Source organism: Triticum aestivum, chromosome 6A, assembly GCF_018294505.1.
Source record: "Triticum aestivum cultivar Chinese Spring chromosome 6A, IWGSC CS RefSeq v2.1, whole genome shotgun sequence".
Lineage (NCBI taxonomy): Eukaryota > Viridiplantae > Streptophyta > Magnoliopsida > Poales > Poaceae > Triticum > Triticum aestivum.
In genome coordinates, this window is record NC_057809.1 from 54,219,861 (window position 1) to 54,351,328 (window position 131,468).

Here is a 131,468-nt window from a genome sequence, read left to right on the forward strand (position 1 = left end):
TGGATTGTCGGTGAACGAAGTCTGTGAAGGTTTGGGAGTCTACCTTGAAGACTTACCAGAGTGATTGGGCGAGGTCTGTGTGACCTTAGCTCAAGGGGAATGCGGTGAGGATTGGGTGTCCTGAGCTGCGTGTTCAGGACTGGGTGTCTGGGACTGTGTGTCCTAAGGTTTAAATACCTAGCCGCCCTAACCAGATGTACAGTTGTCACAGCAACTGGAACTGGTCCAACAAATCATTGTCTTCAACGAGTCACTGGTTTCATCCTTCCCTTCCCTTTACTTACTGTTACTCCTTGTGAAGTCATTGTATGTTTGCACTATCTTTTGTCTTCACTGAGTGACTACGTGTTCTGTTTGGCTTCACAATATCTTCCTACCTGATCTCTACTACATTGCTGCTATTAGTCATTGTGCTCTCACTTCATTGAATACTTGACTATGGTTTGCCTAGTGTAGTCTACCTTCCGCTGCATGGTAATAGGTTTATTTCTATTGTTCGTCTTCAAAACTTTTACGTTTTGAAGACTTTCATAAAAATCGCCTATTCACCCACCCCCCTCTAGTCGATATAACGCACTTTCACTAGGGCCATGTCCTCCCGTGGACAGGTATCCGGCTCGGAGAGCTCGAGAATCCGGACATAGTTTGTCCTCAAAATAGAGGAAGAATTGCTACATTGCTCCTCCACCACCGCTATCTGATGGGTGACCGGTGGAGAGTTAATCTCCCTTTGGCCGGGTTTAAGCCCGATGCGATCATAGTCCGTTGCGACTCCCAGGGCGGCGATGCGATCCAAGAGCTCGTTCAAGGAAGAGAGCTCTATTGGATCCATCTGCTCGATGAATCCCGAGCTGACGTGGAGGCTGTTTTTGATGACCCGAGAAGTCATTGTCGGCGCGACGGCCGAACGGGCGGTCATGACGAAGCCGCCCAGTCGGAGAGTTTGGCCTACAGCCAGGGCTTCCCTCGAGGTAATGTTGTCCTTGACAACAAGACAACCCATCAAGCCTTATTGTGGCGGCATAGTGGAACTCTCAATGAAAAAACCAATGTCGGTGTCAAAACCGGCGGATCTCGGCTAGGGGGTCCCGAACTGTGCGTCTAAGGCGGATGGTAACAAGAGGCATGGGACACGATGTTTACCCAGGTTCGGGCCCTCTCGATGGAGGTAATACCCTACTTCCTGCTTGATTGGTCTTGATGATGTGAGTATTACAAGAGTTGATCTACCACAAGATCGTAGAGGCTAAACCCTATAAGCTAGCCTATGATTATGATTGTTGATGTCCTACGGACTAAACCCTCCGGTTTATATAGACACCGGAGGGGACTAGGGTTACACAGAGTCAGTTATAAGGGAGGAGATCAACATATCCGAATTGCCAAGCTTGCCTTCCACGCAAAGCAGAGTCCCACCCGGACACGGGACGAAGTCTTCAATCTTGTATCTTCATAAACCAACAGTCCGGCCAAAGGATATAGTCTGGCTGTCCGAGGACCCCCTAATCCAGGACTCCCTCAAGTGTTGTTATAGGCAAGTAAAGAAAAAATACAAAAACAAACGATGACATATTAGCCCACTAAGGAGACATGTGTGCTTCAAAGGCAGCTTTTAGTTTAAGAATCACCAACTTAGGGTAACTGGAGGAAATATGCCCTAGACGCAATAATAAAGTTGTTATTTATATTTCCGTATATCATGATAAATGTATATTATTCATGCTTGAATTGTATTAACCGGAAACTTAGTACATGTGTGAATACATAGACAAACAGAGTGTCACTAGTATGCCTCTACTTGACTAGCTTGTTAATCAAAGATGGCTAAGTTTCCTAGCCATGGACAAATTGTTGTCATTTGATGAACGGGATCACATCATTAGATAATGATGTGATTGACTTGACCCATCCGTTAGCTTAGCACGATGATCGTTTAGTTTACTACTATTGCTTTCTCCATAACTTATACATGTTCCTATGACTATGAGATTATGCAACTCCCGAATACCGGAGGAACACTTAGTGTGCTATCAAATGTCACAATGTAAATGGGTGACTATAAAGATGCTCTACAGGTGTCTCCGATGGTGTTTGTTGAGTTGTCATAGATCAAGATTAGGATTTGTCACTCCATGTATCGAAGAGGTATCTCTAGGCCCTCTCAGTAATGCACATCACTATAAGCCTTGCAAGCAATGTGACTAATGAGTTAGTTACGGGATATTGCATTACGAAACGAGTAAAGAGACTTGTCGGTAACGAGATTGAAATAGGTATTGAGATACCGACGATCGAATCTCAGGCAAGTAACATACCAATGACAAAGGGAACAACGTATGTTGTTATGCGGTTTGACTGATAAAGATCTTCGTAGAATATGTAGGAACCAATATGAGCATCCAGGTTCCGCTAGTGGTTATTGACCAGAGATGAGTCTCGGTCATGTCTACATAGTTCTCGAACCCATAGGGTCCGCACGCTTAACGTTCGGTGACGATCAGTATTATGAGTTTATGTGTTTTGATGTACCGAAGGTAGTTTAAAGTCCTGGATATGATCCAGAACATGAGGAGGAGTCTCAGAATGGTCGAGACATAAAGATCGATATATTGGAAGGCTATGTTTGGACATTGGAATGGTTCTGGGTGAGTTCGGGCAATTACCGGAGTACCTGGGGTTACCGGAACCCCCCGGGGAGTATATAGGACATAATGGGCCTTAGTGGGAGAGAAGAGAAGGCAGCCTAGGACGGGGCGCCCCCCCCCCCCCCCAAGCCCAATCCGAATTGGGTGGTAGTTTGGCCCCCTTTCTTTTCTCCTTCCCCCTCTTCCTTCTATTCCTAGTGGGACTAGGAAAGGGGGGAGTCCTACTCCTACTAGGAGGACTCCTCCCCCTTGGCACACCTAGAGAAGCCGGCCGGCCTCCCCCTCCCTCCTTTATATAGTGGGGAGGGGAAACCTAAAACACGGAAGTTGATTGTTTAGCCGTGTGCGGTGCCCCCCTCCACAGATTTCCACCTCGGTCGTATCGTTGGAGAACTTAAGCGAAGCCCTGCATCGGTAACTTCATCATCATCGTCATCACGCCGTCGTGCTGACGAAGCTCTCCGTTGACACTCAGCTAGATCTAGAGTTCGTGGGACGTCACTGAGCTGAACGTGTGCAGATCACGGAGGTGCCGTACCTTCGGTGCTACGATCAGTCGGATCGTGAAGACGTACAACTACATAAACTGCGTTGTCATAACGCTTCCGCTTTCGGTCTACGAGGGTACATGGACAACACTCTCCCCTCTTGTTGTTATGCATCACCTAGATGGATCTTGCGTGTGCGTGGGAAACTATTTGAAATTACTGTGTTCCCCAACAGTGGCATCCGAGCCAGGTCTATGCGTAGATGTTATATGCACGAGTAGAACACAAAGGAGTTGTGGGCGTGGGTATATACATATTGCTTGCTGTCACTAGTTGATTCATGATTCAGCGGTATTGTTGTATGAAGCGTCTCATACTGACATTACGCGTATGCTTACGCGAGACTGGTTCTACCGACGTGCTTCATACACAGGTGGCTAGTGGGTGTCAGTTTCTCCAACTTTAGTTGAATCGGATTCAATGAACAGGGTTCTTTCTGAAGATCAAAAAGCAATCACTATACCGCGTTGTGGTTTTTGTTGCGTAGGTAAGAACGGTTCTTGCTCAGCCCGTAGGAGCCACATAAAACTTGGAACAACAAACTAGAGGACGTATAACTTGTTTTTGCAGGGCATGTTGTGATGTGATATGGTCAAGACATGATGCTAAATTTTATTGTATGAGATGATCATGCTTCGTAATAGAGTTATCGGCAACTGACAGGAGTCATATGGTTGTCGCTTTATTGTATGAAATGCGATCGCCATGTAATTGTTTTACTTTATCACTAAGCGGTAGCGATAGTCATAGAAGCAATAGTTGGCAAGACTACAGCGATGCTTCGATGGAGATCAAGGTGTCAAGTCGGTGACGATGGTGATCATGATGGTGCCTTGGAGATGGAGATCAAAGGCACAAGATGATGATGGCCATATCATATCACTTATATTGATTGCATGTGATGTTTATCCTTTATGCATCTTATTATGCTTAGTTCGGCGGTAGCATTATAAGATGATCTCTCACTAAATTTCAAGGTATAAGTGTTCCTCCTGAGTATGCACCGTTGCTACAGTTCGTCGTGCCAAGACACCACGTGATGATCGGGTGTGATAAGCTCTACGTTCACATACAACGGGTGCAAGCCAGTTTTTGCACACGCGGAATACTCGGGTTAAACTTGACGAGCCTAGCATATGAAGATATGGCATCGGAACACTAAGACCGAAAGGTCGAGCACCATTGAAAACTACTCCATCACACGTGATGATCGGACATGGTTTAGTTGATATGGATCACGTGATCTCTTAGATGATTGGAGGGATGTCTATCTAAGTGGGAGTTCTTAAGTAATATTTACCATGAACTTAGTACCTGATAGTATTTTGCATGTCTATGTTGTTGTAGATAGATGACCCGTGATGTTGTTCCGTTGAATTTTAATGTGTTCCCAGAGAAAGCTAAGTTGAAAGATGATGGTAGCAATTACACGGACTAGATCCATAACTTGAGGATTATCCTCATTACTGCACAGAAGAATTATGTCCTGGAAGCACCGCTAGGTGATAAACCCACTGCAGGAGCAACGCCAAATGTTATGAACGTCTGGCAGAGCAAAGCTGATGACTACTCAATAGTTCAGTGTGCCATACTTTAGGCTTAGAACCGGGACTTCAACGATGTTTTTAACGTCATGGAGTATATGAGATGTTTCAGGAGTTGAAGTTAATATTTCAAGCAAATGCCCGGATTGAGAGATATGAAGTCTCCAATAAGTTCTACAGCTGCAAAATGGAGGAGAATAGTTCTGTCAGTGAACATATACTCAGAATGTCTAGGTACCACAACCACGTGACTCAACTGGGAGTTAATCTTCCTAATGATAGTGTCATTGACAGAGTTCTTCAATCACAGCCACCAAGCTACAAGAGCATCATGATGAACTATAATATGCAAGGGATGGATAAGACAATTCCCGAGCTCTTCGCAATCCTAAAGGTTGCGGAGCTAGAAATCAAGAAGGAGCATCAAATGTTGATGGTCAACAAGACCACCAGTTTCAAGAAAAAGGGTAAAGGGAAGAAGGGGAACTTCAAGAAGAACGGCAAGCAAGTTGCTGCTCAAGTGAAGAAGCCCAAGTCTGGACCTAAGCCTGAGACTGAGTGCTTCTACTACAAAGGGACTGGTCACTGGAAGCGGAACTGCCCCAAGTATTTGGCGAAGAAGAAGGATGGCAAAGTGAAAGGTATACTTGATATACATGTTATTGATGTGTACCTTACTAATGCTCACAGTAGCGCCTGGGTATTTGATACTGATTCTATTGCTAATATTTGCAACTCGAAACAGGGGCTACGGATTAAGCGAAGATTGGCTAAGGATGAGGTGGCGATGCGTGTGGGAAATAGTTCCAAAGTCGATGTGATCGCCGTCGGCACGCTACCTCTACATCTACCTTCGGGATTGGTTTTAGACCTAAATAATTGTTATTTGGTTCCAGCGTTGAGCATGAACATTATATCTGGATCTTGTTTGATGCGAGACGATTATTCATTTAAATCAGAGAATAATGGTTGTTCTATTTATATGAGTAATATCTTTTATGGTCATGCACCCTTGATGAGTGGTGTATTTTTACTAAATCTTGATAGTAGTGATACACATGTTCATAGTATTGAAGCCAAAAGATATAAGTTTAATAATGATGGTGCAACTTATTTGTGCACTGCGGTTTAGGTCATATTGGTGTAAAGTGCATGAAGAAACTCCATGCTGATGGGATTTTGGAATCACTTGATTATGAATCACTTGAAGCTTGTGAACCATGCCTCATGGGCAAAATGACTAAGACTCCGTTCTCCGGAACAAAGGAGCGAGCAACAGACTTGTTGGAAGTAATACATACTGATGTATGCGGTCCAATGAGTGTTGATGCTCGCGGCGGGTATCAAAATTTCCTTACCTTCACAGATGATTTAAGAAGATATGGGTGTATCTACTTGATGAAACATAAGTCTAAAACATTTGAAAAGTGCAAAGAATTTCAGAGTGAAGTGGAAAATCATTGTAACAAGAAAATTAACTTTCTACGATCTGACCATGGAGGTGAATATTTGAGTTATGAGTTTGGTCTTCATTTGAAACAATGTGTAATAGTTTCGCAACTCACGCCACCTGGAGGACCACGGTGTACTGGTGTGTCCGAACATCGTAACCGCACTTTATTAGATATGTTGCAATCTATGTGAAGGAAATATGCCCTAGAGGCAATAATAAAGTTGTTATTTATATTTCCTTATATCATAATAAATGTTTATTATTCATGCTAGAATTGTACTAACCGGAAACTTAGTACATGTGTGAATACATATACAAACAGAGTGTCACTAGTATGCCTCTACTTGACTAGTTCATTAATCAAAGATGGTTAAGTCTCCTAGCCATGGACAAAGAGTTGTCATTTGATGAACGGGATCACATCATTAAATAATGATGTGATTGACTTGACCCATCCGTTAGCTTAGAACGATGATCGAGCACTCTTGTAATCGTGATCATCATCATCAATATCAATGAAGCAGGATGTAGGCTTTTACCTCCACCGTGAGGGGCCGAACCTGGGTAAAACATCGTGTCTCTCGTCCCGCTCAACCCCTCTCAAGCTACCACATAGATATGTTGGCCTCGCGACTAAGTCCTGACACTAAGGACATCTACCGTGACAATTCCACGACAGTTGGCGCCACCGTGGGGCCCATGCATGATGGTGTTGAGTTATTGGAGGGATCTTCCTAGGGATCGAGGAGTTTGCAATTTTCCGGCTGAACAAGAGCCGGCGTGGAAGAATTCACACCAATTATGAGATCATTGGTCAGGATTGAAAAAGTGGTCAACGGCGACGCCGATGAGATTGAGTTCAAGGGAGTTTAGGATTTTGGGTCTCCTGTATATCGCCGTTTGACGCAATCCGTCGAAACCGAATAGAAAATCAATTTTTGCGGCTACAGTTGTGTGTCGTCGAGGCCGGAAGGAAATTATGTTGCGACCGCCGTATCAGATCAATCCGTATCAGCCTGCGTGTGTGTGGGCAAGGGTCAAATCCCGAGTACTGTTTCGCTGCTACTGTTCGTGACTCACCAAGTACTTGAATACTGTCCATGAGAATAATCTATCCAGCAAGATCCAGAGTTCGTTTTTTAATCATTGTTTTGATCAAGTCCCAGCCAGCCCTTGTTTTGATCAAGTCAGCAACTAGTATTAGTACTGGTATGTGAAACTACTAGTAGCATTGGTTCAGTTTTTCAATTACCAAAGCGAAGACCACGACCCGATCTGTTCAACTGAACAACAGCCATGACCCGGGAAGCAAATTATCAATGGATTCGGACTCCTCTATTTAACTCGCCGTCTTCCTCTGCACGGCGAGTCGCCGCCTTGACGGTCAGTCCCGTCCGCAAGCTTCCCTGGAGCAGGCTCCTACATAAGGATGGAAATGGGTTGGGTTTGGATCAGGTTGAACAATCTCAAATCCATATCCATGTCCATGACAACAGTGTTTGCCCACTCATGAAAAAATTCATGGGTGAAAAATTATGTCCATGTCCAAATCCGATGGATAATCATACCCATTGGATATTCATTGGGTCCTCTCGAGACATATAAATAAGACATAACACAATATTAACATAAACTCTTCCATTCTTCACCTCGTGGTAGGCTATGCTTCACTTATGGTAAATCAACATCCACTAACAACCTAAGATCATTTAGTATTTTTCTAACAGATGAGAATGACGAATCATTTAAGAAGGAGGTAAAAACAAGGAAAGGGATGTTGGAGTATGTTATAGAGGGGATTGAATGTCAACTAAAAAAAGTTACGATGGGGATTGTGTAATTTCTTATGCATGTTTTAGATAAAAAATATAAAATTGTTGTGGGACATATGACCGTGGGGTAGGGATAGCAGATTTTCCCCCATTAAGTCATACTATCGGGTCGGGTTTGGGTATATCCACGGATACAAGATTATATTCATGCCCTATCCACGAACAATCGAGTCGGGTTTGGGCGCCGCCCATGGACACAAAAGTATATCCAAACCCTATCCATTTGGGTTGGATATCCATGAATATCCATGTCCGTAGATAAAATTGTCATCCTTACTCCTACGGCTTCACCTGCGCCGCCTCCTTTATGCCCGCCGTAGCTCAGTCGTTTTCTGAACTAGTATCACACAAGAAGCATCAATGCAAGTTTTCTAGTACGGACAAGCCGGCCAGAAGAAAAAGTCAACATCCATGAAACAAATTGAGCACTATTAGTGTTGTTCCAGACTAATAAGACTGAAGGGAACGCACATCATTAAAACGTGCACCAAGCATCAGTGTCCGTGTTTGTTTGACACAAATAACAGATGTTTATCAGTGTTGAGCCGCTTCTGCTATGTTGAGCCATTAGGGCTGCGTTGAACCGCCTCTGCTATGTTAAACTGCCGGGGTTATATCGAGTCACCGGCCCTGAGCCATTTCTGTGGCGTTGAACGGATCATCTGTCATCCGGACAAATCAGATGAAATCTATCTAAATTTATTTTATTAACACTTATTGTTTTTTGTCAAAGAACAATTACTTTGCCCTGTAATATTTTTACACAGGATAATTTTTTTATGCCATTATATTGCGGATACGGAGTGCATGCACTAGAATTCGTCCATGCCAAGCTGCTCGACAGGCATGCGCGCACAGGCCGCCGACCACCGCAGTCCGGTTTACATCAATTAGCCGGTACTGTGCCCACGATTGACTCGTCGTGCGCACGGCTTACTGTGCTTGTGATTGATCCTCCCGTCCGCACCGTTTTACAACGCTGCGGCCAACTCGTCCGTCCAACAAAAAAAACCAGGTGCTATCCTTCATATATATTTTATTAGCACATATTTTTTATCAAAGAACAATTACGTTGGTCTGTGATATTTTTTCGCAGGACCATTATTCATTACAAAAGTGCCGCATAACGCGCGTGCCAGCATCACTTTTGGACTAGCGTTTATTGAGCCGCTGAGGCCGCTTTGAGCCGCCGGGAGTCACCGGTCTGCTTGAACCACCGAGATTATATTGAGCCGCCTCTGACGCGGCATACAGATCATTGTCATTCACAAACATTAGGACAATTGTTTATGCCATTATACCGCGGATGCACGTTCGGCTGTGCCGCACAGCTTCACGGACATGTGTGTTGCGGTCCATTTTGCATCAACACGTCGGCCGACTTGCCGTCCGCGCCGCCTTACAACGCCACGGACGACACGCCCGTCCGTTGTCGCGGCCGTTTCACTCGTCCGCACCGGCTTACAGTGAGGAGGACAACTTGTTCGTCCATACCGGCTTACAACACCGCGACTGGCTCATCTGTCTTCTCACACGGCCGACTCGGCCGTGATTGATTTCAGCTTCACGATGGTGATCATCAACTCTGCGGCGCATAATTTCCGGCCTAACATATCAAGTGAAATCCATCCATTATATTTTTATATTATATATTGCTTTCTTTAAAAGAGCAATTACTTTGGCTTGCAAGTTTTCCAATGCAGGACAAATTGTCTACTGTAAAAAGGGATTATTATATCACTATGCTATTGAATAACTCATGCCGGTTTATATCACGGTTAAATATGAAGAATCTCAAGCCAACTCCTCGAGTCATCTTGAGACTTGGGGGCTACAATGACATGACACGGGAACTTCGGGTCATTGGAGGGAATGATAACCCGGTTCCGGAGGACACCGCCATATTGATGAAAATTTAAAGGCCGTCAGAAAATTGTCGGCTCAAAATATAGATTCCGGTTTAAAATCCGGTTTAAGAGACATCTCTCTCCCGCAAAGCTTTGAAGCTCTCAAATCCGGTTCCAACATCCGGCTCAAGGTAAATTTATCTCTTACAAAGCTTTTAAACTTTCAAATCCGGTTCAAACATCCGGCTCAAGGATAATCTGTCTCTCACAAAGTTTTGAAGCTTTCAAATCCGGTTTAAAGTTTCGGTTGAAAAAGAATTAATCTCTCGCAAGATTCTAGTTCTCAGAAAATTAAAGGTTGCTAAAGAGAACTTGCTGCCATGATGCACGGTTCAAACATGGGTGTCCTGCTTTATGGGCTCATCTTCATATGATTCCTTGGGGGCTTCCTGTTCAAACATAGGTGTATTCACCAAAGAGAACATGGCGTTACTACCCTCTTGATGTGGCTATCAAGACAATATTATCATCAGGGGCCAAAGAGAGTTTGTTGCACACCACAACTCAAACATAGGCACCCGGCGAGCACAGCTCAGAAATATATCACATGGGGGCTTCTGCTTGCAAAGCGGAGTCCTGTCCATTAATCCGGCTATCACGCCACAACAAAGCTTGGGAGCTTCACACCCAAGGGGCCAAAGAGAGTTTGTTGCACACCACAACTCAAACATAGGCACCCATTGAGCACAACTCACAAAGTTACTTGGGGGCTCTTTGTGTAAAGTAATAAAGAGTTTGAAAGGACCCTTGTAATTGGGTATCAACCCACGGCTTGGAAGCCTGGTGTATTCACCTAAAACCCCGGGTTAACCTGCCTTCATCAAGTAAGCCACTCCTATCCAGGTAATCCTGGCATGACCCGCCGAACGTTTGACAAGTTACTCTTATACAGACCCTGAACTTGTCAAAGTTAAAACGATGATTGGTTAGTTGGAGGCCCATCTTAAAAGGCTTTGTCAAATGGTTTAACTCAGCGGCCTGGCAGCCCATGAAAAGCCTCGAGTTTGGGCCTGGCAGCCCTTGAAAAGCCTCGACTACAAGTTTTTTCATTTGCTTTTTGTCAAAGTTTCTTCTCCTTTGATAAGGTTTTAAGGTAAACCGGCGTCCATTGACCCGGCCAGACTATAAGTCATTTCATCAGTCCGGTGTTTCTTAACCCGGCACAAGCTTTCAACTATCAGTTGTTAGTACAAACTCAATTATAAACCGGAGTTTTCTTAGCCCGGTCTGGCGTTGACTATAAGTTGCCAGGATGATTATCCGGTGTTTATTACAACCCGACACGGTTTTATTACAAACCGGCAAAATATGACGGGAGTTATCATACTCAAGATTTGGGTTATCACCCTTACTAAAAAAAAGTTGGTAAACCAATGATGTGATTCAATGTCATAGGTATGATCTATTTCATATTTGATTATTCTTAAGTGCAGCCTTGGTTATAAACCTGGGTTATATGTTGGGCATTATGACCCGTCCGGCGGTAAACCGCCAGGACACTTTAAACTTGTTGTATGCAGAAACACGTTGAATAAAGCATAATTACAAATCACCGGTGTTTATTGACCTTGCCTGGCTTTGGACTATAAGTCGCCAGTATAAATTTGGATTGCGCCATTGGAATTATGCGCTTATAAATCATTGGGTATATTATTCAAATAGCCAACATGGCTGGATTTTTATTATGGTTATCAATAACCAGTATTATGATTAAGGTTTTCAAAGTTGCTTTAGCGCAATGGCTATCATATTATCAATAGATATGATTTATTCTACAATTGAAGGAATAGTCCTGAGTTGCTGCAGGCTTACGACCCGGCACTTGGGGGCTATATTATTTCAGTAGAAATTACATCAAATACACAAGTCTCATGTCGCTGCAAGCATGCACCATGACACTTGGGGGCTAATGCAAAGTCATTTTTTGCTCACCTTATTGAAGACCCGACTCATCACATTGTAATGAGCTGGCCCTTGGGGGCTACCAATTGCCTCTGTCAACAATTTAAGGTACAAAGCTTTTTATCCATTACATTGAAGGGTCCATTGCTCAGTTGGTAAAGCACAAGGCTCTTAACCTTGTGGACGTGAATTCAAGCCCCATGATGGGGGTTACATCATATTATGTTATTTTCATTGAAGAATATATCAAAGTCCCAGCTCAATATTATCTTACTGAGCCGACCCTTGGGGGCTACACGCTGATGATCAAAGTTTACAAGATTATATTTACAAAGTCCCTGCTCATTATTGCATAATGACCCGGCCCTTGGGGGCTACACTGGTTGAAGTTTTTATGAGAATAAGGCAATTTCAAGTCCTAGGTTGCTGCAAGCATGACAACCCGGCACTCGGGGGCTACATATATAGAATACTCAATTCTGACTAGTGATTGATGAACAACCTAGATTTCTTCAAGATTGTGATATTCATATTGAAGCAAGTCTTAAGCTGTTGCTATGCTACCTTCTTAAGATTTGGGGGCTACAAGTGTTAGGCATATAAGAGGTATATTTTCAAGCTTCATGTTAACTACAATTATGACCTGGTGCCATCAATATTTGTAAACCGGCAATGATAAACTAGCGAGTTCAAGTCTTAAACCGGCACAGTTCTACATTCTCAAACCTGCAAGTTCTACATTCTTAAACAGGCTGAAGATCAAATGATTATTTCAAAGGCCAATATTTTTGTTAAGCATTGGGAGCTGAAGTCAAAGGAGTTATTCTTCACAATATTTCACTATGACAAACTGATGTCAGCAAATTGATTATGAAGCTGGTCTATTGACTCAGATTTTCTAGAAGAAGGAAATGACAAGGAATTAAGGATGATCAGGTGCCGGTTTACAAGAATTCTTAACCCGGAGCATAATCTGTCAAGTTTGTTCTTGTGTTTGTTTTACAGGATCAGTTTAACATGGATAAATCCAAATTAAACTGGGGGCTAATGTCGGGGATATACCCCGCGGCGTAAACCGGCCGGAAGTATAACCCGACTGGACTTGGCGGTTTACTTGAGACCCGGTTTACACTTGGCGATTCACTGGCGGCCCGCCCTGACCTGGCAGTTTACATGCAACCCGCCGGAACATTATGACACACTGGTGACCCGGCGGACGGGTCAGATGAATGACAAGGCCCAAGGCCCAGAAGGCCGGTTTATGTTAATGGTGGGCCTGTTTAAGAGGAAAGGCGTGAGGAATATTTACCTTACAAGGAGTTAAGACCCGGACTTGTATCCGGTTTGTATTAGAAGGTAGACTAGTCCTAATCCTAATGGGACTCCACATGTAACCCGCCCCTTCAACATATATAAGGAGGGGCAGGGCACCCCAAGAGGGACAAGATTGACAAGTTCCACAAGTTGGACAAGTTAGGTCTAGACAATAGCTCTCGAGATAGAGCACTCTTGTAATCGTGATCATTATCATCAATATCAATGAAGCAGGATGTAGGCTTTTACCTCCACCGTGAGTGGCCGAACCTGGGTAAAACATCGCATCTCTCGTCCCGCTCAACCCCTCTCAAGCTACCACATAGATGCGTTGGCCTCGCGACTAAGTCCTGACACTAAGGACATCTGCCGTGACAATTCCACGACATTACTGCTATTGCTTTCTCCATAACTTATACATGTTCCTATGACTATGAGATTATGCAACTCCCGAATACCGGAGGAACACTTAGTGTGCTATCAAATGGCACAACGTAACTGGGTGACTATAAAGATGCTCTACAGGTGTCTCTGATGGTGTTTGTTGAGTTGGCATAGATCGAGATTAGGATTTGTCACTCCGTGTATCGGAGAGGTATCTCTGGGGCCTCTCGGTAATGCACATCACTATAGGCTTTGAAAGCAATGTGATTAATGAGTTAGTTACAGGATATTGCATTAAGGAACGAGTAAAGAGACTTGCTGGTAACGAGATTGAAATAGGTATTGAGATATCGATGATCGAATCTCGGGCAAGTAACATATTGATGACAAAGGGAACAACGTATGTTGTTATGCGGTTTGACCGATAAAGATCTTCGTAGAATATGTAGGAACCAATATGAGCATCCAGGTTCTACTAGTGGTTATTGACCGGACATGAGTCTCGGTCATGTATACATAGTTCTCGAACCCATAGGGTCCACACGCTTAACATTCGGTGATGATCGGTATTATGAGTTTATGTGTTTTGATGTACCGAAGGTAGTTCGAAGTCCTGGATATGATCACGGACATGAAGAGGAGTCTCGGAATGGTCGAGACATAAATATCGATATATTGGAAGGCTATGTTTGGACATCGGAATGGTTCCGGGTGAGTTCGGGCATTTACCAGAGTATCGGGGGGTTACCGAAACCCCCCGGGAAGTATATGGACCTTAATGGGCCTTAGTGGGAGAGAAGAGAAGATAGCCTAGGAGGGGGCGCCCCCCCCCCCAAGCCCAATTCGAATTGGTTGGGGGGGTCGGCCCCCCTTTCCTTTATCCTTCCCCCTCTTCCTTCTATTCCTAGTGGGACTAGGAAAGGGGGGAGTCCTACTCCTAGTAGGAGGACTCCTCCCCCTTGGCGCGCCTAGAGAGGCCGGCCGGCCTCCCCTTCCCTCCTTTATATACGTGGGGAGGGGGCACCCTAGAACATAGAAGTTGATTGTTTAGCCATGTGTGGTGCCCCCCTCCACATATTTCCACCTCGGTCATATCGTTGTTGAGCTTAGGCGAAGCCCTGCGTCAGTAACTTCATCATCACCGTCATCATGCCGTCGTGCTGACGAAGCTCTCCCTTGACACTCAGCTAGATCTATAGTTTGTGGGACGTCACCGAGTTGAACATGTGCAGATCGCGGAGGTGTCGTACCTTCTGTGCTAGGATCGGTCGGATCGTGAAGACGTACGACTACATCAACCACGTTGTCATAACGCTTCCGCTTTCGGTCTACGAGGCTACATGGACAACACTCTCCTCTCTCGTTGCTATGCATCACCTACATGGATCTTGCGTGTGTGTAGGAAATTTTTTGGAAATTACTGTGTTCCCCAATAGTAACTCTTGAACACTTTTTTTCACATGCATATTTCTTAAATACATGAAGAGTTGTTAAAAACATACATGATTTTTTAATCATAAAAGGAGATTTTTCGTCTGAAAAGGAACATTTTGTATGGTCTCCTATGGACGCAGGTACTTGCGCCCCTATTTCATCATTATTTCTTGCCAAACATGTCACACGTATTGTTCCCTATTTCATCACTATTTATATCTTATCAAACTTATCTTTTATTTTATTTTTTGTCATGCATGCCTCTTTTTTACTCTTTTTCATGCATGTCCTCTTTTTCTTCTTCTTCTTATATATATATATATATAGGAGAATATCTCAACATCTATCTCATCTTTATCGGATCTCCTCTGCTTTTTCTCTTTTGTTTCTTTTATAGCGGACATCTCATCTTGATTGGGTTCTGCTTTTATTTTTTGTCATGTATGTCCTTATTTATTGGGTGTCTCAAGCAAATTTATCTTTAATTTCATGTCCAATCCTGATTTTGTTGGGGTGTTCATCCTCAATGTGAATCAGTACTTGTATGAAAAAAAGACACATAATGCATTATTGACTAATATTGTAGCCTAGATAGTATTTTTTTTAAATGTTAATGATGACCCACAAGTGTAGGGGATCTATCGTAGCCTTTTTGATAAGCAAGAGTGTCGAACCCAACGAGGAGTAGAAGGAAATGATAAGCGATTTTCATCAAGGTATTTTCTGCAAGCACTAAAATTATTGGTAACAGGTAGTTTTGTGATAAGGTAATTGGTAACGGGTAACAAATAGTAAAGTAAATAAGGTGCAGCAAGATGGCCCAATCCTTTTTGTAGCAAAGGACAAGCCTGGACAAACTCTTATATAAAGTAAAGCGCTCCCGAGGACACATGGGAATTATCGTCAAGCTAGTTTTAATCATGTTCATATGATTCGCGTTCGGTACTTCGATAATTTGATATGTGGGTGGACTAGTGCTTGGGTACTGCCCCTACTTGGACAAGAATCCCACTTATGATTAACCCAATTGCAAGCATCCACAACTACAACAGAAGTATTAAGGTAAACCTAACCATAGCATGAAACATATGGATCCAAATCAGTCCCTTACGAAGCAACTCATAAACTAGGGTTTAAGCTTCTATCACTCTAGCAACCCATCATCTACTTATTACTTCCCAATGCCTTCCCCTAGGCCCAAACAATGGTGAAGTGTCATGTAGTCGACGTTCACATGACACCACTAGAGGAAAGACAACATACATCTCATCAAAATATCGAACGAATACCAAATTCACATGACTACTTATAGCAAGACTTCTCCCATGTCCTCAGGAACAAACGTAACTACTCACAAATCATATTCATGTTCATAATCAGAGGGGTATTAATATGCATAATGGATCTGAGCATATGATCTTCCACCAAGTAAACCAACTAGCATCAACTACAAGGAGTAATCAACACTACTAGCAACCCACAGGTACCAATCTGAGGTTTCGATACAAAGATTGGATACAAGAGATGAACTAGGGTTTGAGATGAGATGGTGCTGGTGAAGATGTTGATGGAGATTGACCCCCTCTCGATGAGAGGATCGCGGGTGATGACGATGGTGATGATTTCCCCCTCTCAGAGGGAAGTTTCCCTGGCAGAACAGCTCCGCCGGAGCCCTAGATTGGTTCCGCCAAGGTTCCGCATCGTGGCGGCGGAGTTTCATCCCGTGAACTAGCTTATGATTTTTTCCTGGATGAAAGACTCCATATAGCCAAAGATAGGCATCAAAGAGCCACCAGGGGGCCCATTAGGTAGAGGGCGCGCCCCCCACCCTCGTGGACGGTGGGTGGCCCCCCTCTGGTACTTCTTTCACCCAATATTTTTTATATTTTTTGAAAATGATTCCTGTGGAGTTTCAGGACTTTTGGAGATGTGCAGAATAGGACTCTAATATTTGCTCCTTTTCCAACCCAGAATTCCAGCTGCTGGCATCCCCCCTCTTCATGTAAACCTTGTAAAATAAGAGAGAATAGGCATAAGTATTGTGACATAATGTGTAATAACAGCCATAATGCAATAAATATCGATATAAAAGCATGATGCAAAATGTATGTATCAACTCCCCCAAGCTTAGACCTCCCTTGTCCTCAAGCGAAAGCCAAAATCGAAAAATATGTCCACGTATTTAGAGATAGAGGTGTCGATAAAAATAAAATACGGACATGAGGGCATCATGATCATTCTTAGAACAGCAACATATATATATATATATATATATATATATATATATATATATATATATATATTGTCATATGATCTCTTATGCTAAAGTAACAATTCATTCACACACTCAAGTATGAATCAGAAACTTCATTGAAAACTAACAAACTATAATCTCAGTCATTGAAGCAATTGCAATTTATCATAACATAGGAAAGATTCAATATAAGAGCTTCTCAGCAAGTCCACATACTCAACCATCATTAGTCTTTCACAATTGCTAACACTCACGCGATATTTATGGTTATGAAGTTTTAATCGGACACAGAGAAAGATAGGGGCTTATAGTTTTGCCTCCCAACTTTTTACCTCAAGGGTAATGTCAACAATAATAGTTCATGAAAACTCACATCCAATTAGCTATATATATCAGGATCTTTCGAACACATTGCTCTTGCCAAAGGATAAAATGTAAAAAGGAAAGGTGAAGATCACCATGACTCTTATATGAAGTATAAGACAAGAATAAAAGATAGGCCCTTCGCAGAGGGAAGCAGAGGTTGTCATGTGCTTTTATGGTTGGATGCACAAAATCTTAATGCGAAAGAACGTCACTTTATATTGCCACTTGTGATATGGACATTTATTATGCAGTCCGTCGCTTTTATTTCTTCCACATCACAAGATCGTATAAAGCTCATTTTCTCCACATTAATAAATCATACATATTTAGAGAGCAATTTTTATTGCTTGCAACGATGACAACTTACTTGAAGGATCTTACTCAATCCATAGGTAGATAAGGTGGACTCTCATGGCAAAACTAGGTTTAAGGATATTTGGAAGTACAAGTAGTATCTCACGGGTGCTCCTGGATGTTTTCGGGGTATATGGGTATATCTAGGAGGAAGAAGTACGTCGGTGGAGCTGCGAGGGGCCCACGAGGGTGGGGGTGCGCCTACCCCCCTGGGCGCGCCCTCCTGCCTCGTGGCCTCCTTGCTTCTTTCTTGACGTCCACTCCAAGTCTCCTGGATCACGTTTGTTCCAAACATAACTCTCCCAAAGGTTTCATTCCATTTGGATTTCGTTTGATATTCCTTTTCTGCGAAAAACTAAAATAGGAAAAAAAAACAATTTGCACTGGGCCTTAGGTTAGTAGGTTAGTCCCAAAAATAATATAAAAAGGTATATTAAAAATTAGCATGGAACAATATACTAGCATGGAACAATCAAAAATTATAGATAATATACTAGCATGGAACAATCAAAAATTATAGATACATTGGAGACGTATCAGTCATGCCGGTTTTTATAGGAGGTTCAATAAAGACTTCTAAAAAAATTCTAGGCCTCTGACTAATCTCTTACAAAAAGATGTTCCTTTTTCTCTTTGATGATGATTATGTAGAAGCATTTGAAATACTTAATAAAGCCTTGATTTCTGCACCTATTGTTCAGCCACCTGATTGGAATTTACCCTTTGAAATTATGTGTGATGCTAGTGATTATGTTGTAGGTGTTGTTCTAGGACAAAGAGTTGATAAGAAATTAAATGTTATCCAATATGCTAGTAAAACTCTAGACAGTACCCAGAGAAATTATGCTACTACTGAAAAAGAATTTTTAGCAGTTGTATTTGCTTGTGATAAGTTCAGACCTTATATTGTTGATTCTAAAGTAACTGTTCACACTAATGATGCTACTATTAAATACCTAGACTTATTAGATGGGTTCTCTTGCTACAAGAATTTGATTTGCATATTATTGATAGAAAGGGAGCTGAGAACCCCGTTGCAGACAACTTGTCTAGGTTAGAAAATGTTCTTGATGACCCACTACGTATTGATGATAGCTTCTCTGATGAACAATTAGATGTCATAAATGCTTCTCGTACTACTCCATGGTATGCTGATTATTCCAATTACATTGTTGCTAAATTTATACCACCTAGTTTCACATACCAGAAAAAGAAAAAGTTTTTCTATTATTTAAGACATTACTTCTGGGATGACCCGCACCTTTATAAAGAAGGAGTATATGGTGTTATTAGACGTTGTGTACCTGAGCATGAACATGAACAGATCGTACGCAAGTGTCACTCCGAGGCTTATGGAGGACACCACGCTGGAGATAGAACTGCACATAAGGTACTGCAATTCGGTTTTTATTGGCCTACTTTTTTCAAGGATGCATGTAAGTTTGTCTTGTCTTGTGATGAATGTCGAAGAATTGGTAATATTAGTAGACGTCAAGAAATGCCTATGAACTATTCACTTGTTATTGAACCATTTGATGTTTGGGGCTTTGCTTATATGGGACCGTTTCCTTCCTCTAATGGGTATACACATATTTTAGTTGATGTTGATTACGTTACTAAGTGGGTAGAAACTATTCCAACTAGTAGTGCTGATCATAACACCTCTATTAAGATGCTTAAAGAAGTTATTTTTCCGAGGTTTGGAGTCCCTAGATATTTAATGACTGATTGTGGTTCACATTTTATTCATGGTGCTTTTCGTAAAATGCTTGTTGAGTATGATGTTAATCATAGAATTGCATCTCCATACCACCCACGGTCTAGTGGTTAAGTAAAACTGAGTAATAGAAAGCTTAAATTAATTTTGCAAAAGATTCTTAATAAATCTAGAAAGAATTGGTCCAAGAAACTTGATGATGCATTATAGGCCTATAGAACTGCATATAAAAATCCTATGGGTATGTCTCCGTATAAAAATGGTTTATGGAAAAGCATGCCACTTACCTCTCGAACTAGAACATAAGGCATATTGGGCCATTAAAGAGCTCAATTATGATTTCAAACTTGTCAGTGAGAAGAGACTATTTGACATCAGCTCTCTTGATGAGTGGAGAACCCAGGCCTATGAGAATGCCAAACTATTTGAAGAAAAAGTTAAAAGATGGCATGACAAAAGGATACAAAAGCGTGAGTTTAATGTAGGTGATTATGTTCTGCTATACAACTCTCGTTTAAGATTTTTTGCAGGAAAACTCCTCTCTAAATGGGAAGGTCCTTACGTTATCGAGGAGGTCTATCGTTCCCGTGCCATAAAAATCAACAACTTTGAAGGCACAAATCCAAAGGTGGTGAACGGTCACAGAATCAAACATTACATCTCAGGTAATCCCATAAATGTTGAAACTAATGTTATTGAAACCGTAACCCTGGAGGAATACATAAGGGACACTTTCTAGAACGTTTTAGACTCCGAAAAGGAATAGGTATGTGGTACGGTAAGTAAACAGACTCCAAAACAGTTCTGATAGCATTTTTTCTCCATTTTGGAATATTTAAAAAATAGGAAAATAAGAAGCAGTCCAGAAAGGACATGAGGCATCCACGAGGGTGGAGGGCGCGCCACCCTGCCTCGTGGGCACCTCGTATGCCTTCTGTACTCTGATTTCTTGCATGATACTTCTTTTGGTCGGTAAAAATTCATTATGTAATCTCCCGGAGGTTTTGACCACCGTACCATACAAATATCTCCTGTTTTTGTTTCGAGCTGTTTTATGCCAGAGTTTTCAAGGCCCATGTTATCCCATTAGTTCCCCGGGGGTTCCGATAACCCCCCGGCACTCCGATATTTATCCGGTGACCCTCGGAACTCATCTGGTGTCCAAATAACATCGTCCAATATATCAATCTTTACGTCTTGACCATTTCGAGACTCCTCGTCATGTCCGTGATCACATCCAGGAATCTGAACTACCTTCGGTACATCAAAACACATAAACTCATAATACTGACCGTCATCAAACGTTAAGTGTGTGGGCCCTACGAGTTCGAGGACTATGTAGACATGACCGAGACTTACTTCCGGTCAATAACCAATAGCAGAACCAGGATGCTCATATTAGTTCCTACATATTCTACGAATATCTTTATCGGTCAAACCGCATGACAACATACTTTGTTCCCTTTGTCATAGGTATATTACTTGCTCGAGATTCGGTCGTCGGTATCTCAATACCTAGTTCAATCTCGTTACCGGATAGTCTCTTTACTCGTTCCGTAATGCATCATCTTGCAACTAACTCATTACTCACATTGCTTGCAAGGCTTATAGTGATGTGCATTACAGAGAGGGCCCAGAGATACCTCTCCGACAATCTGAGTGACAAATCCTAATCTCGATCTATGCCAACTCAACAAACATCATCGGAGACACCTGTAGAGCATCTTTATAATCACCCAGTTATGTTGTGACGTTTGATAGCCACACTAAGTCTTCCTCCGGTATTCGGGAGTTGCATAATCTCATAGTCATAGGAACATGTATAAGTCATGAAGAAAGCAATAGCAATAAACTAAACGACCATAGTGCTAAGCAAACGGATGGGGTCTAGTCCATCACATCATTCTCTAATAATGTGATCCGGTTCATCAAATGACAACACATGTCCATGGCTAGGAAACTTAACCATCTTTGATTAACGAGCTAGTCAAGTAGAGGCATACTAGGGACACTCTGTTTGTCTGTGTATTCACACATGTACTAAGTTTCCGGTTAATACAATTCTATCATGAATAATAAACATTTATCATGATATAAGGAAATAAATAATAACTTTATTATTGAATCTAGGGCATATTTCGTTCAGGAACCTACGTCGCCCATCAGGCGTGGCACCAGCGAATGTACGCGCGACACGCAACATCTCTCCATCAGCCCCGACGCGGTCTCTAGCCCGCTCCAATCTGGTGGCGACACGAGGCCCACTGGGACATGCTGGGCCGCAAGCAGGCCCCGCCACTACGTGCGGCCACAACGGCCAAGTCCTCCTCCAAGTGGGCGGGGGTCAGACGCAGATCCCGGCACTGATCCTGTCATGTCACCTGGCGCGCGGTCCGGTGTGAATTCTCCTAGGCCCAGGCCATCATCACGTGATGATGGTTCGTTAATGGACCAGCAACATGGCGCAGGATCCTATGCTCCGCATGCAATGGCGGCGGCGTCTTCTGGAGCTCTTTCGGGAGCCGCATAAGATCCCACCAGTGCGCCCACTGGTGATACAGGTGCGCCGGTAGGATCTGCCTTGGGATCACCTTCTGCACATGCGCCAGAAACTTCTTCTACAACTACTGTTCCTCCGCATACACGTCTCAAAAAAGGGGTAACTAAGCCTATCAATTACAAACAAGTTGTGAAGTTTGGTCTGGCATGTTCTACAGGCTACTTCTGAGGAGGCACTCAGTGATACACGGTGGAAGAAGGCCATGGAAGAGGAGTACATGGTACTCCACAAAAATAAAACATGGCATTTGGTTCCCCCACGGAGAGGTAAAAACTTAATTGATTGCAACTGGGTTTTGAGAATAAAAAGGAAATCTGATGGAACCATAGACCGCTACAAGGCCAGACTTGTTGCGAAGGGTTTTAAACAGCGATATGCCCTTGATTATGAGGACACGTTTAGTCCCGTTGTTAAAGCTGCCACTATTCGCCTTGTATTATCTATTATTGTTTCTAGGGGATGGAGCCTTAGACAGCTAGATCTATAGAACGCGTTTCTTCGTCGTGTTCTGGAAGAGGAAGTATACATGAACAAACCTCCTAGGTTCGAAAGTAAAACCAAACCATCCTATGTGTGCAAGCTTGACAAAGCTCTATATGGACTGAAACAGGCTCCCAGGGCATGGTACTCACGACTCAGTCAAAAACTGCAAGCACTTTGTTTTGCTCCTTCAAAGTCTAACACATCCTTGTTCATTTACAATAAGTCAAATAGTGATACGTATCCAACGTATCTATAATTTTGATTGTTCCATGCTATATTATACCCTGTTTTGGACATTATTGGGCTTTATTATACACTTTTACATTATTTTTTGGAACTAACCTATTAACCGGAGGCCCAGCCCAGAATTGTTGTTTTTTGCCTATTTTAGGGTTTCGTAGAAAAAGAATATCAAAGGGAGTCCAAACGGAATGAAACCTTCGGGAACGTGATTTTCAGAACGAACATGGTCTAGAGGACTTGGACCCTATGTCAAGCAATCAACCAGGAAGGCACGAGGTAGGGGGGCGTGCCTAGCCCCCCCAGCCCCCCCCCCCCCGGCGCGCCCTCCACCCTCGTGGGGCCCACGTTGCTCCACCGACGTACTCCTTCCTCCTATATATACCTATGTACCCCCAAACTACCAGATACGGAGCCAAAACCCTAATTACACCGCCGTAACTTTTTGTATCCACGAGATCCCATCTTGGGGCCTTTTCCGGATCTCCGCCTGTGACGCCCCCGATTTGACCATACACTAATCATACACGCGAACGTGTACGATCAAGATCAGGGACTCACGGGAAGATATCACAACACAACTCTACAAATAAAATAAGTCATACGAGCATCATATTACAAGCCAGAGGCATCGAGGGCTCGAATACAAGAGCTCGATCATAGACGAGTCAGCGAAAGCAACAATATCTGAGTACACACATAAGTTAAACAAGTTTTCCTTAAGAAGGCTAGCACAAACTGGGATACAGATCGAAAGAGGCGCAGGCCTCCTGCCTGGGATCCTCCTAAACTACTCCTGGTCGTCGGCAGCAGGCTGCACGTAGTAGTAGGCACCTCCAGTGTAGTAGGAGTCGTCGTCGACGTTGGCGTCTGGCTCCTGGGCTCCATCGTCTGGTCGCAGCAATCGGGTATAGAAGGGGGAAAAGAGGGAGCAAAGCAACCGTGAGTACTCATCCAAAGTACTCGCAAGCATGGAGTTACAGTACATATGTATGCATTGGTATCAAATGGCAAAAGGGGTAACATATGTGGGCTGAACTGCAGAATGCTGGAATAAGAGGGGGATAGCTATTCCTATCGAAGACTACGCTTCTGGCCACCTCCATCTTGCAGCAGAAGAAGAGAGTAGATGGTAAGTTCACCAAGTATCATCACATAGCATAAACCTAACCGGCGATCCTCTCCTCGTCGCCCTGTTAGAGAGCGACCACCGGGTTGTATCTGGCACTTGGAAGGGTGTGTTTTATCAAGTATCCTGTTCTAGTTGTCATAAGGTCAAGGTACAACTCCAAGTTGTCCTGTTACCGAAGATCACGGCTATTCGAATAGATTAACTTCCCTGTAGGGGTGCACCACATTTCCCAACACGCTCGATCCCATTTGGCCGGACACACTTTTCTGGGTCATGCCCGGCCTCGGAAGATCAACAGGTCGCAGCCCTACCTAGGGACAACAGGGACGTCAGCACGCCGGTCTAAATCCAATAGCGCACGGGTCTGGACCCATCGCCCTTTGACACATGCACGTTGCGAACGCGGCCGGAAGCAGACCTAGCCTAGCAGGCGTTCCAGTCCAATCCGGCACGCGCCGCTAAGTCGCTGACGTCACGAAGGCTTTGGCTGATACCACGACATCGAGTGCCCATAACTCTCCCCGCGTAGATGGTTAGTGCATATAGGCCAGTAGCCAGACTCGGATCAAATACCAAGATCTCGTTAAGCGTGTTATTTTGAAATAACCACGGACGCCGACCAGGGCCAGGCCCACCTCTCTCCTAGGTGGTCTCAACCTGCCATGTCGCTCCGCCACAAAGTAACAGTCGGGGGCCGTCGGGAACTTAGGCCCACCACTACCTGGATGGAGCCACCTGCCCCTTCAGCCCCCATCTCCAAATAGTATCACCGGTAATGTAACAGTGTAAAGTATATAGTATATGCATGTGATCACCTCCCGAAGTGATCACGGCCCAGTAGTATAGCATGGCAGACGGACAAGAGTGTAGGGCCACTGATGGAACACTAGCATTCTATACTAAGCATTTAGGATTGCAGGTAAGGTATCAACAGTTGTAGCAACAATGTCAGGCTATGCATCAGAATAGGATTAACGGAAAGCAGTAACATACTACACTACTCTAATGCAAGCAGTAGAGAGAAGATTAGGCGATATCTGGTGATCAAGGGGGGGGGCTTGCCTGGTTGCTCTGGAAAGAGAGAGGGGTCGTCAAAACCATAGTCAATCAGGGCACCAACAACAGCATCAGTCTCGTAGTCTATCGGAGAGCAGAGGGGGAAGAAACTGTGAATATAATGCAAACAGATGCATAACGATGCATGACATGACAAGTAGCGGTGCTAGGGGTGCCCTAACGCGGTATGAGGTGGTACTGTTGAAGGGGGGAACATCCAGGAAAATCTCCCCGGTGTTTTGTATTTTCGGACAGATGAATCGGAGGGGTAAAGTTGCGTGTTCGCTATGCTAGGGATGCATGGCGGACGAACGGGTTGCGTATCCGGACTCGTCTCGTCGTTCTGAGCAACTTTCATGTAGAAAACATTTTCATCCGAGCTACGGATTATTTTCTATGAATTTCTAAAGTTTTAATTCAAAATTAAAAGAGAAAAGGATATGTGCACACACTTAGTGTACCTAGCAGTGGCTTACATGTGGGACCAGGGGGGTCCCAGTCAACTGTTGACCACACAATAGTTGACTGGTCAACTGGGTACTGGGACCGGCTTGTCATGGAGATATTAGGTTAACTAGATTAGTTATTTTAGACCAAATTAATCAAGTTAATTAACTATATGATTAGTTAATTAATTAAATAAATTTATTAATATTAATATTTTTATTATATTTTTAATCTATTCATTAGCTCTTTGGGGGTGGGCTAGGCCCCACTTGCAAGTGGCCCAGGAGGCCAAAACGGGCGGCGGAGTAGCGCCCGACAGGCGCGTGCGGGGCGACGCTCACCCGGGAGTAGGGCATGGCCGCCCGTCGACAGGGAGCCCGCCGGGCGGCGCAGTGGGGAGGCGGCGATGGGCGGCGCGTGTAGGAAGGCCACGCGCAGCGGGTAATGGCCTGGGTGCGCTGGTTGTGGCCGGCCACGGGCAATGGCGGGCGGTAGGGCGCCGCTGGCTGCGGATGCAGTCGCAGGTGGCGCGGCGAGGCAAAGAAGGAAGGGGCGGTAGCCACGGCACTCCGCCGGCAGTCAGCGGCAGCAGGAGCGGGCACGCCGGGGATCGGCAGGGCGGCAACGGGCGAGCGGAGAAGGAGGGGCGTGGGCGCGGGACCGGCAGGACGCGCGGGAGGCAAGGCTCATGGGCGCGGGTGCGCGCGCTGCCTAGGACGCGGCCGAGCGCGACGAGTGCGGGTGTAGTCGTGCAGCGGAGCAGGATAGTGGGCGAGGGCAGCGCGTAGCGGTGAGCGGCAGCATATCGGCGAGTGGCAGCGGGGAAGCACCAGGGGCGTGCGGTAGCGGGCGCGCAAGCAGCAGCAGCAGTCTAGGCCAGGTCCTGCAGGCGGGCACAAGCGAAGGCGCGGTCGTACGCGACCTAAGGCCAAAGGGCGCGGCGAGCAAGGCAGGGGCCGCGGTGCGCGAGGCCTACAGGGAGCGGGCATGGCGACGGTGTCTTAAACGAGGGGGGAGGGGAAATGGAGGAGAGGCTCACGGTGAGGTCGCGGAGGGTCGACGGGGCCGGGGACAACCAAGGATGAGGAGATCGACGGGGCGGACGTCGCCGACGGGATGGACGCGAGCGGCGTCACCAGCGACCCCCAGCTTCGATCCGTTGGTGTAGTCGATGAAGAAGACCCTGTCGGGGCTCCTGGACATCCACCGGTGGCGTGGGAAGCACGATGGCCGCACAGTTCAAGCCGGCGAACTCCGGCTCTCTCGGTCGACCTCGGAGTAGGGAGCAGAGGAGGGGAGGAGAGAGTTGTGAGGGGGGTTGAGGCTAGGCTTTGCCAAGGGAGAGAGAGGCGCTGAGGGGAGGCCCTTATCCGTCGAGGGAGTCGTGGGATGCCTGGCGCGTGGTCATCGGTGGCCTGGACGATCGTTCTGTGTCCACGGGGGTGAGATGAACAGGAAGGGGATGAGGGGAGGTTAGGTGGGCCGGCCTAGTGGACAGTTGGTCCAAGGCCCAGTGGGGAAAAGGGGGGGGCTCTCTTTTCTGTTGTTTTGTTTTGCTTTTTTACCTTTTATTTATTCTTTGTTTGCACTTTGGACAACAATTTACTTTAGTAAAATGTGTGGCTAGTCTCTATATTTAATATTGAAAAATACCTCACAGTAACAAAAAGTTTGGGAGTGATTTAGAAGTTGTTAGTATTTTTATTAAAATGGAAATGACGTAAAGGCTGCTGCTTGCATACTGTTCTGATAACCGGTGGCATTTTAAACCTTTAGAAAATTGTTGGTTAATGCATGACAATTATTTAATGAATATTTGTAACCTAATGAACATTTTCACTTCACCATTTTATGAAACTACAATTTGACTTGTCATTTTAATTTGTATTAGAACTAATTTTGAAATGAGTGACGTTTAGCAAAATTTTAATTACGATGACCTCGCATCATTAACAGGGGTTTACTATAGCTTAACTATCTGGGCGTCACAATTCTCCTCTACTATAAGAAATCTCGTCCTGAGATTTAATAGGGGAGTAAGGGGAAGAGTAGGTTACGAAATTCCAACGATTCTTCGCGGTCTTGGTTGCTCTTCTCAAAGTGGTCGATCCATTACATTGTTGTCTTCATTTCTCTGCTTCAAGTCATCATGATGAAGTCGTCATCCTTACTTCAGGAACTCCATCGTACTTATGAAAGGATAGGAGGGAAAACTACAAGGACAGATGCCTGCAAGGACTGATATTCGGTAATTAGCTCAGTGATTTTGGCCCAAGCTATCTCTTGAGTTGAAACTTAGGAGAACATTGAGAGCAAAGTAAGAAGGTACAATAAGGAGTTTCGAGCAGATAGGCAATCGTTCGATGCCTAAACGTAGTGTGAAGGGGTTTAGAGCAACGGGAAATAAGTATGGTGTCAGATACCCGAATTGATGATTTCTCAGAAGGTGGCTCATGAATTACATACGAAGCCAAACCTGAGGAAAACAGTGGCGTACAGGAGAGTCTGGTTTCGATCCTGTGGAACTGTTGGTTATGGGCCCACCATGCGGGTTAAAAGTAGGAGCGGTGACATCTTGCGCAGTCGTGAAAGCAAGGCATGTATGAGGGTAGCCTGTCAGTTATGTTGGCAACTACGTTGGTACCAAGGGCGAGGGACAAAGAGAACAATTTTCCTGCTCGATGAAACGAGGCGGACCAATAGGCAAAGTTCTCATCCATCGGTGGCTACCGAAATGTCATCAACAATAGTAACAGGGTCTTGCTGACAGAATTGTACACCGAGGTGTTTACATAAGCAGGAGAATATTACTGCTTAGATCATATAGACCTCAGGAAAGGTTAAACCAAACAATGGAAAGGATAATGTGTTTAAACACATATTTCAGGGATATGTCCTTCCCAAGGACAAGCAGAGCATGATATCCATGACAGGATATAAAGTAGAAAATCCTTTAGGTGAGGGGAGAGAAATTTCATGACATTACCCATACAATGGTGTTTGGGATAATTGATAAAGAAATTTTAGCATTTTGCTCCAAATGTTCTTATTGAAAATCGGAGTACCACAGACATGCTTCGAGATAGCATGGACATAGCCTTCAAGCAAAGGTCGGACTTTGGATACACAACGGATCCCTCAGGAACAACTTATAGAATAAGTCTTACCATTTTATCATGGAAGAATAGTTAAACTTGCTAAAAAGGAAAACTATAGCAATAGGTCCTCCGGCCAGGTGTGCTAGGCATGATATCACCTTACCAGGCTATACAAAGTCCAATGTTACGGCTTTTGGAAAATTTCCCAACCATCATATCTGACCGAGATTCAGTTCTGATTGGTGTCAGGATACCTCAGACTCATGATGCCTGAGAAGGAAGGGGTGCAACACAATCTGACGAGATGGAGTTGCAAGATTCTCGGGAAATGAACTATGTAAGCAAGTTTCGTATCATGAGTTCATCATTTAACCAAGGAGAGGACGAGGAGGTGGCTGGTTAACTCAGCGACAATTTGTTGAGATTTTCAAAATATGGATTTCCACACTTATGTGAACAAGGAGATAACATTTGTCAGATCAAATGATGTAATGAGGTATGCTCGAGGAAAACATACAGAGTTAAACATTGGTTGAAAGGTGCGTCTGAAATATGGGTTTAGATAGCATGACCATAGTCAGAATGGTGATTCAATAACCAATAGTCTAAGAATGAAATGCCGACCATTAACTTCAAAGCAATAAGGCTGGTAGAAGTTTTGAAGTCGCACATCATAGATCAATAGTCGGTTTTCCGGTTAGAAACAACACAGGGAACAAGGAGTGAGCCGATATGGCAAGGAGTATCACCTGTATCAAGGATTCTTAAGATGTGGTGAAATTCTCACGACCTTCTTGACATAAAAGATGGTAATACTCCAAGGTAAATAAGAACAGATGTTGGATATCAAGGAACTCAGGATTCAATCCAAAACATGAACCCGTTCGTGTTGAGGGAAGACAAGGATGTGGTCGGTGATAACACAAATCATCGAGGGGCAAGGATGGTATTACCCATTAAGAATTCGATATATAAATCTTGGAAGAGCTTAGGAGGTTGATGATTAACATGGCACATTTGTCGAGAGGTTTCATGAAGATATAATCGATCGGCGATGACATCAAGTCAAAGGAATGATGAAGCGAAAGGTTACTGGAACCATGCGTACAACACAAACTCGAAATCAAGCTTGTTGTTCAAGGAGAAATGATATGACAAGGAAAATCAACGTAATATTAGCTCATCGTCAAAAGTGGTGCTCTAGGAATAAGGACCAGGTAGCACAGTTAAAATTTAGCATGATAATGATATAGCCGATCGGGCTAGGAATGACTTGAAGGATTATTAAACTCATAAGCAACAAAATTACTTAGAGTTAATGAATCGGATTACGGACTCGATTCACTATAGGTGTCCCTGAGTGTCTAACAACTCAGAACCCGTGGAAAAATTGGAATCGATGAGAAATAATACTTGAAGAAGAACTCATAAGAAGTAATATGGTTCTGTGATATTATCGAGATACCAGAATGTAATACTCAATGGTAGATCAAAGTAAAGGTTGGGTAGGTGCATTGATCTGCAGAAGACAAGTACTTCAACTTGTCTGAGAAATGGAATCAAAGGAGAACAGTCATGGTTGGAACCGTGGTTGCAAAAGACCAAACATAGATACCAAATGAACCTTTAACAAGGGGTAATTAATTGAAGAGAAACTTTAATGATAAGATCTACATCGTGTCCATGGGCATGAACACAAAGTTCAAGGTCGACTCCCACTTCTCCCATGCATAACACTTCATTCACTTCTCGCATTCGATGAAGTTGTAGTGTTGAAATTTTATCTGGCAAAATACCCGAAGAGTATGACTCGCAAAAACTTTCGGGTTCATACAGTTTGGGGAAGGCATAGGTTCAACCCATCGGGGCATCTTAGGAGCATATACCACAAATTTCAAGAATAAATAACACAAGCTCAATAGTAGAGCATGCTTGAGAAAGCAGAGGATACAATTTACCAAAGGCATTATGTATCCGAGGAAGGGCTCACAAGCTTATTGAATATGAAGGACGCTGTCGTATAAAATCCGACAAAGGGCCTGGTGGTCCACAAGGGATCTGATGTGAGCATCGGTACTCAACCAGAGGAAGAAAGAATGCAAGGAGATCAGATTATAGAAACAACTGACTAACTCAAAGCTCAAATGCAAAGGAATTATGAATTCCAAGACAAGGAATCAGAAGCAACCGATCTGATTAATGATGGAAATGTTGAGTAAGCTTAGAGGTACAATTGACGACAATTTGATTGGTCGAGATCCAGTTCATGTTTAAAATGACGTCTGAGCCGGAAGGATGAATTCTAGGATCTGATTGAGGATTGCGAGCATTCACAACATATTGAATCAACAGACTCAAAAATGATAGTGACCAAGGATGCCACTAAGATTAGTATACTTATGGGATTAACCATAATGCAAGCAAGCAAGAATTTCAAGAACAACTGGCGGTTGAGGATTTTTGAAAGATCAAATTGTGTTTCGAAAACCTTTGTGAAACACATGAACAATTGGGGAGAAACAAATCCTTGGTGTGTGTGAGGATTAATTCGCAGGTGTATTTAGGTGACAAGGAACTGCAAGGCAGTAGGCACAAGGATTCTCATAACAACAACGAGTATTTCGGGGTATCTTATAATAACAAGAGCAACTAGGGACTAAGGTAAGAATGGCAAGTGCATGTAGTTATCTATAGGGGTTGACGGTGGAAGGGAGTTGCAAACGCAATGAGCACAAGTTCTCGGGATAACATCGGAGAGTATCTTCTGAATCTTCTGGTTCAGCAGGCGATCATCTGTAATAAGAGGATCTCCGGAAGGAAGTAATTACAAGAACCTAGAGTTAGATTTAGTAAAATCATTTAACCCGAATAGAAGAGAGATCAGAGTCCCGGAGTATAGATCGAAGAGTAAAAGATCCTAATACCACCCAAATGGCGACATGGGCCCGTAAGGCACACAGCCATGTTAGTAAAAGTTTTGCAATGTCTAGACCCGACATCAGCCAAGGAGTGTGGAAGGGGGGTTCCTACAGGCAGTCGGCTCTAATACCAACTTGTGACGCCCACGATTTGACCGTACACTAATCATACACGCAAACGTGTACGATCAAGATCAGGGACACACGGGAAGATATCACAACACAACTCTACAAATAAAATAAGTCATACAAGCATCATATTACAAGCCAGGGGCCTCGAGGGCTCGAATACAAGAGCTTGATTATAGACGAGTCAGCGGAAGCAACAATATCTGAGTACAGACATAAGTTAAACAAATTTGCCTTAAGAAGGCTAGCACAAACTGGGCTACGGATCGAAAGAGGCGCAGGCCTCCTGCCTGGGATCCTCCTAAACTACTCATGGTCGTCGTCAGCGGGCTGCACGTAGTAGTAGGCACCTCCCGAGTAGTAGTAGTCATCATCAACGGTGCGTCTGGCTCCTGGACTCCAACGTCTGGTCGCAGCAATCGGATATAGGAAAGGGGAAAAGGGGGAGAAAAGCAACCGTGAGTACTCATCCAAAGTACTCGCAAGCAAGGAGCTACACTACATATGTATGCATTGGTATCAAATGGAAAAGGGGTATCATATGTGGACTGAACTACAGAATGCCGGAATAAGAGGGGGATAGCTAGTCATGTCGAAGACTACGCTTCTGGCCACCTCCATCTGAAGGAAATATGCCCTAGAGGCAATAATAAAGTTATATTTATTTCCTTATATCATGATAAATGTTTATTATTCATGCTAGAATTGTATTAACCGAAAAACATAATACATGTGTGAATACATAGACAAACAGAGTGTGACTAGTATGCCTCTACTTGACTAGCTCATTGATCAAAGATGGTTATGTTTCCTAACCATAGACATGAGTTGTCATTTGATTAATGGGATCACATCATTAGGAGAATCATGTGATTGACTTGACCCATTCCGTTAGCTTAGCACTTGATCGTTTAGTTTGTTGCTATTGCTTTCTTCATGACTTATACCACTAGTAGAAAAAGGGCCTTTAGTCCCGGTTCATAAGGGGCCTTTAGTCCCGGTTCTGGAACCGGGACTAAATGGTCGGTACTAAAGCCTCCCCCTTTAGTCCCGGTTCTAACTGGAACCGGGACTAAAGGCCCTCCACGTGGCCGCTGCCTGGAGGTCCACCTTTAGTCCCGGTTGGTAACACCAACTGGTACTAAAGAAAATTTTATGAATTTTTCTTTTGAATTTCAAATTTCTGAATTATTTTAACCTCTAATCTCTAATCACCCCTCATCACTGCTCAATTTAACCTTTAATCTCTAATCACCCCTCATCATTCCAAATCATCTACCTTCCTGAACGGTCACCCATCCTCTCACTACTCCAGCCTGAGCACGCTTAACTTCCGGGTTCTATTCTCCCTCGTTTCCAAGTCTGCACTTGTTGTTTTCCTGACAATAGTAAGATGTCAATCCTATTAACCCTCCGGAATTTAGCTTGAGCATGAAGTCACACATTTCACTGTTTGAGTTTGAAACTATTGTTCTAAAAATCAATAATTATTTAGTAACACTAATATTTCTTGAATAAGTAGTTTGACCATAGTTGACCAAAATTCAAAAAAACTGAAATAATTATTTAGTAACACTAATATTCTTGAATAATTATTTAGTAACACTAATACTTCTTGAATAAGTAGTTTGACCATAGTTTGACCAGATTTAACAAAAATTCAAAAAAAACTGAAATTTGAGCATAACTTTTTTTCCTTTTAGAATTTGAGGATTCTAAAAATTGGCAAACAGGCCATAGGCGGTCTCCATCGGATGCGGGTTTTCGTTCCGAACATTTTGATATATTATACGTTTTTTCCGACATCGTATGCAAAAGTTATAGTCGTTTTACATTTTCCCTACATTTTTTGCAAAACAGGTCCAAATTTAAGTTTTTAAATTTTCCTAACTAGTAGATGTAGTAATATAACTACCTCTCGAAGGATTTTATTTTTTGAAGTTTTTATCATTTTCTTTTGATTTTTTCAAAACAAAAAAGGCGATCCACCAGGGGGGTAGAGTTTGAAAATGGGACCTTTAGTCTCGGTTTGAGACACAAACCGGGACTAAAGGGCATCGCACCATTTAGTCTCGGTTCGTGTCTCAAACCGGGACTAAAGGGCTCAGGTGAACCGGGACTAAAGCCTTAGCCGCACGAACCGGGACCAATGCTCACATTAGTCCCGGTTCGTGACTGAACCGGGACTAATGTGAATATTGCCCCGTGACCAAAGCCATGTTTTCTACTAGTGTACATGTTCCTATGACTATGAGATTATGCAACTCCCGTTTACCGGAGGAACACTTTGTGTGCCACCAAACGTCACAACGTAACTGGGTGATTATAAAGGTTCTCTACAGGTGTCTCCGAAGGTACTTGTTGGGTTGGCGTATTTCGAGATTAGGATTTGTCACTCCGATTGTCGAAGAGGTATCTCTGGGCCCACTCGATAACGCACATCACTATAAGCCTTGCAAGCACTGCATCTAATGAGTTAGTTGCGGGATGATGTATTACGGAACGAGTAAAGAGACTTGCAGGTAACGAGATTGAACTAGGTATAGAGATACCGACGATCGAATCTCGGGCAAGTAACATACCGATGATAAAGGGAACAACGTATGTTGTTATGCGGTTTGACCGATAAAGATCTTCGTAGAATATGTAGGAGCCAATATGAGCATCTAGGTTCCGCTATTGGTTATTGACCGGAGACGTGTCTCGGTCATGTCTACATAGTTCTTGAACCCATAGGGTCTGCACGCTTAAAGTTAGATGACGGTTATATTATGAGTTTATGTGTTTTGATGTACCGAAGGTAGTTCGTAGTCCCGGATGAGATCGGGGACATGACGAGGAGTCTCGAAATGGTCGAGACATAAAGATCGATATATTGGACGACTATATTCGGACATCGGAAAAGTTCCGAGTGATTCGGGTATTTATCAGAGTACCCGGGAGTTACAGGAATTCGCCGGGGAGTGTATGGGCCTTATTGGGCTTTAGGGGAAAGAAAAATAGGCAGGCCACATGCCCTCCCAAGGCCTAGTCCGAATTGGACTAGGGGGGAAGGGCTGCGCCCCCTCCTTCCTTCTCTTCTCTTTTCCCTTTCCTTCTCTCCTACTCCTACTACTTGGAAGGGCTCCTAGTTCTACTAGGAAAGGGGGAATCCTACTCCCGGGGGGAGTAGGACTCCCCTAGGGCGCGGCATAGAGAGGGTCGGCCCCTCCCCTCCTCCACTCCTTTATATACATGGCCAGGGGCACCCCATAGACACAACAATTGATCTGTTGATCTTTTAGCCGTGTGTGGTGCCCCCCTCCACCATAGTCCACCTCGATTATACTGTAGCGGTGCTTAGGCGAAGCCCTGCGTCGGTAGAACATCATCATCGTCACCACACCGTCGTGCTGACGAAACTTTCCCTCAACACTCGGCTGGATCGGAGTTCGAGGAACGTCATCGGGCTGAACGTGTGCTGAACCCGGAGGTGTCGTGCGTTCGGTACTTGATCGGTCAATTCGTGAAGACGTACGACTACATCAATTGCGTTGTGCTAACGCTTCCTCTTTCGGTCTATGAGGGTATGTAGAAAACACTCTCCCCTCTCTTTGCTATGCATCACCATGATCTTGCGTGTGCGTGGGAATTTTTTTGAAATTACTACGTTCCCCAACACTGGCATCCGAGCCAGGTTTTATGCGTTGATGTAATATGCACAAGTAGAACACAAGTGAGTTGTGGGCGATATAAGTCATACTGCTTACCAGCATGTCACACTTTGGTTCGGCGGTATTGTTGGATGAAGCGACCCGGACCGACATTACGCGTACGCTTACGCGAGACTGGTTCTACCGACATGCTTTGCACACAGGTGGTTGGCGGGTGTCAGTTTCTCCAACTTTAGTTGAACCGAGAATGGCTACGCCCGGTCCTTGAGAAGGTTAAAACAACACTAACTTTAGTTGAACCGAGTATGGCTACGCCCGGTCCTCGAGGGCTCGAATACAAGAGCTCGATCATAGACGAGTCAGCGAAAGCAACAATATCTGAGTACACACATAAGTTAAACAAGTTTGCCTTAAGAAGGCTAGCACAAACTGGGATACAGATCGAAAGAGGCGCAGGCCTCCTACCTGGGATCCTCCTAAACTACTCCTGGTCGTCGGCAGCGGGCTGCACGTAGTAGTAGGCACCTCCAGTGTAGTAGGAGTCGTCGTCGACATTGGCGTCTGGCTCCTGGGCTCCATCATCTGGTCACAGGAATCGGGTATAGAAGGGGGAAAAGAGGGAGCAAAGCAACCATGAGTACTCATCCAAAGTACTCGCAAGCAAGGAGCTACACTACATATGTATGCATTGGTATCAAATGGCAAAAGGGGTAACATATGTGGGTTGAACTGCAGAATGCTGGAATAAGAGGGGGATAGCTATTCCTATCGAAGACTACGCTTCTGGCCACCTCCATCTTGCAGCAGAAAAAGAGAGTAGATGGTAAGTTCACCAAGTATCATCGCATAGCATAAACCTAACCGGCGATCCTCTCCTCGTCGCCCTGTTAGAGAGCGACCACCGGGTTGTATCTGGCACTTGGAAGGGTGTGTTTTATCAAGTATCATGTTCTAGTTGTCATAAGGTCAAGGTACAACTCCAAGTCGTCCTGTTACCGAAGATCACGGCTATTCGAATAGATTAACTTCCCTGCAGGGGTGCACCACATTTCCCAACACGCTCGATCCCATTTGGCCGGACACACTTTTCTGGGTCATGCCCGGCCTCGGAAGATCAACACGTTGCAGCCCTACCTAGGGACAACAGGGACGTCAGCACGCCGATCTAAATCCAATAGCGCAGGGGTCTGGACCCATCGCCCTTTGACACATGCACGTTGCGAACGCGGCCGGAAGCAGACCTAGCCTAGCAGGCGTTCCAGTCCAATCCGGCGCGCGCTGCTCAGTTGCTGACGTCACGAAGGCTTTGGCTGATACCATGACATAGAGTGCCCATAACTCTCCCCGTGTAGATGGTTAGTGCGTATAGGCCAGTAGCCAGACTCAGATCAAATACCAAGATCTCGTTAAGCGTGTTATTTTGAAATAACCATGGACGCCGACCAGGGCCAGGCCCACCTCTCTCCTAGATGGTCTCAACCTGCCCTGTCGCTCCGCCACAAAGTAACAGTCAGGGGCCGTCGAGAACTCAGGCCCACCACTACCTGGATCGAGCCACCTGCCCCTTCAGCCCCCATTTCCAAACAGTATCACCGGTAATGTAACAGTGTAAAGTATATAGTATATGCCTGTGATCACCTCCCGAAGTGATCACGGCTCAGTAGTATAGCATGGCAGACGGACAAGAGTGTAGGGCCACTGATGGAACACTAGCATTCTATACTAAGCATTTAGGATTGCAGGTAAGGTATCAACAGTTGTAGCAACAATGTCAGGCTATGCATCAGAATAGGATTAACGGAAAGCAGTAACATACTACACTACTCTAATGCAAGCAGTAGAGAGAAGAATAGGCGATATCTGGTGATCAAGGGGGGGCTTGCCTGGTTGCTCTGGAAAGAGAGAGGGGTCGTCAACACCGTAGTCGATCAGGGCACCAACAACAGCATCAGTCTCGTAGTCTATCGGAGAGCAGAGGGGGAAGAAACAATGAATATAATGCAAACAGATGCATAATGATGCATGACATGACAAGTAGCGGTGCTAGGGGTGCCCTAACGCTGTATGAGGTGGTACTGTTGAAGGGGGGAAACATCCGGGAAAATCTCCCCGGTGTTTTGTGTTTTCGAACAGATGAATTGGAGGAGGAAAGTTGCGTGTTCGCTATGCTAGGGATGCGTGGCGGACGAATGGGTTGCGTATCCGGACTCATCTCGTCGTTCTGAGCAACTTTCATGTAGAAAACATTTTCATCCGAGCTACGGATTATTTTCTATGAATTTCTAAAGTTTTAAATAGTATTCTGAAATTATTAATAATTCAAAATTAAAAGAGAAAAGGCTATGTGCACACACTTAGTGTACCCAGCAGTGGCTTACATGTGGGACCAGCGGGGTCCCAGTCAACTGTTGACCACACAACAGTTGACTGGTCAACTGGGTACTAGGACCCGCTTGTCATGGAGATATTAGGTTAACTTGATTAGTTATTTTAGGCTAAATTAATCAAGTTAAATTAACTATATGATTAGTTAATTAATTCAATAACTTTATTATTATTAATATTTTTATTATATTTTTATTCTATTCATTAGCTCTTTTGGGGGGGGCTAGGCCCCACTTACAAGTGGCCCAGGAGGCCAAAACGGGCGGCGGAGTAGCGCCCGACAAGCGCGTGTGGGGCGACGCTCGCCCGGGAGCAGGGCATGGCCGCCCGTCGACGGGGAGCCCGCCGGGCGGCGCAATGGGGATGCAGCGATGGGCGGCGCATGTAGGGAGGCCACGCGCAGCGGGTAGTGGCCTGGGAGCGCTGGTTGTGGCCGGCCGCGGGCAATGGCGGGCCGGTGGGGCACCGCCGGCCGCGGATGCAGCCGCAGGTGGCACGGCGAGGCAGAGAGGGAAGGGGCGGCAGCCACGTCGCTCCACCGGCAGTCAGCGGCGGCAGGAGCGGGCACGCCGGAGAGTGACGGGGCGGCAACGGGCGAGCGGAGAAGGAGGGGAGTGGGCGCGGGACCGGCAGGATGCGCGGGAGGCAAGGCTCATGGGCGCGGGTGCGCGCACTGCCTAGGACGCGGCCGAGCGCGACGAGTGCGGGCGTAGTCGTGCAGCGGAGCGGGACAGTGGGCGAGGGCAGTGCGCAGCGATGAGCGGCAGCATATCGGTGAGCGGCAGCGGGGAAGCACCAGGGGCGCGCGGTAGCGGGCGTGCAAGCAGCAGCAGCAGTTGAGGCCAGGTCCTGCAGGCGGGCACAAGCGAAGGCACGGTCGTACGCGACCTGAGGCCAGAGGGCGCGGCGAGCAAGGCAGGGGCCGCGGTGAGCGAGGCCTACAGGGAGCGGGCATGGCGACGGCGTCTTAAACGAGGGGGTGGGAAAGGGGAAATGGAGGAGAGGCTCACGGTGAGGTCACGGAGGGTCTACGGGGCCGGGGACAACCGAGGATGAGGAGATCTACGGGGCGGACGTCGCTGATGGGATGGACACGAGCGGCGTCACCAGCGACCCCCAGCTTCGATCCGTTGGTGTAGTCAATGAAGAAGACCCTGTCGGGGCTCCTGGACATCCACTGGTGGCGCGGGAAGCACGATGGCCGCACAGTTCAAGCCGGCGAACTCCGGCTCTCTCGGTCGACCTCGGAGTAGGGAGCAGAGGAGGGGAGGAGGAGAGAGTTGTGAGGGGGGGTTGAGGCTAGGCTTTGCCAAGGGAGAGAGAGGCGCTGAGGGGAGGCCCTTATCCGTCGAGGGAGTCGCGGGATGCCTGGCGCGTGGCCATCGGTGGCCTGGACGATCGTTCTGTGTCCACGGGGTGAGATGAACAGGAAGGGGATGAGGGGAGGTTAGGTGGGCCGGCCTAGTGGCCAGTTGGTCCAAGGCCCAGTGGGTAAAAGGGGGGCTCTCTTTTCTGTTGTTTTGTTTTGCTTTTTTACCTTTTATTTATTCTTTGTTTGCACTTTGGCCAACAATTTACTTTAGTAAAATGTGTGGCTAGTCTCTATATTTAATATTGAAAAATACCTCACTGTAACAAAAAGTTTGGGAGTGATTTAGAAGTTGTTAGTATTTTTATTAAAATGGAAATGACCTAAAGGCTGCTGCTTGCATACTGTTCTCATAACCAGTGGCCTTTTAAACCTTTAGAAAATTGTTGGTTAATGCATGACAATTATTTAATGAATAATTGTAACCTAATGAACATTTTCACTTCACCATTTTATGAAACTATAATTTGACTTGTCATTTTAATTTGTATTAGAACTAATTTTGAAATGAGTGACGTTTAGCAAAATTTTAATTACGATGACCTGGCATCATTAACAGGGGTTTACTACTATCCGGGTGTCACACCATCGGAGGGGGTATCGATCACGGAGGGCTTCTACATCAACACCATAGCCTCTCCAATGAAGTGTGAGTAGTTTACTTCAGACCTACGGGTCCATAGTTATTAGCTAGATGGCTTCTTCTCTCTTTTTGGATCTCAATACAAAGTTCTCCCCCTCTCTTGTGGAGATCTATTCGATGTAATCTTCTTTTGCGGTGTGTTTGTTGAGACCGATGAATTGTGGGTTTATGATCAAGTTTATCTATGAACAATATTTGAATCCTCTCTGAATTCTTTTATGTATGATTGGTTATCTTTGCAAGTCTCTTCGAATTATCAGTTTGGTTTGGCCTACTAGATTGATCTTTCTTGCAATGGGAGAAGTGCTTAGCTTTCGGTTCAATCTTGCGGTGTCCTTTCCCAGTGACAGTAGGGGCAGCAAGGCACGTATTGTATTGTTGCCATCGAGGATAACAAGATGGGGTTTATATCATATTCCATGAGTTTATCCCTCTACATCATGTCATCTTGCTTAAAGCGTTACTCTGTTCTCTTGAACTTAATACTCTAGATGCATGCTGGATAGCGGTCGATGTGTGTAGTAATAGTAGTAGATGCAGGCAGGAGTCGGTCTACTTGTCTCGGACATGATGCCTATATACATGATCATACCTAGATATTCTCATAACTATGCTCAATTCTGTCAATTGCTCAACAGTAATTTGTTCACCCATCGTAATATTTATGCTCTCGAGAGAAGCCTCTAGTGAAACCTATGGCCCCGGGGTCTATTTTCCATCATATTAATCTTCCAATACTTAATTATTTCCTTTGCCATTTATTTTACTTGCATCTTTATTTCTCTTTATCATAAATATACCAAAATATTATCTTATCATATCTATCAGATCTCACTCTCGTAGGTGACCGTGAAGGGATTGACAACCCCTTTATCGCGTTGGTTGCAAGGAGTTTATTTGTTTGTGTAGGTGCGAGGGACTCGTGCGTGGCCTCCTACTGGATTGATACCTTGGTTCTCAAAAACTGAGAGAAATACTTACGCTGCTCTGTTGCATCACCCTTTCCTCTTCAAGGGAAAACCAACGCAGTGCTCAAGAGGTAGCAAGAAGGATTTCTGGCGCCGTTGCCGGGGAGTCTACACAAAAGTCAACATACCAAGTACCCATCACAAACCCTTATCTCCAGCATTACATTATTTTCCATTTGCCTCTCGTTTTCCTCTCCCCCCACTTCACCCTTGCAGTTTTATTTGCCCTCTCTCTCTCCATCCTCCCTCTCTTTCTCTATTCGCCTCTTTTTGCCCGTCTCTTGTTTGCTTGTGTGTTGGATTGCTTGCTTGTCACGATGGCTCAAGATAATACCAAATTGTGTGACTTTACTAGTACCAACAACAATGATTTTATTAGCACTCCGATTGCTCCTCTTACCGATGCTGAATCTTGTGAAATTAATGTTGCTTTGCTGAATCTCGTCATGAAAGATCCATTTTCCGGCCTTCCTAGTGAAGATGCCGCTACCCATCTAAACAACTTTGTTGATTTGTGTGATATGAAAAAGAAGAAAGATGTGGATAATGATACTGTTGAATTGAAGCTATTTCCTTTTTCACTTAGAGATCGTGCTAAAGCTTGGTTTTCGTCTTTGCTTAAAAATAGTATTGATTCGTGGAATAAGTGCAAAGATGCTTTTATATCTAAGTATTTTCCTCCCGCTAAGATCATCTCTCTTAGAAATGATATTATGAATTTTAAGCAACTTTATCATGAACATGTTGCACAAGCTTGGGAGAGGATGAAATTAATGATACGTAATTGCCCTACACATGGTTTGAATTTATGGATGATTATACAAAAAATTTATGCCGGATTGAATTTTGCTTCTAGAAACCTTTTAGATTCGGCCGCGGGAGGCACTTTTATGGAAATCACTTTATGAGAAGCTACTAAACTCCTAGATAATATTATGGTTAATTATTCTCAATGGCACACCAAAAGATCTACTAATAAGAAAGTGCATGCGATAGAAGAAATTAATGTTTTGAGTGGTACGATGGATGAACTTATGAAATTATTTGCTAATAAAAGTGTTTCTTCTGATCCTAATGATATGCCTTTGTCTACTTTGATTGAGAATAATAATGAATCTTTGGATGTGAATTTTGTTGGTAGGAATAATTTTGGTAACAACGCGTATAGAGGAAACTTTAATCCTAGGCCGTATCCTAGTAATTCCTCTAATAATTATGGTAACTCCTACAACAATTCTGATAGAAATTTTAAAAATATGCCCTATGATTTTGAATCTAATATTAAATAATGTATTACCTCGCAAAAGAATTTCAATGCTTTGATTGAAGAAAAATTGCTTAAGATTGATTAGTTGGCTAGGAACGTTGATAGAATTTCTCTTGATGTTGATTCTTTGAAGCTTAGATCTATTCCTCCTAATCATGATATCAATGAGTCTCTCAAAGCCATGAAAATTTCCATTGATTAGTGCAAAGAAAGAACCGCTAGGATGTGTGCTAAGAAAGATTGCTTTATAAAAGCGTGTTCTTCTAGTTTCCATGATAATAAGGATGAAGATTTAAAAGTTATTGATGTGTCCCCTATTAAATCTTTGTTTTGAAATATGAATCTTGATAATGATGGGACTGAATATGATCCACCTTTACCTAGAAGACGTTCCAAAAATTCGGAGTCTTTCGATCTTGATGCTAAAAATTTTAAAAGTGGGATTGAAGAAGTCAAAACTTTAAATATCAATGAACCCACTATTTTGGATCTCAAGAAATTTAATTATGATAATTGCTCTTTGATAGATTGTATTTACTTGTTGCAATCCGTGCTAAATTCTCCCCATGCTTATAATCAAAATAAAGCCTTTGCCAAACATATCGTTGATGCTTTGATGCAATCTTATGAAGAAAAACTTGAGTTGAAAGTTTCTATCCCTAGAAAACTTTATGATGAGTGGGAACCTACTATTAAAATTAAAATTAAAGATCATGAGTGCTATGCTTTGTGTGATTTGGGTGCTAGTGTTTCCACGATTCCAAAGACTTTGTGTGATTTGCTAGGTTTCCATGATTTTGATGATTGCTCTTTAAACTTGAACCTTGCAGATTCCACTATTAAGAAACCAATGGGAAGAATTAATGATGTTCTTATTGTTGCAAATAGGAATTATGTGCCCGTAGATTTTATTGTTCTTGACATAGATTGCAATCCTTCATGTCCTATTATTCTTGGTGGACCTTTCCTTAAAATGATTGGTGCAATTATTGATATGAAGGAAGGGAATATTAGATTCCAATTTCCGTTAAGGAAAGGCATGGAACACTTACCTAGAAAGAAAATTAAATTACCATATGAATCTATTATGAGAGACACTTATGGATTGCCTACCAAAGATGGCAATACCTAGATCTATCTTCGCTTTTATGCCTAGCTAAGGGCGTTAAACGATAGCGCTTGTTGGGAGGCAACCCAATTTTATTTTTATTCATTGCTTTTTGCTCCTGTTTAGTAATAAATAATTTATCTATCCTCTGCTTTGGTTGTGTTTTTTGTGTTTAATTAGTGTTTGTGCCAAGTAGAATCGTTGGGAAGACTTGGGGAAAGTCTTTTTAATCTTACTGTAAAAAACAGAAACTTTAGCGCTCACGATAACTGCTGCCATTTTTATTTGGAAAGTGATATTTAGTTAAATCTTTTTGCATATGATTAACCTATAAATTACTCACGTCCAGAAATTTATTTTAGAATTTTTGGGGTTCTAGATCTTGCGTTAGCTACAGATTACTACAGGCTGTTATGTTTTTGACAGATTCTGTTTTTCGTGTGTTGTTTGCTTATTTTGATGAATCTATGGCTAGTAAAATAGTTTATCAACCATAGAGAAGTTGGAATACAGTAGGTTTAACACCAATATAAATAAAGAATGAGTTCATTACAGTACCTTGAAGTGGTGTTTTGTTTTCTTTCGCTAACGGAGCTCACGAGATTTTCTACTTTAAGTTTTGTGTTGTGAAGTTTTCAAGTTTTGGGTAAAAGATTTGATGGATTATGGAACAAGGAGTGGAAAGAGACTAAGATTTGGGATGCCCATGGAACCCCCAAGATAATCGAAGGACACCTAAAAGCCAAAGCTTGGGGATGCCCCGTAAGGCATCCCCTCTTTTGTCTACTTCTATCGGTAACTTTACTTGGAGCTATATTTTTATTTACCACATGATACGTGTTTTGCTTGGAGCGTCTTGTATTATTTGAGTCTTTATTTGTTAGTTTTCCACAATCATCCTTTATGTACACACCTTTTTGATAGAGACACACATGATTCGGAAATTGTTAGAATACTCTATGTGCTTCACTTATATCTTTTGAGTTATATAGTTTTTGCTCTAGTGCTTCACTTATATCTTTTGGAGCATGTTGGTGGATTTGTTTTATAGAAACCATTGTTCTCTCATGCTTCACTTAGATTATTTTGAGAGTCCTACAAAACAGTGTGGTAAATTGCTTTAATTATGTTAGGCATTCAAGATTAATAATAAACTTTCCTTATGAGTGTGTTGAATACTATGAGAAGTTTGATACTTGATAATTGTTTTGAGATATGGAGATGGTGATATTAGAGTCATGCTAGTTGAGTAGTTGTGAATTTGAGAAATACTTGTGTTAAACTTTGTGATTCCCGTAGCATGCACGTATGGTGAACCGTTATGTTAAGAAGTCGGAGCATGATGTAGTTATTGATTGTCCTCCTTATGAGTGGCGGTCGGGGACGAGTGATGGTCTTTTCCTACCAATCTATCCCCCTAGGAGCATGCGCGTAGTACTTTGCTTCGATAACTTGCAGATTTTTGCAATAAGTATATGAGTTCTTTATGACTAATGTTGAGTCCATGGATCATACGCACTCTCACCCTTCCACCATTGCTAGCCTCTCTAATACCGCACACCTTTCACCGGTATCATACACCCACCATATAACTTCCTCAAAACAGCCACCATACATACCTATCATGGCATTTCCATAGCCATTCTGAGATATATTGCCATGAAACTTACCACCGTTCCGTTTACTATGACACGCTCCATCATTGTCATATTGCTTTGCGTGATCATGTAGTTGACATTGTATTCGTGGCAAAGCCACCGTTCATAATTCTTTCATACATGTCACTCTTGATTCATTGCATATCCCGGTACACCGCCGGAAGCATTCACATAGAGTCATATTTTGTTCTAAGTATTGAGTTGTAATTGTTGAGTTGTAAGTAAATAAAAAAGTGTGATGATCATCATTTTTAGAGCATTGTCCCAAGTGAGGAAAGGATGATGGAGACTATGATTCCCCCACAAGTCGGGATGAGACTCCGGACTAAATATTAAAAAAGGCCATAAAAAGAGAAAAGGCCCAAAAAATGAGAGAAAAAGAGAGAAGGGACAATGCTACTATCCTTTTACCACACTTGTGCTTCAAAGTAGCACCAAGATCTTCATAGAGAGTCTCCTATGTTATGACTTTCATATACTAGTGGGAATTTTTCATTATAGAACTTGGCTTGTATATTCCAATGATGGGCTTCCTCAAAATGCCCTAGGTCTTGGTGAGCAAGCAAGTTGGATGCACACCCACTTAGTTCTTTTTGTTGAGCTTTCATATACTTATAGCTCTAGTGCATCCGTTGCATGGCAATCCCTACTCACTCACATTGATATCTATTAATGGGCATCTCCATAGCCCGTTGATCGCCTAGTTGATGTGAGACTATCTTCCCATTTTTGTCTTCTCCACAACCACCATTCTATTCCACCTATAGTGCTATGTCCATGGCACACGCTCATATATTGCGCGAAGATTGAAAAAGTTTGAGAACACTAAAAGTATGAAACAATTGCTTGGCTTGTCATCGGGGTTGTGCATGATTTAAATACTTTATGTGGTGAAGATGGAGCATAGCCAGACTATATGATTTTGTAGGGATAACTTTCTTTGGCCATGTTATTTTGAAGAGACATAATTGCTTAGTTAGTATGCTCGAAGTATTATTATTTCTATGTCAATATTGAACTTTTGTCTTGAAACTTTTGGATCTGAATATTCATACCACAATTAAGAAGAAATACATTGAAATTATGCCAAGTAGCATTCCACATCAAAAATTCCATTTTTATCATTTACCTACTCGAGGACGAGCAAGAATTAAGCTTGGGGATGCTTGATACATCTCCAACGTATCTATAATTTTTGATTGTTACATGCTATATTATACCCTGTTTTGGACATTATTGGGCTTTATTATAAACTTTTATATTATTTTTGGGACTAACCTATTAACCGAAGGCCCAGCCCAGAATTGTTGTTTTTTGCCTATTTTAGGGTTTCACAGAAAAAGAATATCAAACGGAGTCCAAACGGAATGAAACCTTCGGGAACGTGATTTTCGGAACGAACATGATCCAGAGGACTTGGATCCTACGTCAAGCAATCAACCAAGAAGGCACGAGGTAGGGGGCGCGCCTACCCCCCACCCCCCAAGCGCGCCATCCACCCTCGTGGGGCCCACGTTGCTCCACCGACGTGCTCCTTCCTCCTATATATACCTACGTACCCCGAAACTATCAGAAACGGAGCCAAAACCCTAATTCCACCGCCGTAACTTTCTGTATCCATGAGATCCCATTTTGGGGCCTTTTCCGGAGCTCCGCCGGAGGGGGTATCGATCATGGAAGGCTTCTACATCAACACCATAGCCTCTCCGATGAAGTGTGAGTAGTTTACTTCAGACCTACGGGTCCATAGTTATTAGCTAGATGGCTTCTTCTCTCTTTTTGGATCTCAATACAAAGCTCTCCCCCTCTCTTGTGGAGATATATTCGATGTAATCATCTTTTTTGGTGTGTTTGTTGAGACCGATGAATTATGGGTTTATGATCAAATTTATCTATGAACAATATTTGAATCTTCTCTGAATTCTTTTATGTATGATTGGTTATCTTTGCAAGTCTCTTCGAATTATCAGTTTGGTTTGGCCTACTAGATTGATCTTTATTGCAATGGGAGAAGTGCTTAGCTTTGGGTTCAATCTTGCGGTGTCCTTTCCCAGTGATAGTAGGGGTAGCAAGGCACGTATTGTATTGTTGCCATCGAGGATAACAAGATGGGGTTTATATCATATTGCATGAGTTTATCCCTCTACATCATGTCATCTTGCTTAAAGCGTTACTCTGTTCTCTTGAACTTAATACTCTAGATGCATGTTGGATAGCGATCGATGTGTGGAGTAATAGTAGTAGATGCAGGCAGGAGTCGGTCTACTTGTCTCGGACGTGATGCCTATATACATGATCATACCTAGATATTCTCATAACTATGCTCAATTCTGTCAATTGCTCAACAGTAATTTGTTCACCCACCGTAATACTTATGCTCTCGAGAGAAGCCTCTAGTGAAACCTATGGCCCCCGGGTCTATTTTCCATCATATTAATCTTCCAATACTTAGTTATTTCCTTTGCCATTTATTTTACTTGCATCTTTATTTCTCTTTATCATAAAAATATAAAAAATATTATCTTATCATATCTATCAGATCTCAATCTCATAGGTGACCGTGAAGGGATTGGCAACCCCTTTATCGCGTTGGTTGCGAGGAGTTTATTTGTTTGTGTAGATGCGAGGGACTCGTGCGTGGCCTCCTACTGGATTGATACCTTGGTTCTCAAAAACTGAGGGAAATACTTACGCTGCTCTGCTGCATCACCCTTTTCTCTTCAAGGGAAAACCAACGCAGTGCTCAAGAGGTAGCAAATACCTCTATATTATGTTGATGATATAATTGTCACGAGTTCATTTGATGAAGCTTTGTCAGGATTATTAAAGGACTTGAGTGCTGAGTTTGCCCTCAAGAATCTGGGAGACCTACATTTCTTCTTAGGGATCGAAGTCAAGAAACATGGAGACAGTCTTCATCTCTCTCAGGAAAATATGCTACTGATCTGGAAAGAAGAGTTGGGTTGCAAGGATGTAAGCCTTCACCAACACTGCTATGTAGTAGAGAAAATTGTCACTTGCTGAAGGAGAACCTTTGAGTCAGGAAGACAGTACCAGATACAGAAGCTTAGTGGGAGCGCTTAGTGGGAGCACTTCGGTACTTAACCTTAACAAGGCCTGACATTTCTTTTGATGTTAACAAAGTGTGTCAGTTTCTTCATGCTCCTACTAAAACTCATTGGACTGCTGCAAAATGCATAGTGAGATATGTGAAAAATACTATGAATCTTGGTCTTACTTTCAACAAGTCCTCTTCCACTCTTGTTAGTGCTTTTTTTGACTCTGACTAGGCAGGATGTCTAGATGACAGACGCTCTACTGGTGGTTTTGCGATATTCTTTGGGCCAAACCTGATATCCTGGTGTGCAAAGAAACAAGCCATTGTGTCAAGGTCAAGTACAGAAGCTGAGTATAAAGCACTAGCAAATGCCACAACATAGATTATTTGGGTTCAGTCCATGTTGAGAGAGCTTGGTGTAAAACACACGCAAGTCCCATGTCTATGGTGTGATAACCTTGGTGCTACCTATTTATCTGCTAACCCAGTGTTTCATGTCAGGACAAAACACATTGAAATATATTTTCACTTTGTCAGAGAAAGGGTGGCTAACAAGCAATTGGAGATCCGTTTCGTGCATTCACGAGATCGGGTTGCAGCTGGTTTCACAAAGGCATTGCCTACAAGGAATCTTGAGGAATTCAAGCGTAATCACAACTTGACTAACTTGTGATTAAGGGAGGGTGTCAAACAAGATATTGTATCATGACAGCCCAGCCGGCCTTCCTTGTAATCGAAGATAGATAGACAGGGATAGAGATAGGTAGTTTATATTCTCTGTTATCTCTTGTAATTAGATATCCATCTCTTCCTTCCCAAATCTGTGAGCGAGGGTACGACGTTTCCCACAGGGCTTGCTTACTTTCATCTACACTGAAGAAATGCCCAAATTTGAGATTGCAGACAAGACAGATGATACAAAAGAGGATGAAACGGAAGAAGACTGGCTGCTGCAGCTCCTTGAAGCCGCGGAAAGATATGATCTCCAATGGTTGAAGTCGATCTGTGAAAAGAAGTTGGGCGATATGATCCGCACAGACACGGTGGCAGACATTATTGTCGTGGCTGAGCGGAGACACTGCCTCTGGTTGAAGGTGGCCTGCTTGGACTTCATCAAAACTCAAACAGGTTTGCACACAGTTTTCACGGCTGGTGAACTGGTGAAAATAATCAGGACCTGCAGCCCCTCGGTTCTCAAGGAGCTTCTCTCCGAGTTTTCTTCCTGAATCACTCAAGTAATCACGTTTCAAACCTATATAAGAGTAATGTGATAATACTCTGTCCATTGTCTAGTAGGAGGATTTTTCGATAAGGTTCTCTCCCTCGGCAAAACATTTCCGCTGACTCTCCCCTGCCCCCGCGTCGCCTAACCTAGGCGAGACGGGGGCGATCTTCCGCCGCCGGCCCAAAGGCCTCCTCCCTCGTCCTCTCTCCCCTGCCGCCGCCGGAGGCTACGCCCGTAGCCTAGCCAGTGATGGCGGCGGCGGGGCTCTCCCCCTCGTGTGGTGGTTGCGTCTTCCCCTGGCGGCGGCGGCACACGGAGCTGCGGGGCACCGACGGTGTGGAGCGGAGGGTTCCCGGGAGCGAGTGTGATAGCAGCTTCAGCGCAGGTGCAATACCGTGGCAGAGGAGCCCCTGTGGCGGCGGCCCAAATCGCGAATCTCACCGTACCTAGATGGGCTTCAGTGGGCCCGCGGATCTGGTGAGCGTCTACAGGCGGGCATGGTGGGCCTGGCAACGCCGGCCTAGGAACCATGGTGGTGCCATGGCCGGTCAGGCGGCGGCAGCCTGGATTCTCCGTCCAGTCCCTTGCAACGATGGCGGCGGTTCGTGCACAAGTTGCTTGATGGAGGTTCTCTGTTCAGATCTGGGTGAAAACCTGGCCAAGGCCGGCGGTGACGGCGCTGTGAGGCGGCGTTTCCTTCTTGAAGGCATCGCCAAGGAGAAGTTAAAGACAGCTATCTGCTACCTCCGGAGGAAACCCTAGATCAGTAGATCGGATGATGATGGCGCTCTTGTGTCGTTTCCCCCTTGGGGGCATCGTTCTTGGAGGTGTGCACGGGCTCGAGGGACCAATGGACCGCGTCTTTGGTGGAGCGGTGCTTCATCCTACACATTGATGGCGACGGATCTCGATAGCGTGGTGCAGTGCAGATTCCGCGTCCGATGTGTGAGGATAGACTCGCGCGGGAGGACGACGCTGTCTGGCGTCATGGTGGCATCGATGGCAGAAAGACCTGGCACGGTAGATGCAACAGTACAGCTCTGAAGATGGTTTGGTGGCAAGTGACTGTGGCGGCCTCGTACCTGGCAGGCGTCCTGGTTGAGGAGTGCGCCGGACTGGTAGGTGCCCCATACCCGGCAGGTGTTCCTGGTTGGACCTCAGGTCTTAGATGTTTAGGTTTGACTGCGAGGTCTATTTGGTATTAGGCCCAAACTATCAGCATCCCTTTATCAACTAGATAGGAGTAGCGACAGGTGTTGCCTAGACGATGACTTTAGTCTTACTGTTGTATGACTTTGTAAGGTCTTGTGTGAATAATTAATAAAGTAGCTGCATGCATCGTGCAGATGCAGAGGCCGGGGTCCTCCTCCATTTCCAAAAATGGTCTAGTAGGAGCTACTATGAAAGCCATCAGTGAAAGCCAACTACAATGCGAGACACTCAGCTCATTTTAAGTCTGTAATAAGTATCATGCGTTCACGTGTGGCCCCAGGCCCATCTGCCAGTCCAGTACCCCACTATGTTCCTCATGTTGTGTTAGGACTTAGGAGTGCCGTTTATTTACACTTCTTCATATTGGTATGCCTATGTTAACCCAGCTGTTGTTTTATTTTATTTCTCAAGTTTAGCCTTAGTTTGTTTCTCTTTCTTGGAAGTCAAGTCAGCACATGCCCTGATCGTATCATGACGTCATGGCCTGATTAGGTGGACGTGTAGGAGTCTGTATAGGTCTAGACGTGATCGATGTGGCCGGATGATCAGATTAGAAACGTTATAGAAACGTTATGCTAGATTAGGAAGAAGAAGTAGTCCGTGTTGGCTACGATTGCTATCCAAGGCTCCGAGCGTCCATATATACATGCGCTATATGGCGTGAGATTGCACCGTGAATTTGCTTGACAGAAATAAATAGAGAGTCAAGTGCCGTCAAAGTTTGCCGTGCGCGTGTGCTAGTGATCAACAAACCCTCCGTTCCTCGATCAGTAAGTACATATAAATTTCGTTCATCATTCTTCAATCTTTCCCCACGATATCACCCAATATATATAGCACCACATCTCATATATAATACTAATGTTTCTCGTAGCTCTACTATTTGAGGTATGTCAGGCATGGCTTTTGCGGGCGCATCTCTCGTCGCCGACGGCAAGTTATGCGCCGCCACCGAGTCGGTCGTTGACTCTGGCGCGGACTGCGGGTACCACTTGCTCTTTGTCCAAGGCTACTCACGCACCAAGTAGACAAATCCCAATGACTACTGGATCGAGTCTCGTCCTTTCATTGTTGGAGGCCGTCGCTGGACCATCCACTACCACCCTAATGGTTTTGAAGATGAAGAATTTATATCGCTTGTCCTTACCCTTGACGACGATATCGAGCCAAGTGTTAACGTTCAGTATGTTTTCAGTTTCATTGACCAGCCCGAGTTGCGGGTGCCAAAGCACATCCGCCAAAGCCAACCAGTTTACTTGGATGAACGTCTCGATGGCCAGTATGAATTCATGAAAATAAAGGATTTTGAAAGATCAAGGCATCTCAAGGACGACAGCTTCATCCTCCGGTGTGACCTTGTTGTGTGCAAGCCGGGCACGAATACCAAGGGGCAGAGCGCCTGCTCCGCCGCCCGTCCGTTCACAAAATTGCCACCGCCTGACTTGCAAAGCCGTCTTGCCAATCTCCTCCTGAGCAAGGAGTGTGCTGACATTACATTTGAGGTTGGCGGCGAGGAGTTTGCTGCGCATCGTTGCCTGCTTGTGGCCCGATCGACCGTATTCAGGGCACAACTCTCTGGTGCCATGAATGAATCGTGTGTTGTCAAGATAAGTGGCATCAAAGCAGACGTCTTTAGGGGCTTGCTTACCTTCATCTACACTGATGCAGTACCTGACTTCATGGAAGCAGATGATGATGACGTTGAAACATTTGCAACCCGGCTGCTGGAGTTCCTTGAAGCTGCGGAAAGATATGATCTCGAAAAGCTCAAAACGGTCTGTGAAGAGAAGTTGGCCGATTTCTTATGTGCAGACATGGAGTCAGACATCATTGTCAATGAGCTTCTCTCCAAGTTTGCGTTGCTGAACCTCTGAAGTTCTATAATAAACCTACAGTTGGTAATTCGTCCGTAGTATCCAAGCCTAGATAAAAAGAGGGTCATAGTATTGTGTTAATCATCCAATAGCTACCACCACCACTATTGTTCTGAATTTGTACTGAATATTTGAAATATAGCAACCTAATATATTTTCTACTCCCTCTATATATTAGCTTTGACCTAAGCAAACTTTATAAAATTTGACCAAGTTAATCGAAAACAACCTAAACTTTCAAAATAAGAAATATATGGTCTTAGGCCTCCTCTCCCCTCCCCTCCTCGACGCTAGCGGCTAGCATCAGTGTCGGCGGGGCCTTTTCTCCCCTTGCTCGATGGCGGTCTTCGCGGGTAGGCGGTATCGAGCGGCTGCGGCGCGTTTGTGCGTGACATGGTGGCAGGCGGCGGCGACGGCACAGGTGTGGTGCGACAGCGTGAAGGGATGCGTGCGTCTGACCACGTGGCTGCGTGCGACAGTCAGTCGCGGAGACAGGGGGACCAGCAGGGCCCTGGCCCCCCCTAACACCATGATTTTGCATATAATTTCCTATGAACAATGGCAAAATTAGTATTGATTTGCTGCTAAAAATCTATTTTTCAACACTTTGGCCCTCTGCAGCCTGTTTTAGTAGCACTTGGCCCCCCTAATACATATTTTCTGGCTCCGCCACCGGCGACGGTGGCCTTCTGGACGAGCACGCACGACGACTGAGGCAGTGGGGAGGAGGCCGACGACCACTAGGGTGAGCCCGATATGTATCTCGGCGGGGAGCAGCTCCAACCGGGCTGGGCAATGAGAACCACGTCTACCCGCGCACCACGACCTGCCTGCGGCCAACCGCCATGGCTGCAGCGAACAAGTCAAGGTGGAACAGATGAACTAAGTTACTAAATCTCTACATGAGCATTGAAATCTTTTTTGTCATCCATTTCTCTGATTAGGTTCAAATAACCACCAAAAACACAACAAACAACCAAGCATGCGCAGGCCGCAAGGGCCGCGACCAGGAAGCGGAGCCGCTTGGGGGCGCCAGAGGAGCTAGCCAAAGCCATGTGAGGCTGCACCGCCATGCCTGGAACTCCTGCAGCTAGGTCTAGCTGCAAGGCTAAATGCAAGGGCGGAATGGTGAGGCCACACCAAGGAACCAGTGAATGGAGAGTCAGAGCTGCGCTGGGGTAGAGCCGTAGAGCAGCGTGGGAGGCATATTTAGCAGGATCTCCTTATACCTCTAAGGCGTTGCTATACACACGACGTCATGTGCGTGACGTGCGAGGAAGAAAACTGTAGGACGCCGCCAAATTTTGCATTGTTTCTATATCGGCCACGCATGTCGTGCACAAAGCAGTTTCGTACCTCTAAAATTCCAATACCAAAAGACAAAGCTAATCGACAAATACAACGACATTAAAATGTAACAAGCACCGAAGCATAGACATGTGAAAAGGAAATGGCAACGCTAGTTATATTTGCAGAATAATTACTACATAATAGTAGTGAGAAGAAACCAGCGGACCAGCAATGTCCGGTACATCCATGTCACTTCGCTAGATCAGATCGATTCTGGTGTAGTCCAGGATTCAATGTTTGCACCCTCTGATGACCACGAGTCATCGGAGTAATTGGAATCATTAGAATCATAATAAGTGTCATGGATGTCATAATAACTGTACTCATAATCATAACCATGATCGGCTGCATTGTCCCATTCGTTACCCATGTGGAAAGTCTTGATACTATCACATTTTGCTCGGAGGGCTTCATCTTCATCATCGTCGATCTCGATCCCGCAGCAATTGTAGATATCAAGAATCTCCAGGCGAGGACAGTTGTCGAGGATTGCCGTCAGCCCTTGATTGGTGAGTTCAATATCGTCAAGCTCAAGACACTGCAGCTCTACCAGAGGTGACTTTTGCATCACCTCGATGAATACTTCGTCAGTGATGTGGTGGCATTGTTTGAGGCAAAGGCTCTTCAGCGAGGGCGACCTATAATAAGATTAGCAACTGGCTCTAATTAGTACTCAACCACCAAAATGGGAATCAGATATGTTCACAAAGTTAATGGATATTTTTAAGATTTGAACTCTTCTAATAAAAAAATATACTCTCCCTCCACTCGAAAATAACTCAAGTGGCTACCTTTCAGCAATATACATGAGCAGCTCATTGGTAACAAACCGCTCTCCGGCAAACATTTGAACTTGCCCATCAGAGCGGTCCACGGCCACCTTCGCCATGGCCAACAATCTAGCAGAATACTTGTGCCTCCGCACGAACTTGTGGCCCTCCATCTTCACGCATCGCCACACGTCGGGCAGCTTGGCCGCCTGGAGCCACGAGTGGCACACAAGGCCCGCACCCATGAGGACGTCGATGGCGCCGAGCTTGACGTAGAGGAAAGAAAGCACGTCGAGGGGAAGCTCCGACCAGTCCCGGGCCGCCGGCGCCGGCGCCGGAGCGTACACCACCGGACTCGCGGGCTATGCCTACGGCCCAGGGCCGTCGGCATAGGTCCATTGCCGTCGGCATAGATCTATGCCTACGGCTGCCGTCGTCCTTTTCCCGTCGGCGTAGATCACGTCAGCGTAGATGTGTCAGACCGTCGGCGTAGTATAGCCGTCGGCATAGGAGCATATGCCGACGGCCGAGGGAGAGCCGTCGGCATAGTTTAGCCGTCGGCGTTGTTTTTCGTCTGATGGCAACGGACGGCGCCGTCAACAGCGCTGGCGATTCAGGGGAGGACACGTGGCGCATGTATGCCGACGGCTTGGCCGTCGGCATAGATGGAAATCTATGCCGACGGCTTTGCCGTGGGCATATCTCTGCCACGTGGCAGCTCCTGGTTTCTCCTGGCAGCAGGGCTATGCCTACGGCAAAGCCGTCTGCATAGTTTTTCATATATGCCTACGGCTTTGCTGTAGGCATAGATGTGCCACGTGGCAAGCCCTGGTAACTCCTGGGCGTATATATGCCGACGGCTTTGCCGTAGGCATAGTTTTTTGTTTTTTTTTATTTTCCCTGTTTTCTCTTTTCCAATTCATTTGACAGCATTTCAAAACAGAACAATATGAAATTATGCAGAAATATGACAATTCATCATGTGAACATACTCAAGTTCATCTAAACATACTCAAGTTCACCATCATCATCTAAACATACTCAAGTTCATCACATCATCTAAAGATCATCACCGATGGAAGTTCATGAACATAAAAGTAGTGCAAGACATGAAACATGATAAAAGTAGGAATATGAAAGGCATGGCACGATGGCCACATGCACGGAATCATCAAGCAAGAGCACCCCCGCCAAAACCACCACCTCCGCCAAAACCACCACCCCAACCACCACCTCCGCCAAAACCACCACCACCACCTCCGCCAAAACCGCCATCGCGACCACCACCACTCTGCCAGATCGGAGTGACTGGGGTCGACGGAGCAGGAGTCGAGCCACCGGTCCCCTACATGTTTCAGAAAAGATTCTAACGGTAAATATGATATGATAGTGTTTCATGAACGAGAACTAGTTTGCTAGTAGTTAGGCAAATGTACTAACCGGACCATCACTGCCTAGTGCCACCCATTCATCGAACGTGGGCACGTGTGGGGGTTCTCCCGCAGGTGGTGGTGGGGGTCCCATTTGTGGTGGATCCGTGCGGTTAGTCCAAGACGCCAACATAGCCTGAATGTTAGTTAAACAAGCAAACTAGAAGATCAGAAGGAATGAAAGTGCAAAAATTTAGGTTGGTTTTAAGAGGGCAAAACTAACCGTCATCATCTGACGGTTGTAATCATCGTTTGCCTTCACTCGTTTCAAGTACTCCCGCACCTCGAGATTCCTATGCTCGACAAACTCCTTATATGCCTACATAATTTAGGTTGTTTCTAAGTGAGCAATGCTGAAAATAAACTGAGAATGCAAGATAGAAAAAGATAAAGAGGAAGTACTTACAGCATGCTGGCGGGCTAAGGGAGTCTGTGAACGCCCCGTACTCTCTAACTGGCTCGGGTTGCTAGCCCGAAGCCGTGTGTACGAGATCGAAGGAGTGATCAAGCCATCGAAACACGGATACCGGCCATTCTTCTTCCCCTGGATGGCCACCACCGCCGTGTCGTCGATCTGAGACTGGGCGACCTCAGCAACAGGAACATCCGGATGCAACTCCTGATAGTGATGAATGTAAGACCCCAGGTGCTCCTCGGTCTTGCCGTAGTACTGGCTCTCGCCCTCCTTGCGATGACTCCGCTCGCGGGCCAGCTTCCACGACTCCATGTCTGAGAGCGGCCTCTTCAACTTGTCCTCCTACAACGTCAAATAGAAGTCAGCCATACATAAGAACATGACGTAAAGAAGAACAAAAATGCATCATGCACATAGATATACCTTCATGGCCTTGAAGCCCCAGTGGTTCCTGTTTCCTTGGCCGTGTGTCCCGTCGTCTCCACGGTTAGCCCGGGCCTTGATGCTCTTGGCAGCAAACTCTGCATCGGCGCCGAGCCACCTATCCACCAAACTCGCCCATCCGTCATGCCTTCCATAGCACCAACGAGGAACAACCTATGCAAATTTTGGAAGCATGACATGTGAGCACGAAACATATAGTTGACTGCTTGAAACAATGAAAAGTTAGTAATAGTTACCATCATGAACTGCTCCTTGCTCAAGGTAAGTCGTAGCTTCTGCGCTTGAGTTTTGGGCATCTTTTGTTGCAGGTAGTAGTGGTAGTACTGCGAGACGGCAACCCAGCGCACCTCGTACTGCAACTGACGAGCTTTCTTCTTCGCAGCCGCAAGCAAGACCACGTCGGCTCTGGCCTTGTGCTCGTCAAGAACTCTATAGAGTTGCTGCAATCATGCAAAAACCAGAAGTAAACAAGGCATGAGTTGAGTGATTCAATGATAAACTATGAACGAAACTGAAGACAAGTGATTCAGAAGAGAACTTACCCAAAATTTGGTGATCACGGCCTTAGCGGTCGTCCCGTACTCCGCGTTGCTGCAAGCCTCGTAGTGGGCCCAGCTCGTGGCCAAAACCCGCTGCTGCGGGTCCCTGTCTGGCCGCGGGCAGAATAGGCCAGGCCAAAACTCCTTCAACAGGACAGTGATAAGGCCGTTCGGTTTACGGCCCTTTCCGTGAAGGATCCAGTTTCTGCAAAAGAATCAAATGATTGCCATGTGTACAATAAGAAAATGTTGTCATGTGTTGAAAATATGATTGAGAGGCACTTACTCTGTCCCCACAGGTTCAATGAGCCACTTGTGCTCCTCGATAGAAGGTGGTGTAGGTAGTCCGGCATTACCACGCAGCCACCCCTGCGAAGAACCCGGTGGCAAGTCACCCCACAACGCGGGATCAACCTCCCCTCCACCCTCCTCGGCCTCCTCCTCACCCTCCTCCTCGGCCTCCTCCTCCTCACCCTCCTCCTCGGCCTCCTCCTCCTCGCCATCAGGAACATACTCCTCCTCCTCAGACTCAGAAGGTGCCTCTGTATAGGAGGGCATCAAAGAAGACCCTCCTATTTCAGACACGGCCCGGAGTTTTTTGCCCCGGTTGCCTCTCCCCCCACCTCCTCCTCCTCTAGGGGCTCTCCCCCCACCGCCTCCTCCTCTAGGGTCTCCTCCCCCGACCCCTCCACCTCCCTGTGAGGTGTCATCCTCGCGTAGTCGGGAGGGAACCTTGTGGGCTCGTCCACTCCGAGTAAGTCCTTTAAATTTACTGAGGAAACTAGCGCCGCTGGACTTGCCCATGATTATTAAACCTGCATTGAGAAGAGAATAAACAATTAGTAAGGATATCAATTAAACAAGCATACAGGAAAAACATTAATACCAGAAGAGCACATTAAGCATACTATTGTAATGATCATTAAAAGAACTTACATTTTCTAGAACCCATATGAATCATCACTATTGTAATCTATTTGTGGACCGGTCTCATCATCACTATCACGCATATCTTCTTCGTTGTCTGACGGAGGTGGAGGCTCTTCCTCATCGTCAGCGTCTTCATTTAACTTTTCAAGCATAATTATGTCTCTTTGATTCACAACTGCCTCACCATCAATCCGTGCGTCGTCGTCGTTTGGGTCCAGGTCAACATAACCCAAGTCATCATCCTCGTTGCTTCGGACCACGTCATCATGTTCCTCTTGATAGAACACTCCCTCGTATGTCATGGGGTTTATGTTGTAGTAATCATCATCGTTCGGGTCCGGTAGCTTACCATGCGGCGACACCTTGAACACAACTTCCCAACCCTTTAGGTACTCTTTCTGGCATGGGTAAGGCAGATAATATACTTGTGTGGCCTGGGTAGCAGCGATAAAGAGATCAGCTCCGGCATAGACGGTTGATGGTTTAACTTCAACTAAACCAACAGAAGGCGTATGTCTCAGACCCTTTTTGGGGTCGAACCATCGGCATTTGAACACAGTGAGACTTAGGTGTTCGCGGCCACGTTTGAATGTAAGCTCGTATATTTTTCCTACCCTTCCGTAGTAATCTACTTTATTATCTCCTTCAGTGAAGACTCCGGTATTTATGGTTTTGGGATCAGGCCGACTGTTCTGGTGCTCCTCTGTATGGAAGCGATACCCATTCACATCATACTTTTCGCATGTCATGACGACGGGATCAAAACCCATAGAAACCCATCTCAATTCTTCATCCATTGATCCGGTCGGATCATTTCCCTACAAGTTTAATTGAAATTATAGGGTGCATGAGTTTAATTGAAATTATAGGGTGCATGAGTTTAATTGAAAGTGTGAAAAATTACTTTCTCCATGAACCACGCAACGAAATTTTTCCTTCCATCAGCACCCTTTCGGAGAAGAGCAAGTGCCTCCGCTTCAGTAGGAGGCAGCATTCCCGTCCATTCTTCTTCAACGAATCGACTACAATAAGAAAAGCGGTATAAGAACTAGGCAAAGTGAACATAACGAATTGACTCAAAGAATGGTGCTAAGGTATTACCTCATCCACTCATCCTCAACTTCCTTGATGTTGTGCAAGATATAGAACATGACATCCTCCCACTCATCTCGTGGCATGAGATAAGGTTTCGAGCATCCAGCCCTACCACCTTGCCCGATGAATAGAGGCAACTTGGGTTTATACTTGGGTTCTTCTGTATTGTATCGAGACACCTTATTGTGCAACGTGGGAACATGGTCCGGATAGTAGGCTGTCCTGAGGTCTGCCACCTCCTCTAGGATAACTGCCTCAGCTATGGAAGCTTCAATCTTAGCTTTGTTTCCACATTTCTGTCTCAGATGCTTGTTCTGTCTCTCAGGGCCGTACTGCCAACGATTCTGCACAGGGCCCCCCAACAATACCTCGTTCGGGAGGTGCAAAATGAGATGTGTCATCGGAGTAAAGAAGCCTGGCGGGAAGATCTTCTCTAGCTTGCATATCAACTCCGGCGCCTTCTTATGCATTTCTTTTATCTTCTCAGGACATACTTCTTTAGCACAAAGCGTGCGGAAGAAATGGCTTAACTCCGCAAGCACACGCCAGACACGCTCGGGAACATAGCCCCGAACCATCACCGGCATAATCCGCTCAATCCATACATGATAGTCATGACTCTTGAGCCCGGTCACTCTGCCCGTTGAAAGATTGACCCCCTTACTTATATTCGACGCATAACCATCAGTGAACTTCACGACGTGTTTCAGCCACTTGAATGCCTCCATCTTATGATCCTTTTTAAGTACGAAGTCAGCATCTGGCTTGAACCAAGATTTTCGACTGCCTGTGGGAGGCTGCATGTGTAGACGTGGTCTATCACAAATATTCTGTTGATCAACTCTAGCATTAACATTATCCTTTGTCTTATCAGGAATGTTGAGGATCGTGCGAAAAAGGGACTCTGCGACATTCTTTTCGGTGTGCATCACGTCTATGTTGTATGGAAGTTTGAGGTCCTTAAAATAGGGAAGCTGCGTGAAGGGGGTAATGTGAGTCCAGTTGTGCGTCTCACCATATCCTTCAAAAAATTTCCCTTTACCTTTTCCTTTTCCTTTGCCCTCGCCCTCGTCTTCGCCTGTGGCTTTGCCTTTGCCTTTGCCTTTGCCTTTCCCTTCACCGGCAGGCTTAAGAGCTTTCAGCTGAGCAAGCACATCCGCACCAGAAAACGTTGGAATCTCGTTTACTTCATGGACAACTTTGCCTTTTGTGAAGTTCTTCTTGTCTTCCCTATCAGGATGGTCTGGAGGGAGGAACTGTCGATGCAGGTCAAATGCAACATACTTGCCACCCTTCTTCAGCCAAATGAAAATCAAGGCCTGCATGCACACTGGGCAAGGCATCTTTCCACTTGTACACCATCCGCAGAACAAGGCATAACCGGGAAAGTCATGCATGCAATATTGTAGCCAAACTTTCATCAAGAAATTTTTCTGCAGATGTCGGTCGTATGTCAACCTCGGGAAGTACCAAGAATGGTGCAAATCATCCACCAACGGCTGCATAAACACACTCAAATTCTTCCCCGGATATTCAGGCCCCGGAATTATAAGCGACAGGAACATGGTCTTGCGTTGCATTATGGCGCCGGGAGGGAGATTCAGCGGAATAACAAATACGGGCCAACAGCTGTATGGATTAGACGACATACCATATGGATTGAACCCATCACCTGTTATAGCAATTCTGACATTCCCAGCCTCGGCTGCTTCCTCCGGGTACTCTATATCGAATGACTTCCATGCTTCACCTCCTGATGGATGTACAATTTTTTTTGGATTGTACCTTTTCCCTTCCTTGTGCCACTTCATCATTTTGGCAGACTCCTCGGTGATGAAAAGGCGCTGCAGTCTTTTTATAAAATCAAGATACCGAAGAACCTTCACAGGGATTTTTAGCTGCTGCTTCTGACCATGCTTATCGACCACCTCAATATACCGAGAGGAACCGCACTTCCTACAGTACTTGTCATCCGCATACTCATGCCTAAACAAAAGGCAATTCTTTGGACAAACATGTATTTTCTCATAGTCCATCGAGAGCGCCTTCATGATTTTCTTCGTACCGTACATGGTTTTCGGCAGTTCATGGCCCTCAGGCAGGCTGTTAGCCCATACTCCCAGAAATGCTTCGAAGCAACCTCGGCTACAGCCGTACTCAGCCTTGACTGCCATCAGTTGCGAGATGGCATCCAGCACAGACAGCTTGGCACCCTCATAGAGAGGTTTCTTTGACGAGGCCAAGATTTCCAGGAAGGCCTTTGCGGTTTCCTCCGGCTCCTCCGGTTCATTCGCTGAATGTGACGGAGGTGTCGGCTGTGCAGCAAAGACATCATCTAGCATGTCTCTAACCCCATCGTCCTCATAACCAGCGACGCGTTGTCGTATCACATCCTCTCTACCACGGTCCCGCTGGGCAAAGTTTATCGGCATATTAAAGTTGGGCATAAATCCATGCGTGCGAAGGTGCTTAGTCATCTCACTCTTATCTCTGCGAATACGCCTCTTACATCTGGCACACGGGCATTCTGGCACCATCCTCATTGGACTACGGAATATCTCTTTCAAAAACACATCAGTTTTCTCGACCCACTCTGTTGTTACTTGATTCCGACGGAAAAACCCACTATACATCCACTGATTATCTGCCATCTCTGCTTTATTGGAAGCCACACAACAAAATTAAGGATTCATTTAAATTACTCACATCAATATTTTATTTTTTACAAGGTTGACGAGAAACGACATTTAATCCACCTACATCTCTAATAGGTAAAGATGGGTCCTAATCCCACCCGAGAATGTGTAGATTGAGTACGTTGTCCATGCTCTACCCCATTCCGAGACAAAATTTCGGCAGCACCTCCCCGCTGTTCTCCAAATACACGTCTCGGCAAAATGCCGAGAGAATGTGCATCCGGAGAACAACAGGGAGGCGCCGCCGAAATCCTGTCTCGGAACGGGGTAGAGCATGAACAACGTACCCAATCTACACATCCTCGGGCTGTCCGTGGAAAGCGCTGGACAATCCGAAAGAGCTGCGGTGATAAATATGCAATTGAATGCATATTTATCGATGCAACCCTTTCGGACGGGAGACCTAGGTTACGCGACTTGATGTGAAAATTTAATCTAGTGACATGGAAAAAAAGTGGACGAGGTCATGGAATTGTTGCTCACCCTCCGATGTAGTCGATCAAAGGAGACGGACGATCGTGGACCAACACCTCCAACGTCGACAATCACTCCACGAAGATGGAACACCACAAATCCTGTTAATTACACCGAGTGAAAAAAATTTAGGTCATCACCTCACATTAAGCATTGATACTTTTAACTATGAAAAAAAATCATGTTTCGTCAAGTGTCAAATTTTGTCCTTCAATTTTTTTGCAACATCATCATGATTAAATAACCACTGATCATATCATAATTTTGCAGCACATCTCACATAGCTACTTAACATTAAGCACTGACACTTAAAACTATGAAAAAAATCTTATTTTGTCAAGTGTCAAATTTTGTCCGGTTCAATTTTTTTGACAAGATCATCATGATAAAAATAATCACTCATCTTATACCAATTTTAGAGCACATCTCAAATGACAAGATCATCATGATAAAAATAATGCAAACTAACAATCTAACATCCTAACATCCAACATTCAACTATATATCAACCTAACAACCTAACATCTAACATCTAACCTAACAATCTAACATCCAACATCCATCCATGCATTCATTCATCCATCCAACAGTAGAAAAAAATGGAAAAAAATGAAAAAAAAACGTAGCTCACCGAGAGGGGCGTGGCAGGGGGCGAGGCGGTGGAGGGGATGGTGAGGCAGGGGCGGTCGGGGACGGGAGGGACGGGGCCGGACGGAGCCGCGGCCGGCTCTAGGAGCCGCGGCCGGCGGGGTCGGGAGAGGCCGGGGCGCCGGGGTCGGGGGAGGCCGGCGCAGTGGCGGGGTCGGGGAGGCCGGTGCAGCGCGTGGTCGGGGGAGGCCGGGGCGACGGCGGGTGGAGACGGCGGCGCCGGCCGGTGTGGAGGCGGGGGCGGCGACGCGGCTGTGGAGGCGGGGAGGGCAGCGGGCGTGGTGGAGGCGGGGAGGGCGGCGGCGGCAGGGGGAGGTGGGGGGTGCGGCGGCGGCGGCAGGTCGGGGTGGGGGGTGCGGCGGCGGCGGCAGGTCGGGGTGGGGGTGCGGCGGCGGCGCAGGTCGGGGTCGGGGGTGCGGCGGCGGCAGCTCGGGGTGTGGGGAGACAGTGAGTGGATGGGGGGTAACGCGAGTGGATAAGGTCAACTATGCCGACGGCTAAGCCGTCGGCATAGCTCAGGGCGCCACGTGGCACCTATGCCGACGGCTTAGCCGTAGGCATACTTTTTTTTCTTTTTTATTAACCACGTCACCGATCCGCGTACAAGCTTCCCTATGGCCGCAGCTATGCCGACGGCTTTGCCGTCGGCATATTTTTATTTTTACTTTTCTTATTTTGTATAAATTTTATAATGTTTTCTTATTTTTTATAAATATTTTAATGTTTTCTTATACATATTTTTTACATGCAGAACATTATTTAAAATGTACCATACATTTTCTTTAATGATTTGAAACATTATTTTTAATGACATGATCTTTTTTTATATTGTACAACAATTTTCTAAAATATCACGTATATTTTTTTCTATGGTCTCGTGAAAGGTGATACATAGGAGAGCAACTGACTGAGGGGTACCGTTACCGAGTGCCTGATCCGGTAACTATGCGAGTGCCTGATCCGTCTACTACCGTGTCATCGTCGTCCGTTAAGGGGGGCCACGCCCCGGAGACGCGTGCCGCCTCTTCGGACATGCCACCACACCACCCCGCATGTATGAGGGCCCGGTGCGACGCTCCGGTGGCATTGCTACCCCCCCAGGGCCCCCGACCCGCCTAACCCTGTAGCGTTTGACCACGGGATCTAGCCCTTTGACTTTGCACGGACGGGATTTGACCAGTGGACCTCTCCACCCGGTTGTGTTAGGTCAGCCCATAGGAACACTTTGGAGCAACATCCGGGCCAGACCCACAGCAAGATCCCCTCCGTGTAGACCTGACGCGTCCGTTTCCCCCCTCCAGGTGCCGGCGGTGGCGCCGTCCGTGAGGGGGGCCAAACCCCGGAGACGCGTGCCGCCTCTTCGGACATGCCACCACACCACCCCGCATGTATGAGGGCCCGGTGCGACGCTCCGGTGGCATTGCTACCCCCAGGGCCCCCGTCCCGCCTAGCCCTGTAGCGTTTGACCACGGGATCTAGCCCTTTGACTTTGCACGGACGGGCTTTGACCAGCGGACCTCCCCACCCGGTTGTGTTAGGTCAGCCCATAGGAACACTTTGGAGCAACATCCGGGCCAGACCCACAGCAAGATCCCCTCCGTGTAGACCCGACGCGTCCGTTTCCCCCCTCCAAGTGCCGGCGGCGGCGCCGTCCGTGAGGGGAGGCACACCCCAGACACGCGTGCCGGGCGTTTGCAACCACCACAACACTTCCAAACTCGTGAGAGGCCGCCTACGCAAGATTTGGCGGCATGCTAGCCCCCGGAGGCCGCCGGCCACAGCCGTAGACGCGCGAAGGGCAATCCGCGTAGAGGGAATTTTTCGGATACTTCTCCATCACCAAAAATTATGAAAAAAATTCCATCGTTCCTATAGCACATGTGCCCACGTCGTGCAAAAAAACTCATGATTTTATCGCGCTCCGAGTATTTAATAATATTCACGCCGCATCGTTACCGCAGAATGGCTACTACCGTGTCATCGCCGTCCGTGAGGGGGGCCACGCCCCGGAGACACGTGCCGCCTCTTCGGACATGCCACCACACCACCCCGCATGTATGAGGGCCCGGTGCGATGCTCCGGTGGCATTGCTACCCTCCCAGGGCCCCCGTCACGCCTAACCCTGTAGCGTTTGACCAAGGGATCTAGCCCTTTGACTTTGCACGGACGGGATTTGACCAGTGGACCTCTCCACCCGGTTGTGTTAGGTCAGCCCATAGGAACACTTTGGAGCAACATCCGGGCCAGACCCACAGCAAGATACCCTCTGTGTAGACCCGACGCGTCCGTTTCCCCCCTCCAAGTGCCGGCGGTGGCGCCGTCCGTGAGGGGGGCCAAACCCCGGAGACGCGTGCCGCCTCTTCGGACATGCCACCACACCACCCCGCATGTATGAGGGCCCGGTGCGACGCTCCGGTGGCATTGCTACCCCCCCCCAGGGCCCCTGTCCTCCCTAACCCTAGAGCGGTTGACCACGAGATCTTGCCCTTTGACTTTCCACGAACAGGCTTTGAACAGTGGACCTCTCCACCCGGTTGTGTTAGGTCAGCTCAGAGGGACACCTGGGAGCAACATCCGGGCCAAACCGACAGCTACATCCCCTCCGTGTAGACCCGATGCGTCCGTTTCCCCCCTCCAGGTGCCGGCGGCGGCGCCGTCCGTGAGGGGGGGCACACCCGGACACGCGTGCCGGGCGTTTGCAACCACCACAACACTTCCAAACACATGAGAGGCTGCCTACGCAAGATTTGGCGGCATGCTAGCCCCCGGAGGCCGCCGGCCACAGCCGTAGACGCGCGAAGGGCAATCCGCGTAGAGGGGATTTTTCGGATACTTCTCCATCACCAAAAATTATGAAAAAAATATTATCGTTCCTATAGCACATGTGCACACGTCGTGCAAAAAAAACTCATGATTTTATCGCGCTCCGAGTATTTAATAATATTCACGCCGCATCGTTACCGCAGAATGGCTACTACCGTGTCATCGCCGTCCGTTAGGGGGGGCCACGCCCCGGAGACGCGTGCCGCCTCTTCGGACATGCCACCACACCACCCCGCATGTATGAGGGCCCGGTGCGACGCTCCGGTGGCATTGCTACCCCCCCAGGGCCCCCGACCCGCCTAACCCTGTAGCGTTTGACCACGGGATCTAGCCCTTTGACTTTGCACGGACGGGATTTGACCAGTGGACCTCTCCACCCGGTTGTGTTAGGTCAGCCCATAGGAACACTTTGGAGCAACATCCGGGCCAGACCCACAGCAAGATCCCCTCCGTGTAGACCCGACGCGTCCGTTTCCCCCCTCCAGGTGCCGGCGGTGGCGCCGTCCGTGAGGGGGGCCAAACCCCGGAGACGCGTGCCGCCTCTTCGGACATGCCACCACACCACCCCGCATGTATGAGGGCCCGGTGCGATGCTCCGGTGGCATTGCTACCCCCCAGGGCCCCTGTCCTGCCTAACCCTAGAGCGGTTGACCACGAGATCTTGCCCTTTGACTTTCCACGGACAGGCTTTGAACAGTGGACCTCTCCACCCGGTTGTGTTAGGTCAGCTCAGAGGGACACCTGGGAGCAACATCCGGGCCAAACCGACAGCTACATCCCCTCCGTGTAGACCCGATGCGTCCGTTTTCCCCCTCCAGGTGCCGGCGGCGGCGCCGTCCGTTAGGGGGGCCACGCCCCTGAGATGTGTGCCGCCTCTTTGAACATGCCACAACACCACCTCGCACATGTATGAGGGTCCGGTACGATGCTCCGGTGGCATTGCTACCCCCCCCCCAGGGCCCCCGTCCCGCCTAACCGTGGAGCGGTTGACCACGAGATCTAGCCTTTTGACTTCCCACGGACGGGCTTTGACCAGTGGACCTCTGCACCCGGTTGTGTCAGGTCACCCGTAGGGACACACGGGAGAAACATCCGGGCCAAACCCACAGCTACATCCACCGTGTAGACCCGACGCGTCCGTTTCCCCCCTCCAGGTGCCGGCGCCGTCCATGAGGGGGGCACACCGCGGACGTGAGGGGGGTCACACTCTGGAGACGGGTGTCGGGCGTTTGCAACCGCCACAAAACTTTTGTCGGCATAGTTGTTTTTGATTTTAATAAAATATAATGATCTATATTCAAAAGAACATGACCGCACATTATTAACGTGCTCGAAAAAATACAAACCATATATATATTCATAATATATGAAAAAAATACAAACTACATATATATTCATATGTATGTTTATATTTAACATGCTACATGTTAATTTATATAATAATACATAAAAAAGCTTAAAAAATACATATGAAAAAAAAGTCTACCTATGCCGGCTATGCCGTCGGCATAGAGACGGCCAGGTTTTAGGCGGCGGGCGGCGTGCCGCGGATCGCTGATGTGGCATGTATGCCGACGGCAGCCGTCGGCTTAGCTCATGGACGGTGCGCCGCGGATCTGTGACGTGGCATGACGATATATGCCGACGGCCGGCCGTCCAGGCCGTCGGCATAGATTTGACGACGTTAGCCGCTGGTCACAGGCGGGGTCGCCGGGCCCACGGGTATGCCGACGGCCTGGTTATGCCGACGGCTGCTGTCGACATGTTCGCAGCTGGGCCGACGACATATGTATGCCGACGGGTGCCATCGGCTTAGCTCGTGGTAGCCCGACGGCCAAGGTACGCCGACGGCCAAGACGTGGCTGTCGGCATAGCGCAAAGTAGGCCGACGGCAGCCGTCGGCATTGATTTGGCCGTCGGGGTAGGGCCAGTTTCTGGTCCATTTGGCAGATACCTGGAACGGATTCAGATAAGTAAGAATTGAGTGAGGACCGAAAAGCTTCATGGTACTCCGCCGGGAAGAACCGAAGAAAAGGGGTATCACTGTAAGTTGATCCGTACCTAGGCTGACATGCAGCGTGTTGATCAACACCGCCGGGAAGATGCGGAGCTATATCTGATTCAGCGTGTGTGCTCTTTGATGCGGCTTATAGAAGTGTCTGAAGCCTGGGGGTTTGGGGATAGCTGAAGGGTGAGCGTTGGGCAATTATTTCGCAGGAACGCGATCCGTCGGTGACTGGAGAGAAGAGGGAAGGTTTTGCGCGGGAATGGAGGGTCGTGCGCTGCGGCCCGTCGTGTTCTTCTGCGCCAAATAATACTTAAGTACATCTAATTTGTAGAAGGACAAGATATGGGCTATGCAATCTCGATGTATTGATCGGTGCACCAGACACGTATATATAAGTACAAAGGTGGGCCACAACCTCAACTATACAGAGGAAACAGGAGGTGGGCCTTACACACAAATATACACGTGCACAATATACTCAACACCCCCCCCCCCCGCGCAGTCGAAGCGGCGCCAGTGACGCAAAGACTGGAACGAAACTCCTCGAAGGTAGAAGTCGGCAGTCCCTTCGTCATCACATCGGCGAACTGTTGCGCAGTCGGCACATGGAGAACCCGAATGCGTCCAAGAACCACCTGCTCGCGCACAAAATGAATGTCCAGCTCAATGTGTTTAGTCCGACGATGATGAACGGGGTTGGCGGAGAGGTACACCGCAGAAACGTTGTCGCAGTAGACAACCGTAGCCTGGGAGACGTCGTGATGCAGCTCCTGAAGTAACTGTCGTAGCCAGGTGCACTCAGCAACAGCATTGGCCACGGCTCGGTACTCAGCCTCCGCGCTGGAGCGCGAAACCGTGGGTTGTCGTTTGGACGACCACGAGACGAGTGAAGGACCGAGGTAGACGCAGTAGCCAGAGGTGGACCGACGAGTATCTGGGCAGCCAGCCCAGTCTGCATCGGAGTAGGCCATCATCTCCAGAGAAGTGGACGCCATGAGTGTCAGCCCAAGGGTCATCGTGCCGCGGATGTAGCGAAGGATCCGCTTCACGAGAGTCCAATGAGAGTCATGAGGGGCGTGCATGTGGAGACACACCTGCTGAACAACATACTGAAGATCCGGTCTGGTGAGAGTCAAGTACTAAAGAGCACCAACGATAGACCGGTAGAAAGGATCATCCGACGCTGGCGAGCCCTCAAGAGCAGAAACCTTGGCCTTCGTGTCAATAGGAGTAGCAACAGGGGGACAGTTGAGCATGCCAGCACGCTCAAGAAGCTCATGTGCATACTTCTGCTGATGAAGAAAGAAACCGTCCAGGCGTCGAACGACCTCAATGCCAAGGAAATAATGTAGAGCACCCAAGTCCTTGATGGCAAACTCGTCACGTAGCCAGAGAGTAATTTGCTGAAGAAGAGCTGTGGAGGAGGCCGTCAGGATGATGTCATCGACGTAAAGGAGCAAATATGCAGTCGTGTCACCGTGGCGATAGACAAACAGTGAGGCATCCGAGCGAGTGACGCTGAAGCCCAGTGTCTAAAGAAACCCGGCAATCCACTGGTACCAGGCACGGGGTGCCTGCTTGAGCCCGTAGAGAGAGCGAGACAGCAGACACACATGGCCAGGAAGGGAGGCGTCGACGAAACCAGTGGGTTGCTCACAATGCACCTGCTCCTCAAGATGGCCGTGGAGAAAGGCATTGGAGACATCCATCTGGTGAACAGGCCAGCCTCGGGACACTGAGAGCTGAAGGACGGTGCGGATCGTGCCCGGTTTGACAACCGGGGCAAACGTCTCAGTGAAGTCCACTCCAGCGCGCTGGCGAAAACCACGAACCACCCAGCGAGCCTTGTAGCGCTCAAGAGTACCATCCGAGCGGGTCTTATGGCAAAAGACCCACTTGCCGGTGATGACGTTGGCGCGAGGAGGCCGGGGAACCAGTGTCCAGGTACGGTTCCGCTGAAGAGCATCGAACTCTTCTTGCATCGCCGCAAGCCAGTGAGGATCACGGAGGGCTGCGCGAGCGGACGCGGGAAGAGGAGACGGCTCCGCGGTGGAGGTGGCGAGGGCATACTCATCGCTCAAGTACCGGAGGCTCGGACGATGAACACCAGTACGAGCCTGCGTAACAGGGCCAGGGGGCGCCGTCGGAGCCACCGGCGAGGAGGCCGGCGTCAGGGTCGACGTCGAGGCGGCCGAAGGGGCGGCCGGCGTCGGGGACGGCGAGGCGGCCGAGCCAGCAGCGCCCGATCCCGCGGCGCCCGAGTCGGGGGCGGTGGGTGAAGGGGGCGCCGGTCGCGCCGTCAGGTTCGACCGAGGAGGCCGAGTGTGCGGGCGCCGGCGGGAGGGCGCGAGGACCGCCAAAGCCCGGAGGCGGTCCACGGGCCGAACGGGGCCGTCCACCTGACGAAGTCGTCGAAGAGCCGCCGGTGGCCGGCGGAGACGAGGCGACAAGGGGTACCTGCTGCTGAAACGGAAACACTATCTCCTCAAAGTAAACGTGTCGGGAGGTGAAAACACGATGGGAGACGGGATCATAGCAGCGGTAGCCCTTAGTGTTAGGTGGGTAGCGGAGAAAGATGCAGGCGACGGAGCGGGGTACAAGCTTATGAGGTGCAGTAGCAGCGATGCTAGGGTAGCACAGGCAGCCGAAGATGCGAAGCCCATCATAAGAGGGTGGTGCACCGAAGAGAAGGTGATGAGGTGTAAAGTTCCCGCGAGTACGACATGGACGGATGTTGATGAGGAGGGAAGCGGTGGCGAGAGCGTCAGGCCAAAAGCGCGGAGGCACATTGGCATGAAAGAGTAGAGTCCGAACGCAGTCATTGAGAGTGCGAAGGATACGCTCAGCGCGACCGTTCTGTTGCGAGGTGTACGGGCAAGTGAGACGAAAAGTCATGCCATGTGTGGTAAGGAGAGTACGAACAGCGAGGTTGTCGAACACCTTCCCGTTGTCTGTCTGCAATGCGAGAATGGGACGACCAAACTGCGTGAGAACATAGGAGTAGAATGCGACGAGAGTGGATATGACATCCGACTTGTGGCGCAACATGAAGATCCACACATAATGCGAGAAATCATCAAGTATGACAAGATAATAAAGAAAGTCCGTATTACTGGCAATAGGAGAGGGCCAAACATCACTATGAATTAACTCAAACGGGTACGATGCAACATAAAAAGAAGCCCTAAACGGGAGACGAGCATGTTTGCCGAGGCGACATGCATGACATGAGTGATCCTCGTTCTTATTACACGTGAAAGAAAAACTCCGAAGTATGTGGTGAAGGATGGCAGGATTAGGATGACCCAGGCGAGCATGCCAAAGATCCACTCCGGTGGCGAGAGCGACAGGGGCGGCGAAAGTGGTGGAGGTGGCGGAGTGAACCGAGTAGAGCTCGTCAGGGCTGTCACATCGGTGGAGCACCTTCCGCGTGCGAGCGTCCTTAACAGAAAAACCACATTCGTCAAATTCAACGGTGACATGATTTTCACGTGTAAGAGAACGGACAGAAATAAGATTTTTAATAAGTTCAGGAGAAACTAGGACATTAGACATGGATATTGGAGTGGAGTTAGACGGAAAATATGCATGACCTATATGGGTGATAGGAAGAGAGGAGCCGTCACCGACGGTGATTCGGTTGGAAGTATGGACAGGATAGGAGGTGTGCAGGTTACCGGGATAAGCCACCATGTGAGCGGTAGCTCCGGTGTCCATGTACCAGTAGCCGTCGCCGGTGTAGCTAGACGGGGAAGGAGCAGTGTGAAGAGCCGCCAGAAGGGTCGGGTCCCACGATGCCGGCGGGAGAGGTGGTGGCGCGGCCGTCAGGGGCAGCAGCGGCGGCCCATCTGGCTGCGGCTGTTGGCCGTAGGGCGCCGCGTAGGACGCCGCATAGGGCTGCGGCGCGGCGTAGAACGCCTGGTGGGACTGTGGCCGAGCGCCGAGAAGGCCCGGGGCAGGGGCCCGAGGAACCAGCATGGAGTAGGTGAGCACGACGCCGGTCCATGGGTTCTGGCCGGCGTACCACGGGGCCGGCTAATAAGCCTGCTGCAGTGGGCGGGGTGCTCCTCCCTGAGCGCCTGCGCCCCTTGCTTGCGGCCACCACGACGGCCGCCGTGACGACCCCCTCCCCCATTGGCCGCTGGCTGGGGCGGCGGGAAGGGAGCGGCCAGGGTGGGCGGGAAACCTGGTTGAGGCCGGCGCTCCTCCAACTTGAGGTACGCGACCACCTTAGCGAAGGTAGGCTCCGGGATGAGGGTAAGGTTGGAGGCGGCGTTCCCAAAATCCTCATTGAGGCCGGCGGTGAGGGTGCTGATGAGGAGCTCGTCGCCTATCGTCTCCCCGAGATCACGGAGCTCGTCGGCAAGCTTCTTGAGGCGCATGCAAAAATCATCGATGGATGAGTCAAGTTGCTGGCACCCGTAAAACTCACCATGGAGCAGGACCTTGCGCTGCAGCGGGTTGTCAGTGAAGAGGCCGTTGAGCTTGGTCCAGACCGCGTAGGCGTCGTCATCGTCCACCATGGTGTGAAAGAGATCACTGGAGATGGTGAGGTAGAACCAGCGGATGATGGTGGCGTCGAGGATCATCCACTCCGCGTCCTTGATCATGAGCGCCGAGTCCACGGTGTCGTCCACGTGGCCGTGCAGGAGGTACTCACGGAACACAAGTGAAAAATACCGCTTCTAAGCGGAGTAGGACGCGGTGTTTTGATCAAGCTTGACCGGAACACGCTCATGGATGTTGAGGTCGTGGACGAGAGTGATATCGGGACCGGCGAACGGGTTTGAGACGGTGGACGAGGAGGAGCTCATGGCTAGGGTTAGGGTTTGGGACGCGGCGCGACGCGGTGGGTGGTGGGTGGGTGGTTCGGGTTGCGGCACAGGTTGGGAAGTGTGGCGACGCGGGTGGCAGGGGGCTGGGGTGGTGCGGGTGCGACGCGGGTGGGAGGTGAGGGTTCGGGAGAGAGGGCGTGAGCGGAAGCGGAAGCGAGCAGCGGCGGCGGCCTCGGGAAGAGGCGGCGACGGCAGAGGGCTGGGTGGTGGGGAGAGGCGGCGGCGACCAGCGGCGGCGGCGGCGACCCAAGGGATGGTGGCGGCAGCGGCGACTGGTGGCGGCGGCGACGGTGGCTTTAGGGTTTTAGGATCGTGCTGCAATAGATACCATATAGAAAGACAAGATATGGGCTGTGCAATCTCGATGTATTGATCGGTGCATCAGGCACGTATATATAAGTATAGAGGTGAGTCACAACCTCAACTATACAGAGGAAACAGGAGGTGGGTCCTACACGCAAATATACACGTAGAGAAAAGAGGCCTGGCCAAGTAGTAACTCTTCGGTGAGACCTGGAGGAGGCGAAACGCAAGTGTGGATGCATCGATCTGAAACCACGCAAGCTCAATCGACGGTCTCCTCGGAAATGTAAAGCCTCTGCATTAACCTAGCAGTAATTAACTCGTTCTCGAAACAAAGAAAAACTTAATCAACTCGGCCTGCATGTGCTCAGTTCTAGAGGGGACGGAGGAGCGCTGGACTTCGTTTGAATTGAACACGAGCACGACGAGGTTCTCCAGAGAGAGGTTGCCGGGCATCTCGCATTCATTCTCGCTGCTATATATATGCGCTACCTCAGGCGATCTCCTCGACCGGCTCTTACCATTCTGTCCCACTCCTACCCCGGCCCGGCCGCCCGGAGATACGGCGGTGATCGGCGATCCTCCATTCTTGGATCAGTACGTTTATGTAATTTAGATATGCTTCCCCTGATCGGCCCCTAGATTTCGTTCATCATTTTCTTCCCAGGGTATCACCCAATGCTGCACTTCATCTCATAACATATATGTGTTTCTCGCAGCTCTACTATTGGAGGCTTGCCCAACATGGCGTTTGCTGGCGTATCTCTCATTGCTGACGGCAAGCTGTGCGCCTCCACCAAGTCGACCATCAACTCCGGTGCAGATAGTGGGTACCACTTGATCGTTGTCGAAGGTTACTTGCGCACCAAAGAGACAACTCCCAACGGCGAATGGATCAAGTCTCGTCCTTTCATTGTTGGAGGCCGTCGCTGGACCATCGACTACCACCCTAATGGTTTTGACGAGGATTATGAAGAATTTATATCGGTTTTCCTTGTCCTTGAAGACGATACCGGGCCGAGCGTTAGGGTTCAGTGTGCCTTCAGTTTCATTGACCAGCCCGAGTTACGGGTGCCAAAGCACATCCGCCAAAGCGAACCTTTTTACTTGGATGGTTCTTTTGATGGCCAGTTTGATTTCATGAAAAAGGAGGTTTTTGAAAGATCAAGGCATCTCAAGGACGACAGCTTCGTCATCCGGTGTGACCTTGTTGTCCGCAAGTCGGCCGTGAACAAGGAGGAGGAGGGGACCGCCGTTCTTCCATTCACCGAATTGCCACAGGCCGACTTACCAAGCCATCTTGGCGATCTCCTCCTGAGCAAGGAGGGTGCTGACGTCACGTTTGAGGTTGACGGCAAGGAGTTCGCTGCGCACCGGTGGATGCTTGCAGCCCGATCTACCGTCTTCAAGGCACAGCTCTTTGGCACCATGAATGTGGACAATGCTACGTCCAGTGTTGTCAAGATAGACGACATCAAAGCAAACGTATTCCTGGACTTGCTTACTTTCATCTACACCGATGGAATGCCTGAATTCAAGCGTGACAATGGCGATGAGACTGATGACACCGAAGAGGATGACATGAAAAAAGACTGGCTGCTACAGCTCCTTGAAGCTGCAGAAAGATATGGTCTCCAAAGCCTCAAGTCAGTCTGTGAAGAGAAGTTGACCGAATTGATTTGCAAGGACACGGTGGCAGACATCATTGTCGTGGCTGAGCGGAACCGGTGCCTCTGGTTGAAGCATTCCTGCTTGGAGTTCGTCAAAACTAGCACAAATTTGCACACGGTTTTCACGGCTGATGGGCTGGAGCAAATAATCAGGACCTGCAGCCCCTCCGTTCTCAAGGAGCTTCTCTCCAAGTTTGCTTCCTGAATCGCTTGAATTCTAGACCTATGGTTCATGATCCCTATATATAAGGTTATTATTGTGTCGCTGATGCCACAATCCTATGACATGCACAATACTGTTCGACCCCGGGGCATAGGATTGTGTTGATGTCTTATGTCTACCACTACTGTTCGAGATGTTTGCTGAATATTGAAATTTGAAATGCAGCAAAATAATCTATTATATGTGATTTGCTTGAATTCATTTGATCATGCATGCATGGCTGTACGTTGAAATGTTGAGATGAAATTTCGTGTTGGGTGCATCCATGGATAACCTGCATCAGCTGCAGGTGTAAAAACTGACCAGCAGTGTTCAAGTTCGTCAGTATGTTACCTTCTCCGATCCGATTGAGGGTGCATGATGATACGAATACCCTAGATAAATCTCGTGGGTAACCAAATCAGTGATACCAAACAATCACTATAAGATAAATAATTTGGCTAAAACGACCACACATTTTACTCCAGATGATTGTCGACATCCTCTGATACATAACTGATTTGTTTAGGATTTTTCTTCATGAAAATAACCATAACTAAACTCAGTTAGCCTCATTCTAGCAGGACAGATCGTGCAATCCATGTACACTGAACAGGGCACAAATGCTCGATACAAGTAACATGTACAGACGGCCATGTGACTAGTGCGTAGGAACCATTATACAGCTCAGTTCATACATGAATATACAATGGCTATTACCTTTACATAGAAGATCGTCAGTAATTCAGGATTGGCGACAAAAAGAGAAATTCTTTTACAGCAACAGCCTAGCTCTCTGGGACTCATCTCCTGCCTTAAGCTACTTCTGAGACAGTACTATGTTCCTTTACCACACTAACAAGGAACTCCACCCCTCAAAGTCAGCAAACTCTGCTCCGAGATGCTGTATCAGATGGAATGAACAGGGTCATGAAAAAGAAGAATGGATGACAGGGTCATAGGGTGGCCAATGGAAAAGACACCAAATGGAAAATCAAGTTTCAATTCATGTAGCTAGACGATAAGGCTGATCTCGACTGTAACAACTGAAGAATGTGGAGCAGCATAAAACATGACAGGAAAGGCGAACACCATGTATGTACTAGGTAGTCATTGTTTAAGCAACCTCTGTCTTTGGGGGATTATGATCTATGACTAAGTACCTTCTAAATAAGAGGAGCACAGGTGATGCTTTCCGCAAATGTAGATGATCTGTTACACTGTGAAACTTGTAGATGCAAGCACATATATACTGTAATGCAGTAGTCAATGATGATGAGTCTATTGTGTTGTAGCTTTCTAAAGCTGGAACAAGAGATCTTATCCAACAATAGCTACATAATGTATATGAAGTAGACATGTATTTCAGACTATCTGGAGACTACCTCAGGTGGGGTGAACAAAACGAACGTAGCAAAGAACACCACATATTCACGGGATGATGATATTTAGCCTCACCTTTGCTTTGAAACGAATCTAGTCTTTGCTTTTTTCGCCTTCAAAGTACTTGAAGACGCCATATCCAGTCGTACCCCCGAGGAACAAGAGTACTGTCGGGGTGAACGACGGATACAGGTACTTAACTAAAAAACTGTCCCATTCTGTGGGCAGAAAACCTGCATTTTTCATAAGAAGGTTCAGATATGATTAGTTGAGTCAACAATTCTACAGTAGCAAAACCTTTCCCACCCTTAGCAAATAAAAATTGAAACAGAGGCCAAAGATTTGCCTCATCCATTAATTAAGGGAAAAATATAGTGTTATGGTTACAAAGACAACCCCCAAACGTCCACCAACATAGAACAAGGACACTACTCTCCCGGCATGATTAGACCTAAGTGTTTCGCCCCCGCGATGACCCAAAGTTTTGCCTCTTTCTTTATACCCTTAAGGAGGATTGTCGGCGAAGCGGACTTGTGGTGGAAGACCCCTAGCATTTCTCTCATTCCAAATGGTCCAACTTAGAGAATTTGGTTGATAAATGATTAACTCGGATAATTTAGAACAAGCCAAGGCGATGATGAGTTATATGCATCGATTAGCATCACGCAAGCACAATTTCAGTTCAGTTAAAATCACCAAGTCAACGGTGTCATGGCAAACATGAAAAATGCATCCAACATTTACAGAGCAAATGATGTTTCTTAACACCAGACGCCACTCAAGTTAGTAATACGTAGTACTCCACTGCGCCACAATGCTTCTTAACTCTTACTATCATATCATGGCATCCCCCTAAGTTTCAAATACCTAGGTTTTGTACCCAACAATGTCCAGATTCCCCATAGGACAAAGCTTAAATCAGCTACTAGATAGCATAGGTAGGTGAATTACCGGAGGCGGCGAGCGCGAGGCCCTGGAAGAGGATGATCCCGCCGAGGCCCAGCCAGGCGAAGAGGAAGGCGCTCTCGGTGGCCTGCCGCTGCCGGACCTCGTCCTCCGTGAACCGATTCCCGCGGCCGCCGGGGTTGAACCCCGCCTTCGTCCGCTGCTGCTCGAACACCGACGCGCTCCCGGCCGGCGCGCGGCGGACCGTCACGTCAGGCGGCGGCTCCAGCGCCTTCTCCTTGCCCTTGCCCTTGCTGCTGCTGCTGCTCTTGGACTTGCCGGCCTTCTTCTTGCCGCCGCCCGAGCCCGAGGCCGCGAGGGCGCGGAAGAGGGGGCGGGGGCGAGACGGGGCTGGGGAGAGGAAGGACGCGGCGGAGAGGGAGGAGGAGCCGGAGGCCGTGGCCATGGCGACGGCGAGGGCGTGCGGTGCGGTTGCTGCGCTGCCGGCGCGTCCGAGTTGGTTTTATCTCTGGCTTGGCTTGCTCTGTGGAGTGGGCGGTGGAGGTGGAGGCGACGAGGCGGGTTTGGTGGGCTGGGCCGTGGACAAGAGACAGTGGGTTTTGTGCTGGCGAAATGGAGTCCGTTTTGTTTCGAGAGCTCAGGCCCGATACTTTCTGCCGGGCCTTCTCCTCTGGTAGTATATGCACCCACGATCATTTTTCAAAAAAAAAACGATCATCATTTTGTCTCCAAAAAAACCCACAATCATCATTAATTCTAAAAAAACACGATCATCATTGTTTTTGCCAAAAGAAAAAGGTACTGCTTGGTTTGAAAACTCATAGAGGGAAATAAAACCTTGGTTATTGGGGAAAAAAAAGAAACCAAACCTTTCAGGTTAACTTGTCGACACATGTAATTCCACATTATCATGTAGGTATTTTCATGACATAGAGAAAAGGTCAACAATGCATTGTCAAGTCTCACTTCAAGAGCAATGTAACAGTAAGAGACATATATTTAACCATGCCAGATAAATTTGTAATTGCACCTTCTAGTGTGTAGGAAGCGGAATTTTGTGCATGCCTTGCGGGTTCCCATATTGCTTTTGCTTTACATAGCTTCATCATTTTGGAGACAGACTCCCTTTTCTGTGAAGAACGATTTAGTTGATGAAATGCTCAACACATCAGCTCTCATGTGCCTTTAATTTGGTTAATACATGGGTGTTTACAAAAATAGGTAATTGTAGCTGACAGACTGTGTGTTATCAGGTAACAACAATTTCAAGTAAATAAATGAAACATTTCAGGTGTGCGCGCGATCATGCCCATTTTTTCTACTCCCTTTGTTCATTTTTAAAAGACCTTGAAGACGTTTCAGACAATGTACAAAACAGCCCATTTTGAGCTGTTTGAAATGACTTAAAAAAGTGAACAGAGGGAGTAAATGATTTGAGATTGCTCGCCACATGTGTTGCATGGTAGTTGTGTCCTATGTGTGTGCTTTTGTAAAAAATTGGAAGAAAAAAACTACACGCACGCACCCACGAAAGAAAAACACAACTAACATGCACATGGTAGCAAAATCAATAATTACCTGAAATACTCCTACTAAACAAAGTTTTCACTAAGGTAGCCCCAGGACTCCCTAGCATGTGCTCCGGGGAGCCATTTCGCCGTGCCGGTCAATATAATTAAGCCGACGGAGGCGCCCATACAGCCGCTAATTTCATACTATCACAAACAACGTGTAACACACCGGAGCATATGCATGCACACACACGCGCAAAGCTTTAGCTAGCAGCTCTGCAGCCTTGTACAATAAGAGATGCTTAAAGAGGTACTAAGAAAAATAAATCGAGATTTTCTGAAGCACCGATGTCTATTTTTATAGAAGAGACGTTTAGTTAAGCGTCTACCTTGTACAAATAAACACCGGTGCTTAAAAAAATCTGATTTATTTCTTTAAGCATCTCCCATTATACAAGACCTTAGCTGTCCCTTGACCTGAGACACGGATGCGCGTCGATGGCACACCAACTAATCAACTAAACAATTAATCAGTGGGAGCTTTCGCACCCGGCCAGGACCCCCGAGTACCACGAAACCTTGTTAATTTTTAGTGCTGGTACTACTTTTAGTGCCCTTCACTCACCGCCGGTCACGATCACTAGCTCATTTGATTACTACTAGTTAGCTTAGATTTGTTAACCAATATGCACGGCCTTGCGCATTAGGCTAGTTATAGTGAGGGTAACTTAGGTAGTAACCTAACATATCCCAAGACAATTTTGCTTATGTGGCAAGTATTTAATAAAAAGAGAGGTGCTTGGAGTAACATAATATATTACTGTAACATAATGTTTCCTGAGGCAAAATGAGTGTATAAGGCAATAAATGAAACAAACTATGACACTACTACTAAGATACTTTGCACTATGGGGGTAGTAACTTAGACTAGTGTCATGCATATATGACACTAGTCTAAGTTACTCCCCACTATGACCAGCCTTATAGTACCAGAACTTCAGCAATGCAAATGGTGCGCCATATCGATCGTCCGTTTTTGTCTGCCCTTTGGCATGGCAAGTGCAGGGGTTGCAACCATCAGAAAAGTGACTTTAAGCCCAAGCGTTTACGGATGCTTAAGGTTAAACATATCGTCTAGCTCGACTATGGACTTAGGTTGGCGTCAAGTAGTATTTTTTACTCCTCTGTAAACAATTGCTATATGAACAAACTGGTCGGCCACAATCCTACAAACCACCCCAATGTGTTGCCGAAGGCTGCGGCTGAGATCGGACTGCTCACCACAATTAGTTTGTTTTTGTGTAAATACCCAGGACTGTACTGCTCGGTACTCCCTCCGACCTGTATTAATTGTCACTAATCATATGATTCGGAGGGAGTAGTGTTTACTCCCTCCGGTCCTTTTTAGCCTGCTTATAAATTTTGTCTGAAATCAAAGTATCTCTAGTTTGATCAAATTTATAGAAAAAGATACTATCAACATTCACAATGCCAAGTCAACATTGTTAGAGTCGTTATGAAATGTAGTTTCATATATATAGTATTGTAAATGTTGATATTTCTAAATATAAATTTGGTCAAACTTTGCAAAGTTGACTTGGCACAAGTCTAATATGCTGAGTAAAAAATGACGCAACACCTCATTAATTGAATGAAGTAACTAGTAGTAATACATACTACTTACACTAGCATAATTAATCTTCCAGAACATCAGTTGTCTGTTCGGCGAAGATGCCACGGGAGAAACACTGACAATAATATCTAATTTGACGTCAATGAACCGTATTTTTAGGTTTCGTAAATTTTATCCTATTTCCTACGTAAAAAGAGAACGTAACAAAATATATTCTCGCCGTAAAAAATATTTTATGTTACGTAAAGTTACGAACGTAAAAACACACATAAAATGCGATATTTCTGGTCTTATAACCTTTTTTGTTTTCTTATATCAAATTTTATGTAATGAATCAATATGTATGTAACTATTTGTATTTGAAAACGTAATTTATTTACGAAGCGATCGTAAAATTACCTCGGATGAAGAATAACTTATTCTGTAACCTGGGTGATGAATAATACTCCCTCCTTATCGGTTTATAGGGCTCAACTAAAAAATCTCACCAACCAAGATAGATAATGAGTGGTGGAATAATTTTGATAATTTGCAAAATGACTCAATTAATGCACTCGTTTTCCTCAAATAATTGTGTTTTTCAATGAATTAATTGCAATGCATGCATGTGTGACCAATAAATAACTAAGAACTTTTACATGCATTGGTGGGTTTTCATTTAATCCTTGCATGTAGTGATTTAATGCACCTCGATATCTGAGCGTGTGATGAGAAGCCAAAGAAATAATTCTTATAAAATGGAAAATCGAAAATTTTGAGATAAACCATATAAACCGAAAAGAAGGTAGTATTTGATATTGTAGATGTTGATATTTTTTAATATAAATCTGGTCAAACTACCAGGGCCGTTACCTCGAACGGAGCACCTCATTAAATTGAATGAAGTAATTAGTCTTACTAGTTACTACATACTACTTACACTAGCATAATGGCGAAGATGCGACGGCAGAAACACTGACAATAATATCTAAAGGAAAGCATCATCACAAGAAAATCTTTTCTAGACACACAAGCGCCATTTGTCAATGGAGCAGGATAAGGATTAGTGTCTTTTTTTTTTGACGGGTGATAAGGATTAGTGTCTTAATGAAGCATGCTTAGCCTAATTTTATCTTGGCGATGATGATGGTGTTCAGTTGGTGAGGCACCAACCCCACAACCAATCAGAAGCTGGCCTCCGCCGTTCTAATTTTGTTGGCTGCCTGGCTGGCCAATGGTCACACGACCCGACTACTACCCTATTCGCATCCGGCGCGCGTACGCGGAGGCTCGCGATTGGACGGCGCGGGGGCTGGGACCCCACAGGGATCAGACACGCGCCACCCCAGCCTCTATCCCCCAATCGCCTTATCTCTTGGGGGCGCTGCCCTCCACGTCTCTGCGCCAAGTCCATACACCCCCCAATGTTCACATGTACGGTAGTACAGCATCTCTCTACTGTATTTTGGCCCTGAGGGAAATTCGTGTGACATGTACTCCCTCCGTTCGGAATTACTTGTCGCAGAAATGGATGTATCTAGACGTATTTTAGTTGTAGATACATCCATATCCGAGACAAGTAATTCTGAACGGAGGGAGTACGTATTTGTGAGTGGATAGAGTGACACGTCCCTACAAAAAAGAAAGGATAGGGTGAGAGGTTTCCTTTTGGTTCAGTACATGCCATACTCGAAATAACCATCCTCTACCAATTAGAGTGTAGAGTACTTTAAATCATGGACAAAGTGGGAAAAGTCGATGAATGAGCTTTCTGATTTTGACTGAGTCAAAAGCAACTTGTTGCTAGAATCAACATGGTAAAATCTGCATTTCCACATTTCTTTGCAGTATATGTGCCATAGATCTCGATCATTGCCATCGGACCATTCGTTATATCAAGAGAAAAGATTCGAATTTAGCTCCAACGTGTTACACATTTTTATGGAAAGTTATATCTAAAATTTTGTTTGTTAAAAGACTGAATGCCATTTCTTAGTCTCTAGAAAGGCTTTGATACCCCTGGACCATCTTTTGCGCCTTCAAGGAACAACATGGAAAACATATTAAACGCCCATCTGAAAATGACTCGTGAACCAACACTGAATTGACCCCAAGATCATACTATAGCAGTCAATGGTCGCCTATCTATTTTTATGTCATTCGCCTCGCCTCAAAGTCTTCTTTCCGTTTCTTTTATATATGCATATTATACATTTTTTGAAAGAATATTGTGGAGGCCAAAAAGATCTAGATTGGAAGTAAGCATCCTATGGCTACAAATATGCACCTCTTCTGCAACTGAAAAAGAGTTCCATAAAAGGCAGAATAGCTAGAAAAGGAGGAGTTCCAACAGACAGAGTCCATGCGCCGTGTCCACACAGCAGTGGTCACATCGCTACTCGTGCACCACACCTCACCGTTCCTTTTCTCCACCAACGAACGAAACCCAATAAAAGAGAAGATAGGGAGCGAAAAAATCGAGTCTTTAATCCTCTCCGGTAGGCCGCAAAGCCTCCCCCCCATTCCGTTCCCCCCTCGCCGCAATCCACAGCCCCGCCCCCGCCCCCGGCTGCGGCGCCGATGGGGTACGTGCTGTCGGCGGTGGCGAGGGTGCTGGAGCAGCCGACGGCGTGGGGCGCGGCCTGCGAGATGGCGCTGCTCGCGGGGCCGCTCTGGGCGGCGGCCCTCGTCGGCCTCCTGCTCGGCTGGGCCTGGCGCCCGCGCTGGGCCGCCGGCATCGTCGCCCCCGCCGCCGACCCGCCGCAGGTCGCCACGCTCGACTTCTGGAGGGCGCAGCTCCCCGCCCGCATCCGCGGCCCGCTCGACTACCTCGCCGGCGCGCGGCAGCGGCAGCAGCAGGAGCAGGAGCAGGAGGACGACGAGGCTTCCCTGCAAGGGTACGTTGCCTACTAGGCCCCCGAGATGTTCGTTGAAATGCGTGCCTGGTTCTTCTTGGTGTGGGGAGTTGTTGCTGTGGTCAAAGCCGCGTGTTCTTTAGTGGGGATTTGGCGAAATCGGAGTGGTCCTCACCCCTCACCTGCTCCTGCTTTGCCTTTGCAGGTCGTCGGAGATGGCGAACGAGGAGCTGGCGGTGGGGAAGGCTGACCTGGTGAACCTCTGGAGGCTGGTGGAGGGCAACGACGGCGGCCCGGCGTGGATCAAGATGATGGAGAAGGCGCTGCCCAACATGACCTACCAGGCCTGGAGGAGGGATCCCCAGGTGAATACCACTTCTCAGTAGACTGATTGGGTTCTCTTATACTTGTTGATGTGAAGTACTGAATGCCTATTTGGGGGCTAATTATGGGTCTGTACTGTACTTGGATGAAATCAGAATGGGCCTCCGCAATACCAGAGCAGCACAATCTTTGAGAACGCAACCCCGGATGAAGTAAGAGACTTTTTTGGAGATGACGAGTTCCGGATGTCCAACAAGTGGGATGATATGCTCATCTCTCACCAGACGCTGGAGGAGTGTCAGACAACCGGGACGATGAAAGTGCATTGGGTTCGCAAGGTAGATGGCCTTGAGATGGTTAATTAGCTCTGAACCCTGCTAGGCTATCACTTCATGCTTATGGTTTGCTCTCTCTTGCTCGCAGTTCCCCTTCTTCTGTAGTGACAGGGAGTACATCATTGGTCGCCGGATATGGAAACTGGGAAGCGCGTACTATTGTGTTACAAAGGTAAGGAAATTCAGAAATTTACTAGTGTTCATCAATGATGCTTCCTTCTATTCTGAGGGGTTGAGATTTATAGGAGAACCGTGCTTGATCCTTAGCATATGATGTTGCTGATAGAAATTGTCTAAAATTGCAGTTACATCACTGCAATGTCCATAATTCAAATTTATATGTTTCCTTGTTTCCAATGGAAGTTTTATTTACATCATTTGTGTTAAAAGAATGCACAGCAACCAAATTACAAGGGACTAGTGTGAAAAATCCTGCAGGCAAAATCTAGAGGTTTGCTGCTTTAACATCTGTGTAAACAAATCGATGATGTTGACAAAAAAGTTGCATCGTAGTACATCATCCAACTCAGTTCAGAATAGGCACAGCTAGGTAAATTTAATGATATTGTTGACTGGACGACGACAATTCTGTGGATACCTTATACTAAATGGTAATGAGGTGTCACGTATGGTAACTTGGTAGATCAGCTTTTCTTTGTCAAGTGTGCTGATATCTTTTTCTAATGATAATGATATGAGGCCATTTCTCCATCCTTCGAGTACATGTACCAGGACAGACTTCTACCATCATTGAAGTCTTGATATTAATGTTGAGTTGTTGATAGAGGAAAGTCTCTAGTTTTTCTTTTTTCTCTATTATTTGTTTGAAATCAAACAATGTGGACAGATAGATAACTCTTGCATTAAGTTATATTTAATAGTGGTAACCACACAATACAAAGGAATGAAGCAACTAGGAAGAGTTGGCACATCAGTGTCAAACTTAAAAACATGTCAATACCAGTTCTGGTTGTAGTTTTATTCCATGCTGTCTTCCTCATCTTAACATCATCTCAATAAAGCACGTGCAAGTACCTGTGGGTTTACCCGGACTGCGTGTCATGACTAAATCCATGTTTCCTAGTCTTGGTTCCATTCCTGCTATAACAAAATGGTATCTGATGTCGATACTTGTCACATGCCTTATAGAAAGTTCTATGCATACTATTGTTACCCTTGACATGCTTGTTCATGTCATCTGACATTTTTCTCTTCCGTTATTGTATCCTTCTCCTTTTACCTGTCTTTAACTATCCCTCTACACTCAACTATTCATTATTCGATAAATTGATGTGATTATGTTTTATATGGCTTCATTGAACTGCCTATTCTACTCGACGAAAGTTCTCTATTGGTTGCTTTTGCAGCTTGTAGGCACATGCATACTATTTTAAAGTAAGAAGGAATTGTGTAGATTTGGTGGATCAAGTGTCTCAACAATTGTTATTTCAGTTAATTGCACAGCATAAAGTGATATTTTTAGATTATTTCTCAAAACTCAAGAGATTTTTGACATCAGCCAGAAAGTAACAGTCTAGGCTCTTGGGGTAACATCACCTTGCATGGAGTGAATTGCCAGAATGCGTCGATGTGCATGTGTATATTATGCTTACAAGTTACATCATATACTCTTGCTCAGCTATTTATCTGTCTCTGATTTATGTACATGATGCAGGGTGTGCCATGTTCATCCATCCCGCGGCGCAGCAAACCTCGCAGAGTAGATTTGTATTACTCAAGCTGGTGCATCCGTGCAGGTAACCACTTTCCTTCACTACCTTGCTTGCACATGAGTGGTAAGAGGTGAAACAGAGCTGTTTGAATAGTGAGGTTGAAGGAACTAACTTTTTAATGCTGGACATGACAAATGAATGGAAAGGAGACAACATATTTTCTAGAAACTATTGGAAAGAATACCACTTTCTTTCCTTCATTCATTCTTCGATGACTCAAAATTTCTGTTGTTTTGATTTTGGAACAGTGGAGTCAAGACGAGGGAACGGTGGATCGACTGCCTGCGAGATCCTCTTGTTCCACCATGAGGATATGGGCATCCCCTATGAGCTTGCAAAGATTGGCATTCGGCAGGGCATGTGGGGATGTGTGAAGAGAATCGAACCTGGACTCCGTGCCTATCAGAAAGCCAGGGCTGCTGGGGAGCCACCTTCGCCGAGTGCCTTGATGGCACGGATCAACACCAAGGTCGGCGACAATTTTGTCCGAGGAATGGAGTCAAACAGTGACCAATCAGACATCATGGAAGCCGAAGAGAAACCTGTGAAAAACCGGATGGCGAGGTTCCTTGTGCTCGGCGGGGCTGTGGCTTTAGCCTGTACTCTCGACCAAGGGCTCCTGACAAAGGCTCTCATCTTTGGCGTTGCACGGAAGTTTGTGGGGCAGAGGAATACATTGTAGGATCTGACATCTTCCTCAGGATCCTCTGAGCCAATTTGCGTGGAGAGAATGGAGATGATCTGGCTAACTGTAGCACATGCCGTTGATGGCAGATGAAGGACATTGGTGTATATATGCTGCCGGCGGTCGATGGGAGAGGGAGAGGCAACGGAGTAAAAAGATGTAATTTACATTTGGAAAAGGGATTCCAGCTATATATGAATTTTTTTTATCTTTGTTTCATGTGAACTGGATATATGAGAAACCGTAAATCAGAATGTAATTACTGTTTTGGTTCTTTATTATGTACAATATGTATGCAGTGGCTCTTCCATTCTAATGGTGAAAACTAGTGAAATGGTTTTCCAGTCATAGTTACTCCGTACATACTAGTACAAAAATGCATTTTGCCAACGTTGATGTGGTACAAAACATTCACTTATCATTATTTGATTCGGTCAGAGGCGATACACTGATAATTTTGTTTGCTTACTCATGGATGAAGTAGTAGATTTGCTATGGTTCAATGCTTCTGTAGTTCGTGCTCCAAAATGAATGTAATTACGTTTTTGTTCTTTACGGAGTATGTAGTGGCTCTTTCGTTCTAAGGCCCTGTTGAGAAGCCTATTTTTTGGTTCAAAAATCAAGGTCAAATACAGGCCAGTAAAATGATCCATTTCAATTAGAATATAAACTTGCATGGAACATCAGTGTTTGGCTGGTCTAAAACTGATTGTTCACAGTTTACACGCGGGAGCAAATAACCTGGGAAGTAGGAGTACACATGTGCGTGTTCACCAAAGCCTTTCGAAATCTAGTTTTAAAGACATGGATGCAAGAAACAAAATGGTTCTTCAGTTGGACTAATTGCTTCAAAAGATAAGTCAATTGGCTAAACAATCATTTGGTTATGCCATTTTAGGTTTCAGCTTGAAATTTTGTTTTCTTAGAAGGAAAGTAAGATAGAGACGATTGTCTTCTTTCCCCACTCACAAGGGGACTAGGGAAAAGCCTTCCTCCTCTCGATCTCCGTCGGCGAGCTTCTGGATTCGCCTTCCCTCTGTCTGCTGCTCCGTCGGCTGATGACGGGGAGAGAATCTTGGTGCGTCGGCTCCGGCTAGTAGTTAGGTTAGGATTTTAGTCCTTGCTCGAACCAACCTGTAGTTGGATGGTTAGAGGGACGGTGGTATCCCTAGCCCATCAGGGTTCAAGTCCCGGTGCTCGCATTTATTTATTTTAGGATTTCCGACGATGCACATTCAGTGGGATGAGACGTTCCCGTCGACGACGAGGTGCTTATGATGACTTCATAAATTTCAAGATGATATGCCGGCTCAGTCTTTCTGAGGTGCTCATAGGGGTAGGATGTGCGTCTGTGCATTCATAGAGGTGAATATATGCGCGTATGTATGAGCGTTTGTGTTTGTACTGTGTTAAAAAAAGATTTTAGTCCTTGCAAGGGCAACACTTCTTCTTCGAGTTAGCTTTTCGGGCCTGATAAGACGAAGCTCCATCGTAGATTTGCTATCGATACGGGTGGTCACATATTTTCTGGATTTATTCCAGTCTTTTCGGCCCTACTTTTTCGGCTCAGTCTCTCGAGGTGCTCATACGTGTCAGATGCGTGTGTGCGTACATGTATGTGAGTGTTGTGAGCATGGTTAATTTGCTATCGATACATATTGGCAATACTAAGACTTACGAACTATTGATAATTTATGTGAGATTGAAAAGACAATTTGGTAACCAACTAATTAGTAGCCAATATTTGACACAAAGTCAGAAATTGGCATTACCAATTTTTGACACCAAATCAATCATGATATGTGTTTATAAAAACCCGGTACCTTCTTCGTTATTTCTTAAGAACGAAGAGTACACTATAAACACGTGTACACACACACTACCACCTCACGCACAACATCTACTAGTTGCACGTGCGTTGCAACGGACGCATGGATATTCTAGTTTTTTTTTTTTTGCGGAAAAACTTTCAATCTATTCATCTTCAATCATTATAGTACAACGGACACTAAAAATAATAAAAATTACATCCAGAACCATAGTCCACCTAGCGACGACTACAAGCACTGAAGCGAGCCGAAGGCGCCCCGCTGTCATCGCCCCTCCCTCGACAGAGCTGGGCAGTTGTAGTAGACAGTCGGGAAGTCGTCGTGCTAAGGCCCCATGAAACCAACGCACCAGAACAACAACCGCCGCAGATGAAGAGTGTAGATCAAAAGGATCCAACCTGAAGACACACGAACGTAGACGAACGACGAACAGATCCGAGCAAATCCACCAAAGACAGATCCGTCGGAGACACACCTCCACACGCCCACCGATGATGCTACACACATCACCGGAACGGAGACTAGACGGGGAGACCTTTATTCCATCTTCAGGGAGCCGCCGCCGTCTCGCCTTCCTGAACAGGACATAAACCCTAACAAAGCTCGAAAAAAAATATGAAAGCGGAACCCTCCCACCGGCATGGGCCGAGATCCACTCCGCCTCCATGGCCCTAAGGCCACCGGAGACGGGACGGACCGGCACCGGCGCCGGTGGGAGGCAAAGAACCCTAGTTTTGGGGAGGCGGCGGCTGGCTACGAGGCGATCCGAGCGAGCTTTTTTTTGAGGGAGAGCGAGCGACGCGTTGGATAGATGGTTTGCTCAGGAGAACCTAATTCTGTAAACACTGTTTCGCCTGGAGAATCCCCGGAAAGAAAAACTAATGGATATTCTAGTTGTTCAACATTTAACATCAAAGTATTGTGTTTCAAATCGTGTGTCACTTGACCCTTCAAAATATTAGCTAGCTGCCCGTGCGTTGCAACGGACGGATGGATATTCTAGTTGTTCAACATCAATCTTATCTCATATATACCTTCACCCACTATCTCCAACTCCCCAATCAAATCTCACTGTCTATGTCGATGTCCCGTCCTTGGTAGCGCTCACAAGAAGATTTAGTACTATCAAATGGTATAAACTAATGGATTAGGCAGGACAGCGGACTGAATATTTGACTTCCTTGTAATGTGGTAAACATAAAGGCAAGAGTACTAAGTCTCAATTTGCATAACAAAAAATATATATTCATGTTATTGCAAGATTTTACGAATTCGGGATAGGCACGGGTGAAAAAATAACATGCGAAATACATAAAGGCAAGAGTAATAAGTTTCAACTTGCACAAAACTAGGATTATTTTCATGTTATTGCAAGATCTTATGAATTCGGGATAGGCACGGGTGAAAAAACAACAGGCAAAATAAGGGAAGGAATGCGTAGGACATTGAAAGAAAAGTACCGATTTGGTTTAGTTTATTTCAGGTTATTCTATGTATGTACATTATTTTTCTTTTATGAAATGAGTAGGACAAAAAAAAAGGAAAACACCGATTTGATTTAGATTATTTCAAGCTTTTTTGAACATGTACATATGCAGGCGCTCATAGACTCATCCCTATGAAGGCACGGACGCCCACCCTATCCCTATGAGCACATTTTGAGAGACCGAGTCAGCACATCATCTTGAGGTTGATAAAGTCGTCATAGACGTTTCGTAGTCGATGAGATCACGGGAACGCCTCCTTCCATTGAACGCACATTGCCGGAATGGCTGAAATAAATTCAGGAAAATGCGAGCATCAACATCAAGCTAGGACTTGAACTCTAATGGGCCGGGCATACCACTGCCCTTCTAATCATCCAACCATGGGTTGGATCGCATATTATTCCAAGTTACTCTATATATGTCTTTTTTTTTGTTCTTTGTGGAAAAAATGGTTGGTTTTTGTTTTGTGTGGTATCGGTTGAGATTAACAAAAAACTACAGTAAACGAAAGGACGCGGAGAGAAAAAAAATCAATGTAGAGATCCGGGAAGAAGATGAGGCGAAAACATGAACTCCACTTTCGTAAGATAATTCAATTTTCACTGTTTTCCCTATCGAGCAGGTCGATAATTCTAGGCCTCGAAGCTTGCTGTTGGGTTCGCGCTATCTCAAATAGACAGATTCGTGTGAGGACTTGTAGTGGGCAAATCCTATATGACGCATTAAGCGTCAAATTATCAATCAAACGCACAAACCAGCCAGATGAAAATGGGTTGGCCCATTTAGACTACATCGCATCCTGTTTTGCAAACTTCTAGAAGGTTCCTGACCAGTTCAGGCCCGATGTTTCATTGTATTTTTTTGTTTGTTTCGATGGTTCTCTTTTTTCTTGTTATCAAAAGGTTTCCTATTTAAAAGTATTTGGAAATTTCTAAAAATTATTCAACTTTTGAGAAAGGCTCAAATTTTCTAAAAATGATTGGGATTTTAGAAAGTGTTCATCAATTCAATAAATTTTTTGTTTCCAAATTTGTTCCAGAATATAAAAAACTTTCCAATTTTTCAAATTCAAAAGTTCATAAAAGTACCCATTTCCGAAAAAATTAGAGTTTGAGAAAATGTGCTGATTTTCGAAAGAAAATTCACAAAATCAAAAAAATGTTTACATTTTCAAATTTTGTTCACAAATTCAAAAAACATTCAGGTGTTTTTATTTTTTTGGAATCCCAAATCATGTTTAGGAGTTTCAAAAATGGTCCATGCTTTAAGAAATGTTTGAAATTTTAGGAAAAAACTACTGAAAAACTTTTGAAATTCTGAAAAACTATTAATGTTTTAAGAAATGTTTGAAATTTTAGAAAAAAACTACTACCTCTGTTCACTTTAATAAGACCTTAAAGGCATTTCAGACAATATACAAAACAGTCAATTTTAAGTTGTCTGAAATGACTTACAAAAGTAAACGAAGGGAGTACTGAAAAACTAGTCCCTATAACACCAAGTAGAAAACTAGTCACTATAACACCAAGTAGCGGAATTTCCTATTAGCCGCATTACACGACAAATAGTCAACCAATCACACAGTCGATCAAACAAAAGAATGGGATGATCCATCTGAGTGTGCGAGCCACTGATTTTGTGAAACTTCTAGAAGGTTCCCTTTTTTGGGGGATTGTTTTGTTTTTATTTTTCGTTATTTACTCTGTTTTATTTTTTCGTTTTCCATTATTTTTTCTTTCTTTTCTTCTAAAAACCAAAATATTAGAAAATGTTCAACATATTATAAAATTGATCATTTTTTATAAAAAAATCGAGAGTTCACAAATTGGTCACATTTTCAAAAAATGTATATCGTTTTCCAGAAATATTCAGAATTTTTATATTTTCCCACGTTTTAAATAATATTCAGAATCCGAGTTTCAAGTTTTGTTCATGTTCGCAATTTTTTTTGCTATTTCAACAATTCTTAGGAATTTCAAAATTGGTTCTCATTTTCAAAAAGATCAAAGTTCTGGAATTTGTTCGTGTTTAGAAAAAAATCAGACCGTTATTTTATTTATAATTATATGAATAATATGTTCCAATTTTTCAAAGATTTATTTGTGTTTTCGGAAAAAAATCTCATTCTAGAAAATTGTTCACTGGGTCATAAGAAATAGTTCATGTTTTTTAATTTGGTTTTGAAGTTTCAAAAAAAATCTCTGTTCAATTTTTTTCACAGATTAGGAAATTTTGTTCATAATTTTTTAAAAATGGAATAAAAATGTTTGGATTTCCAAAATTTATTTTTATTTTCAAACCAATATTCGACATTTAATTATTATTTTCAAGATTTTCAAGGAATGTTCGAATTTTTTTTGTAAATATTGCTTTAAATGTGTCGCTTCGTTGATATCCTAATACTACCGTGCTTTTCTTATACACGTTCAGGACTCAAAAATTGCGAGTTCGATTCCAGGCAGCTCCGTTAGGAGCTCCTGTTGTAGTGGATGCGTCCTTGGTGTAGTGCTAACATTTGTTTCGCCGACATGGACATGCGCAAGATCACTAATTAAGGGGTACCCTTTGTAAAAATCGTTCCCATCTTTTTTTCTACGTTGACAAGTGACGCACTGCATGCGCACCATTTTGTCGCTACTTGAGAGTTGTTTCTTTTTTTCATAGATACGTTTTTTCAAAACGTTTGATCTCTTGAACCACGCATATAAAATCCTGAACCATTTCATTGCTAGATTTCTCGTGTCGAGATTTTCAAAACTAAATCCTATGTTAATATGTTTTGACAAATTCTTTTTTCAAGGAAAAACCAAAGCTGAAAGCATGATTCTTTTTCTACCTTTTCCCCTTCCGAGAGACACCGTTGTGCTCCTCACGGACACAAATCTACGCCTCCATGAGAAGCCAAGCCGTGCCTCTCATGGAACTTCCTTTTACAAGAGGCACACTCACATTTTTTGATTTTTTTAACTTTTCTTAAATTTGAACAATTTTATAAGGTTTTTTATTAAAACATGATTTTTTAAAATTCCAAACAATTTTTAAAATACCAAAAATCATACGGCTTTCAAAAGCGCACCCGTCTATGCAGCACCGTCTTCCTCGGCAAGTAGTGTTCGCAACACTTGCTGACTTTTACTAGGTGGTGCTCTTCGAGTACCGGGGCTTGAGCTGCAGGGTGAAAATCGAACGGCACCTCAATGGCATCCCCTTCCCCGTCCCTCTACAACCATGATGAGGACGGATGGAACGCGGAGACGAGAAGGTTTGGGGAGAAGAGGATCCGAGGAAGGCGCCTTCTCCGATGACCGGCGTAGGATGAACTGGGATGGGCCGATGAGGCGGCAGCAGCAACCCTAGCCAGCCGCCCACCCAGGGAGATGAGGAAAGGGGAGGTTGCGTGGGAGGGAGGAGAAGGGATGGGGCTCGAGGCGACTCCCTCTTCTCTGCAAACGTGATGGGCCACCCTTTGTTTTTCCTAGCCAATACACATCCGACTGCACAGTGAATCAATTTGTTTCTTGTGTTGCCGACGTGGACATGCCCAGCCAGCGCCATTGTGGCAACTGTTAATGGGTTTCATTAGCGATCACAATATGCTAGAGCAACTCTGTACTTGTAGTTATTTATTTACAAAATACTAGCAGCGGTGTGTTCCATTTGTGAATAGCTGAGAATTGGTATGAAACAAAAATTTCTTTTTTGAAAAAAAGAGAGAGAAGGTTTATGAACTCAACATTTTGACGTTGTGCTGCATGAACATAGACATGCCTAACATTCAGTTCATGTGTATAGGCTGCGTTCAGTTAACCAGGCTGTTGATTTCCCACATGAACAAGATCAGGCAGGAGGTTGAGGGCATAGTAGCTGAAGGCACCAACAGTTCTTCCATCCATGTGTCATCTAGGACTAACATTATTGATATCTTTTTACAGCCCACACGCGAGGAGGATATCCCAACGGGACTATCTAACATTCAGTGCGTGCATTAGCTTCTTTATTTTATTCCACAAAGATGGCCAAACAGTACAAGTGTTCTATGATGGTTCCTTCATCTGCATTGATCGATCATCCAACCACAAGATAAAGACGGAACATGTTTTATAGAAACAAGAAGTTGTAAAATATTTATTATGATATGCTACCATAATATGATACTTAATCCTCTCTTTCTTCATTAAATGTTATATCACCTTATTAAAATTGCTAGTTGGCATGCATGATACATGTATGATACTCCTATTACAAGCAGCTCGGCATTCCAGGAGCTCGGAATTTACGGGATCCAATAAGAAACTTTCACCCTGATCGAAATTGGCGCTTGCATCTTCCTAGGGGCTGCCCAGGCAGCCACCCTCCATTTCTCCTTGACTCGGACTCCACCAATTTGGTGCTTGATGTGTCCTTGAAGTGCGCTGTCAGTGTGGACGGACTGCATCCCATGGAACATAGGAGTACATAAGTATGACAACGAAGTGGTAGGGTGTGGAGCTCGGGTCAACCCGATACGCCTTGGGGGAGGAGTACGCGCAGTCTACGCCGCAATCATGTCTGTTAGTGTTAGTGTATAGATAAACAGAAACTTCAAACCAACTGTGTATCCAAACAACCTGGTACTTACAATTGGTGTGTGATTGGAACAGCCGGAGATGCCCGCAGTTCCGACTCCCTGCCTGGCAGGGCCATAGCCGAAAAGGTGTGGCTTCTTAGCTAGACTACCTTGCTCTCGAGGCACAACCCCCCTTGACAGATGTCCATGAGCGTGACGGTCCTGCCGTCCTTCTTGCAGGCTGGGTGTCTGCAAGTGATGCGCAAGCAGCTGCCACAACCATAGTTGGTTTTCGACTTCAGCCTGACAGCGAACACCATGGAGGAGAACGGTGATTCGGCGACTGCGGGTATGACTCTAGCTGAAAGAGAGAGTAGAGGCGGTGAAGGAGCTTCATTACGGCCAAGGGGGGCTATGCCCCCCCCCCCCCGTTGCCACAATGGCGCTGGCTGGGCATGTCCACGTCGGCATGTCCCCTCTTGCTCTCTTGTCACCGCGCGCCTCTGCTCACCGCACCGCCGCGCCCCGTTGCCCCCTCGCGCGCACCGTCGTCGTTCCCCGCTGCGCCCAGCCGCTCGTCGCTGGCGCCCGCTTCTGCGAGCCCCACCGTGGACGCACCTTGGCCGCCCCCTGCCGCTGCTCTCCCTCCATCGCAGCCTCCCTGCTTCCCCTCTCCGCGCGCCCGCCCTTGCCCCGCCGCCTCCTCTGCACGCCGCGGCCGGGGCAGCTCCGGCCGGCCCGCGCGCCCGCAGGTTGCTCCGCGCCGGCGTCTCCCGCACCCGGGTGGGTTTGGCCTCCGCCCGGGCAACGCTGAAACTCGTTATGGCTCAATGGCCCTATGACAAAGGGGTCCCACCCCCCAAAACATTTTAAAAAAAGTTATAAAAAAGAGAATTTAAAAATATATTAATTAATTAACTAACTAAATTAATTAACTTAATTAATTTTGATTAATTAAACTAATCAATTAACTAAACTAATTAAACTGTTAGTTAATTAACTATCAGTCAAGGACAATGGGGCCCACCCCTAATTAATCCTGTTTAGTTTAGCTAAAACTGGATAATTAAAAAGTGTCACTGACAGGTGGGACCCACACATCAGGTTGACCAGTCAACCTCTGTTGACTGCTGACGTCATGATGACATCAGCAAACACTATCCTGGATAATGTTGAATTAAATAAATTTAAAAAATTCTAAAAATAATTTAAATCTTTTAAAATCATTATAAAAATAAACCGTAGCTAAGATAAAAAACTTTGTACATGAAAGTTGCTCAGAGCAACGAGCCGAATTCGGATACGCAGTCCGTTCGTCCACCACGCATCCCTAGCATAGCGAACACGCAACTTTCCCCCTCCGGTTCATCTGTCCGAAAACGCGAAACACCGGGGTTACTTTCCCGGATGTTTCCCCCCTTCGTCGGTATCACCTCCTAACGCCTTAGGTCACACCCGGCACATCTTATTGCCATGTTATGCTTTGTGGTGCTCTGTTTGCTTTATATTTACTGTTTCTTCCCCCTCTTCTCTCCAGTAGACCCCGAGACTGATGCTGCCCTTGTGATCGACTACGTCAACGACGACCCCTCCTTACCAGAGCAACCAGGCAAGCAAACCCCCTTGAGCATTCCGATATCGTCCATTTCTTTCCCTCTCATGCTTGCATTAGAACTGCTACTGCTTTCTGTATGATCCTACTCTGATGCATAGCCTGTTGTTGTTACCTGCTTTCATACCTTACCTACTTATCCTAAACTGCTTAGTATAGGATGGTTAGTGATCCATCAGTGACCACACCTTGTCCCAGTTGCCTCGCTTTATGTTCGATGACTCGATCAACATGATCGACGTCCAGGCCCCGACACCGCACATCACCCCCCTAGTTGTACGACTCTGCAGAGTTACCATCGAGTGCCGAGGGTGGAAACTCTTACATCACTCCTGATGAGATCTCCGTAGTGTAGCTATACGGTCGAGGTCATCGAGGGTGATTTCCTCCTTAACCACTTCCGTTACCGCTTTGTCGTGCAACCCCTCAAGTGTGAACCTCGAGGGTGGATCCTCTTACGTTCACATTGATGATAACAACGAGTGGGATTCACCGGGGGTGATTCCTCGGGTTTTCCCCTTGGTGTTAGACACACAGATACTATGGTTACTATGACTTTACACTGAGCCATGTTACTAAAGACGGGTCGACCCTGAGGGGTACCCGCCCGAGCTTAATTACCGAGTGATGTGGAGTCAGGTTGACCTGGAAGGTGCCCGTGAGATACTTATGAGGCGTGGCCGGGCATTCTTAGCCCTTGCCGCAAGTACTCGAGACGGGGCGACGGGGTCACATCGATCGTGAGCCTCTGCTCGTTACCACGCGTTCCTAATCCACTACGATTTGGATATTTGATCCGAGGGCCTCTGGCCTGATAGAACTAACCATCACGTGGGCATAGTATGGGCGTTCTGCGTCGTATACATCAGCCGAAGCTTAATAGACGCCAGCGACTGAGCGGCGCGCGCCGGGTTGGACTGGAAAGCACCTACCTTGTTGAAGGAGGTAGCTAGGTCTGCTCATCGGCCACGTACGCAACGTGCAGGAGTTCCCGGGGAGATGGCCCATGACCCCTGGGGGCATAGGTTTAGTCCGGCGTGCTGGCCTCTCTATTAAGCCTAGGTCGGGTTGCGGTGTATTGTTTGGCCGAGGCCGGGCATGACCCAGGAATGTGTCCGGCCGGAGTTAATCGAGCGTGGTGGGTAAGTTGGTGCACCCCTGCAGGGAAGAAAACATCTATCGATAGCCTGTCCTACGGTAACGGACACTTGGAGTTGTATCCCGATCGATACAACTAGAACTGGATACTTGAGATGAGACATGGAGATGAGACTTGGATATGAGATGATAACTAGATAGTATGGCTCTGAGATTGCTTTCTCGCAGGGAGTCGAGAAAGGATCTCTGGCCGAGGTTGATAACAGTACTGCTACTTTACTTTATGCTACTCTACTCCCTCCTGTTGCTGCAAGATGCTGGTTTCCAGAAGATGCTAGTCTTTGGTAGGCTAGGCTTTCCCCTTCCCTTCTGGCATTCTGCAGTTTAGTCCACAGATACAACCCATTCCTTTGATACAGATGCATACTTAGTTTAGATCTGATGTAAGTCTTGCGAGTACTTTGGATGAGTACTCACGGTTGCTTTGCTACTTCCTTTTCCCCCATACCCGTTTGTTGCGACCAGATGACGGATCCCAGGAGCCAGACGACGCCACTGATGACTACTAATACCCGGAGGATGCCTACTACTACGTGAAGACCGCTGATGACTTGGAGTAGTTAGGAGGCTCCCAGGCAGGAGGCCTTGCCTTTTCGATCGTTGTTGCTTTTGTGCTAGCCTTCTTAAGGCAAACTTCTCTAACTTATGTCTGTACTCTGATATTGTTGCTTCCGCTGACTCTTGTGTTTTTGAGCTTATGTATTCGAGCCCTCGAGGCCCCTGGCTTGTAATATAAAGCTTGTATTATTTTAATTTGTGTCTAGAGTTGTGTTGTGATATCCTCCCGTGAGTCCTTGATCTTGATCGTACACATTTGCGTCTATGATTAATGTACGATTGAATCGAGAGCGTCACAAGTTGGTATCAGAGCCGACTGCCTATAGGATCCCCCTTTCCAACTCCTTGGCCGAAGTTGAGTCTAGTCACTGAAAAACTTTTACTAACATTGGCTGTGTGTTTTACGGGCCCTCGTCGCCATATGGGTGGTATTAGGATCTTTTACTCCTCGTCTATACTCTGGGACCCTAATCTCTCTTCTATTCGGGTTAAATGGTTTTACTAACTCAAACATTAGGATCTTGTGATCACATCCGTCCGGAGAGCCCCTTATTTTAGATGATCGCCTGCTGCATCAGAAGATTTCGAAGATACTTGACGATTTTCTCTCGAGACTTTGTGCCTGTTGCCTTTGCAATTCCCTACCACCGAAATATCCTTATGGATAACTACACACACTTACCAATCTTACATTCTATCCCATTGATCTTGTTATTACAAGATGCCTTGAACTGCTCTCCTTTTCCAAGAATCCTTTGAGCTTACTGCCTTGCAGTTCCTTCTCATCTGAATACCCCTACGGATAACTTTGTGCACCTATCGAGTATCTGCTCACCCTCAGTTGATTCTTGTACTTCACAAAAGTCTTCATAATACCATTTGTTCTTGTGAAAATCCTCAATAGCCTATTGTTCTTGAATTTCTTGCTTGCTTGCATTGTGGTTAATACCATAGGTCTAGTAATCTTATTGTCAGCCATTGTCATTATCATTTTGAGTCCGTTGATACAATATGTTGTGGATGCTCGCAATCCTCAATCAGATCCTAGACTTCATCCTTTCGACTCAGACGCCATTTTAACATGTGCTGAGTCTTGATCAATTAAATCGCCATCGATTGTACCCCTAAGGCTATTCTACCTATCCATCCCTAATCAGAGCATTGCTTCTGATCCCTTCTCTTGGAAGTTATAATTCCTTTGCAATTGGGCTTTGAGTTTGTCAGTTGTTTCTATAATCTGATCTCCTTGCATTCTTTCTTCCTCTGGTTGAGTACTGATGCTCACATCAGATCCCTTGTGGACCACCAGACCTTTTTTTCTTCGAATTTTATCCGACAACGTCCTTCATATTCAGTAACCTTGTAGCATTTTCCTCGGATACATAATGCTTTTGGTAAATTGTATCCTCTGCTTTCTCAAGCATGATCTACTATCGAGCTTATGTAATTATTCTTGAAATTTATGTTATATGTTCCGAACATGCCCCGATGGGTTGAACCTATGCCTTCCCTAATCTGTGTGAACTCGAAAGTTATGCGGATTATACTCTACTAGCTTTTTGTCAGATAAAATTTCAATATTACAGATGCACCAAGAGCGATAAGTAAAATGAAAGGTTATGCATTGTAGAAGTGGGAGTCGACCCTAAACCTTGTGTTCATGCCCACGGACACGGTGTGGGACTTATCATGAAAGCTTCTTGCAAGGATATTTAATCATTTGAATAATTCTCCCGGTATTGTGAATTGGATCCCTTGTAGTTATGGTCCCGACCATATTTCCTCCCGGATTCCATTTATTTGGTAAGTTATAATTACTTAGCATGTGCAAATCATTCCCCCGAGCAACCTCTACTCCGAATTACCTTCTGGCATTACACCTAGTACTTGATACTGGGAAGCTTTATACACCATCACATCATTCCTAGCCTGGTCAGCTATATATTTTATCTTGTCAACTTTTTAACTGCGCTACCTGGTCCTTATGCTCAGAGCAACTTCCGACGATGAGCTAAGCTTACGTCGATCTTTCTCATCTTATCATTTCTCCTTGAACAACAAGCTTAATTTCAAGTTTGTGTCGTATCCATGGTTCCAATAACCTTTCGATTCATCATTCCTTTGATTGGATGTCATCGCCGATCGATTACGTCTTCATGAAATCTCTCGACAAATGTGTCGTGATCAGCATTAACATTCTGAGCTTTTCCCAGATATCAATCGAATTCATGATGAGAAATACAATTCACCCTCGATGATTTGTGTTATCATCGACAACATTCTTGTCTGAAAGATCGTGGATGTCGCCTAGAGGGGGGTGAATAGGCGTTTTAAAATAATTACAATTTAGGCTTGAACAAATGCGGAATAAACATAGCGGTTAATTTGTCAAGCACAAAACCTAAAACAATTAGGCTCACCTATGTGCACCAACAACTTATGCTAAGCAAGATAAGCAACTATGCGATAGCAAGATATATGACAAGAAACAATATGGCTATCACAAAGTAAAGTGCATGAGTAAAGGGGCTCGGGTAAGAGATAACCAAGGCACGCAGAGACGACGATGTATCCCGAAGTTCACACCCTTGCAGATGCCAATCTCCGTTTGGAGCGGTGTGGAGGCATAATGCTCCCCAAGAAGCCACTAGGGCCACCGTAATCTCCTCACGCCCTCGCACAATGCAAGATGCCGTGATTCCACTAAGGGACCCTTGAGGGCGGTCACCGAACCCGTACAAATGGCAACCCTTGGGGGCGGTCACCGAACCCGTACAAATGGCAACCCTTGGGGGCGGTCACCGAACCCGTACACTTTGGCAACCCTTGGGGGCGGTCACCGGTACCCGTCAAATTGCTCGGGGCGATCTCCACAACCTAATTGGAGACCCCGACGCTTGCCCGGAGCTTTACACCACAATGATTGAGCTCCGAACAATACCAACCGTCTAGGGCGCCAAGGCACCCAAGAGGAACAAGCTCTAGGTTGCCCAAACACCCAAGAGTAATAAGCTTTTCAAACTTCACTTCCACGTATCACCGTGGAGAACTCAAACCGATGCACCAAATGCAATGGCAAGGGCACACAGAGTGTCCAAGTCCTTCTCTCTCAAATCCCACCGGAGCAACTAATGCTAGGGAGGAAAATGAGAGGAAGAACAAGAAGGAGAACACCAAGAACTCCAAGATCTAGATCCAAGGGGTTCCCCTCACATAGAGGAGAAAGTGATTGGTGGAAATGTGGATCTAGATCTCCTCTCTCTTTCCCCTCAAAAACTAGCAAGAATCCATGGAGGGATTGAGAGTTAGCAAGCTCAAAGAAGGTCAACAATGGGGGCAAAAACGAGCTCAAGAGATAGGGAACCATTGGGGAAGAAGACACCCTTAAATAGGTCCCCACGAATCTGCCCGTTATGTACAGAATAACATAGGAGCGGTACAACCTCTATGAGCACCGGTACAACCGGTAACAGGCAATAAGCGGTACAACCGGCCCACAACCGCCCAACAACCGCACCACAACAGAGACCAGTCTAGTGGTAGAGCGGTACATGACCGGCACAACCTCCGGACCAATTCTGGAGCGGTACAACCGCTCCAAACACCGGTTGTACCGGTCAAGTGGTACAACCTCTCCATGGGGCGGTACAACCTCTCTGTGTAAAACATGCAATATCAAAACAGCCACAACTTTCGCATACGAGCTCCGAATTCAACGAAACCAATTTTGTTGGAAAGCTAATGACAAGGGCTAACACAATCTTGAGAGAAATATCAATAAGAAGCAAATTAGAAAAGGACCATAATAAAATGGTGAGAACCCTTCCTCAGATAAGACCGGTAAAACCTCCAACACCGAAAACATCATAGAAGATGCATGCGAACTCCGTTTTCGATGAACTCAAGCTTATCATCAAGATGACCATAAGCTCTAAGACTCACAAATGGAACCAAACAAGAACCAAGAAAGATGATGCAAGGATGCAATGGTTTGAGCTCTCGACTAATGATACGATCAAGCTACTCCCTAGAGAGCCCCCCTTGATAGTACGGCAATCGATCCTACAACCCGGTCTCCCAACTACCACTATGAGACCGGTAAAATAGAAAACCTATCAAGGGCAAACCTTTGCCTTGCACATAGTCCACTTGAGCTAGATGATGACGATCTTGACTTCCTCAAGTTGGACCACCTTTCTTGATTGTGTTGGCTCGATGAAGACTAGTTGATTGCTCCCCCATACTCCACTATGGATGAGCTACTCTTTGGCACATCTTCACAATTCCATTGACACCACAATGGACGGCAAGCTTCAAGCTTGATTGCTCCCCCATACTCCATTATGGGTGAGCCACTCTTCGAGTTGCTCCACTTGAACTTGCACACTGCAAACTTGATGACGATCACCACTTGATGTCATCCTCCATGGGTTGTATGAGATCTTCCTCTTGACGCAAGACCATGGAAACATACCTAACCCCACAAAGAACTCTCACGTAGACCATGGGACAAAGCGTAATGGACAATGCTTACCATACCATGGGATCACTTGATCCCTCTCGGTACTTCTTCTACGCTTTGTGAGTTGATCAACTTGATTCACTCTTGACTTAGTCTTGATCAACATTGAATCTTTCCAACTCTCTTCATTTGGATGATGTCTTGAAGGTAAACATGAATGATCACACAATCTTCTTCTTCAAGACATGCTTGCAACAAGCTCAACTCACACATGACCAATCTTTGGATAATTCCTTGAAAAGCACTTTGGCCGTCTCAACTCACACATGACCAATCTTTGGATAATTCCTTGAAAAGCACTTTGGCCATCTCAACTCACACATGACCAATCTTTGGATAATTCCTTGAAAAGCACTTTGGCCATCTCATAAACTCCTTGAAACCAACACATGGACTTCAAGACAATCCTATGGACAAATGCTTCAAATATAACTCAAGGCAACTGTTAGTCCATAGAGATTGTCATCAATTACCAAAACTACACATGGGGGCACCGCATGTCCTTTCATTGTCCTTTCCCCAACACAAACTTGTTCACATAATTTTGAAATTACATCCTTTTTGACATGTCGATGGATTGCGGCTGAGCCCGTCGGCCACACCCTCATCTTTTCCCTGCTAAAATTGTATGACTTATTTTTTTAATTGTTTCCGATGGATCCTTGGTGTATCAAGAGTCCGACCTTTGCTTGAAACCATGTCTTTGATATCTCGAAGCATGTCTGTGGTAATCCGATCTCTAATAAGAACATTTGAAGCATGATACAAAATTTTCTTTATCAATTATCCAAACACCGTTGTATGGGTAATGTCATGAAATTTCTTTCCCTTTACCTAATTGGTTATCTACTTACTATCCTGTCATGGATATCATCCTCTGCTTGTCCTTGGGAAGGATATACTCCTGATAATTGTGCTTAAACACATTTTCCTTTCCATTGCTCTGATTAATATACTAATCATATTTTCCTTTCCATTCTTTTGTTTAACCTTTCCGGTAAACTAAATTATCACAGTAGAGATAATTTCTTGCTTAGGTAAGCACCTCAATGTACAACTCTGTCAGTAAAGACCTTGTTATTATTGCCGTTGACATTCCGGTAACCATCAATGGACGAGAACTTTGCCTAATGGCCCGCCTCGTTCAACGAGCAGGATAATGGTTCTCTTCGTCCCTCGCCCCTGGTACTGACATTGTTGCTGACATAGCTGGCAGGCTGCCCACTGACATGCCTTGCTATCATGACCGTGCAAGATGTCATCGCTCCTTCTATTTTAACCCACATGGTGGGCCCATAACCCACAGTTCCACAAGATCAGAACCTGACTCTCCTGTATATCCTATATTCCGAAGTATCAATTGCTCTTGGCTTTGTGTGTTGTCATGAGCCACCGTTCGAGAGTTAATCTATTCCCGATGCTCTGAACCCCCCTTCTCACACTCTGTTCAGGTATCGATCATTTGTCCATTCACTTGAAACTGCCCATTGTACCTTCATATTTTGCTCTCGATGTTTTCTTAAGTTTCAACTCGAGAGACACTTCTGCCACATTCCCTGAATTGTTCACCAGATAATTAACCCTATAAGGGTCAGTTCTTTCGAAGTTACTCTTTACTTTTGCACTTAAATCTCGGGACGAGATTTCTTGTAGTGGAGGAGATTTGTAACACCCCCGGAGTCATGCTACAGTAACCCTCTATGATTAAACTAATCATTTTTCAAAGAGTTCTTAATCACCTTTGTTCAATACCCATTTGGAAATTCCAGTCAAATTAAATTCAAGCAAAGTTTGAAGTTGCCCAAAAGTTCCTGGAAAAATGTTCATCAATTGTCAAAAATTCCATAACGATTATTTGTTAAGGAACACAACATCATTCTTGTGCAAAGATGAGCTTTAGTAATTAAAACAGAACCAATTCAGCATTTTTAAATGCTATCCTATTTGTGGATAATACCAAATAAATTCTTTTGGTCTCCAAAAACATTTTTGGCACTGTCTATAATCACCAGGAATTTAATGGGACACCTCCCAAAATTTTGCTAAGTGAAATAGTTGGCCAAATAATTCTCTTTCTCCATGTGTTAAAAAAACAGAGAAAAACAAAACAAAAGCAAAAAAAAGAAGGAAAACCCCCCTGCTGGGCCATGGCCCAGCTGGCCACAGGCCAACCAGGCCGGCCCAGCCGCACCCCACCCCACTCTCCATAACCCCCCACTCCGGTCAAACCCTACCCTGACCGCACACCCCCACTCACCCACGTCTATCCCCCTCTCCTCTCGATCCCATCTGGATCGGGGAGGGGCTCGATCTCGTTGCGCCGACCGCGTCACGCATTGACCCCGCCGCCGCCCGAGGACCTCGCCGGACTGCCTCCCCGTCCCCGCCTTTCCCTCACCGTCCTCCTCCCCACGGGTCGCCCCCGAGCCCGCTGCCATGCCTCTCCCGCTCCCCTGTGAGCCGCCACCTTCCTCCCCCTCTGTACGCGCTCGTCACCACGGTCACGGCCGCCCCGCTCCGGCGCGGTGCACGCTCACCGCGCTCGCTGGCGACGACCCGCACCCACGCTCGTGTGCGCCTCGCCCACGCGCATGCGCCCTCGCTCGCCAGCCCCGCAACTGCATCGCCTCTGCCGCTCGCACGCGTTACATCCTCCCTGAGCCCCGCGCCGACCGCACCCGGCTCCGCCCGGCCCCGCTGCTCATCGCACCGCCAGGGCCATGCCTCCTCCCCCCCGCATGCTCTCTGCCGCCCATGGCAGCCGCCGCCTGCGCCTTGCTCCCGCTGGCCGCGTCGTTGCCCGCAGAGGCCATCGGCCCGCGCGGCCATGACCTCGTCCACCGCCTGCCTCTGCTCGTCGGCCGGCGTCCACTGCTACTGGCCCGCGCCCGCGGATCCCCTTGCTCCCTCGTCACCGCACGCCTCTGCTCACCGCACCGCCGCGCCCCGTTGCCCCCTCGCGCGCACCCTCGCCGTTCCCCGCTGCGCCCAGCCGCTCGTCGCCGGCGCCCGCCTCTGCGAGCCCCGCCATCGACGCGCCTTGGCCGCCCCTGCCGCTGCTCTCCCTCCGCCGCAGCCTCCCTGCTTCCCCTCTCCACGCGCCCGCCCTTGCCCCGCCGCACCCTCTGCTCGCCGTGGCCGGGGCAGCTCCGGCCGGCCCGCGCGCCCGCTGGTTGCTCCGCGCCGGCGTCTCCCGCACCTGGGTGGGTTTGGCCTCCGCCCGGGCAACGCCCAAACCCATTATGGCCCAATGGCCCTATGACAAAGGGGTCCCACCCCCCAAAACGTTTTAAAGAAGTTATAAAAAAGAGAATTTAAAAATATATTAATTAATTAACTAACTAAATTCAGTTAACTTAATTAATTTTGATTAATTAAACTAATCAATTAACTAAACTAATTAAACTGTTAGTTAATTAACTAATTAATCAGTCAATGACAGTGGGGCCCACCCCTAATTAATCCTGTTTAGTTTAGCTAAAACTGGACAATTAAAAAGTGTCACTGACAGGTGGGACCCACACGTCAGGTTGACCAGTCAACCTCTGTTGACTGCTGACGTCATGATGACGTCAGCAAACACTATTCTGGATAATGTTGAATTAAATAAATTAAATAATTTCTAAAAATGATTTAAATCTTTTAAAATCATTATAAAATAAACCGTACCTCGGATGGAAAAACTTTGTACATGAAAGTTGCTCAGAACGACGAGACGAATTCGGATACGCAGCCCGTTCGTCCGCCACGCATCCCTAGCATAGCGAACACGCAACCTTTCCCCTCCGGTTCATCTGTCCGAAAACGCGAAACACCGGGGATACTTTCCCGGATGTTTCCCCACTTCTCCGGTATCACCTCCTACTGCGTTAGGTCACACCCGGCACATCCTATTGCCATGTTATGCTTTGTGGTGCTATGTTTGCTTTATATTTACTGTTTCCTCCCCCTCTTCTCTCCGGTAGACCCCGAGACCGATGCTGCCCTTGTGATCGACTATGTTGACGACGACCCCTCCTTGCCAGAGCAACCAGGCAAGCAAACCCCCTTGAGCATTCCGATATCGCCCATTTCTTTCCCTCTCATGCTTGCATTAGAACTGCTACTGCTTTCTGTAAGATCCTACTCTGATGCATAGCCTGTTGTTGTTACCTGCTTTCATACCTTACCTGCTTATCCTAAACTGCTTAGTATAGGATGGTTAGTGATCCATCAGTGACCCCACCTTCTCCTAGTTGCCCCGCTTTATGTTCGATGACTCGATCAACGTGATCGACGTCCAGGCCCCGACACCGCACATCACCCCCCTAGTTGTACGATTCTGCAGAGTTACCATCGAGTGCCGAGGGTGGAACCTCTTACATCACTCCTGATGAGATCTCCGTAGTGTAGCTATACGGTCGAGGTCATCGAGGGTGATTTCCTCCTTAACCACTTCCGTTACCGCTCTGTCGTGCAACCCCTCAAGTGTGAACCTCGAGGGTGGATCCTCTTACGTTCACATTGATGATAACATCGAGTGGGATTCACCGGGGGTGATTCCTCGGGTTTTCCCCTTGGTGTTAGACACACAGATACTATGGTTACTATGACTTTACACTGAGCCATGTTACTAAAGACGGGTCGACCCTGAGGGGTACCCGCGCGAGCTTAATTAGCGAGTGATGTGGAGTCGGGTTGACCTGGAAGGTGCCCGCGAGATACTTATGAGGCGTGACCGGGCATTCTTAGCCCTTGCCGCAAGTACTCGAGACAGGGCGACGGGGTCACATCGATCGTGAGTCTCTGCTCGTTATCGCACATTCCTAATCCACTACGATTTGGATATTTGATCCGAGGGGTCTTTGGCCTGATAGCACTAACCATCACGTGGGCATAATATGGGCATTCTGCGTCGTATACATCAGCCGAAGCTTAATAGACGTCAGCGACTGAGCGGTGCGTGCCGGGTTGGACTGGAAAGCACCTACCTTGTTGAAGGAGGTAGCTAGGTCTACTCACCGGCCGCGTACGCAACGTGCAGGAGTTATCGGGGGGATGGCCCATGACCCCTGGGGGCATAGGTTTAGTCCGGTGTGCTGGCCTCTCTATTAAGCCTAGGTTGGGTTGCGGCGTATTGTTTGGCCAAGGTCAGGCATGACCCAGGAAAGTGTGTCCGACCGGAGTTAATTGAGCGTGGTGGGTAAGTTAGTGCACCCCTGCAGAGAAGAAAACATCTATCGATAGCTTGTCCTACGGTAACGGACACTTGGAGTTGTATCCCGATCGATACAACTAGAACTGGATACTTGAGATGAGACATGGAGATGAGACATGGATATGAGATGATAACTGGATAGTATGGCTCTGGGATTGCTTTCTCGCAGGGAGTCGAGAAAGGATCTCTGGCCGAGGTTGATAACAGTACTGCTACTTTACTTTATGCTACTCTACTCCCTCCTGTTGCTGCAAGATGCTGGTTTCCAGAAGATGCTAGTCTTCGGTAGGCTAGGCTTTCCCCTTCCCTTCTGGCATTCTGCAGTTTAGTCCATAGATACAACCCATTCCTTTGATACAGATGCATACTTAGTTTAGATCTGATGTAAGTCTTGCAAGTACTTTGGATGAGTACTCACGGTTGCTTTGCTACTTCCTTTTCCCCCATACCCGTTTGTTGCGACCAGATGACGGATCCCAGGAGCCAGATGACGCCACTGATGACTACTACCCGAAGGATGCCTACTACTACGTGAAGACCGCTGACGACTTGGAGTAGTTAGGAGGCTCCCAGGCAGGAGGCCTTGCCTTTTCGATCGTTGTTGCTTTTGTGCTAGCCTTCTTAAGGCAAACTTGTCTAACTTATGTCTGTATTCAGATATTGTTGCTTCCGCTGACTCTGTGTTTTCGAGCTTATGTATTCGAGCCCTCGAGGCCCCTGGCTTGTAATATAAAGCTTGTATTATTCTAATTTATGTCTAGAGTTGTGTTGTGATATCCTCCCGTGAGTCCTTGATCTTGATCGTACAGATTTGCGTGTATGATTAGTGTATGATTGAATCGAGGGCATCACAGTTAGCCGAAGGGGCGCGCGTAGGTCGGAGGGGGCACGACGAGGAGGTGTTGGGGATCAATGGAGGAGACAAAGGTGCAGCCGCGCTGCTGGCGGCTAACGCGAGAGCCAGATGGCGTCGACCAGAATCAGAGGCGGGGGCGGCGGCTCCTCTCGGATCCCGGAGGCGGCGAAGGGCTCCGTGGTTGCGGCGTCCTTGATGATCGAACGAGGAAACAGATCGAAGAGAGCCTCAACTGTTTTTTTCGGTTATGATGGTGGGAAGAAAGACAAAAAAAATCATAAGAAGGTCGGAGAAGAGGCAAAAAAATCAGACAAAGATGGGAGTTGAGACGAGAAAAAAACATGAAACAGAGACTAGTCCCAAGATATGAAGCACATCGGAAACAGTCCAGCAACATTTTCAAAAACACGTGCCCATGATAGTAATCTTCCAGGTCCATCATAGCCGAGTACATCCCGCCACAAGACGACTGGAACGGGAAGCCTGGGATGTCCTCCTGTTGGGAACCGTCAACTGTCAAATTGGTTTGCATATGTATCCCTTGAGGCTGTGTTCGGTTGAAAGGGATTTGAAGGGGGTTTGGCAGGGATTGAAGAGGATTTAATCCCCTACAAGTCAAAACACTCCCAAATCCCCTCCAATCCTCTTGTGGAGGGGTGTAACCGAACAAGACCTGAAGTGGTTGCAAGTATCCCTTGAAGAGGCTGGCATCGATACATCGTCTTGGCCTCTATTTAGTTCCACGAAGGATTGGTGGATTAGTCTTGCCGACTTCAACATTCCCCAATAGAAGTGCCATGGCTTCACTTGTAATGCTAACCTCTTGGGTTGTTTGGGGTGAGAGAAACACTCGCGTATTTCGCAAGAAAAGTGCACCACTCTTAGTTATTCTAAGCAACATCAAAGGGAGATGGCGCACTGGATAAGTTACGTGGAGAGTAATTCATTTTGTATTAGTGGGGAGTGTTGTAACTCATGTAAGCTCTATTCTTCTTCTTAATTAATGGATGAGGCAAATTTTTTGCCTCTATTTCAAATAAATAAATAAATTGTGATTGTGGTGTCTGAAGTTGTGTATTTTCTGAACTCGATCATCTTGGATTATGGAATCAGGTTGTATTTGTGAATATTTGCATTTGTCTAGCTTGCAGTATATGGTAGGAAGGTAATGAAACCATCTGAGCAACCTGAAAATAGAGTCCTGGAGTAGCCGCAACTTGAAAAGTATGGAAGGCGGGCGAATTCGAGTTTGACCCGGTAGATACTATCGAGTATCAAGCCTATTGTTTAGGCAAGGGAGATTATCCATTACTAAATAGTAAAACTAAGCTAGTTAGGACCCCTCACAATGATTTGAACGTATCAACCGTTCGATTGATCTCACGAACGGAGCAGATGGCACTATCGTCCCGCTGTGCCCTCTTGGGCCTCTTTACTGTGGCACTTTGGCAGAGCAGGCCGAGACAACGAAAAATGGGCTGCTGCTCCGAAGAAAGACCCCGGCGATTTCTGGTGAACCAGGCTAGCGTTGCACATGAAGCAACCCTAATAAAAAAAACTATGTACGCGATGCCTGCACATCGATCGGCAACACCTCCTCTCCCTCATTGCGGCGCCTCGCGGCGGTTTGCTCCTCCTCCATTAGGCATCCTATCCCCAACCCTTTTGAGTTGCCGTCGTCGCCTCGCTACCTGGGTCCGCTCACTGATGAAGGCGCTGATCGAGGGCGACGTCGTTTTTTGTCCGTGCAAATACGTGCCACTACGAGTGCCGCCTCCTCCGGCAAGTGGCCCATCCCCTCCGTCCATGCCACAACCTGCTTGGCCTAGCCAAATTTTCTGATTTCCATGGACTGCTCATGAGTTGTTGCCCTCTCCGGTGTCTGGATAGCTGCGTGTTGCCGTTCGTTGCCATAGATCTCTCTTGCGAGCGCCTCTACAGGTATGTAACCTCATTCATATCTCCTTGGACACCCTTCTAAGTTCTAACCATCCCAGCTTTGATTGTGCCAGGCTTGGTGTTGACCCGAAATATTTGTCTTCATAGGTCGATGTGGGGACTGGCAGGCCTATTGATCATTGCATCATGTTTTTGTTATTAAATTAAGACAATTTTGTTTGTTATACATTTCATTTCGAGCAGTAACGAACTTCATGATTTTTCTTTGACTGACATAGTTAGCCACGTTTTTTATTGAATCTTTCTTCCCTAAACTTATGTGTCTCCCATTTCCATCAGTTGAGATGACACATAGAGGGTAGATTCTCTGTTTCATGTATATTATTGAAGATTTTATATCCATATTAGTTATTTACATTGCACTATAATAAATCTGTAGGTTAGGATCACATTTAATAAAGCTATACTTTCTGAAAGTGTTGGCTTCTTGGGGTGCTGGTAAATGTCAATAGAGTTGGAGGTGTTCCATCAAACACGAACCAGTGAACTTCTTTAGCATAGCCATATATACTAATGGGGTTCTGCGCTACTCTTTGCAGTTTAGTCACAAGGTAATGGCTGTTGCTTTTGGCATATTGACCCTGGCCATGTTAGACAGGTAAGTAAAGTACTTATATCTGAAGATTGGTTGGTGAAACTACAATGCAATCATATATAGTAGGTTTCATTTATCAGGTTAGCATCCCACCCATTTTTCCCTTTAACCTTGTATATCATTTTTTGTGCAGTATTATAGTGCCTTCATTTCATTCTGAATTGTTTCATTGATGTAAATTGTTTTCGCAAGTCAAAAAAAATTGGAGAGAAGATATGCTTTTTGCTAATTCCATTTTCCAAAATTTTGTCTGATCAATGACAACCACTCTTTGTTGTTTTCCCCACCAATTTGTGAAACGTAGCCCATGCTGATGTACAGCCAGAGTTGCATTTGGCTATTGGAACCGCCCTCCCACACATCTTTTTAACTGGTAACCACTTAATTTTTCCTTAATCTTAATGAAAATGCAGAACCCCAGCCGTTTATCCTACAAAAATGTTTTCAATCAATCTCAACATATTTATTCATATATTTGCATGAATACTTGCAATCCTATTGAAAATATTAAAAATAAAATGTACGGGCGCAGCAACGCACGCCATCATGATCTAGTGTGACAGGACAATACAGAGCAAAACGAGTTGATGTGATGGCCGGAGACTGAACCAAATATATAGATGCAAGAGGTAATATTATTGGGAGTCATACAACTTGCGCTTGATGTTCGGCTTAGTGCTAAAACTTTAAAGATATGAATTTGTGGTCATCTAATTTGACATCACATGCAAATACGGTCACAAAAAACATATGCGGATGTATCAGGGTGTATGGCCTCACTAGTCAATGAGCCATGGCGCTCCGTCGACTCATTTTTTAAAAAGCACCCTCACATTTATTTATTTGCCAGGAAAGTGGCCACTGCAACGCATTTTTACACCAGACCACCTCGCTTGTTTTTCTTTGCAAAAAAGGCTGACCACTGTACTGCAAATAGGTACAAAAATTCACACAAAATTGGGGACACCGGGTCTCAAACCTGCCACCCACGTTTACTACACAAGCCAATCTAGCCAACACACCCTTCACGTACGAATGTTTGGTAAGATAGCAAACCAACATGCACTCACGATGAAGCTTAGATATGAATTATTTTTTTGAACTGAAGACAGGTTTCGAGCACCAGACGATGTATACTTTTTTTTTTGAGATTTCGACCGACGTATACATGTATTGAGCACGGATGCATGTGGAATTTAAATGAGCTGCAGATATTGCGGCCCATTTTGCACTTCTTATTTCTTTCAAGATATTTGTAAAACATAATTAATAAAGTTATGTCAAACAAATATTATACATGCAAGCAATCATTAGTAAATAAAACATTTAAAATATAAGCCTGTTTATTATATAAAAATATTTAGTTAATACCGACTTTGAATTTTTTATTTCATAAATATGTTTAAGGAATAAAAAAATACACTTGTGGCTTATGTTTAAATTATGAAAATAATGAATTCAAACATTTACTAGATATTACCGAATATTCACTTGTGTATAAATTTTACACATGACTTATATTAAAAAATATATAATTGAAATATTAGACACGATTGAATATTCATATAAACAGTTTAATTTTCAATTTTGAATATTTTTGGTTATATAAACGTTGAATTATACAAATGTGTACATAGTTAGTGAAATGTTTGTATGACTAGAAAATATTTTAATTGTAATTTTGTAAAATATTATTTTAAATGATACAAACATTTTTATAATTAATACATAATATTTAAATATATGAATATTTTTAAATAATACATGAATTTTTTAAGTAGGTTATTATCTTTGTATGTACAATATTCAGAACACATGTATATTTATATGTTATTTTATTTCTGAAATTATAATTTACATACTATCTACAAGTTTCTAGAGTGAAGTGCATCCTAGGTCCTCGAACTATTTCGAAGGTGTCATGTAGATCCTCAAACTAGGAAAAGTGTCATCTAGGTCCTCAAAATCCTTGAAGTGTAATAAGTGTGTATATATGTGACACATCCGAAATAGTTCAAGGATCTACATGATACCTTTGAAAATTGAGGACCAGGATGACACATATATTGCACTTTGAGGATCTGGATGACGATTTTCATAGTTTGAGGACCTACGTGACACCTTTGAAATAGTTTGATAACCTATGATGCACTTCACTCAAGTTTCTACTACATTAAGACTAGTTGTTCACTGTAGATGTGTACACGTGCAGGTTGTAGTGGCAAGAACGTCTTGTGTGCTAATCTTTGTTTGTGTGTTAGAGAGCTGGCGGCCACACCTTTTTCTGTAGAAAGAATAAATGTGATTTAAGCTCCACGTTTAATACATGTAGGTTTGTTATCCATACATGAGATGGGAACGTGAAGGTTAGATTGGTTAGAGTGGCTTGTGTCGTGAACTCGTGATTGTTAGTTGGGATTCGAGAACAGGCGCCCTTATTTTTTGTTTTGATGTCCGTACAATTATCCAGTACAATGGTTAGCTTTTCTACAAATAAAAAAAGCGAGAGAGTTTTGTTTAAAATATGTTGCTGTGGTCGGCTTTTTCCCTAAATAAAAAATGCGAGGGTGTTTTGTGTAAAAGTGAGTAGGCCGAGCGCCATGCCTCACTGACAGGTGGGGCCATACACCATGATACGTCCGCATATATGTTTTGTGACTGTATTTGCATGTGATGTCAAGTTAGGTAATCACAAATCCGTATTTTTAAAATTCTAGCACCAAACTAAATATCAAACGCAAATGCAACGCCTGTGTGGCGTACTATCTCCGCCTCAAAATATAAGATGTTTTTTAGCCTAGTACATTTGTACGAAGGATTAAATCAGATTGTATGGTACGACAACGAAGCATCCGGGCTACGTAGTATGTGTTACTGCTAACTGGGATTGTGTGAATTCTACGTAGCAGTTGGTGAGGTTCCAAATTCGACCCGATGTGTGGTTTGTGTCTAGCCCATTCTACCATTAATTCTTTCTGTAGTTCAGATGGACGACTAGACTTTGGTGCAGACCCTGGCATCCTTGTACACCTTGCCGGGCCGGCACACGTAGCCCTGCTCCGGCGCGCAGTGCGCGTCCCGCGAGCACACGCACATCCCTTCCAGCGCGCACCCGGGCGCGTCCGTCGTCGGCGCGGCGCCGCCGCCGCTGACACCGAGCATCATGTCGCTCCAGCCGCTGGAAAAGAGGCCGTCGGGGTCGTAGGCGCTCTTGACGCGCAGGAACCGGCGCATCCCAGGGTACTTGCTCGCGGCGCCGGCGAAGGCGAGGTTGCGGTTCTTGCCCCAGTGCGGCAGGCCGCCGTACTTGAACAGCCCCATCTGCTCGATCTCCTCCAGGAAGTCCTCGTGGAGCCGCGCCCTCCGTGGGTCGCGGCTGCGGTAGTAGGTCATGTCGAAGTCCACCATGTCCGCCGACTCCCCGGCCGCCGCCGGCTTCCCGAGGTGCGCCGTGGAGGACTTGACGTAGCGGATGAGCATGCCGTCGTAGAGCTCCAGGCCACAGAGGGCCTTCGGGTTCAGGTCCCGCAGCCGCTGCACGTCCTGGACGAACGCGCCCGCGCGGCTCAGCGGCAGGCTGAAGGTGGTCTGGTGGAAGAAGCTGGAGTCGCTCACGCGCGGGTCCCAGGCGCAGGCGGTCTGGAGCTTGTCCTCTGGCCCCGTCAGGCAGCCGCCGGACGCCTGCATCCGGTCCTGCCGCCCCACCACCGGGTACCCCGTGAACAGCCCGCCGCTCCTCCGCGCCAGCCCGTAGCCGGCCACCGACAGCGCGGCGTGGGTCACCCTCGCGGTCAGGCACTTGCCGCCGCTGCCGCCGTTGCCCACCCGCTCGGACGCCTCCTCGGCCAGCCGGTTGACCTTGATCACCGCGGCCGAGGTGGGGCGGAAGCCGATGAAGTCGAGCACGCCGTCGCCGGAGGCGTTCATCGGCAGCCTGTCATCCATGCGGTACACCGCGCGCCCGTGGCCCGGGTACCAGGCGATGTCGGCGAACTCGTGCTGGTACCCGAACTTGGTCACCTGCTCCGCGAGGTCGTCGTCGTCCCGCTCCGTGAACGTCGTCGACCGCTTGAACAGAGGTTGTAGCGCCAGAGTCACCTGCATGCAAACCATCGTACAAATTTGTTAGACCTTGCACAAAAAAAAGGGAAATTACTCCTACGTACATACAGATTCAAAATATACTGTAGTTCTTAGTCCAACTGTGGGTATACATTGGTCGTAATAACATCATTTTATATTAGAACGGAGGGAGTACTTGAGATAGGAAATTTGTTAGACCTTGCACAAAAATGGAAAATACTCCAACGTATAGATTCAGGTCTGAAGCTGTACAACTGCCCTTACTGCTACGTACAGATTTAGGTCTTCACGTGCACATTTTAAAACTAATAGTTGTATACTCCCTCCATTTCTTTATATAAGATGTATTATTTTCAGCGTGATGATCAAAGAACATATTATAGACAAATTATAATAAAATTGCCCTTGTCTAATTCCTTAATTAGCAGCAAGTAAATCACTTCAGCTTGGAAAGAAAGAGATACGCAATCAGGGGAGAGATATTTTTTTCTCTACAATGAAAGATACATGAAAATACTTTTATTTTTTTGGAGGACGAAGAAGGGAATGACAAAGAATTCAAACAAATGCACATCATATTGTGAAATTTTATCAAAAAACAAATACACCCAACATAAAGAAATGGAGGGAGTATGTTGTACACCATCCGTTCCATAATATAAGACGTTTTTTCTTATATTGTGGGACTGGCGAAGTATTTATTTGGGAATCACATTGTTGTTACAACTTTGCCTTTCAATCTAGGGAAATAAGTGTTTCTGATTTAGTACTAAATTGGTAGAAAATTCCATATGTGTGTGCATCACGTTTTGTGTTTATTTGGTTGATCTCACGGCTTGCCGCTAAGAACATACTATAGCTCTAACTGATGCTCAAATCTTGTACTTTGTGATAAATATAACTAATGTTGCTTTTGTAGGTTTTGCTACAGAGGAGGGGACCAAGCGGTGGCTAGCTTTTCCCCTGGACCAGTCCCAATATGTACTTCATAGGGCCTTCGAATTCTTCATCACCGGTAAACTTGGTACATTGGTGACAATGGGAATAATGGTTCCTCGGCTATCCCCATGTCGAACTCCTTCATTCTAGTGGCGTCGATGAGTCAGAGGATGGTGTGATCTTAAGCACTCGGTCTAGCATGATTAGCGTTTGTTCATAATGGTGTTGTCCTACGAAGGATGACATTGTGACATGTTATTGTTCTCCAATTCCATCTTCGCCCGACTAAGCTCAGCCAGATATGCTTTGTCGGGGAAGTTGTGAGGTTTATGTCTCCCTCCTCTGTCTGGTCTGAGAGTTGAGATGATCTTCTGATCCGTCTTAGTGTCAGCTTCTCCTAAGCCGTGATCTATCCAGTTCGCGATCGGCGTCTTCTGGTCTACATCGACGACTTCCCGGTTGTTCTTTCTACAAGATGCTGGATTTCAACAAGGTTGCTCAGCTGAGACAGAGGCTTGGAGGCAGCGACGAGATTTGCTCACTGCACGCCGCCGATGAATGTAGAAGGAAGATGGTGTTGATTTCTTCAAGGACTTGACTGTAGCTTTTATTCTTGTTTGGAAATTCTTGTACAGGCTAGATTTATTTAATATATGCCTTTTGCCCTTTCTATGAGAAAACATAACCGGCAGAGATAGAAATGGGAGGAATAATAAGAAGCACAAAAGGAGATGTGGAAGATGCAGGTGGATCATGTGGCCACCTCTGCACCTCCGCATCATATTAGCGCTCACGTGGGCTCTACCTGTCAGTGTGGCCATGAGTTGATCAAGTTTTTATTGTATTCAGAATTAGCACAAGTGTTGTGGTCCGCTAGTCGACATCCAAAAATGTGAGATAAAATCTCGTGAGTTACCCTAGACTTTTCTGTATCAAAAAAGTTATCCTAAAATTTGCAACAACATATCGAGAAATAGCATATATAGGGGAATGTAGTGGACAACCCTATGTTTGCCTGAACTACTACTTATCTTCCATTTCATTCTGTTAAGTGTTTTTGTGAATCATTCGACATTTAGGTGCAAGTGTCGGTCCGAAAAAAAAATCGAGTAAAAGCATAAAGTTTACATCATGTCGGCACGTGAAGGCAAGCAAAACACACGGCCTGTTTGTCTACCTTGTTCCAAAAGGTGTCCTTTTAAGTGTAAACTATAATGCCAAAACAGTTAAAGTGACATGCATGATTGCGACACACACACCCGCTGTGCGCTGCATGTTTGTACTTTTTGACGAACCATGTTTTGTACTCCAAGTATCATCCACCGGTGGTGCCTCCTTCTTGAGCCACAGCCCTCCGGTGGATCGGGCACGTACGCCTACTCCATACGTACTCATCGACATTTCGCTTTAATATACTTCCTCCATCCCAAAATTCTTGTCTTAGATTTGTCTAGATATAGATATATCAAGTCACATTTTAGTATTAGATGCATCCGTATCTAGACAAATCTAAGACAAGAAATTTGGGACAGAGGGAGTACATACTCATGGTCAGCATAAATGTTGCATCAAGTACATACGTGCATGGTTCAGTTGCTAAGCACTAGCACGCAATACTTATCTACCACTAATCTTGACGTAAGTATACTAATATTGATACTATTGTTAATCAACATATCTATCTAGGAGTAGTATATGTCATTGAGGTTAATGCAAGTCAAGCATTAGATCAGAGTCATTATTACTACCATATACTGTATGAGGAAGACAGTGTGATCTTCTTCTAACAAACATGCGCTGAAATACTTAGGTCAGCTGATAAATGTACTCCCTCGTGTCATCAACTCATCATAGTGTGTACAGCAAAGGGTGTAGATCAGCTTGCCTGAGAGATGACGCCCAGGACGCCGAGGGAGACCTTGGCGGCGTCCAGCTCCGGGTCGGCGGCCGCGAGCACGCGCACCCTGGCGTAGCCCTCGGCGGCCGGCGCGGGCGTGACGATGCGCATCCCGACGACGTACTCGTGGACGGCGCTGCCCTTGCCCCACAGCGAGCTGCCGTGGGCGCCCGTGCCGAGCATGCCGCCCACCGTGAGCCCCCACCAGTAGGGCGCGTAGGGCAGCGCGAGCCCGGCGGCCGCCGCCGCCGCGATGAGCTCCCGCAGCGTGACGCCGCTCTCCACCGTGATCTCTGCCCGGGCCGCGTCCACGGCCACGACGCGGTTCAGCCACCGGGTGCTGATGGCGAGGCCCCGGCCGTCGCCGGCGCCGGGGCACGCCAGCGGCGGCATGCTGTGGGCGTACCTGGTGGTGACCTTCATCTTGGTCTTGGCGGCCGTGGAGTTCGCCACCGCGCGCACCAGCTCCGCCTCGGTGGTAGGGTAGGCCACGGCGGCGGCCCGGCACGTGGAGCGGTCCGGGAACACGCCGTACGCGGTCGAGAAGGTGCAGTCGGCCGTGCCGCCGCCCGACGAGCACTGCACCGGGTCCGCCGGGGGGCTAGCGGCCGCCCGGTGAGCCGACGGCGCGGTCAGTGTCATGAGGAGGAGGAGGAGGGCCGGCAGCTGCACTGGACTCATCATCTTGCACATCTGGGTTTACGTGTGGCTAACGACGTCCGTGGCTGCTATATGACCACTTGGAGCCCTGTACCCTACAGGTATTATAGGACGCAATGGGCTATATATATACAGCGAGTTTGCTACTTTCATTCGTCTAGGTAACATGGGCCTATAGGATGAAAGTTCCAGTGAAGAAATGAGATGGAGAACCATATGGACAGTTGGGTTTTTATTCTGTTTCAGCAGTTGAGCACACATGCATGGTTCTGTAAAAGTTGCTAGTGTCCCATTAACTAGCTAGCTAGGTAACATGCGCCAAAGAAAAGCATCTAGAGTACTTTTTTTGGCTGGAAAATATTCCTGGATGCAGATTTGAACAGGTTGGAACTGAACGAATTTTCTTTTCTTTACCGAATGTATATATCAGTGCACTAGTCTCGTAACAATAAAATTAGCGTGCAATACGATGAAAACTAGCTAGTGCAAGGCATGTCGTTTCCATTTCCTTAAAAGGAATGCCTTCCAGGTGGATCGTTGCACTATGCCTATGCTTGCTCGGTGGGCAATTAGAGCTAGATAAGGCTTGAAGCATTATCTTCTTCATTCATGTGGAGCAGTCGCACGCGCGCATACATGCATGCGTAAATATCGATCGACCGGCCGCTTGCTGGGTGCAGTGCAATATCATCGTACGTGTGGGTTTTTAGATGGCCATTGCAAAATAAGTGCAGGGCGCACGCGATTTGCCGCAGTAATCAAGCGGCTGGAGTCCAAGTGCTCGATCGGGTGCGCGCCGGCCGGTCACCTGGTGGTGACTGGGTGGGTAAGATTGTGGTTGTGGTCTCGGTGGATTGGTCATTTCGATCGATCTACTCCATGCTGCCGGATCTGCGGGTGTTGGTGTGGTCGTGCGCGGCGCACTTTTATCAGTGCTTCCTGCAGATCTTTTGATGATGGTGTGTTGAACTTTGGGGTCCGAGCTGTACGCGGCAAAGGGGGAGCTGGCCCGACGCCGACGGTGGAGCCGGTTGTGGTGCAGCGAGACTTTGCAAGGCCACCAAAAGGTGATGAACAAGATATATCGATGCACATGTTATTCATCCCCTCGGCCGCGCGCATGACGGTGGAGCGAGGGGAAAGGGCCCATCCATCATCGCTGGCGTGACGGAGGTGGGGGTCCATGTGGAAGACAGACGGCCGCGATGCCAACGAGGAAATGGGATACAACTCTTCAAGATCTGCTTAGTTCCATCCAAACTTCATCATGGTTATCATGAATAGATCACCCAAGTTCAGGCCCACAAGCAGTGGAATAATCGTCCTATTAAGACTCGCTTTCGCATGTTCTGTAATGTGTGGTGCGAGTGACTAGAGGAGGTCTTTGAGTTCGAATTTGGGATTTAGGGATAGGGAAGTTTTTTTTTGAATGTGCTATTTGTAACACCTATTCCAGACCCGGGTCGGTGGTTGATGGGTTCAGGGTGTGAGGCGTTGTCGGTGTCAAAGATGGTGGCATGGTTTAGAGGGAGGTCAGGGCGGCGGTTAGACATCTAGATCAAGCTAGCGTATGTGCTCTAAGAGCATTTACACTCGGGCCTCTCATATCCGTGTCAAACGTCCGGGCAGGCTGTTCGTTCACTGATGGTAAAAAAAAAAACAATCCAAACGGCACTACCGGACTCGCGGTCTATGCCTACGGCCACGGGCCGTCGGCATAGGCCCCTAGGCCGTCGGCATAGATCTATGCCTACGGTTGCCGTCGGCATAGGCCCGTCGGCGTAGATGTCGTCAGCGTAGTCTTGTCAGACCGTCGGCATAGTATAGCCGTCGGCATAGGGGCCTATGCCGACGGCCTGACGTCAGTCGTCGGCATAGTATAGCCATCGGCAGTGTTTCCCGTCTGACGGCAACGGACGGCGCCGTCAAAAGCGCTGACGAATCACGCAATGCCACGTCGCAGAGCTATGCCGACGGCTTGCCGTCGGCATACCTCTGCCACGTGGAAACCCGTGGTACTCCTGGTGGCAGGGCTATGCCTACAGCAAAACCGTAGGCATAGATGAATCTATGCCGACGGCTTTGCCGTAGGCATATCTCTGCCACGTGTCATCTCATGGTTCCTCCTGGCAGCAGGGCTATGCCTACGGCAAAGCCGTCGGCATAGATTATCAGCTATGCCTACGGCTTTGCTGTAGGCATAGATGTGCCACGTGGCAAGCCCTGGTAACTCCTGGGCGTATATATGCCGACGGCTTTGCCGTAGGCATAGTTTTTTTCCCTTGTTTTTTCTTTTCCAATTCATTTGACAGCATTTCAAAACAGAACAATATGAAATTATGCAGAAATATGACAATTCATCATGTAAACATACTCAATTTCATCTAAACATACTCAAGTTCACCATCATCATCTAAACATACTCAAGTTCATCACATCATCTAAAGATCATCACCGACGGAAGTTCATGAACATAAAAGTAGTGCAAGACATGAAACATCATAGAAGTAGGAATATGAAAGGCATGGCACGATGGCCAGATGCACGGAATCATCAAGCAAGACCACCTCCGCCAAAACCACCACCTCCGCCAAAACCACCACCTCCTCCGCCAAAACCACCACCACCTCCGCCAAAACCGCCATCGCGACCACCACCACTCTGCCAGATCGGAGTGACTGGGGTCGACGGAGCAGGAGTCGAGCCACCGGTCCCCTACATGTTTCAGAAAAGATTCTAACGGTAAATATGATATGATAGTGTTTCATGAACGAGAACTACTTTGCCAGTAGTTAGGCAAATGTACTAACTGGACCATCACTGCCTAGTGCCACCCATTCATCGAACGTGGGCACGTGTGGGGGTTCTCCCGCAGGTGGTGGTGGGGGTCCCATTTGTGGTGGATCCGTGTGGTTAGTCCAAGACGCCAACATAGCATGAATGTTAGTTAAACAAGCAAACTAGAAGATCAGAAGGAATGAAAGTGCAAAAATTTAGCTTGGTTTTAAGAGGGCAAAACTAACCGTCATCATCTGACGGTTGTAATCATCATTTGCCTTCACTCGTTTCAAGTACTCCCGCACCTCGAGATTCCTATGCTCGACAAACTCCTTATATGCCTACATAATTTATGTTGTTTTTAAGTGAGCAATGCTGAAAATAAACTGAGAATGCTAGATAGAAAAAGATAAAGAGGAAGTACTTACAGCATGCTGGCGGGCTAAGGGAGTCTGTGAACGCATCGTACTCTCTAACTGGCTTGGGTTGGTAGCCCGAAGCCGTGTGTACGAGATCGAAGGAGTGATCAAGCCGTCAAAACACGGATACCGACCATTCTTCTTCCCCTGGATGGCCACCACCACCGTGTCGTCGATCTGAGACTGGGCGACCTCAGCAACAGGAACATCCGGATGCAACTCCTGATAGTGATGAATTTAAGACCCCAGGTGCTCCTCGGTCTTGCCGTAGTACTGGCTCTCGCCCTCCTTGCGATGACTCCGCTCGCGGGCCAGCTTCCACGACTCCATGTCTGAGAGTGGCCTCTTCAACTTGTCCTCCTACAATGTCAAATAGAAGTCAGCCATACATAAGAACATGATGGTAAAGAAGAACAAAAATGCATCATGCACATAGATATACCTTCATGGCCTTGAAGCCCCAGTGGTTCCTGTTTCCTTGGTCGTGTGTCCCGTCGTCTCCACGGTTAGCCCGGGCCTTGATGCTCTTGGCAGCAAACTCTGCATCGGCGCCGAGCCACCTATCCACCAAACTCGCCCATCTGTCATGCCTTCCATAGCACCAACGAGGAACAACCTATGCAAATTTTGGAAGCATGACATGTGAGCACGAAACATATAGTTGACTGCTTGAAACAATGAAAAGTTAGTAATAGTTACCATCATGAACCGCTCCCTGCTCAAGGTAAGTCATAGCTTCCGCGCTTGAGTTTTGGTCATCTTTTGGTGCAGGTAGTAGTGGTAGTGCTGCGAGACGGCAACCCAGTGCACCTCGTACTACAACTGACGAGCTTTCTTCTTCGCAGCCGCAAGCAAGACCACGTCGGCTCTGGCCTTGTGCTCGTCAAGAACTCTATAGAGTTGCTGCAATCATGCATAAACCAGAAGCAAACAAGGCATGAGTTGAGTGATTCAATGATAAACTATGAACGAAACTGAAGACAAGTGATTCAGAAGAGAACTTACCCAAAATTTGGTGATCACGGCCTTAGCGGTCGTCCCGTACTCCGCGTTGCTGCAAGCCTCATAGTGGGCCCAGCTCGTGGCCAAAACCCGCTGCTGCGGGTCCCTGTCTGGCCGCGGGCAGAATAGGCCAGGCCAAAACTCCTTCAACAGGACAGTGATAAGGCCGTTCGGTTTACGACCCTTTCCGCGAAGGATCCAGTTTCTGCAAAAGAATCAAATGATTGCCATGTCTATCACAAATATTCTGTTGATCAACTCTAGCATTAACATTATCCTTTGTCTTATCAGGAATGTTGAGGATCGTGCGAAAAAGGGACTCTGCGACATTCTTTTCGGTGTGCATCACGTCTATGTTGTATGGAAGTTTGAGGTCCTTAAAATAGGGAAGCTGCGTGAAGGGGGTAATGTGAGTCCAGTTGTGCGTCTCACCATATCCTTCAAAAAAATTCCCTTTACCTTTTCCTTTGCCCTTGCCTTCGTCTTTGCCTTTGCCTTTGCCTTTGCCTTTGCCTTTGCCTTTGCCTTTCCCCTCACCGGCAGGCTTAAGAGCTTTCAGCTGAGCAAGCACATCCTCACCAGAAAACGTTGGAATCTCGTTTACTTCATGGACAACTTTGCCTTTCGTGAAGTTCTTCTTGTCTTCCCTATCAGGATGGTCTGGAGGGAGGAACTGTCGATGCAGGTCAAATGCAACATACTTGCCACCTTTCTTCAGCCAAATGAAAATCAAGGCCTGCATGCACACTGGGCAAGGCATCTTTCCACTTGTACACCATCCGCAGAACAGGGCATAACCGGGAAAGTCATGCATGCAATATTGTAGCCAAACTTTCATCAAGAAATTTTTCTGCAGATGACGGTCGTATGTCAACCTCGGGAAGTACCAAGAATGGTGCAAATCATCCACCAACGGCTGCATAAACACACTCAAATTCTTCCCCGGATATTCAGGCCCCGGAATTATAAGCGACAGGAACATGGTCTTGCGTTGCATTATGGCGCCGGGAGGGAGATTCAACGGAATAACAAATACGGGCCAACAGCTGTATGGATTAGACGACATACCATATGGATTGAACCCATCACCTGCTATAGCAATTCTGACATTCCCAGCCTCGGCTGCTTCCTCCGGGTACTCTATATCGAATGACTTCCATGCTTCACCTCCTGATGGATGTACAATTTTTTTGGATTGTACCTTTTCCCTTCCTTGTGCCACTTCATCATTTTGGCAGACTCCTCGGTGATGAAAAGGCGCTGCAGTCTTTTTATAAAATCAAGATACCGAAGAACCTTCACAGGGATTTTTAGTTGCTGCTTCTGACCATGCTTATCGACCACCTCAATATACCGAGAGGAACCGCACTTCCTACAGTACTTGTCATCCGCATACTCATGCCTAAACAACAGGCAATTCTTTGGACAAACATGTATTTTCTCATAGTCCATCGAGAGCGCCTTCATGATTTTCTTCCTACCGTACATGGTTTTCGGCAGTTCATGGCCCTCAGGCAGGCTGTTAGCCCATACTCCTAGAAATGCTTCGAAGCAACCTCGGCTACAGCCGTACTCAGCCTTGACTACCATCAGTTGCGAGATGGCATCCAGCACAGACAGCTTGGCACCCTCATAGAGAGGTTTCTTTGACGAGGCCAAGATTTCTAGGAAGGCCTTTGCGGTTTCCTGCGGCTCCTCTGGTTCATTCGCTGAATGTGACGGAGGTGTCGGCTGTGCAGCAAAGACATCATCTAGCATGTCTCTAACCCCATCGTCCTCATAACCAGCGACGCGTTGTCGTATCACATCCTCTCTACCACGGTCCCGCTGGGCAAAGTTTATCGGCATATTAAAGTTGGGCATAAATCCATGCGTGCGAAGGTGCTTAGTCATCTCACTCTTATCTCTGCGGATACGCCTCTTACATCTGGCACACGGGAATTCTGGCACCATCCTCATTGGACTATGGAATATCTCTTTCAAAAACACATCAGTTTTCTTGACCCACTCTGTTGTTACTTGATTCCGACGGAAAAGCCCACTATACATCCACTGATTATCTGCCATCTCTGCTTTATTGGAAGCCACACAACAAAATTAAGGATTCATTTAAATTACTCACATCAATATTTTATTTTTTACAAGGTTGACGAGAAACGACATTTAATCCACCTACATCTCTAATAGGTAAAGATGGGTCCTAATCCCACCCGAGAATGTGTAGATTGAGTACGTTGTCCATGCTCTACCCCATTCCGAGACAAAATTTCGGCAGCACCTTCCCGCTGTTCTCCAAATACACGTCTCGGCAAAATGCCGAGAGAATGTGCATCCGGAGAACAACAGGGAGGCGCCGCCGAAATCCTGTCTTAGAACGGGGTAGAGCATGAACAACGTACCCAATCTACACATCCTCGAGCTGTCCGTGGAAAGCGCTGGACAATCCAAAAGAGCTGCGGTAATAAATATGCAATTGAATGCATATTTATTGATGCAACCCTTTCGGACGAGAGACCTAGGTTACGCGACTTGATGTGAAAATTTAATCTAGTGACATGGAAAAAAAGTGGACGAGGTCATGGAATTGTTGCTCACCCTTCGATGTAGTCGATCAAAGGAGACGGACGATCGTGGACCAACACCTCCAACGTCAACGATCACTCCACAAAGATGGAACACCACAAATCCTGTTAATCACACCGAGTGAAAAAAATTAGATCGTCACCTCACATTAAGCATTGACACAACATTATGAATGAACATGAAACAACATGTCAAATTGTAAAAAAAACTTCATTAAATATTTTAGAAACCAAGTGCCTCGAATTGCTTCTTATATATGAATCAACATTACCAAAACACTAACTTGCTCCATGGACCTCCATACACGTCTGCTTCTTGGCCTACCATCACCATTTATTACCTATTCATTTTCCATGTTGTTCTTGACAACTCTGTATATATTTTTCTATAAAATTGCTGCAATTTGTTATTTTGCAGCCTTTTTTTGCTGTCATAAAAAATTTAGTGCAGTGCCCTGATAATGACATGGCCCTGTGTTTGCAAGGTGTCACAATGTTTTCCATTCAAAACCAATGGAAAAACACCCATCCAAGTTTCCAGAATGGCAACATATTTACATGCGTATGTATCTAAATATTCATCCATCTATCTATTCATCTAGCATCCATCCATCTATCTAGCATCAATCTGTACATGCATATATCCATTCATTACATATATATCCATCTATGTAAAAAAAACAGTAACAAATTGTAAAAAATTGAAAAAAGCCTCACCTTGGCCGCCGGTGCAGCGGGCAGCAGGGAGGCCAGGGGGCAGCCGCCGGGGAAGGGTGGACGGGGCCGGCCGGGGCTCAGCAGGGCGTCGGCGAAGGGTGGACGGGGCCGGTCGGTGCAGCTGGACAGGGAGGGCGCGGGGTCGGGGACGGGTGTGGACGGCGCTGGCGAGAGGTGGCGGAGGGACGGGGGTGGTGGTGGGGTGAGGGGGCGGAGAGGAGGGTGGTCGCGGCGGCGTGGAGACGAGCTGGCGACGGCGTGGTGGCGGCGGCGGCGCGAGAAGGGGGCGGGGATGTAGGCGGGAAGGGGGGAGGGGCGAGGGAAGGGGGTGGCGCGGGTGGAGCGGCGGCGGGCGGCCGGCGGGGAGCGACGCGGAGCGGCGGCGGCGGCGCGGGTCGAGCTCTGGCGGCGGCGCGGGTCGAGCAGCTATCAGGGCGAATGAGTGGTGGAGGTCGACCGGCTGAGGATAAGAGCGAACTATGCCGACGGCTAAGCCGTCGGCATAGGAAGCGATGCCACGTGGCACCTATGCCGACGGCTTAGCCATAGGCATAGTTATATTTTTTATTTTTTTAATGCTTTTAATAGCTTATATTTTTTCTTCTTTCTGTTTTTTATTTCATATAAATTTTTGATGTTTTTATAGTCATAAGTTATATTTTTTATATTTTTATGTATTATTATTTCATATGCATTTTTAATGTTTTCTTAATGCATTTTTAATATATTTTTTGCAACAACTTTTATACATGTTTAACATTTTTATAAAAATATTATTAACGGTATTCAAATATATTTTTAGTGTATATTATTTTCAAACGCATTGAAAAGTTTCGTTTACATATAAAACGAGGGACCGACGCGTCCGTTTCCCCCCTCCAGGTGCCGGCGGCGTCGCCGTCCGTGACGGGGGCCATACCCCGGAGACGCGTGCCGCCTCTTCGGACATGTCACAACACCACCCCGCATGTATGAGGGCCCGGTACGACGCTCCGGTGGCATTGCTACCCCCAGGGCCCTCGTCCCGACTAACCCTGTAGCGTTTAACCACGGGATCTAGCCCTTTGACTTTGCACGGACGGGCTTTGACCAGTGGACCTCTCCACCCGGTTGTGTCGGTTCGGCCCAGAGGGACACCGGGGAGCAACATCCGGGCCAAACCCACAGCTACATCCACTCCGTGTAGACCCGACGCGGTAGTTTCCCCCCTCCAGGTGCCGGCGGCTGCGCCATCCGTGAGGAGGGCCACGCACCGGAGACGCGTGCCGCCTCTTCGGACATGCCACAACACCACCCCACATGTATGAGGGCGCGGTACAACGCTCCGGTGGCATTGCTACCCCCAGGGCCCCCGTCCCGCCTAACCCTGGAGCGGATGACCACAAGATCTAGCCCTTTGACTTCCCACGGACGGGCTTTGACCAGTGGACCTCTCCACCCGGTTGTGTCAGGTCGGCCCAAAGGGACACCGGGGAGCAACATCCGGGCCAGACCCACAGCAAGATCCTCTCCGTGTAGACCCGACGCATCCGTTTCCCCCTCCAGGTGCCGGCGTCGGCGCCGTCCGTGACGGGGGCCACACCCCGTAGACGCGTGTCGCCTCTTCGGACATGCCACAACACCACCCCGCATGTATGAGGGCCCGGTACGACGCTCCGGTGGCATTGCTACCCCCAGGGCCCCCGTCCCGGCTAACCCTGTAGCGTTTGACCACGGGATCTAGCCCTTTGACTTTGCACGGGCGGGCTTTGACCAGTGGACCTCTCCACCCGGTTGTGTTGGGTCGGCCCAAAGGGACACTGGGGAGCAACATCTGGGCCAAACCCACAGCTAAATCCACTCCGTGTAGACCCGACGCGGTAGTTTCCCCCTCCAGGTGCCGGCGGCGGCGCCGTCCGTGAGGGGTCCATGCACCGGAGACGCGTGCGGCCTCTTCAGACATGCCACAACACCACCCCACATGTATGAGGCGCGGTACGACGCTCCAGTGGCATTGCTACACCCCAGGGCCCCCGTCCCGCCTAACCCTGGAGCGGTTGACCACGAGATCTAGCCCTTTGACTTCCCACAGACGGGCTTTGACCAGTGGACCTCTCCACCCGGTTGTGTCAGGTCGGCATAGTTATATTTTTCATTTTTTATATGTTTTCAGTAGTTCATATTTTTCATTTTTTAAATATTTTTAGTAGTTCATATTTTTCCTTCTTTATGTTTTTTATTTCATATAGGTTTTTTAATGTTTTTTATAGTTATATTTTTCTTTTTTATGTTTTTTATGTATTATTATTTCATATGGATTTTTAATGTTTTTTAACCGCTCGGCCCTCTCCTCTCCCGAAACCACACAGAGGAGAGGGGAGGCGCCGAACTCGAGTAGCTTCGTCCGCCGAGGCCAGACCCACAGCAAGATCCCCTCCGTGTAGACCCGACGCGTCCGTTTCCCCCCTCCAGGTGCCGGCGGCGGCGCCGTCCGTGAGGGGGGGGGCACACCGGACACGCGTGCCGGGCGTTTGCAACCGCCACAACACTTCCAGACTTGTGAGAGGCTGCCTACGCAAGATTTGGCGGCATGCTAGCCCCCGTAGGCCGCCGGCCACAACCGTAGACGCGCGAAGGGCAATCCGCGTAGAGGGATTTTTTTTCGGATACTTCTCCATCACCAAAAATTATGAAAAAATACCATGGTTTCTATAGCACATGTGCCCACGTCGTGCAAAAAGAACTCATGATTTTATCGCGCTCCGAGTATTTAATAATATTCACGCCACATCGTTACCGCAGAACGTCTACTACCGTGTCATCGCCGTCCGTGAGGGGGGGCCACGCCCCCGAGACGCGTGCCGCCTCTTCGGACATGGCACCACACCACCCCGCATGTATGAGGGCCCGGTGCGACGCTCCAGTGGCATTGCTACCCCCCCAGGGCCCCCGTCCCGCCTAACCCTGTAGCGTTTGACCACGAGATCTAGCCCTTTGATTTTGCACGGACGGGCTTTGACCAGCGGACCTCCCTGCCCGGTTGTGTTAGGTCTGCCCATAGGAACACTTTGGAGCAACAACCGGGCCAGACCCACAGCAAGATCCCCTCCGTGTAGACCCGACGCGTCCGTTTCCTCCCTCCAGGTGTCGGCGGCAGCGCCGCCCGTGAGTGGGGCGGCACACCCCGGACACGTGTGTCGGGCGTTTGCAACCGTCACAACACTTCCAGACTTGTGAGAGGCCGCCTACGCAAGATTTGGCGGCATGCTAGCCCCCGTAGGCCGCCGGCCACAGCCGTAGACGCGCGAAGGGCAATCCGCGTAGAGGAAATTTTTCGGATACTTCTCCATCACCAAAAATTATGAAAAAATACCATCGTTCCTATAGCACATGTGCCCATGTCGTGCAAAAAAACTCATGATTTTATCGCGCTGCGAGTATTTAATAATATTCACGCCGCATCGTTACCGCAGAACATCTACTACCATGTCATCGCCGTCCGTCAGAGGGGGCCACGCCCCAGAGACGCGTGCCGCCTCTTCGGACATGCCACCACACCACCCCGCATGTATGAGGGCCCGGTGCGACGCTCCGGTGGCATTGCTACCCCTAGGGCCCCCGTCCCACCTAACCTTGTAGCGTTTGACCACGGGATCTAACCCTTTGACTTTGCACGGACGGGCTTTGACCAGCGGACCTCCCCGCCCGGTTGTGTTAGGTCAGCCCAGAGGAACACTTTGGAGCAACAACCGGGCCAGACCCACAGCAAGATCCCCTCCGTGTAGACCCGACGCGTCCGTTTCCCCCCTCCAGGTGCCGGCGGCGGCGCCGTCCGCGAGGGGGGGGGCACACCCCGGACATGCGTGCCGGGCGTTTGCAACCGTCACAACACTTCCAGACTTTTGAGAGGCCACCTACACAAGATTTGGCGGCATGCTAGCCCCCGTAGGCCGCCGGCCACAGCCGTAGACGCGCGAAGGGCAATCCGCGTAGAGGGAATTTTTCGGATACTTCTCCATCACCAAAAATTATGAAAAAATACCATCGTTCCTATAGCACATGTGCCCACGTCGTGCAAAAAAACTCATGATTTTATCGCGCTCCGAGTATTTAATAATATTCACGCCGCATCGTTACCGCAGAATGTCTACTACCGTGTCATCGCCGTCCGTGAGGGGGGGCCACGCCCCGGAGACGCATGCCGCCTCTTCGGACATGCCACCACACCACCCCGCATGTATGAGGGCCCGGTGCGATGCTCTGGTGGCATTGCTACCCCCCAGGGCCCCCGTCCCGCCTAACCCTGTAGCGTTTGACCACGGGATCTAGCCCTTTGACTTTGCACGGATGGGCTTTGACCAGCGGACCTCCCCGCCTGGTTGTGTTAGGTCAGCCCAGAGGAACACTTTGGAGCAACAACCGGGCCAGACCCACAGCAAGATCCCCTTCGTGTAGACCCGACGCGTCCGTTTCCCCCCTCCAGGTGCCGGCGGCGGCGCCATCCGTGAGGGGGGGCACACCCCGGACACGGGTGCTGGGCATTTGCAACCATCACAACACTTCCAGACTTGTGAGAGGCCGCCTACGCAAGATTTGGCGGCATGCTAGCCCCCGTAGGCCGCCGGCCACAGCCGTAGACGCGCGAAGCGCAATCCGCGTAGAGGGAATTTTTCGGATACTTCTCCATCACCAAAAATTATGAAAAAACACCATCATTCCTATAGCACATGTGCCCACGTCATGCAAAAAAACTCATGATTTTATCGCGCTCCAAGTATTTAATAATATTCACGCCGCATCGTTACCGCAGAACGTCTACTACCGTGTCATCACCGTCCGTGAAGGGGGGGCATGCCCCGGAGACGCGTGCCGCCTCTTCGGACATGCCACCACACCACCCCGCATGTATGAGGGCCCGGTGCGACGCTCCAGTGGCATTGCTACCCCCAGGGCCCCCGTCCCGCCTAACCCTGTAGCGTTTGACCACGGGATCTAGCCCTTTGACTTTGCATGGACGGGCTTTGACCAGCGGACCTCCCTGCCCGGTTGTGTTAGGTCAGCCCATGGGAACACTTTGGAGCAACAACCGGGCCAGACCCACAGCAAGATCCCCTCCGTGTAGACCCGACGCGTCAGTTTCCCCCCTCCAGGTGCCGGCGGCGGCGCCGTCCGTGAGGGGGGGCGCACCCCGGACACGCGTGCCAGGCGTTTGCAATCGCCACAACACTTCCAGACTTGTGAGAGGCTGCCTGCGCAAGATTTGGCGGCATGCTAGCCCCCGTAGGCCGCCGGCCACAGCCGTAGACGCGCGAAGGGCAATCCGCGTAGAGGGAATTTTTCGGATACTTCTCCATCACCAAAAATTATGAAAAAACACCATCGTTCCTATAGCACATGTGCTCACGTCGTGCAAAAAAAAACTCATGATTTTATCGCGCTCCAAGTATTTAATAATATTCACGCCGCATCGTTACCGCAGAACGTCTACTACCGTGTCATCACCGTCCGTGAGGGGGGGCCATGCCCGAGAGACGCGTGCCGCCTCTTCGAACATGCCACCACACCACCCCGCATGTATGAGGGCCCGGTGCGATGCTCCAGTGGCATTGCTACCCCCAGGGCCCCCGTCCCGCCTAACCCTGTAGCGTTTGACCACGGGATCTAGCCTTTTGACTTTGCACGGACGGGCTTTGACCAGCGGACCTCCCCACCCAGTTGTGTTAGGTCAGCCCATAGGAACACTTTGGAGCAACAACCGGGCCAGACCCACAGCAAGATCCCCTCCGTGTAGACCCGACGCGTCCGTTTCCCCACTCCAGGTGCCGGCGGCGGCGCCGTCCGTGAGGGGGGGCGCACCCCAGACACGCGTGCCGGGCGTTTGCAACCGCCACAACACTTCCAGACTTGTGAGAGGCTGCCTACGCAAGATTCGGCGGCATGCTAGCCCCTGTAGGCCGCCGGCCACAGCCGTAGACGCGCG

The 131,468-nt window shown here is 46.8% G+C and overlaps 4 protein-coding genes and 1 pseudogene across 4 annotated transcripts; 3 read left to right on the plus strand and 2 right to left on the minus strand.

The window, feature by feature from the left end:
* The first annotated feature begins 51,162 nt into the window (after positions 1 to 51,162).
* Positions 51,163 to 52,150, plus strand: LOC123130250 (BTB/POZ and MATH domain-containing protein 2-like; annotated as a pseudogene).
* Positions 52,151 to 73,641: 21,491 nt separating this feature from the next.
* Positions 73,642 to 74,858, plus strand: LOC123130251 (BTB/POZ and MATH domain-containing protein 2-like). Its single transcript, XM_044550192.1, has 2 exons — positions 73,642 to 74,049; positions 74,179 to 74,858. The coding sequence occupies exons 1-2, from the start codon at positions 73,642 to 73,644 to the stop codon at positions 74,770 to 74,772; spliced, it is 1,002 nt and encodes a 333-aa protein (XP_044406127.1). The 3' UTR covers positions 74,773 to 74,858.
* Positions 74,859 to 75,373: 515 nt separating this feature from the next.
* LOC123131960 (protein LPA2) lies at positions 75,374 to 77,590 on the minus strand. Its single transcript, XM_044551689.1, has 3 exons — positions 77,104 to 77,590; positions 76,228 to 76,385; positions 75,374 to 75,673 (listed from the first exon to the last, which is right to left on the minus strand). The coding sequence occupies exons 1-2, from the start codon at positions 77,501 to 77,503 to the stop codon at positions 76,246 to 76,248; spliced, it is 540 nt and encodes a 179-aa protein (XP_044407624.1). The 5' UTR covers positions 77,504 to 77,590; the 3' UTR covers positions 75,374 to 75,673; positions 76,228 to 76,245.
* A 5,059-nt stretch (positions 77,591 to 82,649) lies between these two features.
* Positions 82,650 to 86,387, plus strand: LOC123131961 (uncharacterized). The gene is made up of 6 exons (XM_044551690.1): positions 82,650 to 83,078; positions 83,242 to 83,401; positions 83,516 to 83,698; positions 83,784 to 83,867; positions 85,371 to 85,452; positions 85,677 to 86,387. Exons 1-6 carry the CDS (start codon positions 82,762 to 82,764, stop codon positions 86,108 to 86,110), a joined length of 1,260 nt encoding a protein of 419 aa, XP_044407625.1. The 5' UTR covers positions 82,650 to 82,761; the 3' UTR covers positions 86,111 to 86,387.
* A 26,794-nt stretch (positions 86,388 to 113,181) lies between these two features.
* LOC123131962 (L-gulonolactone oxidase 2) lies at positions 113,182 to 118,179 on the minus strand. Its single transcript, XM_044551691.1, has 2 exons — positions 117,340 to 118,179; positions 113,182 to 114,530 (listed from the first exon to the last, which is right to left on the minus strand). The coding sequence occupies exons 1-2, from the start codon at positions 118,042 to 118,044 to the stop codon at positions 113,427 to 113,429; spliced, it is 1,809 nt and encodes a 602-aa protein (XP_044407626.1). The 5' UTR covers positions 118,045 to 118,179; the 3' UTR covers positions 113,182 to 113,426.
* Positions 118,180 to 131,468: the final 13,289 nt, after the last annotated feature.

Excerpts from the sequence above, each read along its gene's own strand:
- LOC123131962 (XM_044551691.1), bottom strand. The coding sequence starts at position 118,044 with ATGTGCAAGATGATGAGTCCAGTGCAGCTGCCGGCCCTCCTCCTCCTC. Across the intron at positions 114,531-117,339 it reads TCCTGGGCGTCATCTCTCAG|GTGACTCTGGCGCTACAACC; the intron begins GCAAGCTGATCT and ends GTTTGCATGCAG.
- LOC123130251 (XM_044550192.1), top strand. The coding sequence starts at position 73,642 with ATGGCGTTTGCTGGCGTATCTCTCATTGCTGACGGCAAGCTGTGCGCC. Across the intron at positions 74,050-74,178 it reads TTGATTTCATGAAAAAGGAG|GCCGACTTACCAAGCCATCT; the intron begins GTTTTTGAAAGA and ends GAATTGCCACAG.
- LOC123131961 (XM_044551690.1), top strand. The coding sequence starts at position 82,762 with ATGGGGTACGTGCTGTCGGCGGTGGCGAGGGTGCTGGAGCAGCCGACG. Across the intron at positions 83,402-83,515 it reads CCTGGAGGAGGGATCCCCAG|AATGGGCCTCCGCAATACCA; the intron begins GTGAATACCACT and ends GGATGAAATCAG. Across the intron at positions 83,699-83,783 it reads AAGTGCATTGGGTTCGCAAG|TTCCCCTTCTTCTGTAGTGA; the intron begins GTAGATGGCCTT and ends TCTTGCTCGCAG.
- LOC123131960 (XM_044551689.1), bottom strand. The coding sequence starts at position 77,503 with ATGGCCACGGCCTCCGGCTCCTCCTCCCTCTCCGCCGCGTCCTTCCTC. Across the intron at positions 76,386-77,103 it reads CCTCGCGCTCGCCGCCTCCG|GTTTTCTGCCCACAGAATGG; the intron begins GTAATTCACCTA and ends TGAAAAATGCAG.